Source organism: Astyanax mexicanus, chromosome 13, assembly GCF_023375975.1.
Source record: "Astyanax mexicanus isolate ESR-SI-001 chromosome 13, AstMex3_surface, whole genome shotgun sequence".
NCBI classification, from domain to species: Eukaryota; Metazoa; Chordata; class Actinopteri; order Characiformes; family Acestrorhamphidae; genus Astyanax; species Astyanax mexicanus.
The window spans coordinates 12,212,155-12,356,333 of NC_064420.1; the positions used below are offsets into that span (position 1 = coordinate 12,212,155).

The window sequence follows — 144,179 nt, forward strand, 5'->3', positions numbered from 1 at the left end:
CACACACTCTAAACCTCAGCCTGAATCACTGACTCTACAAAAATCGCTGCCCAACAGTTTGGGGATGCCCAGTTTTCTAAAATGATTTTGTAAATGACTGTGTTTGCAAAATCTCACAATGCTGAATTAAAATCTGTTTTCTAACAGTTTTCAAAACTGTAAAACCCAAAGTTATGACCACCTTAAGGAGCAGAACATTTGGCCCATTCAACCAAACAAAATGGTTGCGACTCAATAATGTTGGTGGACTTCACTGCAGGAACTTCTTTGCAAGATTTGCCTGTAATTGAGAGTGTTGCGTGACCCAATTAAGGTTTAGATAAGATTCACTGACATTCTCCTGTAGAATCTTCTGGTACACTCCAGAACTTATTCTCCTATGTATAAATACATCCTGAACCCAAGGCATGAAACCATGATACTACCACCCCCATGCTTAACAGTTGGGATGAGTTCCTATGTTGGCATGCAGTGTTGACTGGCATAAAATATGACTTTGCATTTACACTAATGTTCCAAAAACGGTGGAACAGCAGTATGTCAATTGATCTTTAGTTGTTACCTCAGGGGATGGCTTGGGAATGCTCAAAGATGTATAAGTTGTGAGGTGTTATCTCGAAAATGAGGTTAAACGCTGGCAAGTATGCACAATGCAAGGCAATATAAATTATCAAGCAAAAGTTTGAGCAAGATCTGATTGTGAGTGCCAGACGAATTGGACATTCCATTTCTGAATTTGTGTGGGCATTTGACATTTCTTAATCCCCAGTGTCATGTGTGTACTGGGAATACATTATAGAAAATATTACCTTTCAACAGTGGATAACATAATGGGTGAAAATGATTGGGGGTGACTGCAGATGTCTGGCTAGAATTGTCCTTGCAAAGAGACAAGCAACTCACATTCACATTTAATTCAGGAGACCATTCAAACTCCTCAAGTCAGTACAGTGTTCTTTAGCTTCCATGGGACATGGTGAAAGTCATGGGACATGATAACTAGTTCCTGCTTGGAATGTCAGTGTACAGTATTTGTGCTTAAAGGTCATTGTCTTGCTGCATAACCCACTTGAGGTTCAGCCCATAAAAGTTGCTGGTACAGTCCATCAATATACTGTAGGTCCTGGAACCAGGGCACATCTACCTAAAAATCACGATACTCCCGCCCCCATGCTTAACAGGTTAATAAAGGGTCTGTTCCGGTACAGCCCAAATTATTTCATTCAAACCAAAAAGCCTTAAGAAGCACACCAAGTCCCAAACATGTTGACTCTTTGGCATGACTCTTGATATAACTTATAGGTTTGCTGGGTATCAGGATTCCAGGTGCAGATTAAATACTGTGTGGGTCATCTTCAAAGACCTGGCTTCAGAGAAAGACTGCTGTCATAGAAAAGAATGAAGTGCTGTAAAAGTTTAATGGAGGGAACATTGACACCTGGCCTAACCTATCAAAAACGTGTCCTGCAGGCCATGCCTCCACACTTGATCAGCACAGACCTGCATTAAATATTAACGGGATAGGCTTTGGTGAACAGACACTCCCCTAGACAGATGGATGTTTAGTCTGTTTAGTTATGCCATGGCTATGATCAGTTACTCAGAAGGAAATGGTTGATAATGTACACTAAACAGCCATAATATCAAATCACTTAAAGGTTAAGGTAGTGCTTGGCGATATGACCAAAAATGTACAGTATATCATGGTATTTTGCAAGATTTTTACGGTTTCACGGTATATCACGGTATTTATTAATTATTGTTTTTATTTTTATTTTTGCATGGCTGGGCTTTAATATAGGTTTTTGACTTACTGTACTGTTAGGAGTACATATAGTATAAAACACTAAGTCTTTAAATGAAGGCTTTGATTACTGTTGGGTTTACTTTGTCTCACAAAGTTACACAATATATAAAGAGATATCAGACTTCATTAGCAGAAAAAACAGCTACAGAATGTAAACAAAAGACCTTAAAAAGAGATACACCAAAAACTTTAACACGGCTTCCTTCACAAAACTAGCATGTTTATTCAAAAGAGATATTTCTTAAATGTTCTATTTCACAAGTTAAACACAACTTTAATATCAAATTACAATATATATATATATATATATACGTTAAAGTATTTAAGTAGCTGTTGTTTATCAGTCACAGTTCCCTTGGTTCTCTAGCATTAATATTATACTTCACTCTACAGTATTAATATATTTAAACAATGGATTTAGTTACTCACATTGTAAAAGTAGCAGCAGAAGGAGCTCTGGGAGTTCATTCTCATGTTTCTCTAGGCAGGACAGCGTGAGGCTTCACCAAGCCGTGTTAGCTTGTTATGCTAACTGGTTAGTGTTAGCTAGCGAGCTCTGCTACTGTGCTTTTTTGGCGGTTCACACAGCGCTCCGCAGCACCTCTAGTGGTATGGTGGTATGAGAAAACGCATACCGGTTTTTAATATCTCTCCGGTATACCTTATAAACCGACATACCACCCAGCACTAGGTTAAATGAAAGCTATTGATTATCCTGTTATGAAACAGTAACATAAGATGCTTTCTTCTACATTTAAATTTGTAAAATGGATTATCTCCAAACTGCTGACCAGCTGGTCAAAGGGACGTGTATACAAACACCCTCATCATCAAAATATAGTTGCAACTAGAAGGATGAGTCAGAATTTAATGCTATTCAGAAGAAAGAAAAAGGGTAATACGCACAATATATGATAAAACCAAAATGTATTGAGCTACAAATAAAGTAGTGTCTAAAACGTGTATTAAGACATGCTCATCCACATACTGCTGGCATCTTAGGCTATTATCACATTTCAAGCCACATTGCCCAAATCATTTTTTTTTTTTTTGCTCAGATCGGATTTGGCTTGACGGTTCACATTCACTGTAAATGTAAGTTATAGGTATCTGTGTGTAATGTGAACAAATCTGTCCCTAAAACGCCTCACATGCGTACATTGGTATGTGTATAAACGTTGACTTCTTTACAAACAACAAAAAATCATATATGTGAGAGATGACTCATAGCTTTATAAAGGGAAATTGATGAGTTAGCAGCTCATATGTGGAGCATCTTTTGCTGGAGTGGAAAAACAAACAGTAAACAGCTGGTCTGAAGTTCATGCTCAGGTCGAGGAGGTGAAAAAAGGCCAGGTGGTTTGCTTTTGCTGTTTTTTTTTACAGCTATAGCTGCACAGCTACACCAAGAGATGTGTGAGTATGAGAGAAAAGCATGTATCACATGCGTAAAAGCAAAAAGACACATGAATTCATGTGGCATGTTCATAAATCGGATATGTATCTGATTTAAGACCACATATGAAAGTCATTCAAATCTGATTTGAAAAAATCTGATTTGGCACGTTCACACAGCCATGAAAAAAAAAAACAGATCTGAGCCATATTGAGCAAAAAACAGAATGGAGTCACTTCAGCCTGGTGATGTGAACGTCACCTTTATAGCTTGCGTTGAAAATTCCACAGATACTATGGTATGCAATGGCCAGCCACATCGCTGGGCCTACCCCTGCTTGAAAATGTGTTGGGTGTCCTGGTTTGAGCTGTGTGGGATGGATTATCGCAGGACACCATTAGGAACCTCTACAAATCAATGCTAAGACATCTGGCAGGTTGCATTACACATGCATTACGCATGATGCATTACACATGCATTACGCATGATGCATTACACACTGCTTCTGTAATGTGTAGCTCAATAAATGTGACCTCTAAAGGCCTAAATGTTTAATCATTTATTGTTTCTGGTAACTTTTAGCATTGGAATCCGACACTTCCTTCTGGGTGTAAGTATTATTGAAACCATAGCTTTGATGGTGAGTGTAATATGGGTTAGGTCTCTGTTCTAATCCCTGTCCACTCAGTTTAATGTGTAAAGTGTGTGAGAAGTTATATCTTCTAACAGTCGCTCCTAAGGGGTGGTCGGCAGTCGTCCTCATCAGACAGCAACAATTTTCTCACGCTTAATCTCCACAACAATCTTGCCATCTTCTGCTCTTCCCTCATCTCTCTATTCACTTCCCCCCTCTTCTCTCTCCCTCGCTCTCTCTCCCTCTATCTCGCCTCATTGTCCCCAGGGCCCCCCGACCCAACTGACTTTGTGTTGCAACACAGTAAAACCATTAATTGCTAAGTCTGGACCCTGCAGGAGATGTGGAACACCCAGCCACTCCGAGTGGGATGAAGAGTGCAGGAACAGGGTCTTCTTCTGAGGGTTTTGATGAGAAAGAAACGCCAACCAAAAGAGAGTGGTCAGGCCTTTGCGGAGAATGCTGAGTGTCGGGTGCTGTGTCCTGCAGAAATATGTGCTCTCAGAAGGAAAATCCTCGGCGGAGGAGGCTGCGAGTTGCCAAACTGAGGTTTCCCTGAAGAGAAAACATTTGCTCCGTGAAATAGAGGGCCCGCAGAGAGAGAGAGAGAGAGAGAGAGAGAGAGAGAGAGAGAAAGAAGGATTCTGCCATGCTGTAAACTCAGTGTGGTTTTCTGACCGTTTTGCTCACAGTTATTCTTTGGCCTGTTTCTTGCCAACACTGACAGATGAGTACCTGGCTTCAGAGTTCTGCACACTGGTGCAGGAGTTCTCTGAGGTTTCTGCTCTATTCTGGACCTCAGGGCTTGGTATAGTTCACTTCTGACCATGTTTATGACCCTCTGGACAGTGATTGGGATCCTTTTACAGAGACCACAGTGTTTAGTCAGTTTCAGACACACTGCCTGTTAGAGTCTGTGCATGTGTATGTACTGTGTATAACCTCACTGTCCAAAACAGCAACTTTACAGGAGAGAGATAAATCTTTAACTTTCAATGGACGTCAGAGTTGATTCCATGTAATTTTGGATAATTTCTATTGGTCTATTTATCAAGAAGGTGTAAGGCACAGTTTGTCTGATGATATGCACAGTACATAATGGGAATACGTCATAGGAGGCATCATTACCAGCCCAATGCACAGCAGCACAGTGAGGGTAATGATCGTGACCATCTACACCATTGTACATGTAAACAGACAGGTGACTCTAAAAGAAATCATCCACAATCCACATTTAATGCAGAAACCTCCACACACATATCCCACAAGTCAGTGCAACTTTAATGTACGTAACCTACAGTTTGCAAACCTCATGTTTACATACTGGCATTAAATGCATTGATTACAAATGGATTACTGACAAAGTTTGATTTTGTGCCGTTGTTGGATTATTAATTGCATGTAAACACACTCACTGTTTCTAAGGTGTTTTGTATCTATTTTTTATATACAGTTGCAAGAGAAAGTATGTGAACCCTTTGGGATTACTTGGATTTCTGCATAAATTGATAATTAAATGTGTTCTGATCTTCATCTAAGTCACAACAAATAGACAAACACAGTCTGCTTAAACTAATACCACACAAAATTACGTTTGCATGGTCTTATTGAACACAACATGTTAACATTCACAGTGCAGGGCGGAAAAAGTATTTGAACACCTCGGCTAATGACTTTTCTTCGCACATTAAACAAGAATGGAGTTCATGGGAGGAGAACATTGCTGCACGTTTGAAGTTTGCAAAAGAGCACCTGGATGTTCCACAGCAGTACTGGCTAAAAATACTTTGGACAGATGAAACCAAAATTGAGTTGTTTGGAAGAAACACACAACACTATGTGTGGAGAAAAAAGGCACAGCACACCATTATCAAAACCTCCCAAAAAACATCCCAACTGTGAAACATGGTGGAGGGGGATCATGGTTTGGGGCTGCTTTGCTGCATCAGGGCCTGGATAGATTGCCCTCATCAACGGAAAAATTAATTCCCAGGTTTCCAAGACATTTTGCAGGAAAACTTAAGATCATCTGTCCATCAACTGAAGCTCAACAGAGGATGGATGATGCAACAGGACAATGAAAAATCAACAACTGAAGGGCTTTAACAGAAGAAAATACGCCTTCTGGAGAGTCCTGACCTCAACTCAACTGAGATGCTGTGGCCTTAAGAACTTAAGAGAGCGATTCACACCAGATATCCCAGTAATATTGCTGAACTGAAACAGTTTAGTGAAGAATGATCCAAAATTCCTCCTGACTGTTGTGCAGGTCTGATCTGCAACTACAGGAAACGTTTGGTTGAGTTTTTTGCTGCCAAAGGAGGGTCAACCAGTTATTAAATCCAAAGGTTCCCATACTTTTTCATACTTGTTCAATTAAATAACGCAAACATATAATTTTTTGTTTGGTATTAGTTTACGCAGACTGTGTTTATCTATTATTGTGACTTAGATGAAGATCAGAACACATTTAATGACCAATTTATGCAGAAATCCACGTAATCCCAAAGGGTTCACATACTCTTTTTCTTGTAACTGTATATTGCTGTTTGGTAGGCTGTGTTAAAAACAAACAAGCTTTCTAAAACTCAGCAGCTGAAGAATTGGAAAATGTACCCTGGTATGATGAATCTCTGACTGAGATCTTGTCATGATATGGGCTCTTCTTTCTTGGCACAAAAAGAAAGTTTCTCAAACATCTCAAAGAGATTGGATCTTTCTTCAAATGAAAGAAAATCCAAAAAGATGAACTGATTAAATCCTGATTAAATCAACAGTAAATAAAGATAAAAGTGACAGTACATAAGTTTTTGAAGATATATAAAATACAGTCAAAAAATAGATCAGTTACATTCAACAAACCTACCAGAATGAATATATTAGACATTGGAGGGGTGTTCATGCCAGCCCAGCTAACAATTATTTTTTTTATGTTTTTAAAACATTGATAAACATTTTTATAATGTTCTCTCTTACCTGGTGGAGGACGCTGATACCGTTGATAAGGATACTTTTCTCTCTTCTCTGAGCCCAGGAATACTCTTGTTTTTTAGTTTAACAGAAAAATATTAGAAACTTGTTTAGATATATCTTTGTATTTCCACTTGTGTCTTGACTTGGTGTCAGAATTCATATGCTTCTATGAGCCATTTGGATGGCTCAGTTATTGTGATATCACAATAAGGAAACCTGCATGGAACCACCCTGGCACCACCCCTAAACCCCCACCAGAGCCACAGCCTCTAGATCAGTCAAACATCTAGAACCTCAGACAGGACGCAACAGAATTAGCCAGAAGACTTTGTCTGAGGGGGGATCTGTACCTACTGTCCATGGGAAGTCAGCAGATGAGGGAGATGTAAGTACTTTCAAATAATGAGTTTGTTTTGTTATTCCATCACATTTAAGCATGAAGTAGCTTGTTTGTATTTTGCCATTTAGCACAAGTTAACAACAATGTGTGGCAAACACTCACAGCATATACATGGTGTGGCCAGAAACAGCTTATTTGCATAAAAGAGAGAGACCTAAAATGGCTCATTCTAAAAGAATAGAGCTGGTTAAATCTGTTTACGTGGGAGTGATTTTGTGCAAAAGATTAACATGTGTTGTATAGCCCATAAACCTATTCTAACTTGTGTAAAATATAAATATATATATATATATATATATATATATATATATATATATATATATATATATATATATATATATATATATAAATATGTGTCCTCTTTAAGTAACATCATGAAAGTTAAAGAATGACATTCATTTATGTCTTGGAAAAAACTTGGAAAAACATCAAGCATGAATTATAGCTACAAACTAAAATGTATGCAATACTCTAAGGTCATTGATTTCAGCTAAGAAAGTGAAATTGTATGTGTGTGTGTGTGTGTGTGTGTGTGAGACCACAGTGATCCCCACCAGTAGTTGTGTGACTAGTGAAAGTGGGTCCCAACTGTGTGTGTGTGAGGAAGTCAGGTCTGGGGTCGCTGAGTCCTAATCGTTTCAGCCCTCCTTACAGCCGCCGTGCTGACAGCGGGGTCACTGGAGGTCAGAGGTCACTGGGCTAGGGGGCAGGGGGCCACACAAAGACCACTATTAGAACGACTCCTTTTCTTTCTCTATTACACACTGACTAACACACGCACACCACACACACACACACTCACAAACAGGAGAGAGTAGCCCTACAGCTAGTATGTACTGACTTATAAATAGTACATAACTGACCCTGGTTTGTATGCAAATTCTCAGATGTTATTCAACAAGCCTATTTACAACCATCCTATTTGGTTTTAGAATAAAACATGCTGATTTTCCTTCTACTGAAGACTCGAAATATAAATGCTAAGCTGCTTAGGGTGTTACAGATCAATGTTGCTGTCTTCCTTTGTGTCCTCTCAGTGTGATGTGCCGTTAGCAAGCTGAAGTGATTGTAGCCAGTTAGCTTTTAGCCTGAACTCAGTTTTTAATTACTACCCTGGGTTTGTATTTCTTAATTATTATCAATAAAAATAAACAAGCCAGTGTTTTCCCTTCTGCTGTGTGTTCAGCTCCAGGTTGGTTTAGCTAAGATTAGCTGTGATTAGCTTTTAGCATTTTGTGTGCCCAATTTGGGCTCCCTTTTTGCAGACACTCTTACAGAAAAGGGCATGGTCATAGTACCAAGATCCTGGAGGAGATAAGATGCCTTCCAGTCAGTGCTGGTGCTCCGCTCATGCACATCATGCACCAAAAAAATCATCATAATAAATCAAAATAACAACATTAAAATAAAGTGTGTAAAGCAATACAAAAAAACATTTACTTGAAAAAAAGATGACTCTTGTGTGAAAGTTGGAGTGCACTAAACCCTGTTTTCGGTAGCCGTCTGCACAGCAGAGCTGGGGGAGGAGCGGCTCACGCTTCTTGTGCAGAGATTTAATATGGATCAGAAACAAGTTTGAAGGTCAATAAAGCTCATTTAACAAGGTCTTATCAACACATATACACCAGAAAGACAACTACATATATGTAGAACATTCTGGAAATGCAGACTTTTCAACAACCTGACCTACGTGGAACACTCAACATATAGAACAGACAACCATGCTAGAAACAAGAGAGCTATAAATAGACATCGGAACAGGAAACAGGAAACACCTGGGACAGGTAATAAGGGGGCGTGGTTACAAGAACAAAGGTGGAAACACTGATCACTGGGAAGAAAAATACAGGAGAACACAGAGCCATGTGCTAGGGGGCACATGATTGGAAAAACTTGAGGAGAATGGAGACAGACAAGAGACAGGATGAGAACCTGACACTTCTAGTCAGTGGATTTTATGTTAATTTGAGGTGTAAATATAATGATTCAAGACATAACATATATAACAGTTTGGGGGGTTTGAAATCGTCTCTTTTTCCAGATCTGTTTTTGGTTCTGCTGGATTTTCTTTTGATGGAAGAGCAACAGTGTTTGAGGTCCACAGTTTGTCACTTTAATGTATGGAACTATCATTACTCCACAATAAACACAGCTTTCCATTCTATGCCCATTTTAAATCATCTTCAACATCTTTAGCCTTCCCATGGACACAGATCTATCGCTGAAGAATCGCAGAGTGTGATGTTCTGTTTACGCCGTTAAACTGGCTCTCAAATAAACAGATATTGTTCCGTTCCCTTTGGAGGAGCCAGAGGTTTAACCAAGCCGACCAAACAGCCATATGACCGCAGATTCTACCAGTCAGGGAAGGCCCCGGAGCTGGAGAAGTGGCTGGTCAGGAAGTGCCTGAGGTAAACATGGGCGGCCAAATGGAGTAAACAAATTCGTCACTACACTGACAGTGCACTGATTAGAGAGAGCGGGGATTTGTGGAAGGTGTTGTGTTCAGTAACACACTCTGATATAAGCAAACACGTCATCAGAACACACCGCTCACTCTCCTTCTATCTCCACACACTCCTGATTACACAAAAGCCTCTCATGCAAAGTAACATATTGGTTTATGTTTAATGGTCCAGGCTTAAAAGCCCTCTCATGTGCGTGTTTATATGTGCTTTCATGAGTGCCTGCATGTGTGTGTGTGTGTGTGTGTGTGTGTGCTTGCGTGTAGGCCTTCATCTCTCTCTCTCACGTGAGATCTTTTGGACAGCTGGTTGTCCACATGTTTCGGGATTTCTGGGCAGCGTATCCATTTCTCCTCACATCGCCTATGGCGAGAACCTGACTCCAGCTATACATGCTTAGCCAGGCTCTATTCTTCTCTTTGCAGGATTCTGTACCATTTCCTCACCATTTAGAGATTTTTCTGATATACTTTCCAGTTTAAACATGTGGAATTACAAGAGCTGACGATCAATTAAAATAACTAATAAAAAAACATATTAATCACAAACTTTGTGAACACTGACATTTTTAATAACGGATTTTTAAATGTTTAGTAAAAGAATCAATGTGAGATTGACAATGTAGGCTTTTGAACACAGATTGTTATTTTTGACCTATTCTCATGCTCTCAGATAAAAATGTTTAGAATTTATTACGAAAAGGATTAGGCTTAAAAGGATAGTGAGGGACAGGCAAGGTCAGTAACAGAATGGCAGCACATGTAAACAACATACAAAAGAGTAGTCAGGCATGCAGGGTCATATACATTAAATCCAGCAAAACAAGGAAGAAGGCAAAAGAGAGATCCAAAAATACAAAACGGTTGGCAACAGGTAATTATTAGAATCGGCAAGGCAAAAGTCCATAAACGGTAATACAAAAAAATGGTCAGAAACGTTGTAGGCAAAACAATAGAATGCATTGTAGAAGAGCTGGGAAAACTAGATTCAATACTTAGCGAAGGACTGAGCAAACTGAGGGGTATATATACCAGGGAGGACAGGTGGAGCCATTTAGTAACTTGGAGAGCAAAAACACTGTAATCATGTGATCAGTGGAGTCAGAGAAGTCTGGTGAGAGAAGTCTTTAATGCACAGTTCAAAGTTTAGAGCAGGCAAACAGACGGCGTCAGGACTGACAACTGTGTTCAAGTTTAAGTCACATTTCGGTGCAAAATATAAAAAAGAAAGAACAGTTTTAGATCATTAAATCTTATTGTCTTTGTTTTAATGGATTATCTTACTCTTTCTTTACATTCAGCCAGATACTGAGACCCACCAGTTTATTTTACTGATCTTAGCTCAAACTGTAAAACTTCTACTGTTAAACACAACTTTTACAGATAAACATGGGATTAAAAAGATAGGAGAGAAAACATGGTAAAACGTGTGCATCACTAAAGCAGCAAAAGTGTGTGTGTGAGTAATAAATGTGAGTACTTCTATGTGAGAAATAAATGTGAATACTTTTGACACCTTTATGAAAAATTTTAAGAAAAAAAATAAAAAAAACTCTAAATAACCCCTTATTCAGCATACATAGATTATCTACCTACGCAGCAGTATTGACAGTGTTTAAATTATTAAATAAAACTGGCAATACATCTCCAGGCTCTGTATAATTTATGTAATGTAATTTTCATTTGGGTTAAAAAATTGCTTTAATATTTTTAATTAATTGTTGGTGATATTATTGCATACAATACGATATGGCAAAAGATAACCAGTGTAATTCAGAATAAATAATAATTATGATAATTAGAACAAGCAAAGGTGTCAAGTAACAAATACTTTGTTATCTTACTCAAGTAGAAACGTAAGTCATCTATACTTCACTGGAGTAATTATTTTTCAGGCAACTATTGACTTCTACTCCTTACATTTTCACACAATAATCTGTACTTTCTACTCCTACATTGTAAAATTAGCTTTGTTACTCCTTTTTTATTTCAGCTTGTTTTCATTCCAGCTTCTCATCATTAAAAAAACCCTTTTCAGATAAATCTCTCCATGCAGATAGAATGAATCTGATTGTGGTTGGATGAAAAGTATAAACATTTCGACACCCTATTGGTTTATACTAATCCATCACACCTGCACACGTCACGCCCCCCACACTCCAGCAAGAACATAGCAGACGTATGTAGTCTAGTATGAAGATGATCTGTGCAGAGACTCAAGAGAACTCCAGACAAATGGCCAACTAAGCTTCTTTAATAATTTTTACATTCTACTAAAATACATTAATTTGCAATGGGTACATATGCAGCTGGAACAGGGAACAGCCTAGTGCATCCCAACTTTATCAAAATTAACATTTATAACAGTAACATTATAGTTATTATGGCTTTTAGAAAAATGTTTTGGGAAGGTGGGGTAGGGATTTATGGGACCCTGTGGTGCAGCCTAATCTTTTGTGCTTAATTGCGTTTTTTTTCCCATTTACATTACTTTACAATACTTTTTATACAACTGTGAGGAAAAATTATGAGATCAGTTTTTGAATCAGTTTCTCTGATTTTGATATTTATAGGTTTATGTTTGAGTAAAATGAACATTGTTGCTTTATTCTATAAACTAGGCACAACATTTCTCCTAAATTCCAAATAAATTTTTTTTTTATTATTTGCAGAAAATGTTAAATGACTAAAATAACAAAAAAGATGCAGAGCTTTCAGACCTCAAATAGTGCAAAGAAAACAAGATCATATTCATAAAGTCATAAAGTAGTTCATAAATCAATGTTTGGCAGAATAACCCTAGTTTTTAATTACAGTTTTCATGCATTTTGGCATGTTCTCCTCCACCAGTCTTTTACACTGATTTTTGGTTTCTTTATGCTACTTCTGGTGCAAAAATTCAAGCAGTTTGAGGTTTGATGGCTTGTGGTCATCCATCTTACTCTTGATTATATTCCAGATTATGTCAATTTGGTAAAATCAAAGAAACTGGTTTGAAACCAGTGCTTTCACATTTTTACTTGAATAAAAAACTTGACTTGACACTTCATCTTCTACAGAAGTATTTTAAACCCTACTATATATACTTCTACCTGAGTAATTAATGTGAATGCTTTTGACAATTGAAAACACAATAATCAGGCATGATAACACTTTTTTGCATAAGCATGCAAAGAAAAAAAAGAATGCAACATATTTAAAATCTAAGCAATTACAGACTGTCATATTAAACTAAAGTCATATATATTTTGTTGATGGCACACATCAGTGATCTGACTGACCATCATCCTCCTCCTCCAGCTGACTGACTGTTTCTCACTGCATCCTCAGCCCCGCCCCTCTAAAGAATGCGTAGCCCCTGGTTACAAACTTTCAACCAATCACAGCGCGCCGAGACCAAACTTTCCACCAATCACAGCGCGCCCTGCGCTAGCGTCTGGAGGAACATGGAAGCTGGGGCTGCGTCTGGACTGTGAGGGAACTCTTCTTCTGCTTCTTGTTTTCAGTGAGAAACCCGGGAAACCCGAGCTTAACCCCGCGGTCCCGCCGCTCCCCGCACACACTCGCCCGTGAGCCATGACCATGCTGGGCATGTACGTGCCCGACAGGTTCGCCCTGAAGTCCTCGCGGGTCCAGGACGGGGTCGGGCTGTACACCGCGCGGCGCGTGAAAAAGGTTTGTGTTTACCTCAAAGAAAAACAGCAGGACTAACAGCCGCGGCGCGCGGACACACTTTAACCCCTTTACCCTCCTCTAATACAGCAGTTCGGGAGTTTATCGGTGTGTGTTCGGGTTTAGCCGGGGCTGAAGGCCGGGTTTCAGCGTGTGTTGAGTCTCTGTGACGCGGCTGAGGGGAAGAGAGAGAGAGAGAGAGAGAGAAAGAAAAAGAGAGAGTGAGAGAGAGAGAGTGCCACGTAGCCGGAGCTCGCTGCCCTCTGCCACTGCGGGGCTTTAACCCACAGCCCGCGGTACCTCAGCTACTCTTACTGCATTAAACAGCTTAGTTCATACAGCCTTATATAACCCTCTACAGTAACGACATCATTTCCAGAGCAGAGCTGACTAGTTCAGCGTCCAAAATACTAAAAACTTCCGGTCAAAAGTTTTACAAACACCCCCAGTTCTTTCAATAGCCCACTGTCATGCTGCATGGCCCAGACAACGCTGCTTTACTTATTTTTCATATTAGCCATGACTCTCACTGCTATTCCATCTGTCAAACCTGCAGCTCCAAGACTCCTCCTTTCTAGGAGTGGGACAATATATTGATATCACGAACAGTTTTTCCTTTTTATTTTTCTGCAATTAACTCTTCAGGTTCTTTCCAGGTTCAGGTTCAGTCAGTAACCCGGAAAATATACAAAATTCAGTGCACACAATGTTGCACTAAACTGCCAGGGCCTTCAAGGAAATCAAATAAACTAAAAACTATTTTAGTTTTTAGTTTTAAAGTATTTTTTTTAGCAAACAATTCATTTGGTTACCAGCATACAGCTGTTAAGTAGCAATATAGCAATAGAAATAAATTGAGCTTTAGAAATGGAAATAAAAAATGTCAATTTACACAAGACTCAGCACATGTAGACATATATCATAATATCTAGAACAAGGCACAGAAACACAGAGAACTCTGCAACTATTTGAAGTAAAAATCTTTCCTTTATAGAAATTACAGAATAAACCAGAGAGCCTGAGTACTGTTTCCTACACATTCAAAAGGTCTGGCTAACCCACATGGACACGCCAGCCTTTAGCTCAGCTTAACATTGGACTAACTCATATTCAGCAGTGAAGAGAAGAATTAGAGGTCTGACAGGTGAAGTGCAGTAGTAAAGTAATTGATAAGATGAGAAAATGTCTGGGCCATCGCTTCTGGACTACTAAAAAATAAAGGTGTTTTAGGCACTCTGAACTCCCTAAGATTCAATCTCCAATTTGACTACGCTAAACACAATCGGGCAAAAGTTGAGTAAACCCCTAGTTTTTTCAGATCCCACTGTCAGCTCTGCAAGGCTGCGTTTCTTATTTTGCCATCTTAGCAATTACTTATTGCCACTCCATCTCTCAAATCTGCAGCTCCAAGGCCCAAACCTATTTCTCTTTTCTACCACACCCCCTGTTTTTGAGAGTAACCCTTCCTCTTGGAAAAGAGTTAACTACATAGAGAAGTTGTGAAATCCTCCCTCTAAGAATTGGGACAACACTTCAAGCCCCCAATACAGATATAGCTATAGCAGTGGAGAGCTAATGTTTAGCAACCTATCTGCTGGTTAACTAAGGCTAGCTAGTTAACTTTAGGGTGCTGTATGTCTTCGGAAAGGGGGTCAGGTGGTGCAGCAATTAATTATCATCCATGCCTTAATTCCTCTGTGATGGGGAACTAAAATGACTTAGTTCTAAAACAACCTTTTTTCTGCATCTGTTGCACCATTAATTTGCTAGCTAGCTACTTAGATAAACTACTAGTGATTTTAAACGCTTGTTATAAAGATAATGGGCTAAAACATTGTAACTACACATGGAACTAGGGTCATATAGTGCATATCATGATTTGTAACCAGAAAAATACTTTTTACTGTACTACATTTGTGGGATTTTTGGTTGCTTGTGTCACCATCTTGACAGTGATTGTCATAGTGCTCTGTTTGGAGTGTGCCTCTGAAAAAAATCTGTGTTTGATTGGTCATGTAACACTAACTAACACTTCCTCTACCCCTCCAGCCTAACAATAATTGGGACACCCACCCCTAGGTGTGCAGCATGCACACAAAACAGTGAGGTAGAGATATGTAATAAGGCCAAGAGGTGAAATAGGGCCCAAAACATCTTTGTCACTTATCATGTACTCTCTGACATTTCACTTAATATGAAGTGTGCATGATTTTGTACTTGGTGCTTTCACAAGCAGAAAAAAGCTTTCTGTCAAGACTCTAAAGCTACTTTGTCTTGTATTTCAGGGAGAAAAGTTTGGACCGTTTGCAGGAGAGAAGAAAATGCCCAGTGATCTGGATGAGAGCATGGACCCGAGGCTGATGTGGGAGGTGGGTGGACTCAGAACATCAACCCTTCAAACTGCTCCAGAGTCCAAGCTTGTGTGTCAGACAAAAAAAAAAGTTCTTAGACGAGATGAATGAACATCATTTTCAGAGTTTGTTGATGTCTGCTGGTCTTGATCATTTTATTGACACCTGTAAAAGCAATTTGCCAAATTGACAAACCATTCAGTGTGAAGTACAGAGGATCAAAATATGTTAGGGTGCTTGCTAAACTAAGCACAACTAGACTACCAGCAGACTCAAGAGGGGGCAGGTGGGGGAAACTAGACTCAAAAAAGTGTCCTAATGTTTTTTTGCCTGCTCGGGTGCCCCTTTTTGCAGTGAATTATAATGATGTACCCTCTAGATCAAAAAATGTTATTGATAATGTGTCTCATATTGATGTGCCCATTCATAAGTGCCCTTCTTTCCTCACAGTAGAAAAGGTTGCCATTATGAAATGCCTTTTATGCAACTCCTACTAGACATTCTCCTGTCCCAATTAAGGCTGCAACAATTAGTTAGACTTTTAGTGAACACTGCCAAGATATAACACATCTGTGCACATGCATCTCATTTATAGTTCACCACAGTATGCCTTCTACATGATTTTTCTTGTTGTTCTCTTTAAATTTGGGAACAAATTTCTTGCTCTGCCACTCAACAGTAATGTCAACTGTGAGAGATGGTTAGAATGAACCCTCTTACTTTAGTAGAAAAGCTACAGTACCTCAACAGATTCAATGAAATCGGTGTTTATGGATATCTTGTGTTTGGAGATATCTTGAATGATTATTCTGACTAGTCAAAAAGCATCTGATTTACGTATATTCTTAGTCAGCTTAGATTAGCTTAGTGTAGTTTAGCCCAGGGGTGTTCTGTGAACTTCTACTAATTGGTGCTATTTAGTTCTTTGCATGCATCCATAGTTTTGATGTTTTCAAGTGTTTTACACGATATTTCTGTTTTTCTCTGTTGCATTATGCAAGCTACATTATTTATGATAAAAATGTACAGAACTACCTACTATCTAGCTAACTAACTTACACATTAGTGCCCATTCCTTTAGTAGAGAAATTGCAAACTAAACATATAATAATTATATAAGCTTTTTAATAATCTGGCTAGCCATATGGCTATATATTTGCCATAGCTACAGTGGGCTTATTTAGTGGTTTAGCAGAGTGCACTTATAAGCACACAGCCCTGAAGCACGAGGGTGTTTGGGATTAAAAAGTGTAATCAAAAGATGGATGTTATAATGGCAAATTTTTCTACTGCTAGAATAAGCGCTAATTTGTTAGCTGGGTAGCTAATCTACACAAAGCTAATTGTCTACAACGGATTTGAGCCAAACCAAGCTAAGCTTTTTATTCAGAACTGTGCACAGTTTGTGCAGACCCTGATTTAGTTCCCAAAATGGTGGCAGCTATATATTATGATGTCATGTGAAATGCAGGAATAGTTTAGAAGAGCATGGCTAAGACATCACTGGTTTGGCGCTCCGTAGCTGTGCTAGCACGGTCCCGGGGCAGAGAGATGCTTGACTGGGTTTTTCTGGGCGACGGCTAATCAGTGCAGGCATGTAGACCAGGTTCTTTTAGCCATGGCGCTTGGGCCTCCATCGTCTCTGTAATAATGGCTCTGCCTGCCAAACAGCGCCACGGGCACATAGCGCACAACCCCTCTGCCCTCTGAGATGCCATCCGATATTTGCATGTCGAGAATCGGGTTTTATTTTCAGCTACGTGACGGTTTAATTAGAGCCCAGCTCCTACCGGGCTCAGCCGCATTACTCCGTGATTTACGCATCTGCCTATCTGAATGACACTCCGCTGCACTCTGCGCTGTAGGTTTAAATCTTAAATTACAGTGCTGTGCGTGATTGCTCTGATATATAACCGTGGCATGTAATCTTTTACTGTGATTTCACTTTCTTTTGCTGGATGGGTTCACTGCAGCTGTGCAATTAAAAGAAGCCGTCATTTCGACGTTTGTGAGAGCGAGGCATCATTAGGCGTCATTTCAGTCCATTAAAGCCGGGACAGCCGTGCAAAATAATAATTTGTATCCAAAAACAGACGCTGAGTGAGCGTTTCTTAGCTCGTCAGAAGAAGTTGCAGAATGCTTAGTTACGTATTCTTTATTGTCTTTGTGTTGCTTTGTTCGTCTGAACTTTTGGTTGCTAGGCATGAGGTGATGACATAAAGAAGAGAAGGCCAGCCCGTTGCTATATAGCTATATAGAGTAAAACTGCCTTCACAGCTAATAGTTAGGTCGGATTGAGGTTAGATCACATTCTCACTGCAAGTGAACTGCTCCAGAGTTCGGACCGGACCTCCTCTTCTCATGGGTCTTGGTGAGATTGTTTTGGTCTGCATATGAGTGAGATTACTCTGTTCATCAGTGCGATTGCTCTGTTTATACATAGAGCTGCACAATATATCATTTAAGCATCGTCATCGCAATGTGCGCATGCGCAATAGTCTGGAAAAAGTAAATGGAAATATTTGTGCAAAACGGTGCTGCACTAAGGTGCACAGGTTCACATGTGGAGGACACGCAGTTACCTTGTGTTTATGTCCACAAAAGCCTTTCACACATATAGACACAGAGACAGCACTGCTCACTCAGAGAATTAAAACAATGTGTATTGGGGGTGAAACGATTACTCGAGTAATTCGAGTTACTTGATTAAAAAAATTATGAAATGCAGGGCATGGAATTTAGCGCAGACTTTTAATGTGAAATAGCGCGCTTAGCATTACGTCAACCACGCACAGGAATTTATGTCTATTTTGTCTTTTATGTATTTTTTTATTTGTGTTTGCAATGTGGACATGTATGTTTCGAATTTAAAAACTAAACCAATTAGTTATTTAGTATTAAGTAAAATGTCTTATTTTATGAAATCTCTTATTTTATGTTTTTTCCGATTACTTGATTAATCAAATAGATTTTTCTGTAGAGGACTCGATTACTAAAATAATTGATAGCTGCAGCCCTACTGTGTATCTGCTTCTTGTGTCAAATAGCAAAACACTCCAACATGGCCTGTTTGATTTAATTGCCTTGGGTGGCAACACATGTCCTGCGATGTGATGTACAATATCACTTAAGGCAATTAAATTGAACACGTGCTTGTAAATGCAGCGGCAGGCTGCCTGTCGAAAGCTGTGCAACTCATTCTGGCACAGTTTTGCTCAAATATTTCCAGTTACAGCCGAAATCGAGCGCTTCATCCCAAAAAACGCTCTTATGTACATTTAAAAGGCCATTTAAAGGCCGATTAAAGGGCATATTATAGTTGTTTCGTTGTTTTCCTCAGCTTTTCAGTGCTCGGCTGACTATTAAGCACTGGCTTAGCTCTCGGTTGGCCTGGATCTCTGATGCGAGACTGCGCACGGGTGGGGGAGGGGCTAATGAAGTAACGAGTCCTGCGTTGTTTAATATCGCAGTATATGTTGTCGAAAAAAAAGCTTTGCAGTGTCAGATTTTACAGACGTCCTTAGTACTTGAATGTGTTTCTGAGTTTTAATTTGAATAATTTCTTTCCTTGTTCTGCAGGTCCGGGGAAACAGAGGTGACGTGCTGTACATACTGGACGCCAGCAACCCTCGGCACGCGAACTGGCTCCGCTTCGTGCACCAGGCCCCATCTCAGGAGCAGAAGAACCTGGCTGCTATTCAGGTATGAGGGGGGAGATGAGCAGGAGATGGGCTGGAAGACAGTAGCTCTCCAACACCCTGTACCTTATCTGTACTGAAAACACAGAGCCAGACTGATCCTGCTACTGATAAAGTCCAGGGCCCATATTCATCAACAGATGCAAAGAGCACTGCTCTGGGATCAGGCTGTAATCCAGCTTGTTGTCAGCTCTACTCACCTCAACTCAAACCCCCCAAAACACACACACAAATCCTCCCGCAACAAAATGTAGGTGGTGACGTCACTATCATCTTTAAAGTGACGACACAGACAGAGAGACAATATAGACTGCTGAAGGGATTGTGTCCTGGATTCTTAGTTTATGGATCGTTTCAGGCACCAGATATCAAACTCAAGACATCTCGAGTTGAGTAGTGTAAGTACCACACAGTGGTAAAAAAAGCTCCCTTTTAGTTGAACAGCAGAAGAAGCAGGGACTGATCGTAGATCAGGTTTCTTCCTCTAAAAAGTCTTGATAAGTATGGAACTTTTGATGTAGCTTGGAATCCTTTTCTAGAGGGAAGGTGTATAATAAGGCTGTGTATTTGCAAGAACTTAATACAATATATTGCAAGACTCTTAAATTCATTGTTTACTAGCTATATTACTAGCATTAAATCTAGGGGTCTGAAAAAATACTTATTTATCGAAGTATTACTATATTTAGTTTTGCAATATTTTATCAAATTAAAAAAACTATCAATTTTTTAAATAATGATTTAATTATTTGGTTTATTAGGGGTACGTTAACATTACCAGTAATTTGATATTTTGCTATTTTCCTACATCTCTAGTGTGAATAGGTTTAGTGTCCATTGTGAGTGTTTGTCAGAATCTGTGAGAATTTTTTAGAGTGAGAAAAAAAAGAGACAGAAGTTAGAAAACATTGCTGCAGAAAAAGAGGAGCATGAGCGAGAGTGTGTGTTTGTTATGTCTGCTGGAGCAGCTCTGCTGACGCTGAGCACTTTGTGTGCGTGTGTGTGTTTATGTGGTGGAGGGCTTTGAAGGTGGCCGTGATAAGAAGGTGTAATGAGGCTTGGGTGCAGATAAGGAGAAAGACACACATACTTGCTCACACAAACATACACACGTGCACCTTTCATCTGCTTGCTGTGTGTCTTTCGCTGTCTTTCTTTCTTTTTCTTTCTGTTTCTCTTTCTCTGTTCATGTTCTTCCAGTACAGCAATCAGCCAAAACATTAAAACCACTGACAGGTGAATTGGAAAACAATTGTTCTTACAATTAATTAAAAAGTATAGTTCTGTAGTAATAAAAAAAGATAGAAAAAGGAAAGCTATACCTACAGAAATGGCGGAGATAACAGACATGTTGCAAATAATTAATAACAGATCAGTGATGAGTCGCAAGTGCCAATACATATTAACATTCTGAGAGCTATCAAGAGCTTTTTTCATTTTCTTTGTTAGTGTATACACAAATACACAGAATTTAAGTGCAATCCAAAGCATTCTATTTCTGAGAGATTGTATCTGGACCGTAACTGTATCTATGCTCCAAAAGGCTGTAAAATTGAGTTATCGAGTATAAATTAAAGTATGCAGCTTATCTGTAATTCCTTAGATGTTGGGTCATCTGCTAAAGTATAATGTGTTTCTGTAAAGCTTGAGTAAGATTTTGCTGCCTGGTCTTCATCTCATGAACCCCCACTACTCTCACCTGAAACCAGTGCAGGTTCTTAATTAAAAGTTATTGTACCCCACACCTCGATTTTTAATAATTTACTGACTAAAATGTCTCCAAAAAAACCAACAGGTAAATGCTACTAGTTTACATGGTCACTGACACTGCAGCAGGATAGCTTGCTGGCTGATGTCCTGGTAATGCTACTCATGTATGTAAACCCTCTGCAGGTGCTTAATTCAATTGATCACCATATTTTTCACATTTATAAAGTGCATTTAAAATCCTTAAATTTTCCCAAAAATCACCAGTGCGCTTTTTAATCTGGTGCACCTTATGTATGAATTTTACTAGTCAGGTTATAAGGAGCAGTAAAGCCACTCTGCTGAAGTGCAGCTTTATACAAGAGTTTCAGTTTAGTTTTCCAGCAGTATTAGCATTAGCTGCTAACCACGCAAAGCGCAAGTTCTTTGGCCGTCCAGAGGTGAGTATTATCGGCCTGTAGCCTGCTGCTAACCCTGGCTAGCATTGCTGTAGCAATATTAACATTAGCCACTAAATGCTAGCTAATATTGTCCTGGCTTACCGAAACACTCAGGGTTCCTCAGTCTAGCTCTGTCGGACGCTAGCTAGCTGTTAGCCACTAATGCGCCAGCTTTAGTAGGAATTTGTAATTCTAAGCTTACTGTGAATAAACAGAAGCACTTTACTAATTTAAATAAACAGCCTTCATGAGAAAAATCTGTGTAGATCAACAGCCAGCGCTCATTTGACTTGACTGACTGGTCAGAATTTTTTTAAGAATTGCAGTTTTATTTACTTAACTGTACAGGTCTCGCCACTACTGCTATTCACTAGTGTTGCTTAAAAAACACCATATAATCCGATGCGCCTTATATATGAAAATAGACTAGAAAATATACGTTTATTGATAGTGCGCCTTACAATCCGGTGCGCCTTATAGTGTAAAAAATACGTTAAACTGAACAACACAGCTGTTCTCTATGGCAAGCCAACCAAGCCAAAACGTGTGGGAAAGAAACGCCTCCACGCGTAAAACTAACACGTGTCCACATGTAAAAAATCACGTGTACAGGCGGTAAAACGGTTTGTGTATACACATCTTGGCATCTAACATCCAATCAGTAAACCCGCCTATGCATACATTTGCATTGTAATAATGCAGCCTGACAACACATGATGTCATGCAACGTATTGTATTCCATATTCATAAGACGCTTACGTGGTTTACAACGCAGTGTCAACGTACCGTTACATAGCCCCATACATACTCATACACACTCTGCACGTAAGGTGCATGTAACTGAAACGTTGTAATCATGTGACTATTATGTACCCCCTATTTCACATCTACCTCTGTACAGGTAAAAAAAGCACGTGATGTACAAACGGCATATATTTACGCCTCTACACGTAAAAGGATCACGTCTTTATCTGTCAACATGTGTTTTTTTTACGTGTGGACACGTGATATTTTTACTCGTGGAGGCGTTTCTTTCCCACACGTTTTGGCTTAGTTGGCTTGCCATAGTTCTCCCATCCCTCATCCCTCATTTACTCACATTACAAGTAACTATTTAGATTTTCTCCAAACAAACGGAGTAAAACAAACTACTATTAATACTCTTATCACACACTGAGGCTGAAGCTGCTGTGCATGTAAGATGTGGAACTGGAATCTGGATCGGTAATCTGTTTCATGTTCGCATTATGGAGGGCTGATGGTCCTGCACAAACTACAGACTGGAATCTGGATCGGTGAGGGGATCGGCCTTGCCCATCAGATCCATGATACATTTATTACATCAGTAGCCGATACCCAAATTGGATTGGATCTGTCCCGTCTCTAAAATAAATCATTAGCTATTTTGAATAAAAGTATTTGGTTGAGGAAGCATTCATCAGTTGGGTAGCATGGTAGGATAATGAATAATGGAAGTATACTAGGGGAAAAAAATTGGAAAGACACTACTTAATATGACGGATAAATATCTAGAGCATCTAAAGTGGTTTAAATTGTTAAATGCTGACATAAGATCACCAGTTCCAAAATCAGGCACAGAAGAACTGCTCTCAGGTCAGTTTAAAAGATGTATCTACCTGTAATGTTCAGCAGTTTAGTCATTACCGTTACAGGGCTGCCAGCTGCTAGAGAGAATAAAGGGAGATGAAAGATTGGTGGGGTCTGCTTGACCTTTTTGGAGATAGAGATTTGATAATGGCAAATTCAGGATTTCCCAGAGCTTGACCTCTGACCTTAATCAAGAGGAACGGAAGAGCTGTTTTCTTTCCCTGTACAAGTGTTTGTGTCTGTGTGTGTGTGAGTGTGTGTGAGTGTGTGTGCATTTAATTAGCTGTTTCCCTGTGATCTTGTCTGTTCAGTATCACTTTGACATGTAAAACCGCAGTCAGAAGAATCAGAAGAACAGACAAGGGTGATATTTATTATAGCAGTGTTCTCATTTTAGTCTTCAGCTGTGTGTGTGTGTGTTTGTGAATGTTTTATCTCCTTTATTTGGAGAGCACTGGGGTCATGAACTACACCATGACCAATATCAGGAGCTCATATGAAGAGAAACCCTTCTGACCATTCCAAATTTTAAATAGTTAGGATTAGGGTTGAATGATGCAAAACTTATGGACCTATAAAAATGGAGTAATGTACAGTTTATCCATAACAGTGTGAAGTACAGTTTTGTTCCGCATTTAGTTTTTTCGGTAGTTAGCCTCTTAGTCTTAATGCAGAACTGCAGTGAAAACATACAGACTGCGCAGTCTGTTTGTCATGTGAAATAAGCATGTGAATAAAACCAATATGGTTAATAAACACTAAGCCAGAAGAGTAGAGAGCAGAGTTATATTAGTGTGAGGAGTAGGAGTCTTCTATGGACACCGGCTATGTGTAAAAAGTTCAGCATCATAAAAACTGACTCCAATATTGAACAACTGCATTCAGAAGCATGCCAAAATAAAAGTCAAACTGCAGAAAAACTATTATAAAATAATACAAAAATTCACTAATACAAATAGTTTGATAGTCAGTAATACAAATGAACAAACAATGTTAAAGTAAAAGTCATTAGTAAAAGCTAAAACAGTTTGTCACAATAAAATGCAAGCAAACAGAGCTTGTCAAAATTAGTCATTGATACAAATAAACAAACAGACTGGGTCAACATCATTAGTATAATTAAACAAACGGACCATAAGAAAATAAGTCACTAAAAGAAACAAACGAATCATATCACAACAAAATGCAAATACATTTTATGTATAATACAAAAGAACACTGTCAAAATAAAAGCTCATATTACAAGCAAACAGAGTGTGCCAGAATAAAAGTCACAAAAACAAACAAACAACAGGTCTTTGTCATAGTAAAAGTTACTAAAACAGTAGAACCAACAGACTGTCATAATAAATGAATCACTAATGCAATGGGACCTTGTCAAATTGAAAGCCACTAATACAAACAAACAAAAAAAAGCTTAAAATAATTAACTAATTCAGACAACAAAATAAAACTAACACTTCAAGATATAAGTCACAAATCTGTGTAAAATATTAACAACACAAGCACTAACACAAAAAAGTTATGATCTGAAGGCTAAAATTACTGCTTCTCGTTTGTCTCCATTTTTTATTTTGCTATTTCCATTTCGCTCTAAGTTGCTGATCTTTCACCAAGTGGATTTTTTTTAGCCCATAAATAGGTTCTTTACACCCTTTTCTTAAAAAAAAAGGTTCATTTTAGGTAATCAAACTTGGTTCCATCTGAAGCAACTCTATTTTTAAATGTGCTGGGCTTCGGGTAGTTATGTAATACATGTTTTGTTGTTGGTAGGATGGTGAGAACATCTTTTATCTGGCTGTGGATGACATTGAGACCGACACAGAGCTCCTGATTGGCTATCTGGATAGCGACATGGAGGAGGAAGAGGAGGACGAGGAAGAAGATGAGATCATCAAGGATGAGGACGAGAACAGCAAAGAGGCCAAGATAATTAGTGTAGAGCCAGGTTTGTGTGTGGATCGTTTACATTTATTACTGTATATATAACTGGCATGCTGTTATCATAAATTCAATTGGTTGGTGTATAAATATCATGTGGAGTATTATTAGTATTATTATTAGGGCTTAAACGATAAGTCTGGGTAAGTGACGACATAGACTATAAAAACATATTGGTGCGGAATTTCATTATCAGCGTGTTGTTAATGTGTGATTAAGCGAGAGAGAGAGAGAAAGAAAGCAAGCATGCGAGAGGAAAAAAGGGCAAGAGAGGAAGAAACGCGCATATAGTGAGAAAGTGACAAATCCTGAGCATCCTGATTGGCCTCTCCTCATGCTTAGATAGCCAATGAGGTTTCAGTGTGGGTGGGACTTGTAGTGTCTGAGAGAGCTCTACAGTCAGTCTGTGCTAGTTGTGTACAGTTTAAGTAGTAAGGTCAATATTATCCGAGGAGAGTTAAATTACTGCACAGAGCTGCTGAGGTGAGTTTAAACAGGATTCACTCCTTCAGTAACATCAATAACATTAGTTAAACTAATGTTAGCTGGATAAGTGTTGGGAAGATACTGTACTCTGTACACTCCATTAAAATTTATATATTATAGTTACTACAGACTTCAATAAAAAAACAATTAAACAATTAAACAAACTATTATTTCAGAGGGTATCTCCTTGGAAAAAAGTAAAAAAAAAAAAAAAAAAAAAAAAAATTCAAGTATCCTATAATCTGAAAATATCATCCAGCTTGTTTGAATGTTTCCTTTAATACACTTTGTCATTTCTATTTTAATATAGGTACGTCAAATTATCAAAATGTACTGCAAAGATTGGTTTGGGGCCTTTGGACCCATAGCAAGTATAAATGGAGGGCATGACAAAAAATAATCATGACTAATTGACTAATTGAACAAATAATCATCAAATAAATCAACTAAATAGGTGCAGCCCTATACATTTTTAGGTCTCCAATGTGTATATATAACCTGTTTGTGTGTTTAGAGGCTGTAATAAAGAAGGAGGACCACCCGTGTCTGCTGTGTGAGAGCAGTTTTCCCAGTGAGGAGGTTCTGGCCGAGCACCTGCAGAGTCTGCACCAGAGAGGCAGCGCAGAGGACAAGGAGTTCAAGTGCCGCAACTGTGGCAAAGAGTTCCCCATCAAACAAGCACTCCAGCGGCAGTTAGTACACACACACACACACACACACACACACAGACACACACACACCATTAGGCCAGAATTAGACCAGCTAATTCATTATTGATATGGTTAAAAGAGGATATTCATGTTTGTCTTTTTTCTTTAGTAATTAGAGGCTATTGAACGTCCAGCCACAGATTCTAGTGTGTGTGTTTTGTGGTTTAAATGAGTGTTTATGTGTGTATGAATGTGTTTTCTAGTGTTCTCCACTGTACTGAGAGTCAAAGTTCAACAGGAGATGCTTCTAAAGCACATCAGTGTTCTATCTGTCACAGCTCCTTCTCCTCAGAGTCCAGGTAGGTGCTTCAACATACACACACACACCCTTAAATAAACTCTAAAATCATTGTATCCTTAATTACCACAACTATCATTGTTGTTTTATTTTTTGTATTATTATTATTATTATTATTATTATTATTATTATTATTATTGTTATTATTATTGTTATTATTATTCCTTCTCATTCAGTGTTTTTCCTACATAGTACTTGAATACTGAAGTCATCCAGACTATGAAAGAATGCACAATGAATCATATAGTAACTTTAAAGTGTTAAAGAAACTTGGGGTGCTGTTCACTTTTGAACTTTTGATCTTCCTTCCTGGATCAGTCCTGATGAGTGCCAGTTCCAACAAAAATGTTTTGATGGTCTTTGCGACTACACTTGATGATCCGTTCATAGTTTAATATTTTTTTTCTGTGCTGACCTTCATTTTTTAAAGATTTGTTTTCTTCACTTACTTGAGTAGTTCTTTACATAATATGGATTAAAACATTACTGAAATAGGGCTATTCACTGTTTACCAACTCTACCTCTTCACAACTTTACAACTGATGCTCTCAAACACATTAAGAGACAAGAAATTCAAGTAATTAACTCTTAATGAGTTCAGCACAACTGTTAACTGAAAACCATTCCAGGTGACTCTACCTCATAAAACAGACAAAATAATCCAGCCAAGATTATCTAAGTAAGAGGTGCTACTTTTAAGAATGTAAAATATAAAACATGTTCTGGTTTGTTTAACACTTTTTGTTTTCTAAATAATTCCATATTGTTTCTGTCATAGTTTGGAAGACATTAGTATTAATATACAATGCAGAACATTTTAAAATAATGAAAAAACCCTGAAATTAAGTGTCTAAACATTTGACTAGTACTGTATATATAAAAGTGGTTAGAGTACTGGGTTCTACACTAGCACTGTGGATTATACACCTGTCCCCATTAAGCTGCCTCTATTCCCCCCTTTCCGCTCCATAGGGGCTGTTCTTAACTACACTGGACATGACAAGTTATGTATAAGTTGGGTATGGCTGTTAATATGTAGTGTCTGTACGTTTTACCTCTGTCTGTCTGTATGTGTGTGTATTTAGCTTCGAGCAGCACAAGGAGGCTTGCAAAGGAGACGCCCGGTTTATTTGTAAGGCTGAAAGCTGTGGGAAGAGATTCAAGAGCAAAGATGCCCTGAAAAAGCATAAAGGAAATGTTCATACAGGTAAATACACACACACATTACATGTTGTCAGAATTGTTTGTTAATTGGACCAATAGAAATGCTCCAAAATTTTTTTTTTCCTTCTCCTGTGAAATTACTATTTTGGAGTTTTTTTAATGACAGTGGCAGAATATTCTCCAACAGTCACACTAATCTGTCTGTTCAGCTTCCACAGAAAGATAAACTGCATTACTTCTCTCCCTGTCTTTCCTTCTCCCTCTCTCTCATTAAGTTTAATAGAAATATCCCCAGTTAATACTGTAATTCAAAACAGATTAAACTAAGTGGGAGCTCTTAGTCCTGGAATCAGAGTTTATTTGCACTCCATTCAGAAAAGAAGAACTTCCAACAATTTCAGCCATTTAATGACACCGTAGTTGCTTGTTTAGGGGTGTGGTAATATTTAAGGCAGCCAGTCATGCTGTTAATGCACCCATGAATAGGAACTGAACCACTTTACATAAATCCCTTTGTAGAACGGCTGTCGGGGAGTGCTTTTGGATCTGGTGAGGACCACACACGTGTGTGTATGTGTGTGTATACAGATATATGCATGTGTATTATACTGGTTCTCCTACATCCATTTAACAGGCCGTTGTTTTAAAAGACCTCATAGTATAAAAGCTTCAGTGTGCCACAGAGAAGGTAGACGTAAAATAAATAAAGACATAAAATAAATAAAGACATTGTATGCTTGACAACACACTTAAGGAAAAAAATTAAAAGTTTCTGGCATTTCTTTTATCCAACGTTACTGGCTATATTTTTTGTATCTGTATTTCAAAGATTTGTTACAGATGTAGATATGTTTAAGAAATGAGTTGTCAATAAATATGATAATTATAAAGATAACTGACTCCAGATTTAGGCAATGAGTCAAGACATGTTTGATGTCTGACCTGTGATTACTTTAGAACAGGAGATACTAGGGGAATGTTGCTAACAAACACTGTATTAAGGCTGCCAATTTGTATGAGTATCTTTAGCACATAGAATTACAAGCCAGAAGTCATGGGATAGAAGTGTGTAAATTGATTGTGAAGTGTTATCTCAAGGGATGGCTTGGTGATGCTCTCATATTTGAGCAAGCCTCATAGTGGGTGCCAGATTGATGGGACATAAAAAGACATAACCACCCAAAGTGGACGGTGCTGTGTGTGGTAATGATTGTGACCTGCAGCATCTGGCTAAAATTGTCCATGCAAACATAATACAAGTGACTTTTGGCGGACAGACATCTTACTGCATCTTATATAGTGATAAATCATGCACAATATGGACAAAAGTATTGGGAAACCTGGCTATTCATATTTTATGTTCAGGTTTATTCAGCTTTTGTGTAGGTAACTTTCTCTAATGTCCGAGTAGGATTTCTATTAGGTTTTAGTGAATATAGTGACAGGAGTTGAATGATCACCACCCTACCATATCCTCAATTCATCACCACCATCACTTTGTTTGGATTGTGGAAACTTCACACTAGACCTCAAGCAGCTTTTACTCTTCCTCCAGAATTTGGTCCCTTGATTTCTAATAAAATGTAAAATTTGCTGATGATCAGTGATGGTTTGGAGAGACATGTCATCTGCTGGTGTTGATCCACTGTGTTCTATCAAGTCTAAAGTCAGTGCAGTTTTGTTTTCCCACAAAATCTTACAGTACTTCGTACTTCCCTCTGCTGACAACTTTTATAGAGATGTGGATTTCATTTTCCAGCAGGACTCAAAATAATTTTCTGAGATACTGATTTTTGGGTTTTTATTGACTGTAAGCCATAATTATCAACTATAAAAAAATAATCGCTTAAAATAGATCATTCTGTGTTTAATGCACCTACAGTCATATGTAAAAGTTTGGGCACCCCTATTAATCTTAATCATTTTTAGTTCTAAATATTTGGGTGTTTGCAACAGCCATTTCTGTCACATGTGAAGTCAGTCACCCCTTTTTTGGAGCTGCTGCTGAGGCATCATTGCCGAGTAGAATCACAGCGCATTCGGAGGAAAGTGCAGCGACTCGGTTCCAATACATCCGCTCACAGACGCCATCGTACTGCCTGACGCCACCTTTGAGTGTGATGGGGAGCGAGCGCCATCTACCTACCTGGAGGGAGCAAGGCCAATTGTGCTCCCTCTAGTGCCGGCAGCTGATGGCAAAGCTAAATGAACAGGATTCGAACCTGCGACCTCCCGCCCATAGTGAATCATTGTATTATAAATAAATACAGTATTGGCTGCTATTCAACGCCACAATCCTTGGATTAGGAAGCGAAACATCTGGATTGGGATATTGCTAATGCTTACATTCCATCAGGAATTGTTTTGTGAACAGTTTTCTCCTGGCACTGTTGCTGACCTCTAATACATGTTGTGTGTGTGTGTGTGTGTGTGTGTGTGTGTGTGTGCTCTGCAGGTAGCTCTCGCAGGAAGCTCATATGCACCATCTGCAATAAGAAATGTTCATCCTCAGTCAACCTGCAGGAGCATCGCAAGGTCAGCCCCATCTCCTCCCCCTCCTGTCTCCATCCATCTCTCTCCTCTTCTATTCCCTCTATCACTCTATCCCCACTTCCTCTCCCCGCGCTCATCTCTCCGCCTCTCGCTCTTCATTTTTCCTCTCTGCTCACTCCATCAATCTGTCTCTGGTGTCTCTGGTGTGTTTTCCTGCGAGTCTCCTGTTCTTCTCTTCCCTGTCAGGCTTCTGATTCTCACTGTCTCACATTCCAGCGTTCCAAATATATTTATCCCTCCCAGCATTTATCACCCACTTCAACAGTCTCTCTCTCTCCCTCTCTCTCTCTCTCTTTCTTTCTTTCTTTCCCTCTCTAGATTAAAAGATTCATGAGTCTCCATATTGGCATGACTGTAATGACAACAATATTGCCATCAAATAACAATAAAATAAAAGCAACAATTTACAAAAGAAATGTAAACAGTAGTGACTGGAAAATATCTGTCCTGCACTGTTCTGGCACAATGTTTATTTTATTTGTTGATTTCATTTTTTAGCTAAAATTATTTTATGTTTATTTTTTTTTACCTGATTGACACAAATGGGTAAATAAACTTTGGTTAAAAAAAACTCAACTCTCTCACTCTGTTTCTTTTTATGTGTGTCTCTCTCTCATATTTTCATTGTTTCTCTCTCTTTTTTATCTCTCTCTCTTTATTTCTTTCCCTCTCTTTATCTCTTTCTCTCTTTCTCTCTTTCTCTAATTCCCCCTCTCTTTATTTCTCTCTCTTTCCACCTCTCTTTATCTCTCTCTCTCTTTCTCTCTCTCTAATTCCCCCTCTCTCTTTATTTCTCTCTCTTTCCACCTCTCTTTATTTCTCTCTCTGTCACATTGCCTCTCCCCTCTTTCTCCCTCTATCTCTAACTCTTTCCTTTCCCCCTCTCTCTCCCCCTCTCTATCTTCCTTATTCTATCATTCTCTCTCCCTCTCTCTCCACCTCTATCTCTCTCACTCTTTCTCTTATTCGCTCTCTTTCTCTCATCCCCTCTCTCACTCTCTCTATTTCTAATGCTCTTTTTCTTTCTCATTCTGTCAGTTCAGTTCAGTTTATTTGAGAAAAAGCTTTATTGGCTTGACCATAAGTTACAGTGTTGCCGAAGGAGTAAAGATAGAGGTAATAAACTATTTAACTAACATTTAATACACACATATGTTACGATTATACAGGTGTTCATTGACATTGTCAAAATGCATTACATTGTCATGTGACTATGTACAGTACATCTAGGCTACATAATGTATATCTTATCTCTGTAGTCTTTATGTATTAAATAACAAACTGGTGTCACATCTGGCACAATGGTTTTGATGTGCCTATTGCTGACCTAACCCACTTTCCCTCAGACTGAGGCATTCTTATACATACCTGCCAGCCAGAGCAGGATTCTGCCCCTGTCTCTCTTTCTCTCTCTCTCTCTCTCTCTATAGGAGGTGAGGTTTATGTTGACGTTGTAACATTTTTCCACTGGTGTGAGTGTGCGGAGAAAAGGTCGTCTTTTGTTTCACGAGCTCATCCCCACGGCCCCCATGAAATCTAAGAGTCAAAGGGAGCAGACGATCTGCCCTTAGCCCTGGCGTCAGGATTTCTACTGCCTCGGAAAAAGCTTTACCTAGTTCCTACCGCTAATGATGCCAGATTAGTCCGAACACACTGCAGCATAAGACCAATGACAAACTCTGGAAACCTTTGCATGTTAAACCCAATGGAAATATGTTTGAAATAATTATACATCATTCAAACTACAATAATCTGTGTACACCAAAATACCTTTTTCGTTCAACCCCTTAAATATTATCTTTATTATAAAGTCATTGATCCTAATGCTGAAACCATTATAAATTACACTTGCATGTTGAAAAAAAAAACATAGGATTGGTCCAGGAGTGCTGAAAACCATAAGATTCCAACCCCATGCTTTACAGTTAGAATGAGGTTCTTATGTTGGAACACTAAAAAGGGAAAGAAACTATATCTGTTTAATGTTTTCCTTTTTGCTCTAGTTTCATTTAGCATTTTCAAGTGTTAGCTTTTACCGTAACGCAAATCACTGTTTATTTCTCCACTTTTGGATTTGTTTTATGCTGAGTCTGAGCTCACTTACGGTGGTCACTGGCTTAGGTCATGAGGTCTGGTTCTGTAGAAACCCCTGGAGGTGATGAGCTGCTCTCCAGTATCAACAACACCATATTCTCCTAAAGTCACTGTCACATTTTAATATTTAGCTAGCTTTGACTTGCTTTGTCATTGTGTTACATATGGACAGTACATACTACAGTGATGCAGAACGCAGGAACTATGATCTGGTGAGCTATTCGTTGTTCCTGCCTACACATATACCCCACTCAAGTATAAATGCTCACAACAGCACAGGCCACCTGCACAGGCTATACTGTAAACACTGCGCTGACTTGATGCAGAAGTATAATTCAGCCTCAAGCCATTAGTCTTTCATGATAACTGAAGTCGTCCTTCTTATTCATGATTCCTTACATTATGAGCAGAGTAACAGTTCTTTTACAGCCCCAAAGAATGATACTTCCACCATGCTTAACAGATGATAAACCCCAAAAACAATGTAACATCTCAAATGTTCTCCTGTAGAACTTTAGTAGCTTATTTATGCCACTAAAAGTGTTTAAGGTACAAAATATCAATCAGAACTGTTAAAATATGCATTAAATACATATAAAGTAATATATAAAATATCATGTCCTTGAGGATGTGATGTTTCTTCTTTAGATATTACACAATCACCCCTTCCCCCTCCGAATTCTGTCACATCTCAGCCTGCTTTACCCTGATATACAGCAGCAGAGCGCAGCCTCATCATCAGTGGTTTATCTAAACAGTGCTTCCAGGAACAAATTTGTTCCCCCTTACAAACCCTAAATGAGCTTGCCACATGTATGATGTGCTGGAACGTGTCCAGTTGTGGCCGAGTGGTTTGTCTTCCTTCATCAAGACAGCACTGTAACATTTGTCTCATAGCTCACCCTAAATGACCAGATCTCGTCTGCTGCTTTTGGCCTCGGGGGAGAATTAATGTGCTCTACTCAGTGTCAGTCTGATTCAGAGTTTTGGGACATGGTAACTCGATACTTATTAGAGTTTATCCGTTGTGCTGAATGGTGGGAAGGGAAAAAAAATATTCAGCCTTATTCCGAATGATCAGTAGGAATGTCCTGATCCAGTTCAAAGCTTCAAAGCATATTTTAGTAGTGATGGGACGATCCACTTTTTTCAGCTCCGATCCGATTCTGATATAAAAACTGAAATAAAACTGCCGATAACGATACAAATAAAGGGCTCTTTTAGGTTATTATTAGTACTATAATTAGGGTTACATAATGAGGCTGAAACAGATGACCCAGCCCTTTGAAGAGTATACACAAGTGCATTTAATGTAAATACATTCCAAAGTTATTTATTTGACACACTTTATATACAAACACACAATAGTGTTTATTTATTTTTTTTATTAAATATTATTAAAAAGGTTAAATATTAAATATGGTAAATATTAAATACAGGGTTCTAGACCAACCAAGACTTTTATTTTGAAATGTAGCATAGTGGATTACCTGCAATGGCTAACTGGTGATGCTAACTGTATTTTTCGAGATAAATTAATAATTTTTTTATAACAGATGGTTTGATATTCGATGTGGATTATGGCTGTAGTTCAGTTGAGATCTGCCCAATGCTAGCTAGGCTAATATTAATGGAGATGCTAGCGGCTAACTGCCGATGCTAACGGTATTTCCGAACTAAATTAATCACTGTTTTTACCGAGAGACTGGTGTTTGTGCTGGTTAGTGTTTGTAGATCCTGTGGTTTTAGAGGATATGTGGATTATGACTATAGTTTACTCCAGTCTGTAGTTAATACCTTTACAACACCAGAATGTAGCGTGGGTTCAGTGCCAGCTAGGCTAACAGACTGCTGGTGTTAATCTGTTCACCCCTCGGACGCTGACTTTACAATTATTACATGTAGCCGTTCTGCTGTTCTGTGTTTCCTAAGTGAAAACTCTCCAGACCGTTGAATTTTTTTTGTAGACGGAGTTTACTCAGTCAGCCGCAGACTGAAGCTGCTGGGGCTTTAGAGTAAACTGCTGAACTGGAATCCGGATCAGTGATTAATTTTGTGTAAAAGTTAAGGCTGGTTTATTGTACAGCTTAAGCTGTGGACTGGAATATGGATCGGTAAGTGGATCGGCAGTGGTCACCTGGTATCCGATACTTTATGGGATTGGTCCCATCTCTATATTTTAGGGCTCACATGTGTCAAATCTACGCCACAGTTACCACTGTAGCCTAAGCTGTAGCTTTGTGTGCAATCTCAGAAAATGTTACTACACGTTTTCACATTCCCGTCTTTGTGTTTAAACTGCAAACAGACAAATGCACAAATATAAATGCTCACAAAAGTGTAGACCACATGGACAGACTATACCATGGATGGTGTGTTGACCTGACACAGAAGTCTCTACTCATCAGTCTTTAACAATAGCTAAAGTAATCCTCCTTCTTTAACATACCATCCATTATGAGCAGTGTAACAGTTCCTCTGACAGCAAATGAGCACCAAGGCGTAATACTTCCACCACCATGCTTAACAGCTGGTATAGTGTTTTTGGGGATTTAAGGGTAGAGATATACTTGCTGTTATCTATGTGCAGGGCTCCAGACAAAAAAAATGTTTATGGAGCCAGTGGCTCCTAAAATAAAAAAATTGGGCGCCAATATTTTTTTCTAGGTGCCAAACAATAATGCTCAGTCTTTATTGCAGAAGGTGTGCTTATGGTACACCCCAACTCCACACCAATTGTTTTTAGCTTAGGCTTGCTTTTGGGGCTAATTGGAAGGGATTTTTGAGTGTTCAGGATTGCCAGTTCCAGTCTTTGACGCAAACAATGAAATGAGAGAATATGTTTTCCTATCTCACTTGTAAAGAGTGCCCCTTGTTCTGTCGAGTTGTGCTACCTTGTCAAACCGTGCTACCCTAGTGTATATTTAACTGTAAAAACTCAAAAGAGGCTCAACGTTAGAGCATGTTTGCAGTAGAAGTCCCCAGTAGATGTAGTGTTAGTATATTTGGATAACATAAATCATGGTAAAGTTATGGCAATGAGAGTTCGTTCCAAACTGCTTTTGCTTTTTTTGTATTTAAATAATTAATTAATTATTGTATTTAGTATTATTAATTTATATTTACACTTTTTGTGCAATGACAGTGAGTCCAGGTTGTTTTATGCACAAAAAATAGATTTGTTATAAAAAAAAACACGAAAACTTATCAAAACGTGTAGGTTTGCACATGCGCAGTGCCTTTAGGAAGCACGTATTGATGGGTTGCATAACTTGACAAAACACCGGTACACCGGTAGACCACCAGAAACGTGTCTGCAATAAGCGATTACGTAAAACTGCCGGGCACATCAGTCCCACAGTCAGTGATTACAGAGATATCCTTAGCTTTCTGGGCTTCTGTCACGATCTGAGCTTTGACGTCGTCTGCTATAACATTACATACTACAAACTCGCCACAAACTGTGTTATTATCATACGTTTTCGACACAACCAGTCCATTTTTTCTTATTAACAAGACTTGGGAGGTGAAGGGTAGTTCTTCACGTGCATGCTGGCTCCATTAAATTTCATTTTTCTGTTTTATCACATGCGCGAGCTAAGGGAGTTTTTTTCGGAGCACACTAAAAAAGCGTGCATTTTTATGCTTTCGACTCTCTCCGTGTTTTTCTTTTTTTTAAATAATGCGTTCCTGTTACAAAATCCGCGTTTCCAGCGATGTATTTGTTTACTTTCGAACAGAATTCGCAGTACATTGTCTGCTTTATGTTGTCATACCTGAGCCACGCAAACTCCTGCAGCCAAGACGTTTTAAAATGTCTGTGGTTGTACTTTTCCTGGAAGTTCATCTTCGTCTGCATTTTCCAGTAGTCCACGGGTGCAAACAGAGCTAGGCTGGGACTGAGCAGGTCTCTTACGTTCGACAGAGATGTAAATCGTGTGAAAAATCAGATATTTTTCGCTTTGCCATTATCTGCGCGCCAATGGATAAAAGCTCCGCTTAGCTACGCTGCTGTGGTAGTTACGTTTTGGGTGAAATCCCGTGAGCAAGGCTTTTTTTTTGAGGTAGGCAAAAATGTCCATATGATTGGGCGCCGTAGTATAGTTACATCGATAAACTCAACCAAAAAGAAAGCAAAAAATAAAATAAATAAATAAACGCAAATAAACTACTTTGCCACCTGTCGCCACTGGCGACTTAATTAATTTTATAACTCGCAAAAAAATATTTTTGGTCGCATTTGCGACCATTTTAGTCGCAGTCTGGAGCCCTGATGTGTTTGTACTGAATATGTCCGAGAAATACGTAGTGTAACAAATGGGCTGTTTTGACCAGCAGTCATCAGACATCTGAGCCGATACTGCTGTGTAAAGGTATTTGCCTCTCTACAGCTTTTTTTTTTGTTTTTGTTTTTTCATCATACTTAGATTTTTCAGATTAAAGAACACCTTTTAAAATCACACAAATTTAACCTGAGTAAATACAAACAGATTTTGAATTATAATTTTTATTTATTAAGTGAAAAGTAAAGTAACAAAGTAGCTCCAGACCATCAAACTACCACTACCATATTTGACTTGCAGTATAATGTTCTTTTTCTGAAATTGGGTTAGTTTTATGTCAGATATTACAGGACACACGTCCAAAAAGTTCCACTTTTGTCTCATTAGTCCAAAGAATTATTTTCCCAAAGTCCTGGGGATTATTAAGATGTTTGTTGGCAAATGTGAGACAGGCCTTTGTGCTCTTTATGGTCATTTGGTGCCACTGGGATACCATTTTCCCCAGTCTCTTTCTTAATATTTTATCATTAACACTGAGCTTAACTGAGGCAAGTGAGGCCTGCAAATCTTTAGATGTTGTTCTGGGTTCTTTTGTGACCTCCTGGATGAGTTGTCCATGCCCTTTTGTCCTAAAGGTGTCTTAAAGCCTTAAAATGACTTTGTAACCCTTTTCAGGCTGATAGATGATCAGTTATTTTGTTTTCTTATCAGCTTCTTCAGATCGTGTGTTGCTTTTTGAGATCTTTTAGCTGCTTCACGTTGTCAAACAAATTATATTTTAATGAATAATTTCTTGGTTCTACGGGTCTGTTGTGATCAGGCCTGGGTGTAGCTAGTGAAACTCAACTTTCCAAAAATATGGTTGATTCATGGAGGGGCAATTAGTTTTTCACGTAGAGCCAGGTTTATTTAGATACCCTTTTTTCTGTAATAAATTAAATCATAATTCAAAAACTTTTTGTATTTACTGAGCTTTTTGTATTAATCAGGTTTGCCTGATTTAAAGTTTGTTTGATAATCTGAAAAATGTAACTATGACACGAGGCAAAAACAAGGGGCACATACTTTTCTCATGACACTGTACGTTTCTTATAGTCAGCTACAAACTTTAGTCAAGATTAAAGGTGCCCATTTTAAAGCAAGGACATCTTTTTTGGATGGCAGCCTCTCAATCCAGTCTGAAGCTTCAAACCATATTTTAGTGGAACAGGTATCTGCTATTTTGTAGCTACTAAAGCCCAATTTATGCTTTTGCCTCAATCTACGTCATAATGTACACTGTATCCTAATGCGCAGCTCCCCATAAATGTCACTACGTGTTACAGTGATGCAGATTGCAAACAGCCAGCAGAGGTACTAGACCTGTGGTGACTTCACTTTTAAGAGATGTTGCACCATCCATGCTTACCACTGTAAAAGAAAAGTGTATTAAGTATATGTTTTAAAAGTATATTTAACATTGAGAAGTACATACTTTTTGAAATTAAAATATGTACTTAAATATATGTACCTAAATGTAATATTTTGCAACAAATTATGGCAACTATATTTTAGTTGTAATTAAGCTATATTTAAACACAAGATAAAAGCATTAAATTGTGCTTTTGAGAGCTTTTTTCATCTGCAACTTCTGCAAATGTAAGCAGATTTATGTTTTTTAACATAATTTTTCATACACTTGAAGTATATTGTAAATGAACTTCCTTGCATATTGGTGCACATATTGTGTACACCTTAATTCTACTGGAAAAGAAAATACCACTACATATATTTTTTTTTTGTCAACACAACATATCATTTAAAGCATATTGCTTAAAAATACATTTTAAGAAAATATAGAGAAAGCATATTTAATGTATATTTTTATAAAGTATATTAAATTGAGAATGCATTTTTAGTATTCGTTACCTAATTTGAACATTCTTGTAATGCTCTTAAGTATACTTCCTTTTTACAAGGATGTACATATTTAGTCATTGATCTAAACCAATTTTCTCAGCTGAGAATGACGAGATGTAGCTATACCTCCAAATAATTTACATATATCCAGTTGTTAGAACTGGTGATCCAACAATTATGACCATATATTAGAATGATCAAGTTATTGCTCTGACCTCAGACTCTTTGCACACATCAATGCCATTGCAGAAGAAGATACAGCATTTATTGTTGCAGCTCAAACAAAAGTTTAGGCTCTTTTCATCTGACAGCCTCATTGGCATGATCCTCCTCGAACACGTGATGAATTTAATAAAAACTTGCTGAGTTTACAGCACGTCTTTTTGTCCTCTTAATAGAGTTCTAATCAGTGCTATTTCTGTCAGTCCTTCCACTCGCTGCAGCTTTCACAGCCTCCGCCTGGCTTTAAATGAGTGAAACGCATGTCTACATATGAAAGCTGAACTTCAATGGGACTTGCTAAAGCTGTCTAGCAAGTCTTTTAGCTTCTCAGATGGGTTTAGGCCTGAATCCTTAGCTGGGAGGAGAGATTAGAGTGCAGCTATTTCAGCAAAGCTCCAGCAGAGTCCTGAACAGCAGTCGAGTAAAATGTGGGAGAAGCTGATGGTGGACTGTGCTCACTCTAAAAGACTGTGATTCTGTATTAAAGTCTATTATTTCTAGGTTTTAACCTGAAGAGATACTGTTTTAGCACTTCTAGCACATGATTGAAAGACCTTTTATTACAAAAACAGTAAAGGACTATCTTGAGGCCTTTATTTGCTCACTAATTCTCACAAGAAGAGGATTGGGGCTTAGAAAAATGACAAATGAGATGTTCTTTGGCTTTTTTTTGGCTTTTTTCAACACTTCCTGTAGAGTTTAGACAATAATTGCTTGTTGGCAGAAAATGACATGCATTGTATTGTCAAAAGTTTTGGGACATTTGCTCATTCATGGTTTACTTTGAAATTAATGATATAACAAAAAGAACTTGCTTTTGTTTGAGTAACTATTTCTTATGTCCAGGAGAGGCTTTCTACTAGGTTTTGGAGCATTGCATTAAGCAAAAAAGCAATAGTAATGTTAGCATGTTGTACAGTGTAATCACCAACTCATCCCTAACTCCCCAACTCATCCTCAACTCATCCCCAACTCCTCAACTCATCCCTAACTCCTCAACTCATCCCCGACTCCCCAACTCATCCCCAACTCCTAAACTCATCCCCAACTCCTAAACTCATCCCCAACTCCTAAACTCATCTCCAACTCCTCAACTCATCCCCAACTCATCCCCAACTCATCCCCAACTCATCCCCAACTCATCCCCAACTCATCCCCAACTCATCCCCAACTCCTCAACTCATCTCCAACTCCTCAACTCATCTCCAACTCCTCAACTCATCCCCAACTCCCCAACTCGTCCTCAACTCATCCCCAAGTCCTCGACTCATCCCCAACTCTTCGACTCATCCCCAACTCCTCGACTCACCCCCAACTCCTCGACTCATCCCCCACTCCCTAACTCATCCCCAACTCCTTAACTGATCCCCAACTCCCCAACTCATCCCAGAAGTATTATATGGAGCACCATCATTCCAGACAACACAGTTCCATTTTATACTCTTTTAATACACAACTGCAAGTAGTAAATAGTTCCAGCCTATTTATGTTTATTTGTTCCAGACAGTCTTATTCTATTGGCTTTACTTTTAAACATGGACCTTCCAAGCTGTGTGTGTGTGCATCTGCAGTGGGTGCAGGTTAAGGTAGCTGAATGCATCCGTTAAAAGAGGTGTCAGTTCTTGTCTTGCATTGTGACCCTTTTTTCCTTGTCCATGCATACAGTGGCTTGCAAAAGTATTTATACCCCTTGATCTTTTCCATATTTTGTTTCAAAAATAAATATATTTCGTTGGAACTTGGGTGTAAAATGCACTTTTCGGGTAGTAAAACATGATAGAAAGTTCTTACCTTTGATGACTAGCCCACCTCTGTTCCCCCACAGCGTTCCGAGGTCCAGACATTTTAACAATTTTTCCAAACACCCTTCAGACTGGGTGACTTGGGGTATAATTTGCCCTGATAAATCACTTTTTCCACCGTTTCCAGGCTCAAAGCTTATTAAAAACCTCTGTTTAAATCCCATAATGCTAGCTTTAACTGATAATGACAGACATATACATAGAATATTTGTATATATGTCTTGTCAGTATCAGTACAGTCATGGCGGTGCACAGAGCTGTGTGAATACTTTTGCAAGACACTGTAAAGTTCAACACATAGCAATGTGTTCATTTTAAACACTGAAGAAATTTGAAACCATATATTGCTCCTTTTAAGTTTTATTTTTCTCTTGCCTTGCTTTTCTTTTGACTTTTACCTTTACATTATTGTATAACTAATCTTCTTAGAAAAATCTTATAAAATCATAAACTTAACACATGTATTGCCTGGTAACTAGAAAATTTTAGTTAAATCATTTGGTGAGTTTGAACCTTGATGGTTTGAAAATGTCACATATTTAATCAAAGTCCTGTTCATTGAATTTATAAATTTGTTAGGTGGAAACACCAGACTTTTTTCAGTGACAAAACAGACTGGAGTTTTGGTGAACATTTGCTCATTTTTAATGTATTTTTAAAGAACTGAAATAATTTACAGCATCTTTTATTTTTTTTTTTCTTGTCCTTCCTTTATTGAACTTTTTTATTGGATTGTCTTCTATCTAATCTTCTTAAAAAGATCTGCTAAAAAATTAAGAAATTAAGAGCCATATTAACCCTAACCCTAACCCTGAAACCTAGAAGTAAAAAGAAAGGTGATCTTGAACAGTCCTCGATTTGATCATAATAGCTGTTTGACATAATAGACTGTTTGAAAATGTCATGTATTTAATTGAAATCATATTCATTGTTTTTTATGCAATTGTGTGATCAAAATCCTAGACACCGAAGAGCAATGAAAGTGAACATTTGCTAAAAGAAATTTGATATAAAGAATATTGAACAGAAATAAAATACAGCAACTTTTTTTTTTCTTGCCGTACTTTTATGTCTAATCTCCTCAGAAAGATCTCATAAAAATTAAGAACTTAACAGCTGCTTTGACTGGAAACTGGAAATTAAGGGGTGGTCTTGCACGGTCCTGGAGTTGATCACAATAGCGCTTAAAAAGAAAAACACTAATAATTTTACAATCCAGTAAAATCCTCTGTTGATTTTAAACATCCAGGGTTTGAAAATGTCACGCATTTATCCGAAGTCATAATCATTGGTTTCATGAATTTGTGTGGTCCATTGAAACCCATGTTAATATTTTTCAGTGGAGACACATTACAAACATTCTTAAGTGTTATTATATTGGGCAGAGTTTCTGTTCAAACCTCGGAGAAGTTGAATGCTTTCTCCATCTGTGGAAATGTTTGTGTGTGTGTGTGTGCTTATGTATGTGTGTGCGTGTGTGTCTGTGGCTGTGAGGCGCTTTAATACGCCCCCTTGTCTTCCCCGGTGAATTGGTCTGAGGACGTTTTCAAGGTTCTACACCGTGAATGGGCAACTGAATCTCACCCAAGGGAGTCTCCAAAACAGCCCTGAACCTACAATTAAAATACCTCATATGTGTTCCCGTCATTATACCCCGAGTCTTTCTCAGCTCCGGCTCTGCTGTGTGTTTTGGCCATGTTCTAAGTAATGCGTTCTAGTGTTTTATTTTTTTAAGCTGGTAGAGCCTGTGGATCTTGTGTTCTTTAGATGTTTGTCTGGTTTCTTGTGCATTTTTGACACTTCTTAGTGCGGGTATTCTTAACCGCAGTTCTTGGAACTCTTCCGCCCTGCATGATTTAATGTTTTGCCTGCTCATTTTCCTGATCAGATGTGTTAGAGCAAGGAAAACTCTAAAAACTGTTTAAGGCAAGTTATTGTCACACAATAAACAATAGAAGAAGGAAAAAAAAAAACACTAGAAAAAAGTAAGAATGAGTCATTGGAGCATGGAGTGGGGATTATTATGTCTGTTGGGGACAATAGTGAATTAAATTGGGTTATTATTATTTGGTGAATTTAAACTAGTCTGAGGTACTGCATTTCGAAGTGGTGCTACTGGTTGTAGTGCCATACTAATGATTTACAAAATGAATTTGTTTGTTCATTTGTTGTGAAAAAAGGTAACTCTTTAAATTGACAACACTCTGATGGACTAAAGAGCTACACTGGTTTATTGTCTGTCTGCAGGTCCATGAGATATTTGACTGTCCAGACTGTGATAAGAAATTCATCTCAACCAATCAGCTTAAGCGACACATGATCACGCATTCAGGTAAAGCTACACGCATGTTTAATAACTCATATAGTAGTATGTGGGACAGCAGAATGTAAATTGATGTTGTATATAAAGTGTTACCTCGAATCCATGCGATGTGGCATAATTCATGGGATGCGACACAGGATAAATTCCTGTACAGTGACTTTTGGCATGTCAGTGTAGTTGTACATTGTGTTGGAAAGGCCGCTCAACAGTGCTTATCTTGCATTAATAGTTGAGGTGGAGTTACATAGACAACAAAACTGAACTTTCAGCCTGTTTGGGGCGCACACTAGCCAGGTTTGAAACAGCAAAAGTGTAGTTTTATGTATTCTGTATGTGTGTGTGTGTTTTGTATCTTCTCCTCAGAGAAGCGCCCCTACACCTGTGAGATCTGCAATCGCAGTTTCAAGCGCTTGGACCAGGTTACAGCCCATAAGATCATTCACAGCGAGGACAAACCGTACAAGTGCAAGCTGTGCTGGAAAGCCTTCGCCCACCGCAACGTCTACAAGAACCACAAAAAGGTACCTGTGTGTGTGTAAGTGTGCACATTCTACAGGACACTGTAGAAGAAAACCTAGTGAAACATATTGACATGACTGCTAGCAATTTTGTGTAGCATCTAGAGCTGTAACCCGGCCGCAGCTTAGCGTTTAATATTAATGCCACCTTCAATTAGTGATGTCAGAATGGTGGATGATCACCACCCCACCTCATCCCCAACTCAACCTAGAAGTACTGGATGGAGCACCATCATTCGAGAGAACACTGATGCCAATAGGTCCATGTTTATCTGCTTCAGAATGTCATGTTCAGTTGTTTCCACAAACATACGGACATTGATATACACTGATTCATTATTGCCACACTCCATAGCTTTTCATATGGATGCTTAAACGAATGCTTAAACTGCATGTGTCCAGCACCTACTCACACTAATAACCCAAAACCTGTTGCTAATAGTTCCCCATTATCTCTCTGTACAGTTGTTTTTGTAGAAACTTGTTTGGGGTGTCCGGGTCGACCAGAGGAGGATAGGTTCCTCTTACTTAGTCTTGGTTCTTCCTAAGGTTTCTTACTTTTAGAATAAGGTTTTTTTTTCTTGCCGCTGATGGCACTATCACTGTGCTGCTTACTCATAAGAGGCTTGGACCTGTTTTTCTCTTCAGAGCTGCAATTTGTTGTAAAAAGCACTATATAAATATGTTTTAATTGCTGAATTTACTTGAATGTACATATGAAATAAATAATAATGTTAGGCTGCGTTCACATTACCAGGCTGAAGTGACTCAAATCTGATTTTTTCAAATCAGATTTGAGTCCTTTCGTATGTGGTCCAAATCGGATATGTATCCGATCCATGGACACGCGTCATGAATGTGAACGGTCAAATCAGAATTCATAGATCTTTTTGCTTTTACACATTAGCATTAGCGCTACGTGCTTCTCTCTCGTACCCACACATCTCTTGTTGCAAATGTGCTTTTGCAAAAACAGCAAAAGCAAACCACCTGTCCTTTTTTCACCTCCTCGACCTGAACATGAATTTCAGACCAGCTGTTTACTGTTTCTCCACTCCAGCAAAAGATGCTCCACATATGAGCTGCTAACAAACTTATCCATTTCACTTTATAAAACTACGAGTCGTCTCTCTAATATGAAGGATTTTTTTTTGTTGTTGGTGAAGAAGGCGACGTTTATACAGGTATCAATGTGCACATATGAGACATTTCAGCAACAGATTTGTTCACATTACACACAGATAGAGGTTACTTACATATGTGAATGTGAACCATCAAGAGCCAAATCCGATCTGAGCAAAAAATCGGATTTGGGCAATGTGGTTTGTAATGTGAACGTAGCCTTAGTGTATGTTGCTTATTAAGGAAATATTTCTGTTCAAATTTCCTTCAGTTGCGCAAAATGAATTCATTGTTATAAAAGACTTATACTACACTTTTAATACATACCAAATTTTCCTCATTCTTATGAATTTGTAGTGTGTTTGTGATCAAAGTATCGGGCCAGTGATCAGATTTATCAGTTAAATTTCCTGATCATTTGAGGACACATTTGAAAATAAATAAATTGGATGTAAAATTTCAATAAGATTTTTCCCATATCTCCGTATAATGAAGAGAAATATGTTTTTATTCATTTTTTATCATCCCAGTTTTTTCATTTCTGCCATTTCTGGACAAATGAAAAAAAAAGAATCTTTACATGATTATCAGATTTTTTTCCATTTTTTCATGTCACACAAATCAAGTCGAATTACTTTATAATGTTTTTGTTACAGGATTGAAAAATGTATTGTAATGTAATTTTTTAGAAATTTGGAAAAATGTTTAAAATTCCTTTTTTTTACTGTAGTACATGGCAAAATGACAATGTTTTTCACACAATGTTTCATATTTGAATTTGAATTTAGAGTGAAATGGTCAGAAAATTGAACTGATAAACATTACACTGACTGTTTGTCACCATTTGACATTTAAAAAACGGAATTCATACATTTAAGTTTATGTCTGTTAACACCGCATGTACAGCTAATTAGAAGGATGAACAGATACTGGTGTGTGCCAGTGGCGATATGCTGATATAATCACCTGTAATAATGAAAACTTTAAGGTAAATTTAACAGAATGAATAATGTGCAAAGTGGACATAGTTCTGCATCTTATCATAGAACATATACATAGGGTCCACCTGAAAAACGTATAGTATAAAGTAGGTGAGGTATAAGTAAGTATAGTCTAAAATCTAGACTGAAATTTAGTGCATATATACAAGAACACGATGCTGAATAAATGTATAAAATCTGTTGGAGGAGAGAGAGATTCAGACAGACAGACTGATGGGTAAATAAGGAGAAGGATCCGTAAGCCTCTTATCTTAATAGAGATCGTCAGTCCAATCAGCCACTGTGGAGCCTTAGCCAAAGCTGCCGGCGAACCCTGACCCCTACTAACCCCTGCTGACCTTCAACCTTTAGTCCCGCAGGCAGATAGTGTAACCCCCAAACCCACACAGCTCATGCAGAAGAGAGGGGGGTAGAGAATAATCAAATTCTGAGAATAATATTTGTTATTATTATTACTATTGTAATAATATTTTTGCTATAATAAAATATTATTATTTGAAAAAAATAAGAGAGCACTTTAAAATGATTAGTTTCTTTGATTTTACAAATTGAAAACCTCTGGAATATAATCAAGAGGAACATGGATGATCACAAGCCATCAAACCAAGCTGAGTTGTTTAAATTTTTGCACCAGGAGTAAAGGCATGAAGTTATCCAAAAGCAGTGTGTAAGACTGGTGGAGGAGAACATGCCAAGATGCATGAAAACGGTGATTAAAAAACAGGGTTATTCCACTAAATATTGATTTCTGAACTCTTGAATCTTTATGAATTTGAATTTGTTTTCTTTGCATTATTTAAGGTCTGAAAGTTCTGCATCTTTTTTTGTTATTTTAGCCATTTCTCATTTTCTGCAAATAAATGCTCTAAATTACAATATGTTTATTTGGAATTTGCCCGTGGTTAATAGAATTAAACAACAATGTTCATTTTACTCAAACATATACCTATAAATAGCAAAATAAAAAGAAACTGTTTCAGAAACTGAAGTGTTCCCTTAATTTTTTCCAGACCTGTTTATATAAATGTTTTGCATTGCGATTGTATTAGTGCTGTTGTCTCATCTCTTTCATTCTCTTTCCTCAGACTCACTCAGAGGAGAGGCCATTTCAGTGTGAGGAGTGTAAGGCTCTGTTTCGAACTCCGTTCTCCCTACAGCGCCATCTTCTCATCCACAACAGTAAGACCTACACCACCAAACTGTGTGTTTTAGAGTAAAACCACAACCTAAACTGATCAGACCAGATTGAGTCTGGGATCAGTGCTATTCATAGACAGACAGACATTTAGAGAGAGACAGTATGCTAAATACAGTGAGCACAGAGGAGAGAGGGAGGGGGGAAAATGGGATGAGAAAGACAGAGAGAGAGAAACGGAGAGTGTGTGTTAAAACTAGTTTACTATCTAACAATTAACTCCTTTTATTGTAAACCCAAACTGAAATCATTCTGAATCCAGCCTTCAATCAAGACTGGATCAGAAAGCAAACCATAAGGTCTAAAAACAAAATCGGCTTTGACCTTGTTTGCTGTGAGTGTACAACACTGCATAAAACACCATGTTCAAAAAAATATCAAGGATTCCCATGGTAGTGGTTTGTAAGCCCACACTTTCAGAGCTACAACACTGTCATAACTAACACCACTGCATAGTGGACCAACTGTACCTGAGCCTGTGGATCTTCTGTCCGAGCCCGCCCCATAAACTGCTATTATGAGCCATGATGAGTCATGAATATTGTTTGAATGTGTGAAATCTGTTCAGAATGATGTTAATGAACAGTTCAACACAGAAAAAGCACAGGCCTCTTATTTACTCAACTCTAGAATGTAATGCAGATAAGTGGAGGAGCTGACATGTTAACACTGCGCAGGCCAGAGCTGCGTGATTATATAAATCCAACTTGTGCAACTTTTTTTTTTAAAACACTTTACTATACTACAAATTAAAAAACCTCTGGAATATAATCAAGAGGAAGAGGGATGACTACAAGCTTGAGTCTTTGCACCTTGCAGGAGTGGCGTAAAGTTATCCAAAAGCAGTGTGTAAGACTGGTGGAGGAGAACATGCAAAGATGCATGCAAACTGTGATTTAAAACCAGAGTTATTCCACCGAATATTGATTTCTGATCTTTATGAATATGAATATGAATAACTTGTTTTCTTTGCATTATTTATGGTCTGAAAGCTCAGAATTTTTTAATTTTTGTAATTTCAGCCATTTTTCATTTTATGCAAATAAATGCTCCAAATGACAATATTTTTATTTAGAATTTGGGAAAAATGTTGTCTGTAGTTTATAGATTAAAACAGCAATGTTCATTTTACTCAAACATATACCTATAAATAACAAACTGAAGTGGCCTGTTAATTTCTTCCAGAGCTGTATATAAAAATAGCATTAAAAAAATGTAGGCCTACGTCACAGACCATGTTTTTGAACCTGACTCGACAGGCCCAGAGGAAAGTGGTGGGAAATTGGATGGGGAATCGGATCTGGCTCAGGCAGAGAATCTCCTTTACCTCAGAGGCCACATACAGTCCACAAGATATGCTAAACTTAATAGTTATCAAATAGATAAACAAATAATAAACCTGGGGTTTAATGAATTAACATCACCTGCAACCACATTTTTGGGTGCCTTTTCCAGATTGCCACATTCCCTGATAGTGTAGTGTCCCAGGCTAGATATTTGTCCCTAAACCCACCTGTGACTTCCTTCTCAGGCCATTCTTACACATGTTCACACTGGCAGACCTTGAATTATGTCACTCGTTGCCTCAAGTTCTCTCGTGTGCACGTTCGTGGCAGCTTGCATTGTCTTGCGTGGACAGACAGTATGTTCAAAGATTCCCTAAATAAAACAGGACAAAAGTAGATCATCAACAGGAACAAAATGCTGGTTGGACTAGTCCATCTAACCACTAGTTCAGCTGACCACCCGCAAGCCCTGATCCGCAGCTCAGCACGAGGCACTGTCTGTGGGGCGTGGGGTGCATGCTGGGGGCGCGTGGAGCCGCCTGGTCCGGGCAGGATGAAGCTGGCCTCTGCTCTGCCCAGTCTAGACTGATGACACAGAGATTATAGAGCTGCAGGCATTTCCTGCTGTCCTCCCCAGGGGCCTATCACTGTTCCCCCTGTCACTGCAGGACGAAGTTTTAGGGGCTTACGCCAGGACTCTCCATGACAGAGAGGAGGGGGGTTATTATATATATATTAGAGAGAGAGAGAAAGAAGATAAACACAAATCCTGGCTGTGGCAGACCTCTCTGCCTGTATATGTGTGTCTGTATGTGTGTGTATGTATGTGTTTATGTGTGTGTTTGGAGTGGGCAATATGGCCCTAAAATAATATCACAATATTTCAGGGTATTTTTGTGATAACGATATAAAAAATATATATATTTTTAAGAGTATACTTCTGCAACAAAATTCATTAAAAAAGGTTTTATGTCCCATAAATACAGCTCTAAAAAATAAGAGACCATTTCAGTTTCTCTGATTTTGCTATTTATATGTTTATGTTTGAGTGAAATTAACATTGTTTTTTTTTCTGTATTCTACAAACTACAGACATTCCTCTCAAATTCAAAATGAAAATATTGTCATTTAGAGCATTTATTTGCAGAAAATGAGAAATGGCTGAAATAACAAAAAAGATGCAGAGCTTTCAGACCTTAAATAATGCAAAGAAAACAAGTTCATATTCATAAAGTTTTAAGAATTCATTAATCAATATTTGGTGGAATAACCCTGATTTCTAATCACAGTTTTCATGCAGCTTGGCATGTTCTCCTCCACCAGTCTTACACACTGCGTTTGGATAACTTTGTGCCTTTACTCCTGGTGCAAAAATTCAAGCAGTTCAGTTTGGTTTGATGGCTTATGATCATCTATTTTACTCTTGATTATATTCCAGAGGTTTTTAATTTGGTAAAATCAAAGAAACTCATCATTTTTAAGTGGTCTCTTATTTTTTTTTTAGAGCTGTATGACCGTAGTATTTCTTAAACAGTAACTAACCAAGACTCAGATTTTGAATAAAATAAAAAAGTAACAAAAATAAAGTAAGTAAAATCAACTAAAGTGCATGAATATGAACTATAAACAAACTAAAGTGTGTGTGTGTGTGTGTGTGTGTGTGTGTGTGTGTGTGCGTGCACATGTGCGTGCGTGCCTGTGTGTGTGTGTGTATGTGGTTAGCGATGTGCATACTCTGTGCTGGGAGGAAATAGAACACAGCTGTCTTGGTGTTTTCTCATGAAGTTGAAGCTGCTGTTGAGGGAATCAATTAAATAGCCTTTACACCTTTAACAAGGTCAACTAGCTTACTGGGGTGAGTCCTTCACATACACCTCATAAACAGCTGTGTGTGTGTGTGTGTGTGTGTGTGTGTGTGTGTGTGTATATTTCTGTGTTTTTTTTTTTTAACTGGAATTACTTTCCCTAATTATCTTAGTAAACAGCCGTTTTATTGTTGATGTGTTTGATTTTAATTGACTGTGACTAATCTAATCTCTGTAAATATATACACCCATAAACATACGGCTGGTACAGTACCTTGAATTCAGTAACGATAACCAAACGGTACTTCTTTCAATACCTATCTAAATTGCAACTAAAAAAAAAGTAAACTAGAAGTGATAAGTATTCTCACACAACGTGTTTAACAGTCGACATGAGTAATCTAATTTTTTATACTGTCCATTTTTTTGGACCATATTGAAACAAACAAACAAACAAACAGTGAACAAAAATAACAGCACTTTACCTGCTTGAACTACAAACATTTTTCCCGAAGCATATTACTGTATGTATTTCAGTTTTAATGAGTTCTTTTAGGGAATATCATTATTAAATTGGCAAAATTAAATCCTATGTGTATTAAATTTCTTTGTGTGCTCTCTGCTTGCATGCGCTAAGGCGTCACCTGTTGTGTGCATTAGGGGTGGGCGATATGGCCCTAAAATAATATCATGATATTTCATGGTATTATCGCGATAACGATACTCTTGGTGATATGACTGCAACAAATCAAAACTTACATTTTATTATTGTATACGATATGATACAGCACACCCCTTACTGAGATATTTAAAAAAATACAAGATTTTTAGTAGATTTGTAACAGAAGACAATGATTCAGAATGTCATGATACTAATAATAATAATGCACTCCAAATATCTCCATATATCTAGAATTAAAGTAAAATAAATGATACTGGACAGATATTATCTGTCTCTAGTAGATATATAATAGGAAATGAGAAATGTGTGAATTTTTCTTTTGCTTAAAACAGCAAAGAAGTAGGATCCTGGTATGATAATTAGGGGTGAGTGTTATAGCACGATATTTCAGGGTACAATATTACGATATTATCGCGTACGATAGGATATGGCACACCCCTAGTGTGTGCTCTCAGCGTTTGTCGCATTTTTGCGAGTTATATGCAAAGTATTGAAAATAGTTTTTTTTTTTTTGTTACATTTAGGAACTCTGTAGTACCAAGACATTTCAGTCAGTGCCTTTTTAATATTGAATTTCAATACCCAGCTCTACTGCTTTATAATCATATATTCTATATGTCAGCTAAAAATAATTGCACCCAGAAGGAATTTTCAGATTGCTGTTGGACTGTAATGCTATTCAGATTAAGGATTAAGGTTATCAGTATTAATTGAGCTACACATACAGAAGTAGTGCTTAACCTAATATACCAGATGTTTCTGCTTGGGGTTTTAGAGGTTCTAGAGGTCTTGCCATTCTGCTGGCCAAGGTGAGCCATTAAGAAGGCTGCAGTATGTAGACAAGCATTGTCCTGCTGGAATAGTGCACTGAAACGTGTGTTCAGAAAAGGTAGGAACATTGGTTTCAGGACCTTATTAGTGTTAAAATGGGGTGTCAAAATGCCTTCTCGACATGTGATGTCTGATGGCGTACTGTTCATCTTGTAGCTGCCTCTAAAAATAGATAGAAGACAAAAGTGGGACCCTTCCTATTTTATGATACATATAAGCTATATAATCTGTCTGTATGTATATAAAATAAATATTAATATACAGGAAAGCAGTATAGGAATACTTTACATCAAACATTCAACAGCTCTTTATTAGGGGTGTCACGATTTCGATATTTCATCGAAATCGATCGAAATGATGTCATGGTCTCGAGCCTCGAAGTCAAAAAGAGGATCGACGCGCGCTACGCAAATGGCGCAGTAGGCTACGCAAATGGCGCAGCAGGCTACGCAAATGTCGCAGCACACTCTAGCTGCATTGTGACTGCTCAAAGAGCAGCCCTTTCTCCAGAGAATGTGGACATTCTCATCTTCTTAAAGAAAAACAAAAAAAAATATGAAAATAACAGTTGTTTTGTCTAGCCTCAAATATGTTAATATGTCAAATATCTTTGTTAAGTAAAAAACTTTCAAGTTTTATTTTTTTCATGTTTAACTGTTATAGTAGGATAGAGTTCAGTTTGTTAAGGCTCTAAATGTTCTATTATTTTGTACACGACTGTTCCTGTATTTTTTTATTATTTATTTTATGTTGCACATTGCTGTTTTAATAGTGCACACTGTGGCTACCAAAAAAAGACACTAGATGGCATTACATATATATCTTAATTAAATTATTTAAATTTGACCATTAGTGCCTTCTGTGGTGTATTACAGATCACTTGTATCACTTTGCATCATTAATATTAAGCCCACCTTTTGAAATAAGCCTCTTTGCTGTAAAAAAAAAAAAAAAGAAAACCGAGAATCGAATCGAATCTTGACCCTAAAATCGGAAATAAAATCGAATCGAAGATTTAGAGAATCGTGACACACCTACTCTTGATCAGCCCTAATGTCCTCCTTGTGCCATCCAGGAAAATGTAAGCATAATATAGCTTCAGCATATCGACCGGGTTTTAGCTTGGAAAATACTACTCTCCTTGGAGAAACAGCATGTGTTCATACTATTACAATAGCACATGTACACTCATCATTCACTTATGCACTTACCTCACCATCACACACCATTTACTCTCACTCATGGGCCACTTTATGAAGTCCACCTACTTTATAGATCTATTATATTGGTGTACAGTTACAGACTGTAGCCTCGCTGTTTTCAGCCCTCTTTCCACCCTGTCCATCACTGGTCAGTTTCTGGCTACAGGACCCCTGTTGATCACATATCATTTAGGCGGTGGCTTAATTCATGATAACTAATCAAGAGCTAGAAGATTGTTAAAGGATCTATGAGGTAAGTTTAAGAGTTCTGCTATTTAAAACCGTGGAGGGACCCTTTGAGATGCTTTGAGGACACTTCCATAAAAGGTTTTGATTTTAAATCCCATAAAATTACATGCAGTTCTTTAGTCCTAGAAATCTGCTCTCTTGTGATATTACCAAAACACAGTGCTTTTGGGCAATAGTTCTGTAAGAGAGCGCGGTTTTAAAGATGTATGCTTTTAGGGACGCTGCCAGTTTCTCCACCTACACCACCTGTGATTTATACACTGACAGTAGCATAAACATCACAGACAAAATGAGACAAAAAAGATAGAAAAGTCCAGACTTGCGTATTCATTAAGCCATGGCACTTCGTGTCGAGGACTGCTATCTAATTTTCTTAAATACACTTAATTGCCTCCAGTAAATCACTTACTTGAATTAACCATTCCACTTTAAATACTGCTTATTTGCCATTCCACCTTTATTGCTACTTTGGTGACACATAGGCTTCAGGCTGAAGATTAGTTTTTTTAGGGGCTTTGAACTAAATTATGTGGACTGTTTATAATAAAAAAAATATATATAAGCAGAAATGTATTAAACTCATAAAGCACTGTGTAACATGCGCCATTTTAAGGTAGAAAAATCTAAATGTGAAACTACCATATTTTTAGGTCTATAAGGCGCACCTAAAATCCTTTAATTTTCCCAGAAAAAGTCAGTGTGCCTTTTATATGAATTTTACCAGTCAGGTTGTAAAGAGCAGTAAAGCTACTCACTAGGTGAATTACAGAGTATAAGGGAGTTAGCTCTGCTAACCGGGGCTGGGAATCGCTGTTAATTGGGTTTGGCTAGTGTTGCTAACATCGGCTGGGTAGCGTTGCTAACCACACCTGGATATGCTGCAAACTGGCGCTGGGTAGCCTGGTAAACAGCGTCTGGCTAGTGCTGCTAACCAGGGCTACCTACGCTGCTAACCATGGCTGGGTAGCGCTTCTAATTGGGGCTGACTAGCACTGCTAACTGCTGCTGGCTATGCTGCTAACTGCGACTAGTGCTCACCCTTGGAAAAAATACTGGAATTCTAAGCTTACTGTACATAAAGGAAAGCACTTTATTCACCCAAATAAGAAGTGATAAGGAGGGAAATCTGTGTAGATTAACATCCAGTACTCGTTTGATTTTGGAAAAAAATGTTTTTTTTTTTTTATTTTTTTAAGTAGTTTTTGTTTAGTTAGGTGCTTCCCCCAGCTTTCCCATTAGAAGGTAAAAATGGCGACACCCTTGCTCACTTTGATGTAGTGTCGCTTAAATGCGCCTTATAATGCAATGTGCCTTATGTATGAAAATAGACCAGAAAATAGACGTTTATTGATAGTGCACCTTATAATCTGGTACACCTTATAGAGTGAAAAATACAGTAAAAGCTTTATACTGTGGTGGCTTTAGTAGTAAGGAATTAGTTGCTTGTATATGAGTATCTACAGTAAACTTAAAATATTCATGAAGTGAATCAGTACACTGATGTATCACCTAAAAAAATTCTGTTTTTGTTTTTCTGTAAAATATGAATTTATTTTCAGGGCAAGAAAACTAGTGACTTATCAGTTCTTAATATCTTAAATATTCTAAATAATAAATCATAGCATATAACATTTAGCATTGCCTCAGAACAATGGATCTAAAACTTTGCTATTCTAAACATTGGAATTATTATTACTTTTTTAAAATTCCCTCTGTCAGTAACTATTTTTAAATGATCTAATAAATACAAACCATTATTCCGATTTTATATAAACCAAACATTATTCAGAAACTACTATAAAATATTCTGTAAAAAGTGTAACTTAATTAAATTACTGTTTTATTTTTTTATAACTAAATAATTTATAATAACTGCTAGCATTTTTTCTTTTTCTATACACTTACTGTTAAATATAAACAATATTTTATTTTATTGTATTTTTTTTCTCACCAACGATTTCTTTCTTGTTGTGGGGTGTTGTATAAACGTGAAGCGAGGGAGACGCAGGCTTTTGAAAGCCACTGTGGCGTTTCTGGAGAGGTTGATAAACGCTTACTTCATTCTTTATTTGTTTACCAGCCCATTTTTCATTCCCTTTTTCTGCCCCCTGTGATAGACATGAGTGCAGACACCCACGTCCTTCACTCTGAAAGAGGAAAATAATGTGACTGAAAAAAAGAGACGAGAATAGAACAATTTCCAAGGCCAGACAGACACTTGGGGCAGCGAAGTGGCTGCCACAAAGCGCTCAGGACACAAAGTGGTCCCCCTGTCAGATGGTGAAGTTGAACGGGGGGCTTTCAGATGCAGAACAAAAGCGAGCCCCCCGCTCTGTATGGGAAAGCGGGGGAAATTGTCCCGTGGTTCTGACTCCTCGCGTCTCGTCTGTTCTCTCTGTGCAGGTGAGAGGACCTTCAAGTGCGACCAGTGTGACGCCACCTTTAAGCGCAAGGACACGCTGAACGTGCACATTCAGGTGGTTCACGACGGACACAAGAAGTACAAGTGTGACCTGTGTGAGAAAGCCTTCGTCACACCGTCTGTGCTCAAGAGTCACAAGAAGGTACTCTACATTCACCAAACTCTATATGATCATAATCACAGAATAAATGACAAGAAAACAGGAACCAGGAACAAAATCATTGTTTACTGGTTAACGTTACAACTTACTCTTATTTCTATCGTATTAAAGGTCTCATTCCATAGTTTCCATAGTGTAGTTGCTCTGGTGATCCATTATAACGCTGCTTTAGTCCAGTAGAGGAGGGGACATTTAAAAATAAAAGACATTTAACACTGATAACAGTCTTTGCAATGTCATATGTTACATTACAACATGTATAAGATCCTGCTAAATGCAGTTCAGCCACTGATCTAGTCTAAGAGTCTCTTACGTATTTTAGTTACTTATACATAGAGGTGGATAGTCCATGTCCAGAAAGTAAAAATCCACACCGGGGCCATGAATACTAATTCACAAGTTGAGGTAGACATGGGAGCTTTTCCTGATCGACTCGTTTTTCTGAACATTATCTTTTATTAGCTACTGCAGACAATAGAGGTTTAGAAACAGTTTCATGTGCAGCATCATATACAACTCAGAGAGACCTATAGTATTTCACAAACATTTTAGCGGAAGAACACCTTTCGAGTTTGACATCTGTTCAGGCTCATTATTCATTCAATTCTAGAAATTGTACAGTACCAATCAAAAGTTTGGACACAGTTTCTTATTCAATGTTTTTTATTATTACTAATTTTTTTACATCATAATTTAATAACTAAAGTCATGCTGACTGTAAGTGTTAAAAGCATTTAAGTGCTCTTATCTGAGGCCCTGTTAACTTGCAGTTTGTGAGGCTGGTAACTCTGATAAACTTATCCTGTGCAACAGAGGGAACTCTTTTTTTCCCCTGGAGAAGTCCTGATGAGAGACGGTCATTTATCATAACGGTTTTCGCGACTGTGTTTGAGGGTACTTGCCAGTTTTTGAAACTTGACCTTCATTTCTTAAAGTTCTTTACTTAGTTAAGTAGATCGTATTGCATAATATGGATTAGAACATTACTCAAATATAGCTATTCACTGTATACCAACTCTACCTCTTCACAACTTTACAATTGATGCTCTCAAATACATTAAGAGACATGAATTCAAAGCCATTCCAGGTGACTGTACCTCATAAAGCTGACTGAGAAAATCCAGCCAAGATGTGCAGAAAATGTACTTTGAAAAATGTAAAATCCTAAATATATACTTTTAACTAGTACTGTATGTATGTAATTAATGTTGTTATTGCTATATAATATTCAGTTATCATAACCCAGTAATATTTATGTCAGTTGTTCATTAATACAGTACTGTAGTTTATATTAGAGGTCAATCAGTATTTATTGATATAATTGTTAAAGTTTTCTTTCTAAATTGTTTGTATCTGTGTCTAATATTGAGCTCAATAATTCAATGAATTCTTGCTTTCAGAAACTCATGTAGTTAAAGCTCATTTCTAAATGAATTCTGCTGCAACGCCAGCTAGTTTCCACACACAGTATGTTTTCAGTTCTTTACCCTTCAGCTTGATGAATGTTCAGGATTCTTATCTTATAACTGCTCAGTCTGTTTAAGTCCGTCTTTGTACTCGCTTACACTGATGGACTCGCCACAGCAGCTACAGTGATCCAGAACCCCACTGTACACTGGCTTCCTGCTCAAAGTCAGATCCAGACTGAATCCAGACCAGAAGGCTTTAGCTTTCAAAGAATCCCACTGAGTGTGGAGATTAAGAGCACTGAGTTTTGACAGGATCTGATCTGATTTAAGATCGGATGGAAATCAAACCCTTTTTTTTTTGGAAACCAAAACAAGGCTCTGCTGGAGGTTTGTGTTATTGTAAGAAACTGCAGAAAAAATACATCTTGATTTTAGAATATATTTTGGGTAAAATCCATAACAGTTTTGACCATTTTGTGGGGATGCAGGACATGGACCAGACACAGTTAATGTGCTCACAACTATCAAAAAAATGAACCTCCTGTGACCCTGCGTCCTCATATGCAGACATTACATTTCTGCTCATCCTCATCCTCATCCCCCCACTACCTGTAATATCTATTGATCCCATGACAACATTACACTCAATTGATTTAAAACAAGATGTTGAGAATCCCAGTCAGAAGTTTCTACAGCCAGTCCAGACAGGATCATGGGCCAGGTAAAATTTCTCATTGAATTTCATGTTTGAAACCATTTTATGCTTGTGCAATAACATCTCTAGCTTCATATTATCGCTTTAGCGATAATAGAAAGCGCCAGTAAAAAAACAAACTATAACAACTGTGCCCATATAAAGGAAAAACACGTCCTGTACAAAGACAAAGTTTAGTTTTTTATACTTGTTAGGTCCTATTAAACAAGTACACATTCTTTTATTACTTGATTATTTGTTAATAAGCTCTGTATCATAATGCGTATACATACTGTAACACCTAATACTTATTTGTAACATAAATAAACAGTCCTAACCTTACAAAAAGGAGTTTATTCAAATGTACTATTAGCATACTTGTTTTAGGCTAAGTAAGTATGCTTTTAGTTTACTTTTTTGTACTTATCAGTGACATACTAAACATAATTATACTTAAATATATTTGGCTTATATTGACAAGTATTCAATTAAGTATTCTTGCCTTATATGTAAAGTATGCTTGGCTTGTAGTTTAAGGTGGAATACCTTGGAGTAAATAGTATATGAGAGGCATGAACCTGAGCATTTAAAGTGTAACTAACCAACACAGAACAGATAAACATTTGGCAGATTAAAAAAATATTATTTCAGGTTAGAGTTTTGTAACAGGCTTCATTCATATTATAATCCATTACCACATACATATCCTGAGTATTTCTTGCTTATTTTACATGTGTAGTCTAACAGTAAATCTAATTAAAGAACAGTTAAAATACCTACATCTCAACCTAGTAGTATACTCAACACTCCACACTGCAAAAAAAAAAAAATAAAAAAAATAAGAGTATACTGTATTATGTCAAGTTCACTTAAAATACTTATAAGTATGCTTTAAGTATAAAACCACTAGACTAGTAGTTTACTGAGAGTGTACTTAAAAGTGTATTTTAATAAGATAAAAAGTGGAATAGAAGTTTGTAATAGTAAAATAATAGTACACTTATAAGGTCATTTTTAGTATAATTCAAAGTATACCTGAACAACAAAATTAAATTTGGATGTAAACTACTTGTGTACTCATAGTTTACTAAATGTATTACTAAAGTACAATTAAACTTTTACTTCCAGTGTACAAGTAGTAAACTTAGAGTACATTACTAGTCTACATATAAGCTTCATTTTTGCTCATATTAGTAACCTATTTGTGTACTCAAAGTGTACTACTTGTACACCCAATGAATACTTAAAAAGTATACTTTTATATACTAAAATTGGGCCAATTTACACTTACAAGTCTACTACAAGTATGTTGATCCTAGTATACTCACTACATAATATGTACTTGGGATATATATACTTCAATTACCATTTACCCAAGTGTACTTATTAAATTAAACTGTAACTACTGTACTTTTTTTTCTATAAGAGTATGAACACGTAATTGCCCTCCTAAGCTTGAGGACACGTGTAGGTGTCCCAAAATTAAAAACTTAAGTCCACGAAGTGTACTTAACCAACAGTAACACATCTGTTAATGTTTCTCTTCTCCTCCTAGTTCTCCCTTTCCTGTAAAGTCCAAGTGTCTCTGGTCAGCTTGAGCTTTCATTACTCATTAAAGCCATCACTGCTTCCATCTTACTCCCAGTAAAAAAAACTCCTTATCTTACACACACTCATGCACTGATCCAAACACACACATGTCTGCCAGATGCTGTGTGCACAGTGTGTTTAGAGCCTTGTTTGTAAGACAGAGAAAGAGAGAAGCGGGGGATAAGAGAGCTGGACAGAGCGAGAGAAACACTTTGAGCCTTTTAAAGCAGCTCTTTCAAACCGCTAATATTTTACTGAAACACTCACTGACAGCTCACGCCATCTCTCTCTTTTACTTTCTCTGTGTGTGTGTTTTACACATTGCATTTTATAAGCCTAAATAAACAGTGGTTTTCTTCACTCATTGTCAAAAAAAAAACAGAAAAAATCAAGTGACAGGAATACAAAATCCTCAGTGACAAGTCGCTTGAGTTGTTCGGGTGCAATTTCATATAATGCCAGATCATCTTTGGTCATTGCATTAATAAGGTCCTGCAACCGGTGGCCCTGCCTTTTCTGAGCTCACACTGCAGTGCACTTTTACAACAGGACAATGCTTCCAGCATGCTGCTGCTGTCTTTACAGCCTTTAAAATGATGCAAGATGCTATGCCATTATAAACTGCATCACTAGACCCATCACTGATCGAAAATGTGTTTGACAATTGGATGTGCAATCAATACTCCACCCCTACTGAAATTCTGCAGGAACTGTGTGTGAATATTAGATATTTAAGCTGTGTAGAATGGATTATCACAGGACACCATTAGGAACCTCTACAATTTCACATTGCCTTACACAAGTTACACACTACTTCTGCATGTGTGCCTCAATAAATATGACATTTTTTATGGCATTCTAATCTAATACTTTTTGGGTGCAGATATTTGTGCAATTTTCTTTGACAATAATTGTATTTTGGTTTATTAATAAATCCAGAAAGCTGCAACATGTAATCGATAGCAAATCATTTTTTGTTGCCAAAAAAAATAAGTAATAATAATAATAAGTAATGTCTATAAAGATGTTATATAAGATGATAAAACATGCAAATAAATACTAAAACAATACAGCAAAATGACAGAAAATGACAGAAAACCAGTGTCCTGATTTGTATAAAAAACTGTGTGTGTGTGAGAACTTAGCTGGGTCTAGGGAACGGAGAGGGAAGAGGGCAGGATGGAGGGAGAGGGAGGAGAGAGGGAAGTGGGGATGGGGTGGAGGAGATAAGGACTGGGAAAGGAACTGAGTGGACAAGGGGAGGAAGAGAAGAAAAAGACAAGCTGAAATAACGGAGGGAGGGGCTGGAAAGTGGGTGTACCCTTCTTTTCTTTTTCACCCTCAGAATAACTTTTTCACTCTCCCTCTCTCTCAGTTGTCGGTCGGCATGTTGGTTGACATCAGAAGCAGCACTACTGCACACTGTTTAAAGTTACAAATGTTTTAAGATGTTCTTTCATGTTCTTCTATTTGAAACTGAGGGAACCTCTTACGGTACTTTAAGGAACCTATAGGAAAGCTTAAGGTGCTTCAAGGATTATTTTATTTGAAAATATATTATCTTGAAAGTTGTCAAAGCACTGAAAGAGGCTTCTTTACAGTTTTAAATGAAAGAATCCCTAAAAGTTAAAAGGAATAATTTTAACAGTGTTTGGTGTGTATTTGTATGTATTAAGGGTTCAGCAGTTAAATACAGTATATTTAATAGAGGTAATCTCAGTGTATATATACAATACTGCACAGAAACATTTATCATATATACTGTTAAAACTCCAGATCACATTAGCAGAGGTGCATGTAAGCATAACACTATAACTAACACTATAACTATATGTTTTCCACTCATTTCTCCACCTGTACCATGATGTATCAATTAATCTAATTTGATTTGACTTGATAAATCTGATTTGATATGGTTAAGCAGTTGCACCACTCGTCAACCACATTACAATACAAAAATGATACAGTAGCTACCGAGTGGAGCAACTGTCTGACTGTTCACAGGAAATAGCATGATCAGTCCTTGATGATGCAGGATGGCCCTTCATCTCCCCCGTCACTCAGCCCAATGCAAGATATTGTTGCTGTCTGCCCATTCTGTAACAAAACTAGATTAAAAAAGTAATAATGTAACTGCAAATGTTCAGCAGATTCCTCAGTGATGCCGCTGTGTATTATATATTTTTTAATTTCATTTGTTTGTTTGTCCGGCAGACCCACACAGGAGAGAAGGAGAAAATATGCCCATACTGTGGTCAGAAATTTGCAAGCAATGGAACTCTGAGAGTGCACATCCGCAGCCACACAGGTCAGTACACCTCCAAGCTAACATGTTTCCAGCCAATTGCCTTTCACAGAATTGGGCCTAGCTGTACACTCTTGGAATTGTTTAGTGGAAATCCCTGTTTTTTTAGCATGATATATATCAGACCAACAAAACAAATAAAACATCACAATGCCAGTTCATTTGCAGTATCGCGCAGCCTGAACATTAAACATAATTACTATATGCTGCACTTTTTATTAAGTAGGTTATGTACACAAATAACATAATGTATCCCGAACACTGCTGCGACATCACAGGTTAAAAAATATACAGTATCCTATCTGGAAAAGTCACAAGAGCAAACTTGTAATATTAAAAGGGAAAAGTAGATTAATTATTGGGCTGCCAGTTTGATAACTTTCTGAGGGAAAGCAGTATTTTCCGCTCCTGACCTGTTACATAGCTGCTGTGATTATCATCAGTTAGCTATATTTACAACCTGTTGCTTATTGATGCTCTAGTGTTACAGTAGGTAATACAGTGACCAGATTTTGCCAGGAAATTGTCGCTACCATTAGACTACCATATATTTAAGCAATAGAACACGAGAGGGAGTGTGTTATCACGAATAACAATCACGGCTGTGATTCGGTCGTAGGCACGACCCGAAGGCAAGTGCTGTAGATCATCACAGCCGTGATGTTATTTCGTGATAACACACGACCTCGAGTGTTCTATTGCTTTCATACAAGTTCATTTATTTTTTTTACAAAATGAATATAGAAAATAAATCAAAGAACTTTAAGAAATTCAGTTTGAATATGCTTTAATATGGACTGTGCCTTCCGCCAAAAAGTAGTTCCAAAAAACTGTAACAGAACTGAAACTTAACTACAAAACGGTGTATGATTCATACAGACTAACATTGTGAAAGTTAGCTTGAAAGCAAAATTGGGAATGAGTGAAGATGGTAATGTTAGGACCGTGAAATGACGCTGATACTCTCCTCTCCTGCTCCGCGGAGTCGTCTTCAGGTGAAAGCTGTGCATTTTTTGAGCATTTCTGCTTGTTTTGCTGGGTCGTGTTGGTTTTAACTAGCTGGCTGGACTGTGGATAGGTTAGCGTAGCTTGCTTTAGCTTAGCATTAACTTAGCCTAGCCTTGCCTGGCTGGTTAAGTTAGCGTTCTGGCTGTCAGACGGCAGTAGCCAAGCGATTTTCTTTCCCTTTTTTCCACAAAAGACGAGTCAGCGCTGGGGGCGAGCGTGCCGCGGCTGAGCGCTAGCCTGTGCTAAGCTAACGCTGCTGCGGGTGTCCTGTGTGTATACGCTGTTACTTGGCAACGCGTCGGCGGAGTGATAGAAGTTTAGTGCGAGAAGACCGTGATGTTATCACAGCATCCTATCTATCTATCTGTCTGTCTGTCTGTCTGTCTGTCTGTCTGTCTGTCTATCTATCTATCTATCTATCTATCTATCTATCTATCTATCTATCTATCTATCTATCTATCTATCTATCTATCTATCTATCTATCTATCTATCTATCTATCTATCTATCTATCTATCTATCTATCTATCTATCTATCTATCTATCTATCTATCTATCTATCTATCTATCAGCACGGCTAAAACACTTCTCAACCAATCAGATTGTGAGATTGTTGTATAATGCGTTTTGGCTTTGGCACCCCCGCCCGAAATGCCTCCCATGGCAAAAGAGCGTGCACTTGGTTTACTTTAGTTATTGTGATAAAAAGAATTTTAATACAAAAAAAACTAAACAAAAAAAAAAAACAATAATGAATAAGGAAATCTTTTACTGATGTAGGATGACTGTCTGTGTTATATAAACCATATCAAGATCAAATATACTCACAAAAATATATTTCACAACTATAAAGATAGTAAATTATAGTGCTAAATCCAGTGTTTTTGGACTACACAGGAGTATGGCTCTCCCAATTGGGGTGCTGTTCCCAATGTAGAAAGAGTGACAGAGGGCCTTTATAATAGAGAGCGACACATTCCTGTGTGCTGCCATAACAACTTGCTTCAGCCTAGGCCACACACACACATGCATATGTTTGTATGTGTGTGTGTGTGTGTGTGACTCACAAAAAAAAAAAACACTAAAGAATCTTAAGGTATTTTTATAATTCCTGCCCCATTTCCTTCTTCTGGGCATACAGTTTATTAAATGTATTATTGTGATGTAATCTTACATTATATCACCCTCTTTTTGCCCGTTTTCTTAAGATAAGTTTTTATTATTCTTTTAGTGACCTGAATTACATGTATATTGGTATATTGTGTATATAAAATTATATAACAATAACAAAAATCTACTATGATTACCAGGTGCAGAATCTTATGTATACACAAGTAAACAGAAAATACCCTTAAAGCTTCACAGTAAATAATGCAGTTCTTTCTACACAGAATGCTGCTATTACCGTAACAATATATTGCAATATACGATATAGTAAAAACATTTGCAGAAATCTCTCAAATCATAAGTGAAGTTTTAACTTTGAATCATTGGAATGTCTTCGACTTAAAATATGATAATTTGATGATTTTATTCACATTTTCATCATAAGACCACTTCATATGTCTAAATGTATGTGTCAAAAAATATGAAACAAAATACAAAGTAAATTTCTGTGTACATACTTTGAGTTGTGTTACTTTTGCTTCAGTCTGAAGAAGCTTTTCAGCTTGTATATAAAACTGTTGTCTTTACTAATCCCTTGAAAAAAATATTACTTTTTTAAGAGTGTACAGTGTAGAATAAAAAGGGAATGTAAACTGAAATTCGGGCTGATCTGCTCTAAACAAAATGTTGGATGAGAAGGTGGACAGCAGTATTAAATCAGACAGACAGTCTACCTCACTTTCCTTTATGCTGTTTTGATGTTTAACAAAGCTAAATTTAAGTTTTATGAAGCCTCAAATTGAGATTTTGTGGTTTTGAGAAAGCTGTTGGATCTTCTCGCTTTGCTCCCAGTCTCCTGTCTGACCACTGTAGACAGATTTAATGAGCTATATCAGACACATTCTGGGCTTTTATGGGCCTGGAGGCCTTTTGTGTGTCCACAGACTAAAAAGCCCGCCCATTATTAACAGCCATTCACATGTAAACACTCTCGCAAACTCTCGCAAACATGCAAGCACTCTCGGAAACATGTCTGCCGTGAAAAATGACAAATGACCGTGACAAATTGATATATTGGTGAATTTGGTTTGGATGTAGAGTACATGTTAGAATGTGTGTGTGTTTGTGTGTGTGTTTGTGTTTTCATTTGTATGTGGATAGAGCCTCATCGAAACTGTGTTTGTACAGATAAACAAAGAGAGGGGTGTTGGGAATGCAGTGGGAGGGGTGGGAGAGAGGGATGCACCTCAGGAGAAGAAAAGAGGAGAGAAAAAAGGAAGGGAAAGTAAAGAAAGGAGCACTCCAAGAAGGCATCCAGCACCAAGACCTCTGACCCGTCCTGCCTGTAAATCTGGCCCCCGTTCCTCTAGCCCAGGCTCCCTTTCACTTTTATTAGTGTTCCTTACTCTCTCTCTCTCTCTCTCTCTTTCTTTTTGCACTGTTTCAATCACTGTGTACATGTCCGATCTCCAAAAAATTTATAAGTTTATTTAGATGTTTATTAAACCTTTGCATGCACATCAATTGTTCGTATAGATCTGCAGCTCTTAGTTATGATCCACAGAAATGACAGAGTTAAGGGCATTTTAGATAATTATTAAGGCTTAGATTATTGATTTGAACCCAGTTTAAGATTTGACAAAATTTCATCCAAGTACAGTTCTTTACAAACATGGTTGTGTTCTGAATCCTATCAGACCACTACACTATTCTAAAAAAATCCTCTATACATGACTTCAGTCTGACATAAACTCCACAGGCAAACATTTAGAGAACATTACCAAGATGTTTACCAAACTTTTGCATATAGATTTTAGATTGTTGTGTATTTTTTGGGTTCTGTTTCTACAAAACATTGTAGGCTTGAGTGAATCATGTTTGTGTTGAATATAGAATGATAGAATATATAGAATAGACAAAATTCCTTATAGCATAACTCCAACTCAAAAGTTTTACCCCAAAATGATCATACTCAATCAAAATTCCCCCAAAACAGTTGCGCAATGGCAAAACTCTTTCAAACATGATTGAAGTCTGAAGAAATTCCATGTAGAAAAAAAAAAAAAAAACTTTTGGAAAACTGACAAAAAAATAGGTATAAACATGATTGTAATCTGTAATATTCCTACCGAATACAACAGTATTCTAAAAAAATTATCCAAATAGAATTCTTTATTAAAAAGAAATTATTCTAAAAAAAATATATCATGACACTGTTGTATTCTTAAAGAAATACATGATTTTTATCAGATCACTTTTCATCTGAACAAAACTGTATTTTGTATTCTGTAGTCTGAAAAAATTCCACCAGAACATTTAATGTATTCAAAAAATCCCCTATACATGTTTGTAGTCTAAAAAATGCCATCAGAACAGTAAAGTTTTTTTTAAGAAAATATCCATATTTTTGTGGTTGTAGTCTAAAAAAATATTAAAATGTGACTGGGTTCTAAAAAAAAATACACCAAAACACTGATTCATTAAAAAAATGCTATTAAACATCTATATATAAATTATAAGTATAGTCTGACATAAGTCTGTATAATCACGACTATGGTCTGACAATATTCAGTCTCAAAACAAATATAGAAATATAAAAATAAGATTCTGTATTCTGTCAGATCTATGTCCGACAAAATTCCCTACAAACATGACTATAATTTCCATTAGAAAACCTATGTATTCTGAAAGTCTCCATCCATATATCATTGTAGTCCTGCAAGATTCTTTCTGAACCAAACTGTAGCCTGAAAAAAATCCATCCGAACTTAATTATGGCTTGAAAAAAATGTTTTAAAGCCAAATGTAGCCCAACCAATCCATAAGTATGAATAAACTGAATAAAACTCCATATTTAAGATAAGTGCAGCTTTTGGTTGTTTTGTAACAGTGATGCATATCAGTTTTTGCCTGAATATCCTTTTTCTTACATACATTGACCTTTGTGGAACTTGCTACAAAGGAAGTTCTACCAGCAGTATGAGTTCTACCAGCATTCTGTACAAAACCTGTTAATAATTAAAAACACAATGTAAAACAGTAAAATAAAGAGAGAAAACAAAGCTTTCAGAGCCTCTTTAACAGCGGGAAAAAATGCGAGGAGAAACCCAAACATGAAATTTAAGACGGACCTGATCTATATAAATATTTAAGAAAAATGACGCCCAATCCTGACTGAAGCGCACATGAATGGTCGGATTTGGACCAGATATTTGAAGCATTATACGGTATTGTGGTTCTTATCAAAAGAACATTGGCGCTCAGGAAGTGGGTGAAGGATTAGCAAGCAACAGCATAGCTTTCTGTGTGAGCTCCCCTGCTGAAGGTGTTGAAGGCCAGTGCTGACAGACCTTAAGGGTTAATCCCTGAGTGTGTGTTTGATCAGCCTGCAGAGGAAGAGTCTATAAACAGTGTTTGTTTTTTATAGCAAACACTTTCTGAAAGCTTAAAGCTGAAGCTTTGTTCTTAAGTCCTGCTTCTATAACCTATAGTCCTATAGTCCTGAACACTGACCATCCATGTCTTAAGCCTGACTGTTGCTTCAGCTGCGAGGAGTTGCTTCCTAAAACAGTTAAGATTATAAATGTTGCACTGAAAAACTGCTATCATTTATATTACTTGGAATTTTAACTAGAATTGGACCAGTTAACCAGTTATTAGGGCCCAAGTACCAGAGGTTCAAAGCCCTATTGTTTTTGGTCCGTTTGTTAATATTATTACTACGATTCTTGACACTGTGGCCCATTTTTGACGTGTTTTCAATACTTAAAACTCTGGCATTTTGGCACAGGCCTCAAAAATGTAAAAAAAATTATAGAGCATGAGCTTGGGTGTGGTTCAAGAGCTCCATAGTGCCCCCAAATGTCGTTAGTGGCTGGGATAAGGTTTGTCCAATGTACACCAACTTTGGTGCGCTCATTGTTCTCCTCATACAGAGAATTAAGAACCACATGGTTTTATTTGACTACACCCAACAGGAAGTCGGCCATTTTGGCAGGAAGTCACAAGTTTCCCACTGAGTTTTGGGGAGTTATATGATATAATATTCGAAAACTCATGAAACGTCACAGGCCTATTTGGCTTAGGCCTTCCTTTGATCTGAAACTGGAATTTCTTTTATTCATGTTTTAGCTCTCTAGCACCACCGATTTTATATGACATTCATAGAATTCTCACAGCCTCTTGAAAATGGGCAGATTCAGTAAGGACTCAAAATTAAATACACTTATTTTGTTGTTTTTCTCATATGTATCTAGAGGACTCTACAGTGCCCCCTAATTGGGTTAGGCTAATAAATTAGTTGTGGTCTTCTTTTTGGTAGAAGCATAGATATTATGATCCTGCACATATTGCCCCTTAGCATGTATTAGCTCCGCCCAGCAGGAAGTCGACCATATTGGAATTTCCCCTAGAGTCTTCGTCAGATTACCTCTAAACTGGATCTGCATATACTCCAGACATACATGGTGATAAATTGCAAAGGAATAGTCGATAGTCGATGACATAGGGGGCAATTTCAATTTGGAAGGCTGTGTTAGTGGGAAAACACCATGGCATGGCCTGATTCATTCTCAAGCTTCTCTGCGTCTGGTTTCCAGCACAGTTTAGTAATCAATCACAAATAATTGGGACTTGTGAACTCAAATTAATAGAACAAGTAGAGCAGAGGTCTTGTAAGCTTATGTAATCGAATTAGACAAGTAGTGTTCTCCTCCAAGTGTGTTTAACTGTGCAATTACATTAATTTATTGGAAGTTCAAAAGGATGTTGGCTAGCTTTACATGTCTTGGAAGAAGCACTTGCTAATCACTTTCACCTTCCCAGGGTCCCAAGGAGTCTCTGTGAGTGTGTGGAACTGGACACAAAAAAAATCCATATAGCTTGCAGATGCAGAATTTCCTGTTTTGACATTATATTTCCCTGCGTTTGAAGGAAAGTCCTTTCAGCCACTGTGCCAGGGACTGTACATGACTCCACACTGTACGTGGCTGTCACTTTATGAGTGGTTCCATAGGCTTAGGTTAAACAGATCCCAGAGCAGGAGGAGGGATTTACTCACGATCAGCTTGCCCATGTTCCAGCAGCCTGCTCTGACTGTTCTTTTAGTTGGAAGTGTTGATGAAGTCATCCTAAGGCGCCATTGAGGATTCAGCTTGTTAGGATGGTCATTTGTTCTGCTAGCTCTCTCTTTCTTGCTTGTGCCAGCACTGGTTTCAGCTGTTTAAACTGTTTAATGGGCTGAGGTTAGCTTTACTGCTGATCTAGAAGGAGCTTTCTCTTCCTACATCCTAAGTAGGAAAAGCACCCTACCCATCCCCCGCCCCCCTAAAATAGCAAGGCCAATTGTGCGAGTCTGGGACTTTTTTGGATTCAATCTGGCAATTCTACTTTGAAGAATCTTAGGTGCTACTTTGAAGAATCTTGAAGAATCTAAACATATGTTTAAAGGGGCAGTCTGAATTATTTTGTTTCAAAACTGAAAGCAGAAGAATTTCTCAATGGAAAAGGGATTGTGTTTAATAGTTCCAGTATGCTGACCATCCCTTCTAAGCCTAATATATTCATTCTAAAAACTGGGGTGTCAGATCGCTTTTTGCAGGAGTTCTTCTGGCCAGGTCACGCGTCTTTACATACTTACGTTACATGTACAGATTCTAAAAGAGGATTCGGCTCAGTTTTACTGAACGCGAGCGGCTGGTGGAGCAATGGAGACATCAGAAGGGGAAACTCAGAGCTCAGTAGCTCATTCACTCATAGAAATTCTTGATTCTTCCGCATGCTCGGTGCAATTACCCATTTTCACCAGAGAGGGACCTAAATCCCCCAAACCACAAAACTTACGGACATCAGCTTTAACACTTTTTATTTACTAAATAATTCCATGTGTTTTTCTTCACAGCTCAAAAAGAGGCAGTGGCTGACTTCACATTATCAGAGAAGGCTGATAGTGATAGTTCTAATGAGTGGGTTCGGTAATTGGCTGTGTAAATTAGGAGAAAATGGTATAAAAATTAGAAATACATTTATATAAAAAAAGTTTTTAAGTAGAAATTTCTGTTTTGAGCACTCTTTGCTGTTTTTCTGTGGGTTTTATATTGTATCGATTTTATCGACCAAAATAAACAAATATATTGTGATATAATATTTTAGCCATATCGTCCAGCTGTAGTTGGTCCCAGATTGGTTGTAGCAGCTTGTTTGCACAGTGACATATGGAGTGTGATGGAGAGGAGCATGCTGAGGCTTCAATGTTTAAAGAGCCAAACTGGGATTGGGTGTTCCCTGTAAAGCTCTAAATGCCCTTTCAGACACATCTGAGACATCCAGCGTGAATGAGCGTTTTGTTTGTCAGCCTCAGTTCAGCACTATGTCATAGGGCAGGTGTGTGTGTGTGTGTGTGTGTTTTCTTCTCTTTGAGCAGGAGGAAACAGGAGCAGGCCTGTGTGTCTGTAAGTTTGTGTATTTATGTACTTAATGTCACAGAGAAGTGCAGGACAGTGTGTCTCTGTCCATTAAATAATGTGAGTGTGTGCACTGTATATGTTCTTGTCTGGGTAAGACTGTGTTGTGAAGTGTCTTGCTGAGGAACTGGAATAGCAGGAGGAAATGAAGGAAACACTTTACAAAGATGAAGAACCAGAGACATGACATCATGTGCTGGTTGGAAAAGAGTAGATTTCTGTAAGACTGAATGGACTGCTGTCAGACAGAGACACGGCCAAAAAATAGTTACACACAGAAAAAATCTAACCACAGGAAGGAAACTTGGTGGGCAGTTGTGTTGAAGTGTCATGGGGTCATCTTCAGTAATGAGTCCTGCTTCTGTTTTGGTGAAGAAGACCACCAAATCTGTGTTTAAAAGCACTGTGAGCAACTCTCAAATTAATACCATTTTTTTGCAAGACAAAGACTATCAGTAAATGTCTATTTTCTGGTCTATTTTCATACATAAGGGACACTTGATTATAAGGTAAATTTTATGTGACACTAGTAACTAGTAGTAGGAACAGGGGTGTTGCCAAGTTTTCCACCTAAATTTAGCAGGTCTGGACCTGTAAAAATTTATTCATAAAGAAAACATTTTGGACGAGTCAGACGAGTACTGGTTATTAATCTACACAGATTTTGCTCCTGAAAACTGTTTATTAGGGTGAATAACGCACTTCCGTTTATTTACAGTAAGCTTAGATTTAGCATTATCGGCTAACCGCTTTAGTGGAAATTGTCTCCTTACCGACAGCGCTACACTGAGGAACCATGAGTTTTCCACTTTGCCAGGTGCACTGTTCTTTCAGGACAATGCTCATCCACATACTGCTTACGTCTTAAGAGTTTACCTTGGAAGACACAGATACTATACCATGGCCAGCCCCATCACCAGACCTATATCGGATTGAAACTGTGTGATATGGTATTGAACATGCTATCAACACTCCACACCTAATGCAAAATCTGCAGGAACTGCATGAGAAAGTTACATTTGCATAGGATGAATAATTGTAGGACGCCATTAGGAACCTCTACATCTACATGCCGAGATGTTACATACAAGATGCACGTTATGTAACACACAATTTCTTTATGGGTGGCTCAATATCAGAAATCGACACAGTAAAACTTCTTTCTTTGTGCAACTATTTTCACTTTTTTTTTATGATGAACTACGACTACAACTACGATTGTAATATTCTTACCTAAACTAAAACATGGTATGTCAAAACATGGATTTAGCCCCACTGAGGCCAGTTTTTTCTGTTAGACACGGTGTCAGTTTAACTAGCCATGTAAGCTAACAGTCCTATCTGACAGGTTAATAGAAAAGGCATTTTACATTCCTTATTCACAGCGTTTCTGAATTCTCGATCGAATGATTGAGCACGGACATGCAGAGCATAAAAACACGCCCCTGTTCCGATTATGGAAATTTCCTTTTGTCAGACAAGTGGTTCCATGCAACAGTTAAGTCCTAACAGGCGCGGACGTGAATCGGACACAAAGATATAGGATGTCGGAGCCGCAGTCTTGAAAGAGCAGTTTATAGCATCCATATGAGATGATGGGAGATAGTGTATCAATATGAAATATTATAGTACAGTTAAGGAAGCTCTACATGTGTGTCCAGTTTGCCTCGGGTACAAAAATGATGTGTGCATGTGTGTGCACATGTGTGTGCACACACATGCACACATCATTTTTGTAGATAGACCATGTGTTTTTTTTTTTTTTTTTTTTTATACGTATATGTTGTCTACACTCATGTGTATGTCAGATTCTGTGCATTACTGTGTGTGTTAGGTTTTGGATAATTTCTTTGGATGTCCCACTGTGGGAAGCTGTGTCCTTACAGTCATCCTGTGTGTGTGTGTGTGTGTGTATTTGCATGCCCATGCATGTGCACTGTAGTGTTCAGTGCACAGCACCAACATCTGCATTGTGAAATCCTGTCATTGCTTATGCGTGTGCACACACTTGCATGGGCAAAATAATTTTGGATTGGGAGAAAACATCAACAGAAATTGGCAACAAAACAGATTCCTATTACTATTAATGTTTTGCTATTTTGCTAGCAGGGATGCTAGCAGCTCTAGCTGATGTTGGCCAGGCTAGTTGTTCTGTGTGGGTGCCTGATTGAAAGATTTTTCTGATTGCTGGAAATCCCTCATAGAATCATAACAAATGGTTCTATACTAATGTTGGGCAATATCAAGTTTTTTTCATACAATCATACCGTCTCAAAAAGTCACTGTGGTTAATGGGTGTGGGCTTGCGTAAGCTACGTGAGTAGCTGTCTGGCACTCTACTACTGTATGAGTAGCTCAATAAATATTGCCTCTATCAGCCTAACTTTTCTATCATTTATTGTTCCCGGAAATGTTCATCTTCTGTCCAAAAAGCATTGCTATAGTTGCATGGCAAGTGTTTTATATAAGTATAGAACCCTTTTTTGCTTCAGAGTGAGGCTCCAGCTAGGTTTGAAAATACCCTGAGGGTTAACAGCTAGACAAACACTATTAGTTCATTCATTACTAATATCGCAGCAACATCCAGAAAGCTTGACAGATTGAACATTTAAATAATGTTATCTGTGATGTTCTGAAAACTTTGTACTATCCAAAGATTTTAACTGGATTATCACTCTAGTTTATGTAAGCTAAATTTTAACTGCTTTAACTGATAGATCTGTTAGCTCATTAGATTCTCTGTAGAGCACTTAATCATTTCTCGTTCAACACAGATGCCAACCTAGTTTTCAGGAAAATGCAAACCTGTATTGCTGTTAGCATGTGTTGTCAAGGGAGATGTTCAGACATCTTTAGCAGAGCCTCTTTCATTAATGGACAGGTCAAATAGGTATTAGACTTTTATTTAGACGTTTATCCGTTATAACTGATCAATATTGTGTTAAATCTTTATTCAGCCATACTAATTCCTTCTGTGTTTGTAGAGAGAGAAGCGTGTGTATGTGTGTTTATAGATATTTCGGGTATTTGGCTGAAGAGCAAGAAGCGAAAGAAGCCAAGATAGAATCTGTGATGGACAAGGATAATGTATTTCAGACTGGAGCCGTAGAGCTACAAAGCTCTATGCATAACCCCAACTAAATACTCAGTGGGCAAAGCATGCGACGGGGACAGCCATCTGTGCACCAGACACCCACTCATACACACACACACAGACACACATGCTCAAGGGGTGCCAAATGGATCGATTGGCTAGCTGGCTGGGGCGTTGGGGGCCACTGAGGGACGGCTGGGGCTAAAGGTAGACTGCGGAGACACCCAGGGGTCACACACACATGGTGTCCCATTACAGAGCATGTTAAATTAATTAGCCCCTCTCTTTCTCCACACATACACAGCCACACACATCAGCTAGCTTACATGCTAATCCCCTTGCGACTACGCTAAATCAAAATAACAATAAAATGTTAAATTACTGCATCTGGCTGAAAGCAGCAAGCTCTCATACTGTTTGGTTTGACAAAATGAAACAAGACTCTCAGTTGCAACTCAAATATTTGTCTTATGAAATTCTTACTGAGTTGAGGGTCTGTAGAATGCAAATATGCGATATAAGCCCTGTGCATCCCACAAAGCACAGAATGAGCCCCCAAAAAACAAGAACATTTATTTCCAAACGTACTGGGACACCTGCTTATTTTTTGTTTCCTATAAAGGCTTCCTACTACACTATTTTTCACACTATAAGGTGCACTTATAATCCTTAATTTTCCAAATATCTACAGTGCACCTTTTGTATGAATTTTACCAGTCAGGTTGTAAGGAGCAGTAAAGCCACTCTCCTGAAGTGCAGCATTATACAGGAGTTTCAGTTTAGTTCTCCAGCACGAAGACTGGAATAGTATTAGCATTAGCTGCTAACTGCGCTAAGCACTAGCTCTTTCACCGTTCAGAGGTATTATTGCCCTGTAGCCTGTTGCTTTTACTGTGTTAACACAAGCTACGTGGGACGAACCGCTAGGTAATATCGCCCCGGCTTACTGGAAATTTTAGGGTTCCTCAGTGTAGTGCTATTGGGTGGCATGTAGCGGTTAGTGCCTAATGCTAATGCTCCAGCCATAGTCCTGAAAATAAACAGAAATGCTTTACTCACCCAAATAAACGGGTTTCAGGAGAAAAATTTATGTAGATTAAAATCCAGTGCTCGCTTGACTTTTTGTTTACTTAACTTAGCATTACACCACCCAGCAGCGAGACCTGCTGAATTAGAAGGAAACCATGGCAACACCCCTGTTCCTTACTAGTTTTGCATAATGCGCCGTTTAATCCGATGCACCTTATGTGTGACAATAGACCAGAAAATAGACGTTCATTGATAGTGCGCCATATAATCCGGTGTACCTTATTGTGTGAAAAATATGGTAAATTCTGCACCACTGCTGTGTGCATTTGATTGCAGTCAGCAACTAGAACTTTACCTTACCTATGTGTTTGTTAGGTGCTGCTGTATGTTTGGTCTCAGAATTTGTGTATGTCCATTGTTTCATTATAAATTAAGCACTTTGGCTTTGTGCTTTTCTTAGACTAAATGAACACGTTTATTAGTCTACACCTTTATAAATACATTGTTTAAATGCTGTATTGGGTATAGACATCAGGAAAGACAAAACAAGACAAGACAACCATAAAGACCATACTTGTGTTGGGCGCAGATGGAGTTTGATCTCCACCTTTAACCCACCCGTGAAGTGAACACACATACCAGAACCCACCTGAGCAGTGGGCTGCCATTGCAGCGTTGCCCAAGGAGCAAGTGCCCTGTATTGAATGCCCCTAAACACTTGTGTAGTTGATGGCCCAGTTACCATATAATACCCAGTACAGTACTATGACATGCACACCTTGTGGCATCCACTTCCAATCTACTGTTGTCATCAAAACATTAACTTTGCATTTTCTCTCAGTGAATAGACCATGGCAAACAAAAGTAGCTCACATGCTTTTGCGCTTGGTCCTAACCTCGACCACAGTCTGCCTATTGAATACCCCTGGTCTAGAGCCTCACCTGGTGCTCAGTTAAACATGACCTAAGCTGTTAAGAGTTGCACTGCATTGGTGCTCTGAGACAGGGAGACTAGTACTGCACAATCATCCTTGTATATCCAAGCAGCCAATTCTCAGCAGGAATCAAATAGTGAAACGTAGATTCAGCATTGTACCATTGTCCATCCCAAGACCATCTGCTCTAAGCACTAAGACTATAGGCTTCTTTTGGCTTAGCCTAATACTGCTTTACAAGCCTTATAAAATGACAAGCCTCCTCCCTAGCCCTGGATTGCCTCAGTAATGTCTTCAGCAGAGCTGTTCTTCTGCAACAAAATGCAGGCTTAAACCCGATACACCGCTTTTGCTACACAAAGGTCGACTCCTCTCTGATGTTCTCACGGCACATCTGTGCTTCAGATCAGCTTGTTTGTCAACAATCTGCTCTCTAAAGAATGGAACCAGAAGCCTGGAATGACGGAACCCTCCAGAGCTTTGAGCTGTCCAAGGTCTCCTAAAGCAACTGGAAACTGACTGGCTGGCATCATTTTGACCAAATTTCTACAGCACTTTGCAGATGTTCCTGTCTAGTTTGACAGTTTAGTTACAGATGAGATGAAGTATTGCTTTGCCAGGGGTCATCCAGTAAGTTTAACCTGAGGTAGAATGTGTCGAGCTTTGGCGTTAGCTGCTGCAACAGACAGCATTGTTCATTTGTCACTGTCGCTCGTTATCTTAGTATTTCTTGCCAGTTGGACCAAGATGTTAGCACAGATCCTTTGAGATGTAAGATGGAGCCAACACAGATCTGACTTGGTGTTCTAGCTTATCCAAACAGTACACATGTACCTGACCTTCTACATGATGCAAAAGAAAACAGGAGCCCTTGGATTACGCTACCTTCTTTCAGTTCCAAAGGGTGTCCTGTGGTGTCTGGTTTTAAGATGCTAGCAGCAGATCTGATTACAGTCCTGTAAGATGCGAGGGGGCGCCAGGGAAAGTTTTGCCAAGACTTTGGGGGCAGTGGATAGAAAACTGCCTTCACCAGCAATGTGAAGGATCTGCAGGACCTACGGTGAATCCTCCATGAGTTATCGTGTTGGTGCCAGCACTGTTGGCAGATGTCTGCACGACACAGGACTGCATAAATGCAGGTCAATTCAACAACTCCCAACACCATATGAACAACACCAAACATTACAACAATGTTGTGCCAGAATGGCAGCATGTCATCTTCGGTGAAAGATTGGTTGTCTGATTGTTGGAGGCGACCAACAAATCCATGTGGAGACACTGTGGTAAGCTTCAAGATCAACAGTTTGACGTCACACGCCCTGAAGGCTTGGGGTCATGGCGTGGAGTGCAATTTCTATAATGACAACTTTTTTATAACAGGGGCTTAGACAGCCCAATGTTTTGTTAACAGTGTTTTTAACTCACACTTATGGTGCGCTATTCCAGTTGGACAATGCTTGTCCACATACTGCTGCCCTCTCAAGAACTTAAGTTAAAGACCATGCCATGGCCAAGGATACATGATCAATAGCTGCAATTGCACAGCGGCCCTTGGTTCATGCTGAAGAACCTACTGTTGGTTCCAGCTGAGAATTAACTTTTCAGGTTTTAAAACCTATTTTTGTTGGTAATGTGCCGAAAGGTTCAAGATTAGGTGCACAAACTGGAAAGGAGCCTGTTCCACGTTGGACTAGTGTAGAATGAAATTTATCTTTTCAGTTGCGTGGGGTCTAATTTGCAGTTAGCAAGCTATAAGATCATATGATCACGTTTCATGCAACTGATACGCAGTATTTATATCAATAAGGATCTGAAGTGAATTGAATTGAGCTGGAGATGGAACGATTGCAGTAATATGAGAGGCAGTGAGAGAGAGAAAGAGAGAGAGAGGCCTGCTGGGTTAAACTAACATCATCATATGTAGCTGGTAATTCCACCACAGATTTGCCTTGAGAGCAATCTTCAGCTTAATGAGGATCTCACCCTGTTAACTCCCCCGAAGCCGAGCTAATTAACCTTATTACTCGCAGGATAGGAAAAAAAACACATTTTCCAACAATCGCTCACTTTATCTAATTAAACAACATGTTTTTTCTTTACAACAATTAGTCTCTTAAGAGGTTGCAGTAACAACTTATATTAGAAATTGGATTGTATAGTCAGCACACAGACACACACACACACACACACTGACAGAGCAGTTGGCATCTCTCTAAAGGCTGCATCTTATTAAGTTATGCTTTGCCATTTCGTGTTTCCTTGAGGAGCTGTCCCAGTTGCCAGGCGCATTACTTATTCCAAAGGGAGCCATTCTCCATCCAGCAAACCCTTATTTAATTAGCCCAGAAAGAGCTGAAATTAGAATAAGGCTTTTGTTTCATGGGCCTCAGTCCCTCGCCGCTTCCCAGTGGTGACGGAGACGGCCGGCGGAGTGCAGGCCCACGCGAGATGGAGATTTTAAGGCTTTTCCAGAAGCAGCGAGTGATTCATGCCGTACGCGTCTCAGCTTCAGACGTCACTGAGGTCAACAGTAGTCGTGTAACCTGCAGTGTGGGTGAAGATGTGATACCCAGCATGTGCTGGGCATTACTGACCTCTTTTGTTCTCTTCAAGTGATATTGGTAACATTGTTGTAATTTTTACTCAAAAACTTTGGCGTTCTTATTATGAATATTACCTTGCTACAACATATTTCACAGCAAAATTGTGATGTCATAAAGAAACAGAATGCCACTAAACACCGGTGATGTCACAAGACTGTAGCAGAACACAGCAGGTCTAATAAAATAGAAGGCCATTGTGCTTGTCTGGTGCCATAATTGAAGGAAATGCCGCAGTGCAGATCTGATGTCATAAGAAACGTTGTAATTTTTGCATGGAACTTCTTAACATTAGATTTTTTGTTATGAATATTAACCTGCTGCAACATATTTACCAGCAGAATAGAACATTTTTGTAATGTCATAATACAATAGAAAAACACAGCAGGTCTGATGTAATAGTAAAACAAAACTCCAACCATGTGTGTCTGATGTCATAACAGAAGGAAATGCCATAGTGCGTGTCTGATGCTGTATTAGAATATGTCTCAATGCACCTATTAAATCACATGAGTGCATTATCAGGTGAGGCCTGATAGTTTTTACCTCCATAATCTTTTACCTGTTTCAAACTGTAACATTCAATCCCCAGACTTTTTAGCATAAGTGGTGGTTATTTTGCCCAATGACCACATCTTTTATTTCCCTCTATTAGCTTCTTAAAGCATAGCTTGACATATGTGTCCAGGATTGGCTGGAATATTGTGGAATCATTCCCTCCTCCTATGTAATATGAACAATTTCATTGGCTGCAACACAGTTCAAAAGTATCATGCATCCTCCCCCATGTTTCAAAGTTGCCAACGTGCTTTTTTCATTAGAACATGTATTTCCATTGTTTTCTCTAAATGTACCTTTGCTGATTTCATTAGTCCACAGCGCTTCTTCATCTTTGTAGCATAATTTTCAGATCACATTGTGACTTCCACAGTTCCCCTTTACTTCCATTTCCTAATAGCATTGTACAGCCACACTATAAAAATCACAAACTCAAAGCACAGCGTTCGAAGAGGGAAAAAATTTATGTTTTGAACTCATTATTGTTGTTACGTCACAAAAAATAAACAATTTTAGAGGTTGTTAATATGCTTTAGTATAAAGGGCACATTTTTAAGTCAGTTAAGGGATAAAAAGAAAAAAGGAAGCTAGAGACATGGTAAAAAAAAAACATAGAAACTTAATAGGTTTGTGTAAAAATAGATCTTCTGAATTTACCTCAAGAGAAAAGGTACAAAGATTTCACAGGGTTCACAGTACAATAAATGATGATATATAATTTGGGGTCTGTGGCCTATAGAGCAGATATATTCCTAATTCGGCTGATTTACTCTTCTAATGAACAGAACACTGTTCTCTCCTTTCCAATATCTAAACCTTACCCAACCTAAACACTTACTCAACCACTTCCTATGTAGGGCCAGAAACCCCTCCCACTGCTAATCAACCCCTTTCCCCTATCTCCTCCATCTCCATCCAGCCTGACCCACAGTGGGCGGGGTCACCTAGACCCCTCCCCATTGCACATCAAAGTCCTTCAGCTCTGAGTGAGAGCGATGCTATCTGAGCACACTCAATGGAGCTGCAAACGAGGAGTGACAAGTTGTCAATCACACGAGGGGTGGACACGTGGATCTGTTTTAGGCTGAGCTGATTTTGGCAGCAGATAGCAGAAACGCAGCACTGATTACAGGTCTGAAACCTGCACAATGAGTTAACTCACAGGAAGCCTTACAATTAAGAATTTAATGATTTGTTGGTTAGCGTGTGGATGCTAAATACCATGTCTGATGTGAACACCTATTTTTTTATTTAATAGAATACTGAAGATGAAAATTACCTCACAGGGATATGGGACTTGTAAATGCAGATAAATCAAATGCTGTGACATTTACTACTTTCAAAAATAAAAAATGAAAGATTTTTTGGTTACATTTTTGGGAAAAAAAATATCAATATTGTAATAAATTGTATTAATTTAGTTTGTGATACATTAATGATATGTGCTGTCAAATATTTTTTAAACTTAGGTGCTTGCTTGTCTGTTTGCATGGACAATTTTAGCCAGAAGCCACAGGTCACAATCATTACCACCCACTGTACTGTCCACTGTGGGTGGTAATGCATTCTATGGAGTATTCTATGATGGTACACACCTGACACTGTGGATCTAGCACCCAATATCATAATTCACTCCAACTCTGGTATGTCCTGTCACCTTGCCATGAGCACGTTGAACAGTGTTCAACCTTACTCACAAGATAACACCTCACTACTTTTACAGAAGTCAGTGTAATTGTACTTGATTTTCCTGGCCTTGCCACAATGCCACACAATATAATGGTTATAAACTGCAAACATTTGTCCTGTTAAGGCAGTATGACTGTAGTAGTATAAGTCCTCACTGCACTACAGTGGCCCTTTCTGTTTCCATTTATTCTGCTCCAGATGAAGATATTGAACTCGTTAAAGAGTAAAAAGGCACCAGTAAAAAAGGCCTGGAGCGGTTGGATGTTGTATAAAACTGCAAAGCCAAGAAAGACAATACCACATATTTTCAGCTTTGAAATTAAATTCCACTTTGCAAGGGGTGGGAATTTCTTGGACCAAAGGGAAGGTTTCTAAACCCAGTGGAATGGAATGTGCAAGTGATGTCATAACTTGTGATATCAGAACCATGTTCTGTAGAAGACCTCATGTATGAGCATGTATTATGTCATGATAGAATAGGATGCAAGGAAATACATGTGGTTATGATGTCTCTATTGTCACGCCAAAGAGCCAACAGAGACACTTTCAGAAGTGTACAGCTGACATGCCAAAAGTCATAAGACAGCACTATAAGGGGCAACGTAATATTTAGTAAAGCGCACTATTAATAAACGTCTATTTTCTGGTCTATATTTTTATACATAAGGCTTACCAGATTATAAGGTGCATTAAGCGACACTATTAAGGAACATTTTTGTTGCCATGTTTTCCTTTTAATACAGCAGGTCCCACTGCTGGGTGGCAAAACCAGTAAAGTTAGGTTAAGTAAACAAAACTGTAATTCATAAAAAAGCAGATTTATCTCCTGAAAACTGTTTACTTGGGTGAGTAAAGTGCTTCTGTTTATTTAAAGTAAGCTTAGATTTCTAGTATTCTACTAGGGTTAACTGCTAGCTGCGGTTAGCGGCTAATGCCACCCTACAGCACTACACGGTGTAACCCTGAGTGTTCTGGTAAGCCGGGGTGATATTAGCCAGCAGTTCATCTCACATAGTTTGTTTTAACACTGTAAACGCACAGGCAACAGTCCAATATACTTGCCTCTGAATGGCAAGAGAGAGAGCGCTTATCCCAGTTAGCCAATAATGCTAATGCTGCTCCAGCAATGCTAGCCAGGGTTTATCAGTAGGCTACAGGCCGATAATACTTACCTCTGAACCCTGAAAGAACTAGCACTTAGCATGGTTAGCGATTAATGCTAATGCTGCTTCAGCAGTGCTAGCCAGGGTTTATCAGCAGGCTACAGATTGATATGACTCACCTCTGAATGGCAAAAGAGCTAGCGATTAGCAAGGTTAGCGGCTAGTGCTAACACTGCTCCAGTCTCTGTGGATTTTATGTGAGCATTTCAGTGCAAAAAATATGGTAAATTGATTATGAAGTGCTCCTTCAGAAGATGGCTTGAGAAAGCTGTATATGTTTTGAGGTAAAAGACTGGCTGGTGTGCTCATGGCAAGGTGGCATGAGTTATCAAAGTTGCAGTGAGGCCTGCTGATAGTGGAAGCCAGATGGATGGTACACTCTGTACATTTCTGGTTTTGTGCCCAATATCATGTGTGCAACCAGAATGGAATACATCATAGAAGACTTTTTCACTCACAGTGTTCACCACAGCAGGTGGTAATGATCGTAACCGGCAGTGTCTGGCTAGATTTGTTCATCCCATCTGCACTAATACAGGAGGCCCTGCACACACATCAATATAGTCTGATGCTAAACTGTTGCATGCTTGACTGATTGCTGATTGTTCCAGTGTGGTGATGATAGTAATGATTGTTTGTGTGTGTTTGTGTTTGTTTAGGTGAACGTCCTTATCAGTGCCCTTACTGTGACAAGGCCTTCAGCAAGAACGATGGCTTGAAGATGCACATTCGTACACACACTCGGGTAATTCACTTTGTTTTCTCTTTTACACTCACAAACACACTATATGGCCAAAAGTTTGTGGACACCCATGGTCGTTGCCTGGGTATCTAAAGATCTGGGGCTCAGCCCAGCCAGTTATAAGATTTTTTTTTTTTACATATTTTTTAAAGCATCCTGAATAATATGTAGTTTTTATATTTGATGGATTTAAGTGTGCTGCGATTCAGCATGGTTGATTGTTGCTGTCTTATTAAAAATCCTTAAAAAAAACTTGGAAACCCAGGGTTACACTTGAAAAGAAGAGGTAGGGGTAAGTGGTAAGGCCAAGGATGAAATGGGATTGGGCCTAAATGTGGGAAAATGATGAACTGTTGTCTATGAATTAGTTGTTTTGTTTGGTACTTTATTTCTGTGTTTCTAAGTTCAGTTCTCTCAATGAGATCGTAGTCTCTATTATTAGTGTTCTATTGTTCTGTTGTAATCCCCAGGCTGTGTACCAATAAGCTGTAACGTTGAACTTTGCTACTTTTATCATTTATTAGTAAAACATCTTTTCCACAGCTCGTTGGATAGGAACCTGGCTGAGGAAAATTGGACCTGTTTTCCGTTCCACAGACACACCCAGTGCTTCTGCATTACACACTGTCTTACACACTGCAGAGCAATATATCATACTGACAAATTATAAGTGCTTAACCTTTTAAAAGTCAATTGTGGCTGTGTGTAACGTCAACCCAGAATGAGGTCTTCAAGCAGTTTTAAAAGATTATTGATACACAGCCTTAGCTCTATGTCATCTGATCTGCAGAACAGTCCCATTACTTTTGATATGTTCCAAGTAGAGCTGCACGATATGTCGTTTAAGCATCGTCATCAAGATGTGGGCATGCACAATAGTCACATCCCAGGACGTGCAAAATCACCAAGGGCAATAAAATCAAACACGTAATGTTGCAGTGTTTTGATTCTTGACACAAGGGGTAGATACACAGTTTAATATCGTACTGCATATTGTTGAAAAAAAATAAATAAATAAACATTGCAAAGTCAATTTTTTCCAAAATCGTGCAGCCCTAGTCCCAAGGATGTTCAAGCATGCTACATTAAATGTAAATGTAATTCTATTACATTGCTTCACTTTTGGCACGGACAATTCTAGACAGATATAACTGGTTACAATCATTGCCTTCTATGACACATATAACACTGTGGATCAAGGAATTTTTCCTTAAGTCCTTAAGTCCTGCAGAACTTCAGAAATTGAATGTTATACCCATCTGGCACCCACTGTTAGCGCTTTTCCGCCATCGTGGAACCGGCACGGTTCTGGTTCGCGAACCTAATTTTGAACCTTTCGCTGTGTTTCCACCAACAAAATGAGGTTCCGGAACCAAGGTATTACAAGATAATACCTCACAACTCTTACAAGTGTTGGCATTCTGCAGCTGTCCTCTCAAGTGACCCTTGGTCAATTTACACACTGCCATCCCATGATTTTTGGCATTTCAGTGTACATTCTGACAACTGTAACCTTTGCACTATTTAAGGTGGAACGAGTAATTCCAAGAAGCATAAAAACAAGGAACCAGAATCCATTGTTTTACCATGAGTCACTGCGCTGTGGTCTAGTTGCAGACCTCTAAACACTTTCTGCTGGTAGACTCTAGACTAGAGTGGGGATTTGAGTCTAAAACCCTATCCGGAAGGGATTCGTTTGTCAGGGAGATGTCTGTGAAAAATATTTCACATTTCTACTCAGCGATAAAACTCTTGCATCCGGACTACAATTAAAAAAACAGGAGGACCAGTGAGTTTTTTGGCTTTCTTGGTCTCGTGACATCTTGTTCAGTAGCTCCTCCATTTTCACTCACTGTTGTCTTTACGTGGATCTCCGTGGAAACATGTGCCCAAAGTGTAATTATGGTGCGTGGCAGTGGACAAATATCTATTTTATTAAATGCGAGGAGACAAAACTCAGAGATGTGCGTCCAGATTGGAATAAAATTACTGGAGGACCACGGAGTTCAGTGAAAACCTGTAGGTAATGCAGCCTGTAATTTTCTCAGAGGACGTCTAAAAAAAACACATACATGGTTGGTCCAGACGGGAATAGTATCACAGAGGACCCCCCATAAATAAGAAAAATTACCCCAGGACTCCCTGAGAAACTAATCCCGTCTGAATAGGGCTTAATCCAAAGGTTGGGAAATTAACAGTGAACAAATTAAGGGTAAAATGGACAACACATGAAAATCTACACAATAAAATTTTAGTTACGGAATTAACCTGTAAGGAACCATGTGTAATATGTTACCTTGTAATCTTAAAGTAGCAGTACCTAAGATATTTTTTTTTTATTTAAAAGCAGTAGTATACCTCAGTTAGGAGTGGACAAACAATTTAAAATGAATGGTATCAGTGTTTTAGCTCAAATATCCCTGCAATTTCTAATACATTTATACATTTAAAAACAGAGTGGTCTGGTAGGTTTGTTGGATGTAATTGCTCTCTACACTTTGGCAGCATTTCACATATGATCAAAATAAACAAAATATTATACTTAAAAACATTTAATTTTAGACAACAATGCATTTACATTTACATTAACCTTAAAGGTACTCTTCTGCATTCTCTGAGCAATTACATATTCTTACCAAAGACGTCCCCAAATCCCCAAATTTATGGACTGTCACTTTAAGTTTACTTGACTTTTACTTTCAGTGTTCAAAGTTGATAATTCTTTTCATTTATTTTATTATTTTTTTTTACTTTCCCCATCTAAATCTTCACAGACACGTTCAATGATGTTAAGGTCTGGTCTTTTTTTGTCTTTTTTTTCTTTTCTCGTATAAAGCACGGCCGGTAATGGTCAGTTTAAAACCTGAACCCGACCCATATTCATGAAAATTTCAGAAAATTGTTCTAAAGTCCAAATTTGATCTGAAATCCGAGGTTTCAGCTTGCTTCTCAGGACTCTTCAGACTTAGGTCAGGCTCCAGACCTCTAAACTGAATATTGCCAGAAGCAGACTCCAATATTTCTGTGATTTCTAATGGAGATTTAGCTTAGCTTGAATGTACGTATACAAGAGGAACCTGGAGAGCTGAAGGATTTACACTTCATTTAGTTCCAGTCTAGAACTGAACTGCAGTGTAATCAAGCCAAGCACTGGCATCACTACGAGGCCAGCAGCTGCTTTTTACTGGAGGAATTATGAGCTGATGTCTGACACACCACAGAGGGTAAGCACAAGAGCGCGAGAGCAGCACTGATGATGGCATAATGTGCAGGACGCTCTGATTATGTATAGTGAAGGTCTGCTTACTCGATGTAAGACTCTGGTAGTGCTAATTTGGTACATGCGATCTATTTGGGCAGTGAACAGTCAGTGCTACTCATTTCTCTGCTCTCGTTTCACTGCATGCGAAAGCTGAAGCTTACATACACTCACAATTCAGTCTATTGTGTGAAGGTCAGCAAAGTAAAGAAGCACAGCTGCTGCAGATGTGATGCTTTCTCGCAGTGTATCGTGCAGCCTCCTCCACTTGGCATTAGTGGTTCTCCGTGTGTTCGTCCATGACCCTTGACCTCTCGCATATTTGCGAGAGTGTCGTATGAGTGAATCTCCAGCCTGGTGTTTTAATGGCTGATCTGAAACTCGTTAAACTGACAGATCCAACAATGAACTCCTCCGATAACTCCTGTCAGCACAGTAGAGTCTAAACACCAAAGACAGCATCTCTCTCTCTCTCTCTCTCTCTCTCTCTCTCTTTCTATTCATCTCTGTCTATCTCTCTGTCTTCAGTAAGATATATTTAAAAGTCTTATTCCACCATTTTTTTCAATTATTTTAAAATGTCTAGTTTTGGTTTCTAGTATTTTATTCGTTTTTGTTTTAAAAAAGTGCTTCAGTGATCCAGTATAGCATTGCTTTAGTCCAGTGAAGGGGTGGCAAGAGGGGCTATAGGATTTCAGCTCTTGCTCATTAATATTTATACATGCAAACATATCGGCTCTGATTGGCTAACAGCACTGAGAGGCAGCGAGACAGACAACAGTTAGAAACACTTTAAAATAGACATTTTTACACTAATAACAGACTTTGCAATGTCATATGTTACTTTACAACATGTGTAATGCCCCGCTAAGTGCAGTTTAGCCACTGATCTAGTCTTTGAGTCTCTGTAAAATGTGAAATCCACTGGAGATCCTATGTAAACCATTTGTTCTTTAGCACTGAATTACTGGACAAAGCCTTTTACACTGATGTAATATTTGCACTAGCACTGTTACCTCCTGTCTGATGAGTTTTAGCAGAAGAACACCTTTAAGCCAAGTTTTTTACATCTTTTTAACAAGAAATCAGGCTTCTGTCTGTCTCTCTTGTCTGTGTGTTTGATTGTGTGGTTGTGTGTGTGGTTGTGTGTGTGGTTGTGTGTGTATGTGATAGCCCCTCCTTACACAGACCATAAGATTACTCAGTTTCCCAGGATCCTTACTTCCTGTGTCCACCCGTTCCTATGACAATATAACACGATAGATCAGGGTCAGGTCTTTGCTATCTGTGTGTGTGTGTGTGTGTGTGTGTGTGTGTGTATAACAGTAAGCTAGCTGGCACTCCTCTTTTTTTCCTCTTCTTATTTCATGTCTTCACCCACACTGAGTGGAAGTTCACGGGGTAATCAGTTTGCGTGCAGGTCTGTGGATTGTGGAAAGGGTGTGTGTGTGTGTGTGTGTGTGTGTTATGGGAGTGCAATGGGAGTCTGTAAAATCTGTTCCAGGTGCATTTCCAGAAAAGACACTTAATTTGTTTACATCACAGGATCTTCAGTTATATAACAGACTGTGTGTATGTATGTGTGTAAGCTTTTATGTGTGTGTGTGTGTGTGTGTGTGTTGTTTTTTAATAAAGTCATGTTATTTTGTTCTTTCATATGTATTTGGAAACATTTATTTTGTACATAACAGTCTCTCTCTCTCTCTCTCTCTCTCTCTCTCTCTCTCTCTGCCCCCCCTATAGGAGAAGCCGTATAAATGCAGCGAGTGTAACAAGGCCTTCAGTCAGAAGCGAGGTTTGGATGAGCACATGAGGACACACACCGGAGAAAAGCCATTCCAGTGTGACGTTAGTACTTCACCACACTACACACACACACACACACACTAACATGCACACACTTACCCTACCACAACCTACAGACTCTTACAGTAGGGAAGGAGACAGCAGTGGGTTGTGGGTTCTGTATGACGCTGGTCAGGTTTGGGCCTCAGACCACTAAAGCTGGACTTGTTTTACCTCTGTTCAAGTCTGAAGCTGGAGCCATGACTGTGATTAATAAAGTGTCCGGCAGTGCAGTTCACACTAAACCTGAATACCACACTTCACATTATTACATAACACTGTTTGAAAAAGGCCTTGAGGATCAAGTCAGAGTCAAGACCATGGAGAGCACGTAAAAGTCCAATCTCTGAAGTTTGAGTCAAGAGTCAAGTCTTTGGTGAACAGAGTTGAGTTGAGTTGAGAAAGAACAAGTCTAAGATGACTTGTTGGGGAGCGAAGTGAGTCAGAGTCAAAATGTGTGATTGTGAGTCAGAGTCTAGACTCTTTGGTTAGGAAGTAAAAAGGTTAATCTTAGAGTTTCAAGAGAGCAGGTCATAGTTGAATCTCATTGGAACAAATCAGAGTTGAGAGTCGAATTTGAAATCTCTGGTGAGCAATTTAGAGTCCAGTCTATATAAAGAAAATCACTGTCTTGTTTTAAATCTCTGACTGCTGTGATCCCCAGAGTTGTGTCTTGAGTCTCTAAGTGGGAGTTGGGCAGAGTTTAGTCTCTGGAGGCAAATCAGACTCAAGTCTATGGAACAAGTCAGTGTCTAGCCCTAATGGAGCAAATCAGATGTTGAGTCTTGTGTCTTGATTCAGAAGTGAGTCAGAGTCAAGCCTCTTGTCTATAGGGAGGGAGTGAGTCCAAGTTGGGTGTCTGAGGAGAGTCTAATATTAAGTCCCTGGTAAGTAAGTCATATTCCAGTCTGTAGAAAGTAAGTTACAGTGAACCAAGTCAGAGTTGAATCTGAGTTTGGTCTTGAGTTTTTGGGAAGTAAAGTCAGAGTTGTTTCTTGAGTCTCTGAGGCTGTGTCTTGATTCAGGAGTGAGTCCAAGTTGAGTGTCTAAGTTGAATCTTAAGTCACTGGTGACTAAAGTCAAAGTCAAATCTTCTAAAAACAAGTCACAGTCTTGTATAGAATATATTGGGGATGAAATCAGTGTTAAGCCTATGGAAAGCAGAAGTCTTTGGGGGGCAGATTGGAGTAAATCCACGAGAGTTGCCTTCAATGCCATGAAGAAAGAAAAAAAAATATATATATATATATATTTATATATATTTATATATATCCTTATGTCTGTGTTATATACCGCTCTGGAAATCACTTCAGTTTCTGAATCAGTTTTTCAGATTTTGCTATTTATAGGTAAATGTTTGAATAACATGAACATTGTTGTTTTATTCTATAAACTACAGACAACATTTTTCCTAAAATCCAAATAAAAATATTGTCATTTAGAGCATTTATTTGCAGAAAAAATGAGAAAATGAGCTTTCAGAATAATGCAAAGAAAACAAGTTCATATTTTTAAAGTTTTAAGAGTTTAAAAATCAATTTTTGGTGGAATATCCCTGGTTTTTAATCACAGTTTTCATGCATCTTGGCATGTTCTCCTCCACCAGTCTTACACACTGCCTTTGGATAATTAATGCCACTCCTGGTCCAAACATTCAAGCAGTTCAGTTTGGTTTGTTGGCTTTGATCATCCATCTTCCTCTTTATTATATTTCATAGGTTTTCAATTTGGTAAAATCAAAGAAACTCATCATTTCTAAGTGGTCTCTTATTTGTTCCAGAGCTGTATATTCTGTTTTGCTGAGTGTTTGTGTGTGTGTGTGCTGGGTGTATTTGAGTGGGTGTGAGTACATTGATGGAGTGTTACTGTGCCATTGGAGCAGCAGGGGAAGGATGTCCTGCCAGGCGGACATAGGGCCGAAACCGCCCTGCACAAACTGACCCCTGTCTGACCTCCACACACACACACACACCCACACATCGGCCGGACCTCACACCCGGAGCAGCCCAGTTCCAAGCCACACTGTTAAAATAACACAAGGCCTCCTAGTCTCCTCTCTGTCTGTGAGGGGACACCAGACTGTCTCGCTGAGAACGGGTCAGGCTGGTGGACCCTGACCAAAAATAACCGATCTGTTTAATGTGGGAGTTTGAGGATATACAGTACAGCGTGGACACATTTGGACAGTGACACATTTCTTGCTGGGATGCACTGAAATTAAATTATTGATGATATTATGATATTATACAGGACTATAAGGAACTGCTCAGTCAGCTTTTCAGCTGTTATTTAGCGTGCTTTAGAGTAGTGCTTCCCAACCTTGGTCTTGGAAGACCCTCTGCCCTGCACAATTTTATTTTTACCAGATCCAGCTATTTAGCTAAATAAACAAATCCTTCCTTAGTTTAAGTTAAAACTGTGTTAGAGCAGGAAACTGCTAAATTGTGCAGGGCCAGGAGTCCTCCAGGACCAGGATGGGAACCATAGATTACTTGAACTGCTGAGCAGGACTGAATAGTTGTGAGCATGAAGGGCAATCGTTTTAGTGGCTTTTCCACAAGAACACAGTTTTTTTCCCCAGCACGGTTGGCTAACTTAACCAAACTTTTGAGCTTAAATGCTAGAGTCATGTTAGCAATGTTGGATGATGCCCATAGTCATAGGCATGCTAATGCTTTAGTAGTGATGTTGGATATGCTCCAGACCCACCATGACCCTGACCAGGAAGATACAGATAAGAAGATAAATCATCTGAAGAGCAGGTGACTGTCAGGTCTGTGCTTTAACAAAAACAGACCCACTTGATTCAATATGATAAGAAACCAGTCACCTGCAGGTACTGGGAATCTTGTTAAAGTTGAGGGTCGCATGGATTCCAGTCAATATCAGCAGATTCTTCAGAACAGTGTTCAAGAATTAGTGACAATATTGAAGTTAAAGCGTCGGAGCTGGATACTTCAACAAGACAATGACCCTAAACACTAAACACTGCTCACAATCTACTAAAGCTTTCATACAGAGGAACAAGTACAACATTCTGTAATGATCATCTCAGTCCTTCAGACCTGACTATTATTGAAAATCTGTGGTGTGATTTAAAGCGAGCTGTTCATGTTTAGAAACCATCAAACCTGACTGAACTGGAGATGATTTGTAAAGAAGAAGGATCCAAAATACCTTCAACCAGAAGCCAGTCTCTTGTTGGAAGCTATAGGAAGCGTTTGGAGGCTTTTATTTCTGCAAAAGCAGGATCTACTAAATATTGATGTAATTTTTCTGTTGGTGTGCCCAAATGTCTGCACCTGCCTAATGTTGTTTTAAAAATTATGGCACACATCTGCTATATGATATATTTAACTGAAATTGCTGATCTGAACAATCAGTGATTTATACAGGAAAATCATGCAAATTATCAGGTGTGCCCAAACTTTTTAATACTACTATATATTACAATGTTATTTCTTTTAAATGTGTTTTTGGTGAAAACTCATAGCACTCATTTTCATGGGTCGCCAGGAACGCATGTGACCACATAAAACAAGACACAGCTAAAGTGTTCCAGTGCATCTCCGGCAACAGGGACAGTCCAGTCCGCGGTGTCCTAACAGCAGGGCAAAAGCAGCTGCTTTGCATAACTTCATTCTTCAATCTTCCAGTTTGTTTATAAATGCTATCAGTGATCTACATGCTTGTAGCCTGTACATGTACACAAACAAGGACTCATGGGAGGTTGACGTAAATCTGCATGTCCTCCCATCATGAAATCCATTCACTGGAGACACTGGTATGGATATTTCCCATGACACATGAAAGCTAAAGAACACTATACTGACCTGCAGGTTGGTTGTGTGTTTGGGGGGGGGTCCTGTGTTGAATGTGGTTGTGATTTTTGATTGTTGTGATTTTTCACTTGTCTGTTCAAATGGGCAATTCTAGCCAGACATGGTTGGTTGTGATCATTGCCATCCAATGTGCTGTTCACTGTCCACTGGTGGGTAATGCCTTCTCTGACAGATCAAATATACACTTGACACTTTGGACTTGTTAAATGTAAACGTCTGGATCAACTCGGGATTCATTTACGTACTGCTTTAGCTCATGGCTTTTGATACTTTAGTATAAGTATAAGTAAAGAATTCCAAACTTTAAAAAAGTCAAATTAAAGGAGAGGTCAGTTGTTTCACATAGGAACATTTCTGAATGGGAGTCTGTAAATGGAACAGAGAGATCCAGTACTTGACACTGTGCTGAAGCTGAGTAACCCCAATAGATAAAGATCTTCTTTAAATACACATGCACACACAGTTCAGAGTTCAAATACTTCCTTAGCAATAACCACACAGTGAAACAGGATAGAAACACTCAGTAGGAGACCAAGAACATCTCACTGATCTTACTGATCTCACCAAACCAAATGAAAAACACTTGCACACTGTTTTCCTTTGATTTCGCCCGGCTAGCCACAGGAATTTCTTAAGATCACCTTCTTTTTTTCTTCCATTCTTCAGCTATCTATACTGCCGGAGAAATGGCGCTGTCCACCAGTCTCCCCAGTCAGAACTTTTGTTTATGAATTAAATCCCAAGAGAAGGTGGGTCATGCAGAAAGACAATGACCCTGAGCACACAAGTCATTCAACTAAAGAATGGTTGAAGTTCATATTTTAAAGTACCGACCTTCATCCGATCAAAAAGTTGTGGAAAGACCTAAAGTGAGCAGTTAATATGAGGAAAACCCTAAACCCAAATAGGCTGTTGAGGCTGTTCTGTACAAGGAATGGGCTGAGATTCCTCTAAGTCGGTGTACAGGACTGATCAACAGTTACCATAAACGTTTAGTTGCTGTTACTGCTCCAAAGGGGGGGTCACACCAGATACTAAAAGCTGATGGGTCCTTTAAACCCTCTAGAGGTTTGGTCGGAATATGTCCTAAAAAAAAAAAAAACATCATAAAGAACTTTGTAAAGCACTTCCTAGAATATTCATCCAGCAGTAATTTATTCACGTAATTCCCATTTATTACCACGAAGCGAAAACCATCCCTAATCCAACGTCTTTTAGCTTCTTATATACATTACTCGTCATTTGAGGCTATTTATGCTGATTAAGACTTTGCTTCGTGCCTCATGCCTGGCTTGCATAAATGCCATGAAGCTATGGTATTAGTTACATATCCCCTATAACATGACCAAGGAGGAGCAAAAGCCTATAAAAGCTTCTCCTAAACCGGTTAGCAGTGATGAGGATTAACTCTGTCCACTCTGATCTTCTTAAACAGTAAACAGGAGGCAGAAGAATGTCTTTTTCTCATGTATTTTCCGACGTTTTTGGGAAAAGGGCTTGTAACTTTGACCGAGCAGTGGTTTAAGAGGATTTAGTGGTAAAAGGAAATGCTATAAAGTGGTTTGTGTTTGTCATGTTTTTGTAAAATCAATCACATGAGGAACAACAGTTGTGTTCTGGCATCTATAAACACAGACAACAGCAGGAGACCTTGAGCTTTTAAAAACTATTGCAGCTTTGATTGTTTAAATTCTTTTGGGATTGAATTTTATAGATTCTGCTATTTTGATTTTCTTCATCCGTCTTGCCAGATACACAGGATTTTGTCAGCAGCTGTGCAGACAACCGCATACATGTATTTAGGACTTCCTGAAATCAACACAGTAAGTGAGCACTGTAAGAGTCACTGTGTATCATACAGCGTCAAAGTGATTTTTGATGCCTCTATATGCAGGACTTCAGGAGCACCTATAGAACACAGTGTCCACAATTTCAGGAGCATTTACTGAGCACTGTTCCAGGGGTTGCAAAGTCTAGTCAGAAGAAGAAAAAAACAGACATAATTCACTTTTTTGTTCAGTTTCTCAGTTTCTTCTTCTCAGACGTCTGGCAAAGATCTAGCACTGGGGGACCCAGACGTTGTCCAATGGGGACCAAAACCGATAAACTACTGAGAAGGATGTAATTGTGACCGTGTTCATTTAAAGCACCGGAACTTTTCCTTTCCTTACGGTATACGCGCTCTGCGGCACAGTAAACTCACAGACCAATCACGTGTGGTGTAAGATCACCAAACGCTCTTCTCAGCCAATCAGATCAGTGCAGACCGCTGCCCTGGCTAGTGAATTGGGACGAGGCGGGAAAAACGCCTTTATAACGAGATAGGGAGCCCGAGAACTGGCAGAAAACCAAGAACGGGCAGAAAATAAAGACATGCCGAGCGCAAGACAGGCGCAAGCGACAGGGGAGGAATTTACACAAAATTTTATTATAACTATATATTTTTTTCATCCTAGTTCAAACAACCTCATGGGTCAGATGTTACCCTATATATATATATATATATATATATATATATATATATATATATATATATATATATATATATATATATATATATATTAGTCAGCAACTGTCAAAAGAGTCAAAAGCAGCCTATGGACTACCTGTAGTTCATGTGATTACAGAGAGAGAGAGAGAGAGAGAGAGAGAAACACATATCCAACCAACATATATTCTGTATAGCAAAATTATTTCTCACGTGTTTTCTTTGTTTCAAAACATGGTTTTGGAGAGCAGCCAGATGAATCACTATTTTCCAAGCAAAAAAAATGAGTAATTCGTATCCCTATGTCACCGATCAGACATGTAGTGTAAAAGCCACAACAACTGATAAACTCAAAGTTGTGTTGTATAAACCAGGCATAAGAAGCACTGAATGTGGAAATTTTATTTATATAGAGGAATTAGTGCTAAATTGAAAAGAAAACACTACCATGCGAAAATGTAAATGCAATCCACACAGTGCATTGCTTTACCTTACTAACATGCGGAAAACAGGGCAAAATGAAATGCAAAACCATTATTACATTACATTTTACTGCAATACACAAGAATTTAATTTGTGTTAGAATTGCACCTAAATTGCAATCAGCTCCACTGTATTGTATTCCACTGTGTGGCACTGTGAATATTTGAAAATAAATCACAATGCATAGGATTGCATTTTGTTTACGAGCAGCACGGAATTTGAGCCAAAATGAAATGTAATCACTGTCCAATCAGAACCTACTACTGAACTTCTAAAAGGTACACAATTTCAGAAGGGCGTAGAGCACAGTGTGCAGATACCATTTTAATGCCAATTTTCGAATCAATATCTAAGATATTTCTTATTTTTCCTGTTCCAAGAGGTACCTCTGTGTGTTCACAGTCACTGCAAGGCACAATGCCTAAAGGCTAGAACTTTCCAGGTTGTATTATCATTAGCTGTAGAACGTTAACACGCACACACAACCCACCCAAAATCCCATCCAGTCCCTAATCTGTGTGAAATTGCAGAGCATGCACGTGCCCCTAATGGGAGCTGCATGGGGATGTGAGATGTTTTCCACACTGTATGTTTGGGTAAAGGGATTACAATCATTACAGTGTGAAAGGAACAGCTGGATTTGCCCCCATCTCTCCCACCCCCTATGTTCCTTCTCAGCATTTCTGTCTCTCTTTAGCTCTCCAGCCTTCAGTTTTATCTGCTGTGTAATGATGATTGACTGGGCTTAATGTTTTTTTATGTGTGCAATAAAAATATGGCAAAATCATGTATGTATGTATGTGTACAGTATGTCCATGTGTGTTTTGGGGGGGGATTTAGCTATGTTTTGGCACGAGGTCGTTGCTCTGAGGGTTGAAAGTGTGTGTGATTCATTGCATGGCTTGGCTGATGTTTTCTAACTGGTTTGTTTGGAGTCTCTGTTTTGTTGGCAGTGCTGCTTAAAGTGGTTTGGGTTCTGTGTGTAAGAGTTTCTGTAGGGGGTTCTCAATGAGGAGCATCTGGCAATGAAAAGTCCTCAGTTGCTGACCATGTCCAAACATATATGTCTGTGAGAGGGTTTTCAGCTACAGCTAGAAAATGCACTGACAATATAACAGGGAGTGTTTGGAGTGTCCACACATGACCCTGCACAGATAACAAAATTCACTTTCCCGGTTAAGTACCACATGAATTTATCCATGTCGAGCTGGAGTTGCATTGGCCTAGGTACTGTTTGAATAAAAGCCTAATTCTGACACACAAGCTCAGCTCACTGAGTGCTGCATGTGCAAACACCCCGGTTGCAGAGTATAATACGACAACAAGCCAGAGCTGAATGTGCCAAAACCCCTGTTGTCGTGTATTATATGGCATTCTGCCCGAGACACTTGTGCTAACACTCCTGCTTCTAAGTATAATATGGCAATCTGTCCAAGCCACTTGTTCCAACACTCCGGTTGCTGAGTATAATGTGGCATTCTGCCAGAGACGCTTGTTCTAACACTCTAGTTTCCAAGTAAATTACATCAATCTGCGTAGCCACTTGTGCCAACACCCCGGTTGCCGAGTATAATACAGCAATCTGCCCACAGCCTCTTGTGCCAACACCTTGGTTGCTGAATATAAAACAGCAATCTGTCAAAGTTATTTGAGCCAACAACACGGTTGCCGAGTACAATACGGCAGTCTGACCAAGCCACTCATGCCAACACTCCGGTTGCCAAATATAATACAGGAATCTGCCCGCAGCCTCCTGTGCCAACACCCTGGTAGCCAAGTATAATACAGCAACCTGCCCAAATCAGTTAAGCCAACACCAAGGATGCCGAGTATAATACTACAATATGCCCAAGCCACTTGTTCAAACACCCTGGTTGCCAAGTAAAATTCAGCAATCTGCCTAGCTACTTGTGCCAACACCCCGGTTACCGAATATAATACAGCAATCTGCCCTTAGCATCTTGTGCCAAAACTCTGGTTGCTGAGTGTAATACAGCAATCTGCCCGAGCCGCTTGTGCAAACACCACATTTGCAAAGTATCTCGGCCCACACTGCTTTTCCCAATTTGAGTCTCAGCCAAAGCTGTCATGCATCAGCAGAGCTTTTGTCAATTCTTCATGCTATGCTTCATGTACAATGGCATGTGTCAGCAAGAAGGGGTATAAGACCCCCAGCTCTTGGCTTCAGAGTATTTTCTAGAGTGATGGACCTCCACCCAATACTGTTGATCCAGAACTGATCATCCAACATTAAGAGTATTTGAACTCACATATCCTCTCATGACTGAATGCCATCAAACCCTCATAGCAGTGTTCGGACATCTAGTCCATGCCATCCTTCCAGTAAGATGGTAATCGTTGCTGCAGCAACAGGGTGGGCAAACTTTATTTTAATATTCCTTGAATTTGGAGAAAATATTGGATAAGCAAAAAGTCTACAAACTTTTGGCCAGTTAGTGTAGTTAAAGAAAATAAAGTGGTCTTTTGCTGTTGTAGTCCATCTACCTCGAGGTTGGACACAGTGTTGTGCATTCTGAAAATCTTTTTCTGCTTACCACAATTGTACAGAGTGTTTGATCTGAGTTACTGTAGCCTTTCTGTCAGCTCCAACCTGTCTGGCTATTCTCTGCATAATTGAAGCTCACTGGATGTTCTTTCTTAAGTGAACTCTTGAGATTTTGGGCTGAAAATCTCAGGAGATCAGTAGTTCTAGAAATACTCTAGACCTGCAATGACAGTGAACAATCTTACTACACTCAAAAAAGCTGTTGGAATGGATCAAGATGGTATGCATTGCACTGCTGTCACACATTTGGCTGATTTAATAATTCCACAATTGAGAACATGGTAAAAATTCTGTTTTGGTACAGAACTAGTATTGTGTCCCATGACACATGCCATGTGTCCCATGGAAGCTAATGAATGCTGCACTGACTTGTGGGAAATGCGTGTTGGGACTCCTGCATTGAATGTTATTGTGATTTCTACAAGAGTCTAACCAACAGAACTAGTCTGTTTGCAAGGACAACTGTAGCCAGACGACACCAGTCACAATCATTACCATCCAATTGTATCCACTTGCACTGTCCACTGTGGATGGTAATACCTTTTATGGAATATTTCTAGTACACAATTATCACTGTGAAATCCATCCGGCACCCATTATCAAGCTCACTCACTCACTCACTCACTCACAAAATAACACCTAACAACTTCTACAGTTAGATGCGTTCTTATGCCTTCCTTTTTGCATGTCAGTGTAATATGCTAATTTGGATAGTCTTTGGACTACACTGTCTAACACATCCTGTCTGTGTTCTTTTGTTCTGTTCTGTGATTGGCTGTAGGTTTGCGACCTGTCCTTCAGTCTGAAGAAGATGCTGATCAGGCACAAGCTCACCCACAATCCCAACCGGCCAATGGCGGAGTGCTCCCTCTGCCACAAGAAGTTCACCCGCAACGACTACCTCAAAGTGCATATGGAAAACGTCCACGGAGAGATTGAGGCCTAGAGACTGAACTACAGATGTATTCGTGTAGTCTGAGGTGTCCATGTGCCTGCACTGATTGGCCATTTTACCGTGAACATGGTAAATTGTGTGCAAAAGTTTGTGAACCCATGTGATGTAGGAAAATATGCCCACACCATTTCTGTTTATTTATTACATTGGGAATCCTAAAATATAACACTTTAAATGTGCCATATCTTTTGTCAGATTTGTATCCGCAACAGTAATTGCACATTAAATGTGCAGAATTATCTTCTCATTCTCTTAGAAACAACAACATCATGGAATAAAACTGACCGGATGTGCCCAAAGTTTTGTATACACATAGTTTCTCTTTTGTAAGTTTACCTGTAAACCTTGTAAGGCAATACTTACTTACACTAATTGCACATTTCACTGTACACATGGTAGGCTGTATACAAAAATGTGCAAACCCCTGTGAAGTCAGTAGCTTGTCTGTGTGAAATACACCCCCCACACTATTTCTGTTTATTGCTGCATTTATTAGAATGGAAATCCTGATTTATGTCACTTTAAATGTGCCATATTTTTTGTGCAAACCATATTCTATGGTAGATTTGTTTCCCCAATTCAGAAATTAAATTGTAATTGTGCATTAATTAAAATGTGCAGAATTAATATCTTCTCATTCTCTTAGGAAATCAACAAATCATGGAATAAAATTGACCAGGAGTGCCAAAACTTTTGCATACACTTGTCTGCTCTGCTGTTGGCTTACCTGTACACATGCAAGGCGTTTAATTGTATTATTGCATACGATATGATATGGCACACCCCTAACTGAGACATTTAAAAAATACAATAATTTTATCAGATCTGTAACAGAAGTAAATTAATAGTATGATAGTAGTCATGATAGTAATAATACACTTCAAATATCTCCATATATCCAGGATTATAGTAAAATAAATGATACTAGACAGATATAGTATGTCTTCTTACGGGAAATGAGAACAGTGGGATTTTTCTTTTGCTAAAAACAGCAAAAAAAGTCGTACCCTGATGAGATAATTATGGGTGAGTGATATGGCACGATAATTCTGGGTGTAATATTGTTACAATATGGCACACCCCTAGTGGCTAGTTATGATATACAGGAATTAAAAGCCCCAGAAGCAGGTTCTGTATTGAGAAAGTTGCCTCTCTCTTTTTCTCTGATGTTTGGGGCTAAAATATGAATAAGCATATGATCTTAAAGAAACAACTACAGTGTTTCTGATAAAATGGCCAGTGAGTGCAGGTCCAAAGTCTATATACATTCCATGTCCCGTGTAGAACCAAAGACATAAGGATTCCCCCAAAGTCACTGACTCTCTCGCTCTGTCTGATATTACTGTATGCAGCAATACTGCAGTAACTCAATACTGCACGGTGCTTATTTTCAGTGCAATCCTACCCCGATTATCTATCTAGCTCAGCTATGCATGACTCTGCTGAAGAGCCAGTACATAAAGAAAGCCGTCTTACTGTGAATTTAAAGCTCAAAGACATTCAGTTTAAATCCATGTTATTATACTGCATTGTTTAACACAGTGCTTTTTCTGTTAAAAGAATAGTTCATAAAACATCCATCAATGAATGTGATTAATCACTGACTCCATATGCAGGTAATCAATCAAAATATGTAACAAAAACCTAAGATGCTAGGCTAACATTGCTAAAAAGCACTGGACTAAGACTATCATCATCAACTTTAACTCGTCTCTGTAAACACATAAAAACTGTGAACTTTATGAACACAGAAATATATAAACATGAATTTAAAAACACATTCATAATTTTAGTCCGTAAATACAAAAATAAAATTCTTTATATTTGAGTATTTTTGTGTGGATAAAAGAGTGAAACATAAAACTGTAAAATCATAAAAGACTGCTATTATTCTAAATTGTTTTAGCAAATAAATTTATAAAAAAAACACTAAGCTAAAAACACTGGACAGTGTTAATACATGGTCAAAAATCTCTATTAGCCCAACCCTCAAAGTGTACTAAGATTTTCATTTTTTTTTTATTGCAGAGACAAATCAATGTGATTTTAGATTTTAGCTTGAATGTTTAAATAAAGTCTATTAATAAACTCTTAAATTCCTATTTAAAAAGCTTTTTTTAATTTATAAAAAAACAAACATATGCCATATATTTACAAAGAGGAGAATCCAGTGTTTATTAGGAACATTAGCCTAGCATATCCCATTCTAAACTATAGAAGCACACGTCAGCTATTACATATATAACATATATTAACTGATCAACTGCTCACTGTTCATTATTTTTTTTTGCTGAACTATTTAACCTTTAAAGGTTGAACTGCATATTGATTGGTGCAGGTGGGAGTGATGCAATATTACAGATAATGGTGTCATAAAAAAAGTTCAAAAAAAGATTTTTATCTTTTATATATTATGCTTATTTGCCTATTGCAATTAAGAGAAGTTACATTTGTTATTAGTTACTTTTGGGGACCAAGGAAGGAGCTGAATGCTGATTGGCTCCCGGTTGTACATTATTTTCTGCAGTATTGAAGTTAAATTGGATGTTTGGTGCTCTGTTGACTTTTGCACACATCTATTTCTGTTATTATACTTTGTAAGTTCATTCCTTCAAATCATTCCATCTGTAATATAACTCCTTAATTGTTATAATTATTAATATAATAAATGTTACTGTTTTGGTTTGATGTTTTGCAAGTGTATTAAAGTGGAATTCAATTGATTTTTCAAATTAATTCTACAGAAATTCAGAGTGGGATTGGTGTGACAAAATGTGACATGTCAAGTGGCCAAATGTTATAGGATAGCTACTAGTATTGTCTCATCCAGTGTGTACAGTGTTCAACCTCACTTATAAGATAACACCTTACAACTTACAACACAGGTGTGGCTGTTCCCAAGTATTCCACTGAGGTAACACTTTATGATCAAATCCATTCTGAATCTCTGGGAAATTAATGAAATTTCTCTTTCAAGTGTTTTGTTCGTCTGGAATGGGAGGGATTGTTGGATGAAAGATACAGAGAGAGAGTGAATGCATGTTGTTGTTGAAAAGTCTTAATTATAATGTAAAGCTATTTATCAGGTTATAAGCATTTATTTGTTCAAAAAACATCTCATAATAAATACAAATGAAAAAATAACGTTTCAACGGATGTGTTTATTTTGGATAAATCATTTTTAAAGGCCAGTATTCCCAGTTCTTCTAATTTCTATTTAGCCATACATGGATGATGGTGGAAGATCCAACTGCTTGGGCACCTGGGTGGGACCAAACTGTTGTTAATCAGGTGAATGAAGGGAAAGGCGAAACTTCAGTATCTGAGCAGATGTGTAAGGAGCTGTGTTTTAAGTGCAGGTGGAGGCTAGTGATTGGTTGGAGTATAGAAGATTTAACATTAGTCTTCTGGTAGAACTTTTGCTGGTGCTTTCATTACCTATCCAATACCCTATATAATAGTAATAATTGTTTGGTCCGGACCTTTTAACTTTTCAGTTTGGTCTGAACCAAAGAAGCAGATGTGAAGGGTCTAGATCTATTGAACTATTGTCTACATGGTTTAGACTTTTGGACCAGTTGCCGAAAGCTGAGCCCATCTTTAAACATACCAGAGCAAAACGTTATTGGTGTTGTGCCGAAATCTAGCAAAAGGACACCGTCAGAGACCTAAAATTTGTCCCGCCACCTGACAAAGCAGCTCTCTGAACTTTACATTCTATTACATTCTGCAAACCTAAACTGTAGAATTGTAAACTGCAGTGTGAATGCAAAACTTCCCTTATAAAAGGGAATGGCAAGTCACATGCTGTTTTATACTTTACATCCAAAACACCCCTATGATTATATAAGAGAATTGGCTTGTGTGTTTCGATATACGCTAGGTGTACTTTTCCCATCGTTACGATAGCAAAGACACACTGACCCACTAAATTAAACTATGTGGTGCACGGTTGATGGCTTGTCTATAGATTGCTAAAATGGGGACCTCAGTCTGACTACTCTTTCTCTGGACAGCGTTGCATCATTTACGATGTGACAACAACAACCTTTCAAATCCAGAGTGAAAGAAGTAAACTGACCTTGATACCATAGCAACCCATGAAGATACGTTTGTGATGTCCAGACATGCAAATCCAATCTGATTTTCCTGCAGTCTGAACATAGCCTTAGACATACAACCAGAGATGATTCTTCAAGGAGCAAAGCAAACCTAACACAAAGGCCCAATCCCATTTCACCTCTTGGCCCTACCACTAAGCCTTACCCCTCTGTTTTGCATGTTCACGTCTAGGGGTAGAGTGTCCCAATTTGTGTAAAGCTCAAGGGGGTGGGGGATGTGTGACAGCTACATGACCCTTCAAACTAAGATCTTTGTAAGGTACACTCAAAACAGAGGGCAGGGAATCACTGGCAAGATGGCAATAGAAGTGACCAAATAAACCATACATGTAAGTATTGTTAAGTTTGTTAAAAATTTTTGTTCCAATTTTATTTAAATTTTTTCCCCCAATTTACATGGCCAATTACCCAACCAAGTCATTAGGACTTCCCCTATCACTAGTGATACCCCAACACCAGGAGGGTGAAGACTAGCACATGCCTCCTCCGACACGTGAAGTCAGCTAACGCCTCTTTTTGAACTGATTGCTGAGTAGCATCACAGTGGGCTCGGAGGAAAGCGCAGCGACTCTGTTCTGATACATCAGCTCACAGACGCCTTGTGCTGTTTATATCACCCTTTACTGATGTGGGGAGAGAGCGCCATCCACCCACTCAGAGAGAACAAGACCATTGCATAGCCCATGGCAAGCTGCATGAACAGAATTCGAACCGGCGATCTCCTGATCATAATGGCAGCACTTAGACCGCTGGACCACTCGGAGCTCATTTAATGTATAGTTTAAATGTTTTAAGGCCATTTTCTTCATAACAAGCATAAAGAATTGCTTGTTGTTTGTCTAAGTAGCTAACTAGCTAACTTTCCCGTTCCACCTTAAATAGTACAACAGATGGCAAAGGCTGCAGCAAAAAAAAGAAAAAAAAAAAGCGAATAAAAGCTAATTTCTGCTTCCCATCACAGAGGAATTAAGGAATGGACAATAATAATAATTAATTGGTGCACCACCTGCCCCCATTCTGAAGACATGCGATGCCCTAAAGATAACTAGTTAACCAGCATCTAGGTTGCTGAACTTTAGCACTCAATTGCTATATATCTGTATCTGGTTCTTAAAGGGTTGTCTCAATTTTTATGGGGAGGATTTACCTCTTCCTCTTGTAACTCTGAAAATAAGGAGTATTGAGCTATAAAGTGCCCTCTATACCAGTTTAGATGGTCCTATTACTAAAACATGAGCTCAGATACAGTGGGTGTTTTGGTGTCTGCCTGAGGCTGCCTTTGCGCAGTGCTGTACTACAGTATATGAGTAAGATAAATTGCATCCAGTGCTTGTTGAGACCGAGTTTTGCTGTGCTCATCAGCACTTTATGAAAATCCCCAATTCCCAGGCAGCTGTTTGCTTTTGCTAATTATAAACTCTTGAGCCTGGGTAAACTGTTGATGGCAGTCTAATCATATGTACTTTGGTCCTTGATTACAAAGTGTTCGCTCCGCAGTCATTAACTAAAGCCCGGCTCTAAGCTTGGTAACTGCGGGTTAGAGCGTGATTAAAGCTTTAGCTTGGCTTGAGCCGCCACTGACTTGTCAAAGACAACACCTATTAGCCCTGTGCACTGCATACAGCCACGGAGCACATGCCTTAATACTTCAGAGATCCGATTCCAATACACAGCAGCTGATACCAACACAGATTCTAATACAGGAACTTATTTTTCTGTAATAATTGTGTTTACAGATACATCATGAGGCTAAAGTGAACTGTACAGCATGTCTTATTGGAAAGACATTCTCTACAGCAAAGAAGATCCTCCTTATTCTGCCACAACCACTTTCTTTTGCTTTTGTTTTTTAGAATTTCTGGTGATTTTGTATTAAATGGTTTGTGGCTATACTGTATTTAAAGTGAATGTAGTCTGAAGCGACGCACCCGCCACAAAGAGAGTCACTTGAGGTATGCTAAAGCTAAAGCACATTTGGAAAAGCCAGCATCATTTTAGAATAAGGTGCTGTGGACTGATGAAACTAAAATTTTGTTTTTTGGAGGGCGGTTATTTATGCATGGTGGAAAAAGAACACAGCATTCCAAGACAAACACTTTACTGCTCCCCACAGTAAAATCTGGTGGAGGTTCATCATGCTGTGGGGCTGTTTGATCAGTGCAGGTACTGGGAATCTTGTTAAAGTTGAGGGTCACATTGATTTCAGTCAATATCAGCAGATTCTTCAGAACGATGTTCGAAAATCAGTGAGAAAGTTGAAGTTAAAGCGCCGGGGTTGGATACTTCCACAAGACAACGACCCTAAACACTAAACACTGCTCAAAATCTACTAAAGCTTTCATACAGAGGAACAAGTACAGCGTTCTGGAATGATCATCTCAGTCCCCAGACCTGAATATTATTAAAATCTGTGGTGTGATTTAAAGCGGGCTGTCCATGATCAAAAAAACATCAAACCTGACTGAACTGGAGATGTTTTGTAAAGAAGAATGATCCAAAATACCTTCAACCAGAAGCCAGACTCTCATTGGAAGCTATAGGAAGAGTTTAGAGGCTGTCATTTCTGCAAAAGGAGGAGCTACTAAATATTGATGTAATTTTTCTGTTGGGATGCCCAAATTTATGCACCTTCCTTAATTTTGTTTAAAGAATTATTGCACACTTTCTGTAAATCCTATAAACTTCATTTCACTTCTCAAATGTCACTGCTTTTGTTTACTATATGATATATTTAAATGATAAATGATTAAATTGCTAATTGGAACAAACAATGGTTTATAAAGAAAAATCATGAAAATTATCAGGGATGCCGAAAAGTTTCCATACCACTGTACTGCTGTGGACACACTCCTTTATGAAGTATATAGCTATGCTACCATAACATTCTAACAGGCTTATTAGCATTATACCGAGCTGTTTATCTCTTGAACACCATAGTGACACATTATTTGACTTATGTTCACTGCCTTTCAAAGAAGAGGAGCTGCGTCTGTGGTTAAAGGAACTAATAAAAGAAAAATGCACACAATTGTCCATGTTTATTTATTTTTTTTTTTGGAGTGGAAGGTCGGTTACAGTATGAAGCTCCAGTCAAGCAAAATTGTAAGGTGCTTGTGGGGCTATTGGTGAAGATGTTAACCAAAGAGCTAGTTTAGCTTTAACTAACGTCAAAAATCCATCCACTTCACTGAAAGCCATTTCTCTAGGGAAGGTTTTTGTCCTCCATAAAAAAGCAAGCAGATATTTTGCTTGCATGCATTTGTTTGGTGTTTATTGTTGTTCTTCTAAATGTTTTTTAATCATGTTTGAATCAGTCATGGTTTATTCTTATTTTATTTTTATTTCCATTTTTATTGTTATTCTTTTACATGTTTTTTAATTGGACTTTTATTTGTATTTTCTAGTTTGTAAAGCACTTTAAATGACCGCTGTGTATGAAAGGTGCTATATAAATAAACTCGCCTTGCTTTGGTGAAGTTTGACAACATAACATTTCAAACATACAGTTTAATATTCTAAAAATATTTGAATGACCTTGATATTTTACTACAACAGAGTTGAGAAATAATAAGTAGAAAGAATATTGTTACTTTCTGAACATGCAGCATGTGCCTTCAGTCCCTTGGAAAGAGAATTTTAATTTGACAAGATGGACAGGGAATTCTGGGACATGTTTGAACCAGGCAGCACTGCAGACATGGCAAAAAGCCCACCCCTCACATCAAAGGAAACTGTATAAAATGTGCAGAAAGTGATTTAAAATTAAAGTTAACATACTGTAGACACAATAAGGACCTCTTTTAAAATAAGTTAGAATAGGAATTTGGGCTCTACACAACATGTTCATGAAGTGCTTTGCACAAAATCACATTAAGAAATCTCACCAGCTCTCTGAGATTTCTCAGAGGTGTTTAAGGGCTCTGTTTCATGTTTATGCAAATAAGCTGTTCCTGGCCACACTCAATGAGCATTTACCACACCTTAGTGTTAGCTTGTGCTAAATGGCAAAATACTAACAAGCTAGTTTATGCTGAACTGTGACTGAAGTACAGAACTCATTATTTAAAAATATTTACATCTCCCCCTAATCTGCTGACTTGCCACAGAGAGTAGGTACAGATCCCTTCCTCAGACAAAGTCTACTGGCTAATCATGCTGTGTACTGTCTGAGGTTCTCAACCAGACAGGTGGGGGTTGACAGCTGAGAGGTGGTGTAAGAGTGGTCTTATTCATGCTTTCTTATTGTGATATTACAATAAGAAAGTCATCCAAACAGCTCATAGGAGCATATGATTCTTGACACCAAACACCAAACTCCTTTACTCGTTCAGTGTTTATAGGGCCAAGTGGAAATAATATGTTACCTTTAAAATGATATCTTTGGACATTTGGGTGAATTTACAGCACCTTAAAGTGGCTTCTTTCCTTCAAGTGCATAAATTAGAGTTAAAAACAGTACTTGGGCAGTGTAAGAAACAGTCTTTTCCTGCTTTTCTGACATGGTTTATTACAATATCCTGCTTTCATTTCTATTCCTGTCTTTCCTCACTCCTTAATTCACTTTGCTTCATTTCAGACCTTCAGGTCAGCTAAGCGTTAGCATTACTTTCCCCTTTGCTGTGTTGGTGGTAAAGCTCTGTATTCTCTCTGTAAGTTCCAGGATCCAGTTGCTGCTGAACATGTAACTCTGTTACTTTGCTCATTTATCTCCTTCAGTCTTCACTGAGGACGTCGTTCTTCAGCCTCGGCTTGTCTTCTCCTTCAGGTTCTCAAGTTCTCCTGTAAACGGTCCCTTCCGCAACTCCCGGGGGTCACTGACTTTTCTCAGGACCCTCATTTCCCCGCTGCAGAACATGAGAAACCCCATCTGAGCCAAGTAGACGCCCTTCATCCAGATGTGTGGTGAATTCTCATGCAGTCGTATTAATAGTTGCCACTTGGAACAGTGTAAACAGGCTAGTGAGGGATGGTCCTGCACCTCAACTCTACACTCCCTCCAGAAACCACACAAAAATGCTTTATCTGACACCAACGGCATCTGCAGCGGAGTCAACATCACAACATGGTCTAAAAATGTACTTGTGTGTACACAGATCAAGCTAAACATTATGATCACCCCCTCGTTTATATGCCCAATATTCATTTTCATTCATCTCCACTGATCATACAAAAGCACTAGCAAGTAATTTTATAATTCCTGTATTTTTCACACTATAAGACACACCAGATTATGAGGCACACTATCAATAAAGTCTATTTTGTGGTCTGTTTTTATTTGTTAGCAGCAGGGGCGTCGCCTGGCCTGGGCTTCTGGGGCTTTAGCCCCAAATATTTTTCCAGTAGCCCCGAATCGTTTCACTCAACTTAGCTGTATTAATAATGAGGAGACAGGACACTGAATGCTGTGAGCCAGTTCAAGGATAAAGTTCTGCCTTTCAGGAGAAACAGCCAATCAGCTTGCTGGTTTTGCGAGCGCGGTGGGCTAGTAATGAATATATATAATTTGCTGGGCTAAGCCCCGGATCTTTACATATCCACGCAACTCCACTGGTTAGCAGCAGGCTACAAAAGATGAGCTTCTGTCTCTGACTTCACTATCTTATCTATCCTATTTGTCAGACTATAAAGTCAGATTATAAGGTGCATTATGCAACACTAGTAAAGAACAGGGGTGTCGCCATGTTTTCCTTCTAATTCAGCAGGTCCCGCCACCTGTAAAGCTAAACTATGTTAAGTAAACAAAACTGCAATTCTTAAAAAAATATATATATTTTAAAGTCAAAAGAGCACTGGATGTTAATCTACACAGATTTCTCTCCTGAAAAATGTTTATTTGGGTGAGTAAAGCACTTCCGTTTATTTACAGTAAGCTTAGATTTAAGTCAGGGCGATATCAGCTAGCGGTTTGTCCCATGTAGCTTGTTCGACCACAGTAAACAAGCAGACTACAGACCAATAATACTCACCTCTGAACGCCAAAAGAGCTAGCGCTTAGCACGGTTAGCAGGTAATACTATTGCTGTTCCAGCAGTGCTAGCCGGTGTTAGCAGCAGGCTACAGGCCAATAATACTTACCTCTAAATTCTGAAAGAGCTAGCGCTTAGTGACTAATGCTAATACTGCTGGAGAACTAAATTGAAGCAGAATGGCTTTACTGCGCCTGGTAAAATTCATACATAAGGTGCACCAGATTATACAGAGCACACTAACGAAAAATTGAGAAAATTTAAGAATTTTAAGTGCGCCTTATAGTGCAAAAAATATGGTACATAGTGGAGCAGCGACAGCTAGGTAGGAGTGTCGGTAACACTTTACTTGGATGGTCCATTTGATGGCCTCTTTGATGCTCAATTGACATTCAACTAACATTCAACTACATGTCTATTAAATGCAAATGAACTAAAAGGTGAAAGTAAATGATTCTCTATTGAATAAAACCCTACATTCAACTCTAATCCAAACATTTATCTTAATATTTTAGGATTGGGTTTAGGGTTAGATTTTAAGCTAAGGTTAAGGCTAGGGTAAGGGTTAGGTGTAGGGTTTGATTTTATGGTTGATTAAGGGTTAAGGTTAGGGTTAGGTATACGGTTAGGTTCTATTTTGAATCATTTACATTCAACAAGGGGTTAAGTTAAATTTAAAGGACATTCAATTCGGTGTTAGTTGAATGTCAGGTGAGCATCAGCAAGGCCATAATATGGACCATCCAAGTAAAGTGTTAACTAGTGTCTAATAGAGTGATACAGTGAGTGATTAAACACAGTGTTTAAAAACTCCACGAGCACTGTACCAGCACAACACACACTAACACCTTATACACCACCACCATGCCAGAACACAGTGCTACAGTACTGCAGTGCTGAGAATAAATGACCCACCACTCAAGTAATACCTGATCTTTGGTGGTTTTCTATCCTGTAGGGTCCTGAGAATTGAAGAACAGTGTGAAAGGAGGATAATGAAGCATGCAGAAAAAGTGTACTCGTGAGCATGTAGAGATGTTTCATTAAGAAGAATTTACTGATCTCTCAGTTTCTGCTGGCTTTCCCACAGTTTCAGCACACTCAGTCTGTATGTGTTTATGTGCTGAACATCTGTCTGATCTATATATGTTCTTATGTGTGTATGTGAGTCACTGTCATACTTCCCACAGCTAGAGTACACACTCTGCACTCTCCCTCCGCCTCTCGGTTTCTCTCTCTCCCCTGTAAGTGTCTGCATTCCCGCGGGAACAGGGCCACAGCGGCATCCCCCGCAGGCGTGGCCCCTGACAACGGTGACCGTGCCATCCCACGCTGCCAGCTGTGCCCACCAACCACAACACACACGCACACTTATGCACTTATGATGGTGAGACTGAAAAGAGGCCTGTGGTTGTATTTTTTTATTTTGTTCTAGCAGTTCATTTAGAGTGAGAGGAAGAAACCTTGAGAGGAACCTGGTCAACATTGGATAGTTTGACAAGAAATACTAGAAAGAAGGTTACGAAAAAGTTACAAAAACGATAAAAGGTAAAAGTAAAATAATGCTTGAATAAAGAAACACAATGGAGATCTATGATTAACGTAGCAAGCATAACAGTAAAACCACCACTAGGTTGTTTTTACAACCATTATCTATTTTTTTTTAGCTCCACTGAGCTTATAGGAGCACTATGTATTTTTATAATTGCAGACTGTAGTCCTGTATCAGTTTCTCTACATATGGTTCTCCTTTCACCCTCTTCTTCAATTTTCAGGACCTCCGAAGAGCAGCTGTTATTTGTAGGTGGTGGGTGATACTCTGGTCTGCAGTGACACTGACATTAACATTATGCTGGTATGAGTGAATCAGACACAGCAGTGCTGCTTGAGGTTTTAAACACTGCTGAACTGAGGATAGTCCACAAACAGCATCCTGTGGGCAGCTAGCTTTTTGTTGATTCCTTCCAATGGCTTTGATAAGCAATTGGTCCAAATCACTGCCTTGATTCTTCTGAGTCTAGCTCCCTCTCTGGCTATAGTTCTAAAGGTGCTTACACACTGCACGTGGTAGGTGCACTGCGGTATGCTGACCCCCATAGGATTCAGTTTCCAGCAGCAGAGCGGTGTGCCCCTGCCACGGAGTGGTGCCAAAAGTGGTGCGTTTCCCCACTCATGACCATGCCAACATTGATCTCGCAGCATGCAGTACCATGGCAGAAAATGCATGACGTCAACTCACACGACCAGGGAAAACCTGTAGTCCAACCAACAATAAACACAGCAGAGCGAGAAGTAAGAAATATGAGTTCATCCCCTCAACTGTACATCACTTCCCTACACTCATAAAGAGATAACAGGAGGAAGAGCAGAATCAGAGCTTTATTCTGATGGCGAGAGACAGATACAGATCTACAAATGCTGTAGAGACTCAACTGGCCGACAACGCAACCACAACTGTCCAGCGTCCAGCAGAGTGGAAGGCAGAGTGGAAAGCAGTGCTTAAGCACCTTATGCTGTCCATACACTACACGACTCTGAAAAGACTCTAAAAAGACTTTTAACTGACTAAAGTCAGACATCGTCTCACATCTAAAGACTTGTCACAGGCTTTTTAGTCACAGAATAGTCACAGGTTAGGATTTTGCAAAAACTGGGGGTCACTATTACCAAAACTGCAACCAGATTCTTTCTGAGATTATTTCCCATCATGCTTCTGGTGGAGTTTAACAGAAAGAGAAGTTGTTTAACAGTGGAGCAGAAACAGAAGCACTTGGCCTCAGCTGCTTTGGTGTGTACAGTTCAGAAAAAAAAAAAAAAAAAAAAAAAAAAAAACATTTTAGAATGTGGATAGACACGGTTGAGTGAACGGAAACGTCCCCATGCTTGCCTTGCTTCTTCTTGTAACTCTGCTATTGGTTGTTGACAAAGTCTCAAGACTTGCGATAATATTAGACATGGTTGATTCTATCGTAGAGCCAGGACGCGAACCCAACTGACTAAAACTTTTAGTCCCAACCATCTCACACTGGACGATCCAGATGACTCGACTGCAGCTCGACTCTAGCCAGACTCTCCTGATTTTATCCTGACTCTGGAAATCGTTTGAAAATCGTTAGGTGTAAGGCCGGCATTAATCTCTACCTTGATTGTTCTGAGACCTTCCCCTGAAGGTGATTGGTCGCAATCACTACCTCATTTGTTAAGAGTTCATCCTCCCTGACTGCATTTGGGCCAAATCACTACCTTGTTTGTTCTGATCATTCCAATTGTTTCCTCTGCTGATGATTGGTCCTAATCACCACCTTCTTTATTCGGGGATCTTCCCTCGACTTCAGTGGATTCTAATCACTACCTCTATTGTTCCAGGACATTCCCTTGACTGTGATTGGTTTTAAACAATTCCTCCTTAATCTCTGCCGCATTTCTAATTGTTACCCATTTTTGTACTAAAACTTCCTCATGGTTATAATTAGTTCAGATTGTTCTAACACCTACACCTGACCGTGATTGGTTCTACTTCCTCCACATTTGTTTTGTGTTCTCGTCCTGACTTTGATAGCTCCTAATATCTGCCTTGTTCTAATCACTACCTCTTTTGTTTAGAGACTTCTGCCTGATTGTAATTGGTCCAAATCACTACCTTAAGTATTCTCACATCAAATTACTACCACCATTCTACTCTTTACCTAGTTTGATTTAAGTTCTCGATCTGACTGTGAAAGGTTCTACTTTCTACATCATTTGTTCTCAGTTCTCATTTTTACCATGCTTCTGATCCCTACCTCTTTTGTTATGAGGCTAATCCCCAACTGCAGGGTGTCCTAATCACTACCTTGGTTGAACACTGTGGTCTTGGTGTTTGATAGGTCCTAATCAGTACCATTATTTGTTCAGAGTCCTCCCCTTGACTGTAATAGGTTCTACACTCTATCTCATTTGTTCTGAGTTCTCTCCCTAACTGGAATAGGTTCCTATTTTATTTTGATTCTAATCACTTCTTTAGTTCTGAGGCTTCTTCACTGACTGCAATGTGTCATGATCTCTACCTCGAGTCCTTCAGTTTGACATCTCTCTACCTCATTTGCTCTAACATCTCCCCCTTGACTGAAATTGGTTCTAATCACTAGCTTGATTGTTCTAACACCTCCCTCTGACTGCACTAGGTCCAATTTACTACCAAGTCATTACCCTGACTGTGATAGGTTCTACTCTCTTCCTCATCACTGAGGTCCACCCTGATAGAGATAGGTTCTAATCTCACCTCAGTCCTAATTACTAGGAGAATTTCTCATGACTGCTGGTGTTCATAATTGCCTCCTCATTTGTTAAACTAGTAAACCATAGCCTGTTATTTTGGGTACATTTATTAAACTTGTAGAGTAATTAGAAATGATTGTACAAATATGTAGTGTGCAATCCGTGCAACAAATCAGTAGGCTAGAACACGCTGAAATCTGTGTATATGTGCTAGCTTTTGTGCATCAGCTACAGGGTGTATCACACCCGTCGTAGGCCTCAAGCGTGTGCATGTTTCTATTTATGCTTTCTTACTTTTTTTACTGGGTCCACTGGTTTCCTGTCCCTGTCCATATGTGTGTGTGTGCAGGCAGACACTGGTCCCCACCCTGAGTTCAGGAGTGTCATTAAGTCCTCACCGCACAAACCACCCAATCAATCCGCCTCACCATCACTAGGGCAGCAGGTAGTGTGGGACGCTTCCCTGAACCGCAGAATGCAAAATATGTCCCGAAACAGCATTGTACGCACTGCAGCGCAATGTGCATCTTTGTGAAAGTGTTTGTGCCTGTGGACTTATTTTTCTGTACTTCTGAGGACTGGGTGTAGACGCCTGTTTAGTGAGGACATGAAGTTAATCCTAATGCTAAATAAGAATTGTGATACCAAACTCCTAACCTCTATCCTAAAAATGATTTTTTTTTAGGTTTTTAATTAGTATCAGATGAATTTGTTGATGCTAAATTTCCTTTGCGATCAATAAAGTATTCATCCACCCATTCTTTTATCCATTCATCCATGGGGAGGACAAATTCAATGAGCAACTTCTGTAAACTCCTTTGGAATCCTTCTTTCGAAACTCGGAATATGTATTATGGCTTTTTAATTTTTAGAATTATCACAATATGAGTTTTCACATAAATCCCACGAAAGACGAGAACTATGGAGCATGCAGCAACAGAGAATTATCTACTGTTTTTTCGCTGAACTCTGTGGTTCTCCGGTAATTTTAGTCCCGTCTGGACGCACATCTCTGAGTTTCATCACCTCGTGTTTAATAAAATAGCTATTTGTCCACTGCCATTTAAGCACAACAGCAAGTGCAAATGGAGGAGCTACTGAACATGATGTCACATGATTGAGAAGGCTAAAAAATCACTGGTCTTGTTTTGTGGTCACTGTTTCTTAATTTTAGCTCGAATGCAAGAGTTTTATCAGTGAGTTGAAGTGTAAAATATTTTTCACAGACATCCCCCTGAGAAACTAATGCCCTCCGGATAGGGCTTAAGGTAGAGTGAGGCAGAGTTAAGCAGAGTGAGGTACAGTGAGGTCAAATGAGGCAAAGAGAGGACAGCAAAGTAGATTGAGGCAGAGCAAGGTGGAGTGAGGTACAGAGAGTGAGCCATAGTGAGGTAGAGCAAAGTAGACTGAGGCAGAGCAAGGTGGAGTGAGGTACAGAGAGGTATAATGAGCCATAGTGAGGCAGAGCAAGGTGGAGTGAGGTACAGAGAGGTATAGTGAGCCAAATTGAGGTAGAGCATAGTAGACTGAGGCAGGAAGCTGGAGTGAGGTACAGAGAGGTATAATGAGCCATAGTGAGGTAGAGCAAAGTAGACTGAGACAGAGCAAGGTGGAGTGAGGTACAGAGAGGTATAGTGAGCCATAGTGAGGCAGTGCAAAGTGAAGTGAGGTACAGAGAGGTATAGTGAGCCATAATGAGGCAGAGCAAGGTGGATGAGGTACAGAGAGGTATAGTGAGCCATAATGAGGCAGAGCAAGGTGGAGTGAGGTACAGAGAGGTATAGTGAGCCATAGTGAGGCAGAGCAAGGTGGAGTGAGGTACAGAGAGGTATAGTGAGCCATAGTGAGGTAGAGCATAGTAGACTGAGGCAGAGCAAGGTGGAGTGAGGTACAGAGAGGCAAAGTGAGCCATAGTGAGGCAGAGCAAGGTGGAGTGAGGTACAGAGAGGCATAGTGAGCCATAGTGAGGTAGAGCAAAGTAGTGCAAAGCACAGTAAGGGAGAGCCTGATAGTGTGAGGTAGCTCAAGGCAGTGAGACAGTAAAAAAGTATGGCAAGGCAAAGTGAGGCAGAAGGCAGAGCATGGTAGTGTGCGGTAGAGCGAAGTAGATCAAGGCAGTGCGAGGAACAGTGAGGTAGAGCAAGGCAGTAAAGTGGAGTGAGGTAGAGGTCCTCAGGTAACACACACACCAAATTACTACTTAGTCTCGAAGAATAAGTGCAGCCAAACCAAATTCAGGAACAGTAACTGATTTAAGATGTTAATTTGTTCCTTTTCACATTGCATATTTTGTCCATATAATGCATATACCCATGAATTTTGACTTTACCAGTGTAAAAAATACCCACAAAAAACATATCAGTCAAGAAACACCCAGTGGGTTGCAGGTGGGCATGGGCTCTGAGTGAGTTTGTACATGTGTTTTTACTGGGATTCAGATGAACTCCATCACTGCAGCCCTTGTTAATCCCACATGGGTCTCATCTAGACCCAGAGTGCAGAATACAACCCAGATGAGGCCCAGGTTTAACCCCTCCTGATCCATCACTGACCCTGATGAGGCTCATCACTGACATCCATATGTGGGGCCAACGTGGAATCAGTGGACAAAACATGCTGTGTTCCAGTTGGGCTGCATATACAGGTCACACATGGGCATGTTATCTGGAGTACTAAAAATTTCAGCAGCTTCCCAAAGAACACTGAAGTTTCCATCCTCTCTAAATGGAAGAAAGCTGAACACAACAAGACTCACACATTGGTCAAATTGCCAGACTTAAGGGAAAAGAGCTTTTTCGCTCTGGGCTCTGAAGAAAAAGTTTGATGGAACTCAAGTGCTCTCTGTTGGAACAAAACTTTTAGAACTCCTAGAGTGACCAGAAGGAAGCATCTGTCCAGTAAAAGAAATATGACAGCTCGCTTGAAGTTTCCCAAAACACTCGATTGAACTCTTTGGCCTGAATGGCAAGTGTTACATCTGGAAGAAACCCTACACCACTCAGAACCTGGCCAATTCCATTCCTATAGTAAAACATTGTGGTGGCAACATCACAGCAGCAGGGACTGGGAGTCACATTGTGGGCAAAGTGGATTTGTTTCACAGATTACATCTGTTATTTGCAAGTGATCAGATTGGATTTGCACGTCTGAGCATCACAAATGTTTCTGCATAGGTTGCTGTGGTTTCAACGTTGGCATCAGTTAATAACCTTTGGTGCTCTTTCTAAACCCCTGCGGTTCCGTCACTCTGGATTTGATAAGGTGATTGGTTAATGCTTCATAAAGTATGTAAAAGACATGGAAATCCAATTAGAGAGTCCAGATTGAGACACATCAGAACAAATCTGATTTTAGATGCATTTCAGACCACCTTCAAATGTGGTTCCATCATGTGGTTTCTGGCTGTCCAGACTACAAAAACATCTGGATACAATAATCTAGATATGCCAAAAATCATCTGCTAGTCTGAACATAGCCTTAGAACAGTGGTTCAAAAACTGTGGTACAGGTACCACTGGTGGTACTCAAAGCAGCCCAAGGTGGTACACTAGATGACCTCAGAATTCTGCTTGCATTAAAATATTGAGGACTGAAATCTAATCTCAAAATTTCAATTTGTTTGTATTTTGTGCTTTACCTGTTAGAACCTGTATGTAATTTACACTTCAGTCCTTCACTCTTAGAACTACAGTTTTATCATTATTAACATCAGTTTCATTGGTCCAAGAGTAGAACCCTGTGGAACACCACAAGATCTGCTCTATGAACCAACAGTCATCAACAGTTCACTACAGTTTCTGCACTACAGTTAATAGATCAATAAGCTAGTAAACACTCAGATGATTGGGCAGGAGTTCAGGGCAGCTTCGCTGGAAAAGGGTGAAGCTGAAGCCCCCCACACAAAGAGAAACAGGAAGAGAAAGGGAGAAAATAAATAAAGGACGAAGATGGGGAGGAGGTGGGTGCGAGGTTGTTCGACACCAGGTAGAGAGAAAGTGACGGTTTATATATGAGGGCGTGGATCAATCTCCCAAAATTAAGTTATATAACTTCACTTAACCACAAACAATCAGACAACTTACCATACTGTAAAATGGCTTGTATGTGGTACTTGAAAGATTTAGTTTGGTCATTGGTGGTACATAGTCTAAAAACTTTGAGAACCACTGCCTTAGAGCTATTGAAAAAGATCATAACATCATAGAGTAGACAAATTCTTGGAGGAAATCTGCTCAGGTGGTCAGGAAAACTGATCTGTGACCAGTGAGATGTTTTATCATCGAACAGGAGAATTCTCAAAACACAGCTCATGGTCCATGGAAGAGTGGCTTTGATAAATGTCAGTGATGGTCTTGACCTGGACTTTAATCTTTAATCCAATGGATCTGGCGTCTGGAGACGCCAGAAAATAGTAGTAGTGATGCTCCCAACCTGACCTGACAACGTTTTCTTCTGTACTTTCTTAAGACACAGCAGTGCTGCTGGAGTTTTTAAACACTGTGTCCACTCACTGTCCACTTATAGAGTAGCTGCTCATCTTGTTGATGTAAAGATTCAGAGATGGAAGCTTTGAATCTGTTGCTGCTCAGTTTGTGTTGGGCATCTTCTAGTCCTTCATCTTTGCTCACACTACACTGCAAACAGGATGCTGTTGACTGTATATTTCTGGTTGGTGGACTATTCTCAGTCCAGAGAGAACACTGAAGTGTTTAAAAACTCCAGCAGCACTGCTGAGCCTGATCCACTTGTATCCACTCATATAATGTTTGTAGAAACAAGGATGTGGTTATAATAATATTGTAAGTGGACTGTGGTGTATATTTAGCAACACTAAACAGACCGTCTCAAGTGTGTTTAAGTGCTGGAGGAGATGCTAGAGCTGGCCTCGCGCTTATCCAACTGCCTGTTTTAAGAGTATGGGTGTCTCATGCTTGGAAACAAAGGGAGGGGTAACAGGAGAAATAACCAGGCCACAAACCACAGTGTGGAAAGCCTGCGCTGACTGGAGAGATGGAAAACGAGGGAGGAAGGAGACTAAAAGAGGTATAAAGGAGGAGGAAAGAAGAGCTGGGGTTGAAAATAATTAGAAGTACTTTTTCTTTTTAGATCTGATTCGTCAGCTGAACATTGCATGTTGGAAGAAGATGGTTGAAGTTAAGATTGATACAGATGAAATGACATATTGAGCCTGCAAAGATACATTGCTGCATTTTGTGACTGTGATATGCAAAGCAAAAAATACTGTGTCTAGGTGTACACTGAATATTTGGCAACTAAAAAAATGTTTTGGGTAAAAATGCAAAAAAAAAAAAAAAAAGAATATTTTACACTGAACCGCGACATTGCTAAAGCAGGAGAAAGAAAAAAGAGAGCCGACAAACTGCAAGTTTAAGTTCATTTTTTAAACTGTCTGTTTCCAGCTGAAAGATACAAGCTGTACATTTGAATATTACTGTTTGGATGGCTCCCTTATTCTGACATCACGATAAAAAAGCGCATAGAACCATTTTGGCATCACCCCTTACCTGCCCACCAGAGCCCCACCTACTAGATCAGATAAAGATCTGCCATAAACATGGGCGTGGCCAACAACAGCTTATTTGCTTAAAAGTGACATAGCTCTTACATCAGTGGTCTCAAACTCATTTTATCTGGGGGCTGCTGGAGGTAGAGTCTGGGTGTGGCTGGGCCACATCAGGATAAGGACACGTATTTTCTTCAACGTATGCTACCCATTGATACGTGTTTCCTAAAGACACTGCGCATCCGCTAACCTACATTTTATTTATTATTTCTCATAAATAATTCAGTTTTTCTAGTATTTATCTATCTATTTATTTTGTGCATTTAACAACCTGGACTCACTGGAATTAATAATAATAATAATAATAATAATAATAATAATAATAATAAAATATTATCTAAAACATACAAAAACAGATTATAATAAACTCTTACTACCATAACTTTACCCTGATACTGTGATTTAGGCTATCCAAAATAGTACATTAACTTTTACTTCTTAAGTAACTTTTGCTTCTTTTGTATTTTTACCTTTAAAAAAACACAAATGGGGTAGCACGATTTGACAGGGTAGCACAACTTGACAGAACACCTGATGACTCGGCTCGCAGTGTGGGTGTATCCGTGATGTTTTTGAATTCAAATAAAGCAACAGATGTAGTCAATCATGAGTTTAATATTTTTAATCAACCTCACTGTGATCTATAATAAAATAAATCCATATTTGCCGTTCCTGCAGTTCTCTGATTGGCTGGATGCAGCGAATAAAGTGCTGCTAAACTTTTTTAACTTTTGTAAAAAAGAGGTATAATATGTCCTTTTTAACTGAGATTTTATAACATAGTTATTTAGTGACATCCACACCTGTATAATTTGTGTGGTGATATCTTGTCAGTAAGGTTATACAGTACCCTGACCAGTGTGCTCATGGCAAGGCTATGTGAATTATCTGTGTTTACGTGAAGCCTGATAGTGGTTGACAGATGGATAGGACATTCCATTTCAGACATTTTGCAGGAATTTAACATACATTCCTCGATTCACAATGTCTCCAGTGAATCAGTAATACTGTACATCATAGGAGGCGCTATTACCACCCTCAGTGGACAGCACAGTAGGTGACAATGACTGTGACTGGTGGCATCTGGCAAGAATTTATCCATGTGAACAGACAAAATCACTTACACATTCAGTGCAGGAGACACCACACACACATTCCACAGATCAGTGCATCACTCTTTAGCTTTAATGGGACATGCCAAAAGTCATGGGACATGATACTATTTCGTGCTTTGTTGTGGCTCTCTCTGAAGCCAACTTCAGTCCATTCTCTCTGCACATTAAACTTCTACACAATTGTCTGTGCTTTATCTGTGCTGCGATCACGTTCCTCTGAAGATCAGATCCCGTCCAAAGAAAACTTTCCCCCTGCCATCTCTCTATTACTGTAGCTGATAGAGTCTTCCAGTCTGGCCAGGCATTGTGGGATTCCCGAATTCCTCCTCCAACAAGCTCCCTTTCCTCCATTTAGACACCAAGGCTTGGTCTGGTTCTGGTGTGAAATATGGTCCGCTTGAGTAATTTGTTCAAATTGTTCATAATTTTATCTCTCAGGAACTTTGACGCCGCACTAAGCGGATAATCCTGCCGTCTGAATTCCATTCAGGGGATTCTTTAGCATAAGCAAACATTCCGCAGCGCCGCTCGCTTTCCGCCGGGCCCGTGGCACTGCCTGCCATTCAGAGAGTTATTAGCGGTTTCTGGAATGCCTCGCCTTCCTCTTTCTGAGGGGATTCCAGCTGAAAAAGAGCAACAATTTAATTCCACTTTATTCTGTTTGATTTGGGGAGCGGGGGCAATTTACAGTGAATATACGGCACAGACGAGGAGGGTGGGGCTTAAGCCTACAATACACAGCCCATCACGCTTTCCCACAATGCAGAAAAAAGACAGAGGGAATAGGAAAAAGACAGAGATGGGGGAAAAAGACAGTCAGAGGTCTAGAGAATAGGAAAAATTAAACAGGGACAGAAAACAAGAACAGGAAAAAGAGAGAGAATAGGAAAAAGAGTGATAATTAAAGAATAGGAAAATGAGTAAGAATAAAAAAGATAAGAACATGAGAGAACAGAAAAAATGAGAATCAGAGGCCAAATGAGAGAGATGAAGTAAAGGAAAGGTACAGAGAACAAGTGAACGAGAAACAAAAGAAAGAGGACAGAGACAATCACAGAATAATCAAATCAACAGAACAGAACATACAATACAGAACCCCTAGTGAAAAACAGAGGCAAGAAAAACTCCTTAAGAGCTGGAGGAGGAAGAAAACTTAGGAGCAACCAAGACTCACATGTACCTTACATTATCACATGTTCTATCAATTATAATATAGAAGGGTGGGCCCATCCTACTCTGGTCAGACAACTTTTGAATGAATGAATGAATGAATTAATTAATCAATAAATGAATGAATGAATGAATGAATAAATGAATGAATGAAAAACATTTTAAAAAGTCATTATATATCCACATATTTAGTTAAATATCAACACCAATTATTTAGAAAATTCCTAGTTAGATGAGAGACAACATAAACAAGACAGTAATCAGAAAGACAGTAATGGTGAGACAATATCAAAAAGAGAGATCAACAGAGTGAATATGAGACAATAGGGAAAAGAGGATGAACAAAAGTGGGGGCAATTGACAGAAAACCTTAAAAACAGAGAACACCAGTAAAAAGAGATTAACAGTGAACAAGATACAACAGGAGAAACAGAGTGACTGTGAATGCAAGACAATAGAATAAAGAGAGAAAACAACAGAAGGAGAAACAATAGGGAAAAAACTGAGAGAATGTCAAAATGACATTGACAGTGAACAACAGTGCAAACCAGATTGAACTGAATGGACTGAATGAGAGACAATATAAAAAAAAATCAATAGAGTGAACTGTCCATGTCATGGTGAGCACAGAATGCAGACACGTGCAGATACTGATAAAATTGTGTTTATTATAAAATAAACAGATGTAAACGTAGTCGATACAGAAAAATGGGTAATCACCAATAACAGGAGCAATGTAGACAAAACCATACCATAAACGAGAGACAGTCCAGAGTTCATACACGAGAGATCCAATATCAGAGGTAATCCAAGAGGCAGTAGTGAAAACACAGTCCAGGTAATACACAAGCAATCCAGTATCAGAGGCAAAGGCAATAATCGGCGTCGAGAAAACAAAGGCAAGGTCATACACAAGATAAACTGAGACAAGAGATAAAGAAACGCTTTGTAATGAGGAGAACCTACAATACGCGGCGTGGGTGTTTGTGTGGAGTGCTCTTTTATAGTGCCAGTAATCAGTATTCGGGACTTCCTGGAGGAAGCAGGTGAGGTGTCACGTGACCAGGTGAGTGCGTGATGTCAGCGGGTGGTGCATTCTGGGTAATGTAGTTGTTGACCTGAGAACCTCCGTTAGAGCTGGGTGTGGAAGGGACAGAGGAGCTAACAGCACCAGACGTGACAGTCCATAGGAAACGACAGTGAATAACAAACAATAGAATTAAGAGAAAAAACAGTAAGCAAGAAATGTTAAAAAAGAGAACAGGAAAAAGAGAAAGTGAGAGAATAAGACAAGACATAATCTGACTGAATGAAAAAAAATAGGAAAAAGAAAATGGCAGAGTAAACAAGAGACAACTGAAAAGAGAACAGTCATCGAGAGACAACATGAAAACGAGAAATACAGAAAGAACTAGTAAAAAAGAAAAGAGAGAGAACACAAACAAATGCAAGAAAACAGAAAAAAGAAGAGAACAGGAACAAGTGATGAAAAAAGAACTGGGATCATGAATATACAAAATAAAGGAGAGAAATAGAAAAAGATCAACAACGAAAGAGAGAGGGAGAAAGAGATATATTGTTGGGAGGAGAGAAAGAAACTTTTGATGTGAACGAGTCTGGAGGAGGTGAAAATGTTTGTTTTTGAAGTGGGTGGGCAGTATAATAATGAAGAGAGAGAAACAGAGAGAAAGAAAAAGAGAGAAAGAAAAAGAGAGAGAGAGAAAGAGAGAGTCCATCAGCAGTGGGCAGCCATTAAATAAACCCACAGAAATGAAAGTGAGCTCCGGCCCTGTCAGCGCACACATCACTGCCATCCAGAGTACTATTACCCTACCACAGACCTGTCTACACCCAGCACACACACACACACACACACAAAGCCCAAAAAGCCTTCCTCACATACACACGTGGATACACACACACACGTGCACGCTGCTGTCCTCACTCGGCGGGCCGATGTTGACGGAGACACACAGGGGGAATGATGTCAGTCGTGTTTCGCTGAAAGAGAAGAGCGCAGATGAAAAGAGCCGAAGACCAAAAATCACGCAGGAAGTCCCTCTCCTGACCACTTCATTTATTTTCCTTCTCCCGCAGAGCTTTCCTGCGCACTACAGCGCTCAGACTCCAGGGAAGACTGGTGGCCAAAAGACTAGCGGCCAGTTCAGCTCCACTGTTAGGTTGGATAGTTAGCCTAGCTAGCTAACATTAATCCATCAATTTCTAATCCATCTATACATAAAATTAGCAACACCCTCACGAGTCAGATTTCCTACTCAGAAAGTCAGAAGAGCCTCACCAAGTCCAAATTCAGAATTGCCTTAGGCTGCACAGACTGAAAGCTGCATGACCTTGGGCTTTGTGATGTATCTCAGTTTCATGACGTTAGCAGTCTTCTTAAATCCTAGCCCATCTTTATGTAGAGCATCAACTCTATTTCTCAAATCCTCAGAGAGTTCTTTGCCATGAGGTGCCATGTTGAGTATCCAGTGGCCAGTATGAGAGAATTCAACCCAAAACACCAAATTTAACAGCTTTACTGCCCATTCACACTGTAACTCACATTGTAACTTTAACTCTAAGCAGTGTTGAGCACGTTACTTCGAACAAGTAATTAGTTATAGTTACTAGTTACTTCTCCAAAAAAGTTAGTAACTGAGTTACTGAGTTATTCCACTATAAAAGTAACTAGTTACCAGTAAAAGTAACTACTGCATTACTTTTGTGTTACTCGCCCCCGTTACTATTGTTATTATTAATATTGAATGTTGTATATTCACATTTTCTCCACTTTTAAAGCATTGGATCCTGCACTTTTCATTTTTTCTACTGAGAGCACTTCTTACGATGGTGTCGTTTTATGAAAAAGAATGTAATTTCGTAGTTTAATGTAGTTTCATAGAGATTTTTGGCAGAAGTTAATATAAACATTAGACGTCAGGACAGTTAAGAGATTGCCGTTATTTCAACGCTGTTATTCCCATCCCAGTCACATGACACTGGGGAGGAATAGTGACACAATTAAGCACAATTGGAATATGTTTACTGTGAGATATGATCACTTACCTATTTACATACTAATGGCTGTGTGTTGAGTTATTTTTAGAGGACAGTTAATCTATATTGTAGCACAAACTGCAGTCTGACTACTCTTGGATAAGTCATATTCAAGTTTCATTTCTATAATGGAAAGTCATGAAAAGATATAATACACTATTGGTAGAAATGTGATGGGTGCAGTCACTTTTGTTGGATTCTGTATGTTATAAATGTATATATTCATATCCAGAGGATGCATGCATGTGATATATACTATCTGTTAAAAGTTAGGACACACCTTCTCATTTAATGTTTTAGTTTTTGTAATGTTTCCTACATTGTAAATGAATATTAAAGTCATTCAGATTATTACTACATAAGACATCATGTAGTAACTTAAAAGTGTTAAACAAACCAAAATACTCTGTGCTGCATTTGTGTGGGCTCTTATCCTGTGCAACAGAAATAACTTTTTGTCTTCCTTTTTTGGGGCGGTCCTGATGAGAGCCAGTTTCATCGCAAAGTTTTCGATAGATTGACTGACCTTTCTTTCCTAAAAGTATTTTTTTCTTTACTTAGCTGAGTAAATCTTTCCATAATATGGATTAGATCATTATTCATACAGCTATTTACTGTATACCTGTAACTCTACCTCTTCACAACTTTACAAATGATGCTCTCAAACACATTAAGAGACTTTAGTATTCATCTACACAACAGAACATTTTTACATAATGAAAAATATTGAATTTAAGGTATGTCCAAACTTTTGACTGGTACTGTATGATATATATTGTATTTACGTGTAGGCAGGGTATGGAACCACAACTTTCCAAGCAAAGCACAAAAACGAGTGTGAAATATACAGATCAGTTAGGCATTTTCTTGGAACTATTTCAAAAAAATATATAAATTGAAATGAGGGGAACGTTCTTAAGTAGTCATGGTGACAGCAGCCCTGACATATGAAAACACATAAACAAATGTAAACAAACTGAGAGATAGTAAAGCTGTCACTGAAACGATCTCTCTCAAACCCGAACGTGGAAGAGAGCCATCCTCGCTAATCTAACATGTCTGTCTGATTAAAGCCGGGGCGTCTGGAGGAGATTTGTTGGGTTTGTTTGTTTGGAAACAGACTTTTCTCTATGTTATAAACTGAGCAGCACTGCATGGAGCACTGTTATAGTGAACAGTTGAAGTTCTAATTACTGTTTCATTTATTAGTAAAACTATCTCTATGCCAATCTCTATACCAATCACTATTACAGTCTGATCACTATTCCTTAGAAATCTTTGAAATACTTAAGGAATAGAACATGAGAGGGAGTGTGTTATCACAAATAATATCACAGCTATGATGCTATTAGCGATAACATAATCCTGGAGTGTTCTATTGCTTCTATACAGTTCTAAAATTTTTTTTTTACAAAATCAATCAAGAAAAAAAAGATTTGTTTCAGGTGAAAGCTGCGTGTTTGCCAGGATTTCTGGCTGTTTGCTGGGTGGTGTTGGTTAGCTAGCCGGCTGGACTGTGATTAGGTTAGTGTAGCTTGCTTTAGCTTAGCATTACCAATCAGATTGTGAGGTTTGAACTAACTGTTGTAAAAAATAGCAATAGCTAATAGACCCTGTGGTAGTGTGAGGATAAGCAGTCAGGAAGCTACCGGAGAGAGTTCAGTTCTGCTTTAAAGTGTTTATCGTGACCACAATCGAAATAGAAGCACCAAAAAACAAAAACAAAATGTGACAAAAATGAAATATACATGATTTACACTGGCAAGAGATTAAGGTGGGATAGCAGCTACCACCTTCTCAACACCTGAGCAACTCCTTTCGGCATAATGTCATAATAGCATAAACGCTTAACCCAGTGTCTCCCTGCTTAGTGTGCCCACCTGTCCTTAAAAAACTTTTAGCCCTCCTCAGACTGAACCATTTGCCATTCCTACAGGAACCAGGTAAGTACTGTGTCAGTTTTATCAATGTTTGTGTTTTGAGAAGGTGAAGATGTTCTCAGGGTCTTAAAATCGTCCCAGACCGACAGGGGATTACTTTGGCAAACATTGTGCAAGCAATACAGAACAGTTATATTTACAAACTTCACCTAAAACTTTACTGTGCAGAACTGAAGCCCTATGTTTAGTCCAGAAGCAGCATAAAATTCTACACCAATTGGCTGAACAAATCCTTCAGACCAATCACAAGCTCGGAGGCCTGAGGTCTATTGCTTCTTTTCTGTAAACTTTTGATTCCCGCTGTACTTTGAACATACACTGCCTGGCCAAAAAATTTAAGTAAGATTTAAGTAAGTAAATGATGTGGGGTTGATGCTGCAGTTGGTCTGTAGGTCTAGGTTCAGCAACAGTAGGTCAGCTGACTACCTTAATATACTGAATATAGACCAGATTATTCAATCAATGGATTTTTTCTTCCGTGATGAACATATTCCAAGATGATAATACCAGGATTCATGGAGCTGGATCACATTTTCACACATGGATTGAGAGAGTTCACCACAGAGTCCAGACCTTAACCTCATTGAGAATCTTTGGGATGTGCTGGATGGAGGAGGCTTTGTGCAGTGGTCAGACTCTACCATCGTCAATGCTGCAAGATCTTGGTGAAAAATGAATGCAACGCTGGATTGAAATAAAACTTGTGACATTGCAGAAGCTTATCAAAACAATGCCACAGTGAATGCGTGCTGCAATCGAAACTAAAGACGGTCCAATGAAATATTAGATATTAGTTGCAACTTTTTTTTTTTGGGCAGGCAGTGTATCTCCAGCAGTGTGGTTCTGAAAACGTGAAAAAAAAAAGAAATCCTGGTGGATAAATAATGGATAGTATTGGATAGCTCAACAGGTTGCTGGCTAGCATGCTTACTGGACTCGTACGTAGGGTTATAGTTTGACTTTTATGTGATGCAAACGATACAATATTTTATGTTTTGTCCGGTTAATTTAATTTGGTTTGCCTTCAAAACATTCTAAAGATGTAGTAATTAGTAGTAATGATGTATCCTTACAAGGCTATGTAAAAAGGTTTGTGTAAAAAAAAGGACTTTCAGCCCAGTACGGTCAGTGCTGATTCTTCAAGTTTTTTTGGGTAGGTGTTGTCAGAAGGAATGGAAACATAAAAAAAATGGTAATTGCTTTATTGTCTCACCCTTTTTTGAAATGTGTTCACGGCCTGAAATGCAGGAATGGATGTATATTAACAAATGAAGTTTGAGTGAAACTTGAGCAGACAAAATATATGAAATATCTTGGGTTCATACTGTCTGCAATTGAATAAAAGTGAAAGTACACGTAAGAAACACTGTGTTTTGTATTTTTTTTTCATACTGTCCAATCGTTTTCTTCCATCGATTTGGGATTTAATACAGATTACTATTACATATTAAAATCTCTGTTCCCTACAGTAGAACACACTCAATAGTGCTCTATATAGTGCTCTAACAGTTTCAGACACAGGCCAGACATTTCCGTGAGGACAGGAGGCCATGTTGGATTCAGGGGCTGGTGAAAGGGTGATGATGGACGAGTCTGAAGCGGCCCAGTCTAAACAGCCAGGGGGACGTGAGGAGAGATGGGGGCTTTATTCTCCTCCACAGAGGCCAACAGGGCAGCACCCCTGATCCCTCACTCACTCTGTCACTCTCTCTCTCTCTCTCTCTCTCTCTCCACTAATCTCTGTCTTTAACTCTATCTATCTAACTGCCTCTTTCTCCTTATTCTCTTCTCTAATTTCCACACCAGTCTGTCTTTTTCTCCCACTTTCACAATCTTTTGGTCTCACTCTATTTATTACTACTGTACTGCTTTATTACTACTATTACTATTACACTGCTACACGTCAAAATATCTCTTTCTTCATCCTACTATTCTCTTTACCTCTCTTTCCCTCTATTCACATTCTGTCGTACTGTGTTTTAAATTGCTATTCTTTCTTTCTTTCTTTCTTTTTTTTCTTTCTTTACTTTTTTGATATTTATATATTTCCCTTTTGTACGCCTGTTTTGTGTTATCTCTTTTTATTCCCCCCCTTATTCTCTTTCTTTTTAGTCTGGTCTATTTGTCTGTTTTATCTTTTCCTCCTTCACATATGTATCTTTTCGTCTTTTCTAACTCTCTTTTTCACTTGCAGTATTTGCTTTTGATATATATTTCTCCCCCACTGTATTTCTGTTTTGTGTTATCACTCATTATTCAATCTTTCTTTCTCCTCCTTCTGTTTTGCCTTTCTCTTCCATCTCGCTCTCTCTCTCTCTCTCTCTCTCTCTCTCTCTCTCTCTCTCTCTCTCTCTCTCTTGGTCTCTTTGTTTTTTTCCTCTGTGTTTGATTTTCTTTTCCATCTTATCCTCCTTTCTCCTTCTTCTGTTTTGATTTCTTATCCACCGCTCTTTATTATTCTTGGTACAATAAAGGTTGCCAAACCTGGTTGATGTGTTTGGAAATCAACAGCCGAGAGCCCAGATTACCTTGAATGTTATATATATATATATATTGTGAATATATGTCTCACCAATTTGTAAACACTGCAATCAAAATACAGTTGATTATTACATCCACGCTATGTGGCACTGCACACCCGTTACCAGTTATGGAAAGAAGTTATCACCCTCCAATCTCATGCCCTAACCTCCCAAATCCACCAAACACTATCACTCTGCCTACTAGGAGACACATCAACCACTAATACAACACCAGAAAACAATAGAATAATCTTGATGTCACTGGTCTTTGCCAAGAAAATCATCCTCATGAACTGGAAAAAAAAATAACATTCACATCAATCACTGGAAAAATCTACTAACAGACTATCTCTCTCTAGAGACTCACTCAGAACTCACAAAAAAACGCTGATTCAGACCCAGTTAGATTGGATACATCTAATTCAGCATTACATTAAATCACAATAATCCAACACAAGATAAACCATAGCAAAATCATTGGTTAAAATTGCACACAAGTTCAGGATTCTGTTCTTTTTTTATATATAATTTGGTATATATTAGGGGTGTGACGAGACACTAATATCACAAGACGAGACGAGACACGATACTGGGTTCACGAGAACGAGACGAATTTAAAAATTAAAAAGATTTAAAAATAAAATTTTAAAGAAAATGTAAAAATTGGAAAATGGCTTGAAAACTAGAGTTTTATTCGACAAAATTATATAACGCAAACTTAACAGACTGGTTTCTCTCACACATTGATTCTATAAGAAATAGAAATAAGAATAAAAAATAAAAATAAAACTTTTCTAGATCTTATATAGTGCAAACAATAAGTGCAAACCACAACCAGTCATAATAAGACTATGGTTTGTGTTTTTTCTCCTAAATATCTTGTAATTTAACTATGCATAACAATAAATAGTCATATTAAGACTATGCTTGAAGTGCAAACAGAGACAGAACATTTTTTAAATACAGTACAGAGCTAAGGGATTAGTACAGCTGCCTATGAAACAGTCACGTGTAGGATTTACTTACAGTATTTACATATGGTTTGTGTCTTGTTGGTCACTCTGTTACCGTTTATTGTTTCCACTGGAGCCAAAATGCAGCCAGACATACAACTTAAAAGTAGCAGAAGCATCTTCTATGCAAATGCCTGAATTTTCCTCTTCTGCTGAGAGCTGCTCTCACTGCTCAGCCACCACACTCGCTGCTATCGCTACTGGGTTGCCAGATCCCTCTTAAAAAGTCCACGCTAAACTGTTTTTTTCCCGTGAGACAGATTTAAGCCTGACGAGAAATATCGTCACGTTTTAATCACACCCCTAGTATATATGTATATGTATATGTATTATTTCCTATTTTTTTCTTTGTTTCTTTGTTTCTATGTTTTTTTCTCTTCTTGTACCCCTTCTGCATCTCACTCCCCAGTCCCTCCAACCCTGAACCCCCAACTGTATTTGCTTAAAATATCTGCTAAATATACTGTGTGAGAGGAAGAAGTAAGATGTCTGGGCTCACTATGTTTGTGTCTCCCTCAGTTTTTCCTAATCTCTATCTATCTATCTATCTATCTATCTATCTATCTATCTATCTATCTATCTATCTATCTATCTATCTATCTATCTATCTATCTCTCTCTCTCTCTCTCTCTCTCTCTCTCTCTATATATATATATATATATATATATGCCGTGTTGAAGGAAGGTTTAGTGTGGTTCTGTAAAGTACTGCAGGTAATCACCCCAATAACAACAGCAGCAACAGCAGCAGCAGAAGCACAGTTCAGCAGTAATTACCTAATAGACCCCCTTTAGGCCACCACAGGCACTCCAAGCCCCCCCACCACCCAAACACACACACACACCAACACACATACACACACAGACATGCACACAGACAGAGTGCATGTCCTTTACAATCCCCTGTGTAACGACTTTTTACATAATGGCCTGTAGTGTAGTGCTCCGTGTGTGTGTGTGTGTGTGTGTGTGTGTCTAATGGGGGGTGAGACAGGGCCCTTCTAAACCACCCTCAATTAGTCTCGCTGAACCTGTTACCCCATGGACCACACACACGTTCACATACTCCCACAGACATAAAGCTTACATATAGACAACCTAACACACACACACACACACACACACACACACACACACACACATACACATTTCATGGTGATAAAGGCCTTGGTGTCAGTGTGCTCTCACAACACATATATCTCTCACAGGAAGCCAGAGCTCAAACATCACCATCAATCCTCCACACACACACACACACACACACACACACACTGTCCCCAAGGCCGCATCCTGCAAGCAGGACCATAAATGATAGCTTCCTCGCTGTCACTGCTCTATCACTCACACACACACACACACACACTTACTCACGTACACACACACACACACACACACACACACACACACACACACACACACACACACACACACACACAAACACAAACACAAGGATGTTCTCACTTTACAAACAGCAAATAGCTCAGCTCATAACCTGCTGCCTTTATATCCGGTCAAACACACACACACACACACATATACAAATATATGCATACAGTGAGCAGGACAGGTGGCTGGTGGAGAGGAAATGTCTCTCTACCCTCTCTCTCCCTCTGAGACACAGTGTTGGACGCCCGCTGACAGACACTGATAAAAGACGCAGCTTTCAATGATCAAATAATGAATTAAAAGGCCAGTTCAGGAATAATCTAATCACTGACCATAAATGCAGTCAATCAGCCTAAACTGATTTTCATCAGTACATGCTTAAAATCTTCATCTATTCGCTGAAATCAGAACCAAATTATCATCTCTATCACCTTGGTGAAAAAGCGTATTTATCCAAAATAATGAAACATAAACTTTCCAGCTAACAGAGAACGTTTTAAGAATGTCTAACAACATTTGAAAAGGTTCCAGGAAGGTTCAGCTTTAAAACGTTAAAGAACGTTTAAAAACGTTTAAAAAAAAGCAGCAATTTTATCAGAACATTTAAAAAAGGTTTAATAAAAAACATCTAAGAATGTCTTTAAAAGCTGCCGAATTGAATTTTTTTTTGCCTTGAGTTCACTTATCAGTTGGCATGGACAGTCCTAGCCAGACGCTGGAGGTCACGATCATTTACACCCATTCACTGAGCCACTGTCCACTGTGGGTGATAATGCCTTCCATGATGTATTCCCGGTACACATGTGACACGGAAGATCAAGGAATGTTAAATGCCAGCACAAATTCAGAAATGGAATGCCTAAAATCCCTCGATAATTCACAAAATCTTGCCATGAGCACACTGGCCACTGTACAAACCATAGACTGCATATAAAGATGGACGCCGTGTCTCCGTTCCCATTCATTCAATGAAAATGAAGCCAAAATCTTCCACCATTTTGGCGATTCAGAGACCAGAGTCTGCGCAGTAGAGACCAGAGGAGGGAGAAAGGCTGTGGAGAGACCGCCTACTCATTTAAATAACCCCGCCCCTGAGGGCTGCCTCGCGGTCACAGACTGCAGAGCGGGGCGGGGCGGAGCTGACGGTCTGTTATTGGTCCCGCCCATAAGCAGCCCTTTTACCATAACCACACCTTTTTTGAATAGAGCCGAATAACGGTTTAAAAACCGAATTCTGTGGGGATATAAAAATTTGACAATATAAGCAGAGGTTATACTAGCTGTTACATTTAAATAATGGAGGTAGAATTACAGTATATTAGAAAAAAACGTGATTGAAAGTTGTCTGTTTTGCCATTGAAACCTATGGGGATGGGTGGGGTTACACAGCTTTCTGCAGCCGAACAGCAGGGGGCGCCCGACCTGTGCTGGCTTCACTTTTAAGAGACGATGCTCTGTCCAGCTATATACAGTCTATGGTACAAACTCATTGCTGTCTTACAGCTTTTACCTTTTTTAGTCAGTGTATATCGTAAACGAACCTCCACCAGCAATTCAAACAATGGAAGACGTCCTAGAGTCCATTTTTCTCACACAATTTTAATTTGTGCTCTTTGTTTTTGGACTGTGATGATTGTTGAACCTTCCCTCCTCCGTCCAAACCCCCCGTGAGACTTCATGTCGGGAGACAGACAATAGAGTCAGAGTCTGAGCTAAACGGACAGAACGAGTAAAACAGACACCAGCTTAAGAGCAGGCACCAAACATCAGAGCCTTTAGATTACTCACACTGACTCATCAAACCGAGCAGCGCTTTACTCAGACAGCGAGCTGTCAGTGTGAGCGCTGGAGAGGATTTTGTGGGAGCTTGTGTAAGCTTCATGTTTAGGTTGCTTGAAATGATCCTGTGGAACTTTGCTTAAAGTGATAGCTTGGCTACAAATCTAAGGGCCTTTTCACAACTGCTTATTTAAGTCTGGATAAATCAGATATGCTTGTTTTTTTTAACTCTTGATGTGATTTGTTTGGGTAGGTGTGAATACAGTAATCACACTTGAATGTGGAACAAAAGAACCAAACTTTTAAAATACAATCAATTCAGCATTGAATTCCCATTGGACTCTGGTATACTTCTATTCCCATGCGCCATGGAGGCTATAGAATACTGCACTGACTTGTGGGATATGTGAGTGGGGCCTAATACATTAAATATAGAGTTGTTAGTCAGCTGACAAAGACAATTTTAACCAGACATCACCATCTACGGTCATTGCCAGACACTGCACTGTCCACTGTTGGCAATAATGCCTTCTATGCAGAATCCTGGACATTTTATGCATTTTAGAAAATCAGATACAGTGCACCCTAGACTAGATGCACCCTAAGAAAATGAGCCTACTACATGTTGGATAAAAAGGTTATATGGTCATCTTAGTTATTACCAATGTTGTTACCAGCTTTGCAAATCAATATGATGACAGAAAAGGGCCTTCTCTGACTAGACAATGAGTGCTGTCATTCTCTTCCTTCTGTTACCAGAGCGAACACTTCATGCTTGCTGTTCCATGACTTTGGCATACCAGTGAAAACTCTCATTTAGCGTCAGAAACCACAAAAACAAGTCAATATGCTAGACTGGTGACACCAAACTTCTGTTATGTGTTGAGCTACATTAGCCTTGTAGCTCCACTGCAAAACTAAAGAAGCTAAAAGGAACTTCAGACACCAGAGATGTCTTCCCTGATTAACTACATCTGAGGTAAGAGGGAAACTGTGCAATTTGGTGAACTATGGCTTCAAACCCGCGCAAAACGTCCGCGCCCGAGAGACGGAGGGAGGTGGTAGCAGAGGGTTATTTGATGTCCTGATGTTGACCACATGAGAAAGCTCTCTGGAGGCCTGAATGAGGCTTTTGTCGGCTCATTCTGGGAGAAGCCTGGAAAGCAGATCAGTTCGATCGTAAAGAGCAAATGAACCGTGAGTCGAATCTCAGAAGTTTTTCGCCAGAGCAGAATGCATTCTCAAACATGCTATCCTTTACACGCTCTACATAAACACCAGCAGGCCCTTTTATCTCCGCCTGGAGCAGGAGGAGCGCAGCGATGGGGGTTTATTCACAACACTGCAGCTCCACAGATCACACAAGAAAGAGATGTGTCTTCCTCTCGCACCGACAACACAACCTCATCAGGCTCATCGTGATGAAAAGTGATTCATTTGATGAACAAGACTCTGGCATTGTCAGCGGTTGTATTCCGTTGTGCCGAGTCGCACGGACCTGACCGCACTGATCTCCATCTAAACTGAATCAGAGGGAACAAATGAAAGGAACTCTGTTAAGCATTACAGTGGAGATAAGGAATCATGAAGCATTATAAAGCCTGCTGGAGTCCAGGTCTGGTTTATGGTAGGAATGAATGAGCTTCAGGAAGCGGGGTGGGGCGGGGACACCCATTTTCTGACAGAGAAGGCTCTTTTGTGACATCAAGTAGCTTTGCAAAGTTGGAACCTCGTATATTTTAGTATATGTGATTTCTAAATTACATTTATTGTCTATGATTTTGAACCCTCAATATCACAGTCACCACATATTCTGTACAGATTTTAATAGTTTTAAACATATCTTTAAAGAAAAAAATCCATTCTGAAGCACTTGTACTTGAATTTTGGTCAAATAGCCCACCTCTGTTTGCCCCTGAAATGTGGTGCTTTTAGCCAGTGCTCCCAATAGGCTTACAAAGCTAGCAATAGGAGCTTAGCATTGCCCATGCAAAGAACTAAATATTTTTACACCATTAACAAGCTCCATGGATGAATATTTCAGAATGCTGGGGGGAAAAGTTCCTACAAGTGCATTTCACACTGTATTTCTCCTTTAAGATCCCACCATTTTGCCACCATATTGGTCAAACTGCCTATAAAACCCCATTGACCAAAGCCGGACTTATTGATAAATAGGAACAAACTGGCACTTTGCCTAATCCCAGTCATGGCCTATAGGGGAATAAAGCCCTCCATGTTGGAGCTGTGGAGCAGTGTTCTCTGGAATGATGGTTTTCCATTCAGCACTTTTGGGATGTGTTGGGGGTAGAGGTGTGGATGATAGGATCCTCACAGCGATGCTTTAAAAAAAAATCATGTAATCACCTTATCTCAACTTGGCTTTCTGATATAATTTAACTTTGTCAGTTCCTGATGAATGTACACATAGAAATGCTCCAACATAACCTAAGTAAAAGTAAGTAAAACATAAGTAAAATTATTTTTTCACAGACTTTTATTTCAATTTATAATAAAAAAGAGGTTTGACAACAGCAATATGAACTTATTGCTTTACCAATAAAATTATTTTACATATTTTATGTTTGTTACAACTTTTGAACTTTTGGCGTCAATGATTTTGGGAACACTATCAGGTAAGGACTTCAGGAGAGCACCAGGTGTCCCCCACCCACTGAACATCAATGTCTCTGGAGTGGAAATTTTGAAGAACACCCAACACACTGACACAGAACTGAACTGAACACCCCAACAGCGTATTGGTACTGCACTGTCCTGTCTGTTAAACTCTCATCTGTATTTATTGTAGTGTTTATAGTTTGTATCGTTACACTTTTGCACTTTATGTTTGTGTATTAAAGATATAAATGCTACTGCACTGCTACATGTAATATAATAAATTTCCTGTCAAAAACACATAAATGATTATTATGATTATTTAACAAGTTTAATTAGGTTAAAAGGCATATGTGATGATTAAGACATGGGACATTCCAGGATTTTGGTACATTTCCTGTCCCACCACTTACATTTCAAATGTACATTTCCAAAATATCTAAATGACTATTTTTTGTAAACAATGTAATTGTTATAAGACACACTGTAAAACTGTTTGTGGAAAAAATAAGCTCCTTAGATATTATTCAAAAGACCGAATACCTTTGGACCACCTCAAAAAATGGCCGTTTTCTCTTGTCCCACACATTGGGTGACCAACTCCTTTGGCAAATTTAACAAGTAAAATAAGCTCTAAATAAATGACTTCCTCTTGTATATTGTTGATATGCATCTCCTTTACTTATGAAAACAACTTATTTGTTCTACATTGTTTTGCATGTTACAGTTTTTATGCTATTAAGTTGTGTCCCGCAACATGTGCTCAACCCTGTTACCATAAGGAATTTTACCGGGCAGAGAAAGAGTTAAAAATATTTAAAGTCTACTGGCACAAAGGAAGTTACATCACAAGGACATTTTTCTGCCCACATGGCAAGACCAAGGGTAAGTGCTCTAACAAATTTCAAGTTTTTTTCCAAATATGTTTGTCCAAGTTGTGTGTGTGTCACTCAGTGAACTCAACCCTGTTACTCATACTGTAAGACTAATATTGAGTCAAAATTTAGTTTATATACTTATATAACCATGTTTGTCCTTGATCTTGTATACATATCTAAATTTTACAGTTAGCATCTGTTCCTGGGGTAAACCACAACTTAGCCTAGATTTGCAACCCTGTTACTCGCAACCCTGTTACTGTAAGTTACCAAATATGTTGCAGAATCTAATTTGAAAAAACTGCTTTGATACCTGAGCTTGACGAATCAAACTTTTTGATAGTTTATTACCTGTATTTAATAAATATATGACTAAAAATGATCAAATTGAAGATCAAATTTTCAGAAGTGACCTCCCCTGAAATGTACCAAAATCCTGGAATGTCCCACATGCAGTGGTAACTCTTGTACATAATCTTTAAAATGTGTTAGCTTAAAATGTAGTAGCAACCTTAGTCTGGTAGCAGCAGTGTAATACTAAATAAGCAAACCTTAGACATGTTGTAGAGAGTAGGAGGAAATGCAGTCTTGTGTGTGTGTGTGTGAGGGCTACCCGTGTTTGCCCTGGCTCTCGGTGTCTCTGCTGAAGCGTGTTGTGCTTTAGCTGATAGCATCTCAGCGCTATTCCAGCATGTTAGCCAAACTATCCACTGAGACAGTTTAAGAAATGCACAGCCTGTGTGTGTGTGTGTGTACACATTAGTGTGTGTATGTGAATTCCCAGATGTGCTGGCTACTTGAGTGTCCATATGTCAGAGTATATGCTTGTGTGTATAGCTGCACGCGTGTGTGTGTGTTTTTGTAATTCTGCTTCATGGGCGTTTGAGCCACAGCCGCTCTTTACAGGCTCCATTAAGATTCAGTGGACGGCTGGTTATCAGCACGGAGCACAGGTGCAGAAGCCGGTGTGTACTTTATGTCTGAGAGAGAGAGAGAAAGAGAGAGAGAGAGTTATAGAGAGAGAGAGAGAGAGAGTTATAGAGAGAGAGAGAGAGAGAGAGAAAGAGAGATTAAGGAATTACAGAGCAATGCTGTCTTGGCCTCAAGGTTTGTAGACAGCTCTAAGTAAGTATAGTAAGGATATAACAGGATGTAAACGTTGTAACTCCTTTTCTCTGTGTTTTTTTCTTAACTTTTTAACTTTTTAATGTACAGTATCAGTCAAAAGTGAGGACACACCTTCTCATTCAATGTTCTGATTTGTTTTCCTACATTGTGAAAGAATATTCAAGTTATCCAAACTATGAATGAACACATAATGAATCATGTAGTAACTTTAAAGTGTTAAACAAACCAAAATACTCTGATAGTGAAGCATTTAGGTGCTCTTCTCTGAGGTTAAGCTGTTAACTTGCAGTTTCTGAGGCTGGTAACTCTGATGAACTGATCCTGTACAGAGGAACAGAGGAAGCTCTTACTCTTCCTTTCCTGGGGTGGTCCTGATGAGAGCCAGTTTCATCGTAAAATCTTTGATGATCTTTTTTTTTTTTTCAAATTGACTAACATTTTATTTATTTATTTTTTTTATTTAGTTAAGTAGTTCTAATACGGATTAAAGCACTCAAATAGAGCTATTCACTGTTTACCAACTCTACCTCTTCACAACTTTACAACTGATGCTCTCAAACACATTAAGAGACAAGAAATTCAAGTAATTAACTCTTTACAAGTTCAGCACAGCTGTTAACTGAAAGAAATTCCAGGCGACTCTACCTCATAAAGCTGACTAAGAAAATCCAGCCAAGATGTGGTAGGATGCATCTAAACAAGAGAAGCTACTTGCAAGAATGTAAAATCTAAAACACATTCTGGTTTGTTTAACACTTGTTTAGGATTTTTTTTAAATAATGGTATAAATTTGAGTGGTACTCTAAATGATAAACTGATCAATAGACATGCAATAGAATGAACTAAAATTATCATTGACTTTCAAGTTATGAATGCTTTTTTGCATTGCAATGAGCCCACTGTCATTCGATAACACCACACAGCTAATACTGCTGTAGGCCTGCAAGCTGTTTCCTTTGGCAACACTTTATAATCGGTTTACATGCGGCTATCCGATTTTGGTCATATTTATTGATCTACATACAGTATACAGAAGGAGCATGTAATGCATAGAGTTGTAGAGGTTCCTAATGGTGTCCTGCAATAATCCAATCCATGCAATTTAAATATTTAAACAGTTCCTGCAGATAAGGATGGAATCTTGATAGCACAGCAACTTCAACAACATCCCACACATGTTCAATAAAGGGTAGGTCTGGTGATGCAGCCAGCCATGGCATAGTATCTGTGTCTTCAAAGCAAGTGAATGTGGACTAGGACTGTTCTGTTGGATTTTTTCACACACGGATTCATAATGGACTTTCTGCTCTTTTAGAAGTGCAGTGAAATGTAAAGCTGTTGCTGGAGCATTCCTTCAGGGTGACATAATGAACACAATGGGTAATATTTAAGTATTAATGTATTATTTGTTTACCTTTACATTTTTTTGTTTGCATTGGGAGTGGCGGGGTTAGGAGGGCGTTCTCCAGCTTAACTAGAGAAAGTCTTTAAGTGATTTACGACAGTCAGCAGAGACATTTCATTCCCAATAAATCTCCGGCTGTGTTGTGCCGGACAGTAACACAAGCATGTTTCAAATGAAGCTGTAAAGGCCTTGTTTCAAAGCCGCTGAAAAGCCATAACTTACACATGGAGGCCGTGCCGTCCTTTTCATGTGCTCCCCGGGCCCACGGAGCGCCGCAGGAGGAGCGCACTGAGGACCATTTGTTGGGGATTACTGCTCATTTAACAGATTTCCAAAATAGTTCCTTGTCTTCAAAGCGGCGCAGGAGATTCAGTAGCCCCTCTGCTCCTCAGTTCTCAGCTGGGGCTCGATCTGTCTTAATGCTGCCTCATGTTGTTGTCATTTCAGTTTAAAAACAATGGATAAGTCTGGAGCTCGGTCCCAGAGGAAAAGGTGGAGAAGAAGAAGCACTGAGGATGTTCTCAGCCTTTGTGCAGCATTGTTTATATGTGTATAAGAATATATATATATATATATATATATATATATATATATATATATATATATATATATATATAGGAATATACGACATTTAATTTTTAATTTTGATTCTCATGATCTTAATTCATTATTATTCATTTTATGAATCTTATTATTTTATTTTACCATTTACTTTTACTATTAATATTCTTACTTTATTTTTTATTATTTCTAGTTAGATTATAAATGTACATTTTACAATGTACTTATTTAAAAATGTATTTCTTTACATTCTATCCTTATTAAATCTACTTTTTATTTTATGTCTTCAATCCCTTTTGAATTGTATTGGACTTGAAATGAGGTTCAGCCTCAATGTATTCCCAAGTAAAAATAAAAGTTGATTGATTAATTGATTCATGTTTTGGCATATTGCCATACGACTAGTTTATTCATTGATTGGTATATAAATGCTAGTTTATATACATGCTAGTTTATATAATATATAATGTTTATATAAATATATATTATATGGTATATAAATGCTAGTTTATATACTAGTTCCATGCATAATAAGTGCCAAAATGAAATGCAAAACCACTAACACATTACATTTCACTGCACTTGATCTATTTATTGAAAAACAATGCACAAGAATTTACATTTTCGAAACCAAACACTTAATTTGTGTCAGAATTTAAACTTAAACAGAACTTTAATCAGCTTCAATCATCTAGGAGCAGCGCAGAATTCGTGCCACAATAAAATGTAATCACTGTCCAATAAGAACTCACTACTGAATGGGGGCGGGGCTGAGACACCAGTCAGAAGCACGCACTCATCGCTGTACTTTACCCCGGAGAAATGTCTTTTGCCACAGGATATAAGAGGAAATAAGCACTCTAATTCTATAAATTAAGTCTGGCACAGTTACAGACGCCTGCATGCCTTTTCAGTGTTGAGTAGATTTTAACACAGAATGTATGTTGGTGTTTGGTACAATGTGAACACTACTTTGAGCCCAGGAGTGATCAGTCCAGAGTACTGATCTCCAGTCAGTTGTATTCCCAAGTAAAAATAAAGGTTGATTGATTAATTGATTCATGTTTTGGCATATTGGCATATGACTAGTTTATTCATTGATTGGTATATAAATGCTAGTTTTACTTATTTTGACTAATAAATTTCCTTTATATTTTTAATTATATTGTTGTAGTTTTCATTTTACACATTTGTTTTCCATCAATATTACTTACAAATATTTTATTTTACGGATTTTATTCGTTTTCCTATTCATTATTATTATTGTTGTTATTTTGCATTTAAAATATTTAGAGTTTTACTGCCGAGTTTGAAAGGGAGCTCTTTTTAAGGGACGTATAAGGGTTGTAATGATTGGAGGTCCACAGAGAAGCTGGGTGTGTTTATATGCCCACCTGTGCGGCGACTGGTGTGGAAACCCGAGGTAAAGCAGGGAAAGGTGTTTTGGATTGTGTGCACGCTGCACGCTTTGCCCTGTTTTCCACTCTTGGGTTTGAGCGGCGGTCTTTGTTCTCAGTTCTGAAGTGGGCTCCGGGTTTGAACATGATTAGAAGCACGTTGGGGAATTGGCTCCATCCTCTTTTCAGGAACAACAGCTCCAGCTGGGCCAGGCACAGGCCTAAGTAACACCAGATCCTGCGATAAGCAGTGCTATACTGTATAATTGCATGTGTGTGTGTGTGTGTGCACATATGAGCATGTTTTGCACTGTAACTGTATGGTGGTGGGTTGCCTTTAAAAGCATAACAGCTTTTATTGTTAGACAGTCTTCTACCCTGGATTTAGGATTTGGACAGGTTCTGCCTGTGCTGCCCTGTGTCTGACCCTCATGCTAATGTTTTAACAGGGGAAAGACTTTGGAAGAAAGTATTAGATGCTTTCATCCACAGGTTAACTCAGACACGGATCAAGCATATTCCTCAAAAGGGATAGACTGTCTGGAGCATCTGGATTACTGGGAGAATTCCCGATAGGCCAATCTCTCTGTTGGCCATGCAGAGAGATAGAAAAAGAAACAGACAAGATATGAGAGAGGCTCACACACAATATCATCAGTGCAGAATCCATGCAAAAGTTCTAAACTATCAAACTTTAAGCACTATTGTTATTATTATTGAACCTACTGTCAAGTGACTGAGATGTTCACCTGTAATTCTACAGTCATCCTTGTCCAGCTTATTGTAACTGGACTTACTTGATAGGGCAAGATGGTCCTCCCTTATGGAGGTTCCAAATTGAAAAGCAAACACTACTGTGAGAAAATGTAAATACAATCCACAAAATGCATTGCTTTCACTTACTAACATGCAGAATAAGAGCCAAAATGAAATGCAAAACCACTATTACATTACATTTCTCTGCTCTTGATCTCTTTATTGAAAAAAAAAAAAAAAAACGATACACAAGAATTTACATGTCAGAATTGCACTTAAAATGCAATCAGCTCAACTGCATTGTATTGCATTGTGTGGTGCTGTGAATATTCAAAAGCAAATCACAATGCACAGGATTGCATTTCGTCTAGGAGCAGCACGGAATTCGTGCCACAATAAAATGTGCAGAGCTGAGACACCAATCAGAAGCATGCACTCATTGCTGTACTTTAAACCAGAGAAAATATCTTTTGTGACAGAATATAGGAGGATAGGAGATAGGAGAAGATAGGAGTCTGGCACAGTTACAGATGACTGCATGCGTCTCGGTGTTTAGTAGATTTTAACACAAGCCCAGTTCTTACAATTGGGGCATTTTTTTACACTGGCCTTTTTTCTGGACCCGGGTGCGTTTTCTCCAGGACTTGGGTATGTTTGGTCCAGTGGGAAAGCTGTTTTGAACCCCAAGTGATCAGTCCAGATTACTGATCTCCGCTCAGTTGTCTGGGGTTCACTGTTGCAGTTTGCGCCGGGTGTGGAAGTGTGGAGTGGTGTGGGTGTGTTTGGTAATTTTTTTAACCTAGTGCTTTCCTTTATTGAGTTTTATTCTGACTGGTTTCTCAGCCTTGAACCAAGTTGTTAAGTAGTGGGTTCTGATTGGACAGTCATTAAATTTCATTGTGGCACAAATTCCGCGCTGCTCCTAAACAGAATGCAATCCTGTGCATTGTGATTTGTTTTCAACATTTGCAGCGCCACACAGTGGAATACAATGCAGCTGTGCTGAGGGCATTTTAAAGGAGAACTCTGGTGTAAAATGAACTTTTGTTGTAGTAAAAATTGATGATAAAAATATTTACCTTCGTTCTTCGACAACATTCTGAGATCCAGAAATTTTAACAGTTTGTCCAAACACCCTTCAGACTGGGTGACAAGGGGCATAATTTACCCTGATAAATCATTTTTCCACCGTTATCCAGCTCAAAGTAGCTCTACACCTCCTTGCTAGAATCCAGAGAGCCCTGACATTTAAAACAAAGCATTAATAACTTAAAAAGTGCACAAGATACTTATAAAAAAAAACTCTGTTTACATCCCGTAATGCTAGCTTCAGCTCCGGGCGCCGCCATTACTGAACTGAAAATAACATAGACATACATATACATAGACTCTGCATAGCCTGCCTCCTGGTGCCGGTGGCTACAGTATGTGGAGTCTAATACTTTGAGCTGGATAACGCTGGAAAAAGCTATTTATCGGGGCAAATTATGCCCTGTGTCACCCAGTCTGAAGGTTGTTTGGACAAACTGTTAAAATTCCTGGATCTTGAAACGTTGTGGGAGAATGGAGGTGTGCTATTCATCAAAGGTAAGAACTTTTTATCATGTTTTACTACAACAAAAGTCCATTTTACACCGTAGTTTTCCTTTAAGTGAGAATCTGACAGAAATTCAGCATTTCAGCTGTTTTTAAAATGTAAATTCTTGTGTATTGTTTTGCAATAAAGGGATTAAGTGCAGTGAAATGTAATGTAATAATGGTTTTGCATTTCATTTTTTCCCTGTATTCTGCATGTTAGTGAGATAAAGCTATGCATCATTTGGATTACATTTACATTTTTCCACAGTAGTGTTTGTTTTTTAATTTGGCACTAATACCTCTCCATACTCCCTCTTCCCTTCACTCAGCACAATGCTAGTGAAAGGGGACATCTATGGGTAGTAGTATGTAAGTTGATTATGAAATGTTATGTTACCTTAGGAGATGGTTTGGGAACACAAACACCACTGTAAGTTGTGAGATGTTAAGTGAGGTTGAACACCCTCAGTGGACTGTGCAATGTAACAAAAATGGAAAAAGTATGGAAAATTCCAATAATTCCATGTGTAATGATTGTAGGCCTGATCTGCAACAACGACGAATCGGCCAGGAGAACAACCTCTCTCTAAACGTCAGCAAGACCAAGGAGCTGATCGTGGACTTCAGGAAGCAGGAGAGAGCACACTCGTTGATCTCCATCAACGGGACTGCGGTGGAGAGGGTCAGCAGCTTCGAGTTTCTTTGTTGTTCACATCAGCGAGGATCTGACGTGGACAGAACACACCACACGGGTGGTGAAGAAAGCACAACACCTCTAATTCCTCAGACAGCTGAGAAGGTTTGGTCTGAACCCTAACATCCTCAGGACTTTCTACACCTGCACTGTGGAAAGCATTCTGACCGGCAGCATCACCACCTGGTACAGGAACTGTACTGCTCCCAAGCTAAAATCCCTGCAGAAGGTAGTGCGTAAAGCGCAGTACATCACTGGGGTTCAGTTCCCAAACCTTTAGGATTTATACACCAACCGCTGCCTGAGGAAATCCAGAAGAATCATGAAGGACATGTCCCATCCAAGCCATTCCCTATTTTCACAGCTGCCGAGTGGAAGGAGGCTCAGAAGCTTGAAGACCAGAACCAGCTGGTTCTGAAATAGCTTCTTCCCCCAGGCGACCAGGCTGTGGAACAGCCAGTAGAACAGTGTTCTGCCCAACCTACCCCACTGACACCCCACTTTACTTTACACTGCATCTATCAGACTTTCCCATATTACCCTACATACAGCATTCTGCCCCCTGTACTTCCCACTCAACTCATTCTGTACCTGCATTTTACTCAAAGTTATTCTGTCACCTAATGGACTATTGCACATCTATGTAGCAAATACTTAGGGTATTTCAGTGCAATATCATTTGTCACTATGTCTACAGTGTAATTTATTGTGTGTATTGTTATTGTGTGTATTGTGTATATTGTAAAGTTATCTGTATACTCTATTTTATTTCACTATTCTACGTGTTGTGAATACTGTTCTCTGCACATTGGTGGGAACTCACATGTACACCTGTACTTTATGTCCTGTACTGTGTGCAACAGTACAGGACATAAACTTTCTCAACTAAATACAGTTTAGTACCTGTACTCTCTTCTTCTGCAGCTATGCTTTTGTGTGCAGCATGTGGCTTTGCAGTGTCTTTTAGAAGAAAAAAAACATGAATGTCTGTGGAATGATGTCTTATATGCAGCATATTTTGCTCTAAGAATAGTATGCATGCATTAAAGCTGCATCACTAAAGTGGTATGATACAATGAGATACTATGATAGACCTAGGGTATGGGCTTGTAGCTGATAACGCTTGCACGGTCATTTTTTTCTGTAGCCTGGAGCATGCAGAGTCTGTTTCTTCCAAACAAACTTCCACTGTCTGATGGAATGCAATAAAATGAAAGGAAATATAAGAAGCACTGCAATTATCCATATTGTGCCAACTTTTTCCACTTTACAGTTGCGTGTAGTTACTCATCATACACTGTGCAAAGAAATGAAATGATATTTAATCTGACATCAGAGAAGTATTAAAATATGATCATTGAAATAAATTAGGCAGAACTGCCCTGCAACTGTTATGTTATGTCTCAAACTTTTGGAACGAGATCAACAGCAATTCGGATCCTGACAACCTGGTGTTTATGAAGAGTGCTGTGGATTCTCTGGAGTAGTATTCCAGGAGTTTCCAGACAGAGAGAGAGAGAACGAGAGAGAGAGAGAGAGAGAGAGGGGGGGGGGGGGGTGTTGACTGAGTTCCAGACTGAGTGAAGAGAGACATCGCTGCAACAGTAGAAATAAACTCTGCTCAATACCACCCTGTTACACAGTGTTGTTATAATCTCTCTCTCTCTCTCTCTCTCTCTCTCTCTCTCTCTCTCTCTCTCTCTTTCTCTCTCTCTCTCTCTCTCTCTCTTTCTCTCTCTCTCTATCACTCAGAATGAGCTCTGTGATTGGCTGGTAACAGAAAAGAGTCTCACGTTGGCTAGTATAGAGTTTAAAAGCTGACATGGTTGGTGTGGTGCTGTGGATAACACCACTATCTGCCAGTAAGCTACCACATCCTGTGGGGGGCTGCGGTTCAATTCCCAGTCTGTGTAACTATGCTGTGCTACACCAGTAAGAGTCCTTGGGCAAGACTTCGAAACACTATCTCTGTAATAGGAATAACTTTATAAATTACTTGTCGCTTTTAATAAGATTTTTAGCTGAATGGCTGAAATGT

At 38.8% G+C, this 144,179-nt stretch overlaps 1 protein-coding gene across 4 annotated transcripts; it reads left to right on the forward strand.

The window, feature by feature from the left end:
- The first annotated feature begins 13,089 nt into the window (after positions 1-13,089).
- prdm5 (PR domain containing 5) lies at positions 13,090-100,354 on the forward strand. Of its 4 annotated transcripts, none has more exons than XM_049486410.1 (16): positions 13,091-13,349; positions 15,632-15,715; positions 19,277-19,399; positions 24,924-25,098; positions 26,092-26,269; positions 26,491-26,586; positions 27,671-27,792; positions 30,205-30,284; positions 42,850-42,934; positions 43,289-43,458; positions 46,652-46,745; positions 55,220-55,380; positions 61,306-61,399; positions 81,699-81,784; positions 86,784-86,888; positions 97,046-100,354. In XM_049486410.1, exons 1-16 carry the CDS (start codon positions 13,251-13,253, stop codon positions 97,208-97,210), a joined length of 1,917 nt encoding a protein of 638 aa, XP_049342367.1. In that variant the 5' UTR covers positions 13,091-13,250; the 3' UTR covers positions 97,211-100,354. The 4 variants fall into 4 exon arrangements, with proteins under 4 accessions (XP_049342369.1, XP_049342370.1, XP_049342367.1 ...); XM_049486411.1 differs by having other exon boundaries at positions 43,289-43,446; XM_049486412.1 differs by lacking the exons at positions 86,784-86,888; positions 97,046-100,354 and adding an exon at positions 82,325-82,712 and having other exon boundaries at positions 13,090-13,349.
- The last annotated feature ends 43,825 nt before the right edge of the window (positions 100,355-144,179 follow it).

Excerpts from the sequence above, each read along its gene's own strand:
- prdm5 (XM_049486410.1), top strand. The coding sequence starts at position 13,251 with ATGACCATGCTGGGCATGTACGTGCCCGACAGGTTCGCCCTGAAGTCC. Across the intron at positions 27,793-30,204 it reads TAAAGGAAATGTTCATACAG|GTAGCTCTCGCAGGAAGCTC; the intron begins GTAAATACACAC and ends TGTGCTCTGCAG. Across the intron at positions 81,785-86,783 it reads ACATTCGTACACACACTCGG|GAGAAGCCGTATAAATGCAG; the intron begins GTAATTCACTTT and ends CCCCCCCTATAG.